We start from the raw sequence: 144,179 nt of genomic DNA, 5'->3' as shown, positions 1-144,179 counted from the left end.
TTAAACTAAGTCTTCATAGGAATCATCACATTCCAGTAGTCCAAACATAGGTCCTAACTTTTAACTATTTCTGAGGGTATTACATAGCATAACATAATCAAGGACCCCACCCCTTCCACTCTGGTCATTCCCTCTTCTCCATCTCCTCAAACCTCCCACCCCCCAATTGGGCAGAAAATACAAAAACTTGAGATCACCTACCACCAGGTTCAAGGTCAGCTTCTAACCCATTTTTATCAGACTCTTGAACGGACCTTTTATACAATAAAGATAAAGATAGATGGATACATACATACATACTTCATCGATCCCAAAGGAAATTACAGTGTCACAGTAGCATTACAAGTGCACAGATATAGAAATATACAGGTATTAGTAGAGAAGTAGGAAAGGATACAAAATACTGTAAGTTACCACAAACAGTCTAACAGGAGGGGATAATCACTTCCCGGGCTGAAGGCTGACTCATAAAAGAGCCCTAATAGCCGAGGGTAAGAATGACCTCATAGAGCACTTTTTGGAGCAGTGCAGTTGTCTTAGTCTATTACTGAAAGTGCTCCTCTATTCAGTGAAAGTGGCATACAGAGGGTGAAAAACATTGTCCAGAATTGCCAGCATTTTCTGTAGGGTCCTTTGATCTACTACGATCTCCAGTGTGTCCGCTTTGACTCCTATAACAGAGCCAGCCTTTCTAATCAGTTTATTGAGCCTGCTGGCATCACCCATGTTGATGCCATTGTCACCGCATAGAAGATTGTACTAGCGACAACAGACTGGTAGAACATGCGAAGGAGAGGCCTGCATACTCCAAAGGACCTCAGTCTCCTCAGGCAGTAGAGGTGACTCTGGCCCTTCTTGTAAACAGCCTCTGTGTTAGTGCTCTACTCAAGTCTCTCATCTAGGTGCACCCCCAGGTACTTGTAGGTCCTCACCACATCCACGTCCTCACCATCAATAGTAAAAGGGTGCAGAGCAGGCTTGGTCTTCCTAAAGTCCATAACCAACTCCTTTGTCTGACTGATGTTGAGCTGCAGTTGATTCAGCTTGCACCATTTGACAAAGTCCTCCACCAGGGCCCTGTATTCATCCTCCCATCCTACCCTTATACACTCAGCAATTTTGCTGAGTCATCAGAGAACTTCTGTGGATGACATGACTCAGTGATGTATCTGAAGACCGAGGTATACAGGGTAAACAGGAAGGGAACCAATACAGTCCCCTGTTGGGCCCCGATGCTGTTTATAGCTATGTATCACACACAGCTCTCAAGTCGCATAAACTGTGGTCTGTCAGTCAAGTAGTCCATTATCCAGGGTACAATGGAAGTGCCAACCTGCTTTGAATGGAGCTTTTCCCCCAGCAATGAGGGCTGTATGGTATTGAAAACACTTGAGAAATAAAAAAAAATGACCCTTGCAGTGCTTATCCAAATGGGAGTAGTCTCTGTTCAACTCTAATGTGCTCCTGGTAGGCAAACTGCAGGGATCAAGGGCTGACCTGACCAGAGGTCAGAGGTGAGCCATGGCCAGCCTCTTTAGTTTCATCATGATGTGTGAGGTGAGGGCCACTGGACGATAGTCACTCAAGACTTTTGGTTGGTCCTTCTTGGGCCAAACTCTCAATCTCTCAATTTACCTTTTCATGCCCGCATGAATTTATTAATCCGGGTGCACTATGTTTTCTTTGTAACTTTACTGCTACAGTTTGCAGTTATATTCTTTTGTATAGCTTGATGTCCTTATGTGTGGAATAGTCTGTCTGTATGGCATGTAGACAGAAGTTCAAGTTCAGGTCCAATTGTACATGCACATGTATACAGCTAAATGAAACAGCATTTCTCCAGGGCCAAGGGGCGAAATGTAGTACATGCCGTGAACGCTGCGGATTGTCATCTTGTCCTGGTGGCGAGGCTTGTGTGCTGCTGATACTCCAGGAGTGATACCATCATGTCCAAGCGGAGGATCCAGGCAAAGAGTGATTCAAACAGGACTTCAACGGTAGAGCTGGCAGAAGATGATGACACTTCACAACAGCAGTGAAGGTGGCGGAAAGCTGTAGCAGTGAATGGTCCCCAATCATCTTGCACTACATGCCACTGGACTGTATGGTGCATCAGCCTCCCCATGTTAAACAACGTCCTACACAGTTGTTCTCCATGAAGACAATAGCTCCTTGGGAGAACTGTTTGCATGTCTTGAGTGTTTGCACCAGTACTGCAAATCTGCCAGTCCGCCACAGTGCTGGAAGTATGTTGTTGTCAATCATCATTGCCATTATGTGCCGTGTCGTATGACGTGGCAATGATCTGTCTTCCATCTGTCGTGACCATGATTGTTCTTGGCAAATATTTCTACAGAAATTGTTTGGCATCGCCTTCTTCTGGGCAGTGTCTTTACAAGACGGGTAACCCTGCCACCATCAATACTCTTCAGGGGTTGTCTGCTCGTTGTTAATGGATGCATAACCCAGACTTGTGATATGCACCGGTTGCTCCTATGAGCTGCTCCCATTGCTTCACATGACCCTGATCGGGGGTGGGGGGGGTGGGGGGAGGGGATAAGCAGGTGCTACACCTGCCCAAGGGTGACCTGCAGGCTAGTGAGGGAAGGAGCACCTTACAGCTCCTTTTGGCAGAGGCGTATCTCCACCCCACTCCCCTGCCACCCATTTATGTGAAAGGTGAAATGTTTAAGGGAGACCTGAGGGAGACCTTCTTCACTCTTCACCGTCTGCTGCCTACATTAAACCAATGTACTATCTGTCTCTTAGACAGACATGAAAGACCCACCGTCATCATTACAAACAGAGCAGAAGAAAATAATCCCTGTCTCCAGCCTAATTTTCATCCTTCACGTGGCACCGATAAAATAAAGATCATTTGCTAATCATCTGGCGGCTAGAGGCGGGAATTTTTCTTGTATACAAATCAGCAGTCACATTTTCTGCAACACTTCATTTCCTGTAAAATGGATTTGGATGCACTGAACTGTGAAAAGTGATTCAAAGTAAAGAAAATCCTTGTTTCTGGCAGGTCTGGGGACACTGAAGAGCTGATTACAGTGCAGGAACCTCATGTTAGTTTGCAAAAGGGCAAAGGGAGAAAGCAACACACAAAATGCTGGACAAACTCTGCAGGTCGGGCATCATCTATGGAGGGGAATAAACAATCGACATTTTGGGCCGATACCCTACCGCTGCTCATGAAGGTTCTTGGCACAAAAAGTTGACAGTTGATTTCTCTCCATAGATGCTACTTGACCTGCACAGTTCCTCCAACATTTTGTGTGTTGCTCTCGATCTCCAGCATCTGCAGAATCTCTTGTGTTTATAAAGGGAGAAAACACTGTTGGCAGAATCATGTCTGACAAGTGGGAAGTGTGACCCGAGGGTATGGCAAAGTGCAGCTGAAAGTACTGACATGGATGGCCAATATGGCGATCTCCATTTATTCAAAGTTAAAACATCAGAGTAAAATTTATTATCAAAGTATGTAAAGATGTGCTGGCATTGGAGAGGATGGTCATGAGAAGGACTCTGGCAATGAAAGGGTTAATGTATGAGGAGCGTTTGATGGTTCTAGGCCTGTACTCACTGAAGTTTAGAAGAATGGGGAGGGGGGGAAATCACATTGAAATCTGTTGAATATTGGAAGGTTTGGTTACGGTGGATATGGAAAGGATGTTTCCTGCAGTGGATGAATCTAGGACCAGAGCCTCAGAATAGAGGAACATGCATTTAGAACAGAGATGAGGAGGAACTTCTTTGGCCAGAGGGTGATGAATCTGTGGAATTCATTGTCACAGACGGATGTGGAGGCCAAATCATTGAATGTATTTAAAGTGGAGGTTGATAGGTTGATGGTAGGGGAATCAGAGTTTATGTGGAGAAGGCAGGAGAATGATGTTCAGGGGACTAAAAGATCAGCCATGCTGGAATGGTGTAGCAGACCTATTGCTCCTATGTCTTCTGGTCTTATATGTCACCACATACTACCTTTCTCTTTACCTTCTTGCAGGCATTTACAAGAATATTAAGAACTACAATAGAACTTACAAAAATCAATACATGGACAAGGACTGACAAACAACCAATATGCAAAACAAGGCAAAGAAAAGAGGAAAGTATGGGGGGGGGGTGGATATCAGAGCTAAGTTTGTAACATAGAGTCATGGAATTATAGAACACTACAGCACAGAAACAGGCCATTTGGCCCATCTAGTCCATGCCAACCCAATTTAACTGCCTACTCCCATCAACCTGCAGCCATACCCCTACTATCTATGTACCCGTCCAAACTTCTCTTAATCATTGAAATTGACCTCACATCGACCACTTGTGCTGGCAGCTCGCTCCACATTCTCATTACCCTCTGAGTGAAGAAGTTTCCCGTCATGTTCCCCTTAAACTTTTCACCTTCCACCCTTAGTCCATAACCTCCAGCTGAAGTCCCATCCAACCTCAGTGGAAAAAGCCTGCTTCCATTTGCCTTATCTATACCCCTCATAATTTTGTGTACCACTATCAAATTTCCTCTCAGTCGTCTACGTTCCAAGGAATTAAGTCCTGACCTACTCAATCTTTCCTTATAACTCAGGTCCCCCACTTCCAGCAACGTCCTTGTAATTTTCCTCTGTGCTCCTTAAACATTATTTACATCTTTTCTATAGGTATGTGACCAAAATTGCACACAATACTCCAAATTAGACCTCTCCAACATCATATACAACTTCTACATAACATCCCATCTCTGATCATAATGCCAATAGTTTCAAAGTAAATATGGCAAGGGATAGTTCTGGTCCTTGGGTTGAGATTCTAAATTGGAGAAAGGCCAATTCTGATGGTATCAGAAATGTGGATTGGGACAGGTTGTTTCCTGACAAAGGTGTACTTGATAAGTGGGAAGCCTTCAAAAGTGAAATTTTGAATATGTGTGTTCCTGTCAGAATAAAAGGCAAGGATAACAGGTTTAGGGAACAATGGTTTTCAAGAGCTATGTTCCAACTATATGAAGCATAGTTCAGCTTGAGTACTGTGTTGATTTGGGCACCACACAATTGAAAAGAATGGATAACACATGAAAGGGTGCAGAGAAGATTCACCACAAAGTTATCTGGAATGAAGTGTTTTTCGTTATCGGGAAAGATTGAAGAGACTAGGTCTTTTTATACTGGAACAGAGGAGGTTAAGAGGCTACACGATTGAGGTATAAATAAATTATGAGAGAGATATTGAGACCTTAGTTAAGAAAAAGAAGGAGGTGAATTGCAGGTATAGGCAGACAGGAAGAAATAAGGTATTTGAAGAGTGTAAGAAATGCAAGAGAATAATTAAGAAGGAAATCAGGAGGGCTAAAAGAAGGCATGAGGTTGTTCAAGCAGACAAGGTGAAGGAGGATCCTAAGGGCGTATACAGATACAGATATATTAAAAGCAAAAGGATTGCAAGGGACAAAATTGGTCCTCTGGAGAATCAGAGTGGAAATCTATGCATGGGGCAATAAGAGATGCGGGAGAGGTTAAATGGATTTTTTGCATCTGTATTTACTCAGGAGATGGACAGAGTCTATATAGTAAGCATTTCTCCAGACACTATTAACATATCCTGAAATACATTAATAATTCTATGCATTAGGACTTGCACATATTTGACCGCTTCCTCCTGCTGCACTGGCATTCCTTTTCTAAGGAGTCCTGGTTGGAAAAGATAGATTCCAATATCTGTAATATTTATTTAGGATAACAATCTCTAATACTGTGGTACTTCTGCCGATGTTTTTGTATTGCTTTAATGACCTTGTTTGTGGAAGCAAAACAACAGTGTATGCTGTAAACCTTGATGAACGCTAGTGACAATGATCTAACCATCTCTTGTCAGCTGTGTGTTGCTACCTGGCACCTAGCAACAGTAATGTAAACAATTTGACTGAATGGCCAATCACATTGAAGAATTGTCTCAGACAAAACCAATAGGAGCATGGGCAATCTTAGATTATTGTTTAAGAACGCTTGACTGTGCTAAATAAAGAATGGATCAGGCACAAATGTTTGTGTAACTAACAGCTATATCAGCAAGTAAAACTTTTTACTGTTATGTTAGAATTTATTGCAATACTTAGCTCAGAGAATTAAAATCTACATGCATAAATTTGATATTTAGCATTGCGGAAGTTGCAAACAATGGATTTAGACCTCCTCCAATAATGTGCCACATTTTCAGGGATTATTTCAGTGGGATTAGTTTATAAATACATGAATTTAACATTAATTTAATTCGATTTTCCAGTTTTCCATTAGGGAACATTAAAAAACAGCACAGTCTGTGATGGAGGTGAGCAAACAGTGCTGGAGAGACAGAGCTGATGAGAGAAATTTCAGAGTTTCTGTGACAGACCTATTTTGCATAGAAATCCCAAGTTTCCAGTCTATTTCACTTTGCTATGTTGACAGCAGAGGCAGCTTCTTTGAAATCATTATTGCAAAACGCAGCCCACGTCAGGGAATAGGATTCACTTTGTCTGTGAGGGACAAAGTTAGAAATAATATGGTTTTACCCTGACTATGAACCACTGGGTTCAGGAACAGTTATCACCCTTCAGACATCTGGCAACTGAGCCACTGTGAATAACTTCACTCACCTCAACATTGAAATGATTCCATAACCTTTCAAGGTCTCCACAACTCATGTTCTCAGTGTTATCAATCAATTAATTAATTAATTAATTGTTATCATTTGTTATTTTGTATTTGCACAGTTTATCTTTGTTTGGACATTGGTGTTTGTCAGTTTTAGTGTGCAGTTTTTCACAAATCCTGTCTTCATTTGTATGCTCTCCTGTGAATCTCTGCAGGGAAAATGAACCTCAGAGTTGCAGATGATAACATATATTATACATACTTCAATAATAAATCTATTTTGAATTTTGAACTTTGATGATTTATACCCCTTAATTTTTGTTAATTTTTCTTTTTCAGACTTAGTTAGCCCTACAACATCAAGAATGACAAAATGACCAATAATATTGAACAACGATTTTGCTTCCTGAATATTTTTGGACATATCTTATAGATTTTGGGCTGCTGATTATGTAAATTGCCATGATATTTCCCTATCATGCACTATTTTTAAAAACAAATCACGTGTATTTGTGCTTTCAGTTCCTAATTCAGGTCAGAATAACTGTTGCCAAGATTAAGGAAGGAATTTTTGTTGGTCACAAGTCAAGTAGGTTGATGACAGCCAACTTGAAGAACTTCTGGTGGGACCGGAGAAAATCACATGGAAAGCATTCAAGGATGTTGTTGAAAATTTTCTTAGCAACAACTGAGCACCAAACTACATGCAGATGGTTGACAATATGCTTGAAGCACACAAAACCATGAAGTTGAACATGCCACTAAAAGATTCATTTTCTGCATTCCCATTTAGACTTCTTCCTTGCAAGTCTTGGCACTGTCAGTGACGAGCAAGGTGAAATGTTTCACCAGGATATTGCGGCCATGGAGAAACAGTATCAGGACAATGCTGGGTGATCATTGTTGGACTTTTAAGTGAGAAGCCTTAGACACTGAGAATAAATAAAATTCATGAACAAAACATTTTTAGCTTAGTTGAACTGTTGCAAAGTGACAGCACCATTATGCAATTAAATGGATTATATTCAATAAAAGTTAATTTCTTGTTTCTCCAAATTGCTACATGCTAAAAGTAGTCTGAAATTATATTTGTGTTCAGCTTCAAGTGATCTGTCATAAACAAAAAAGGAAATTCTGAGGAAGCAACATGTTCAAAAAAATTTGTTGCCCAGTGATAGTTCATAAATCTTCACTAAAATATTTTTGTAACCAGGTGACCGTCGAATCTTATTCAGTATTGTTAAAAATGCACTTGGGCATCCATCCAGGTAATGCTAGAATAGTTGTCTGTACCTTTAAGTGGAGACAGTGATGTCATGACGCATGCGTGGGATAGTGGGGAGGCCATTTTGTTTTCTGCCGAAGAAGCTGGTGGGGCATTGGAATCGAGTTCCTCCCAGAGATGCTGGGCATGGTGAGGAAAGGTGAGCATTAATTCACAATATCCATTTATGCTTGTTGGCGAATCGAGAATATCGGTAATTTGTCATGTTCTACATGTGGATGCTTTAGATTTTCACGAGTGAAAGCATCAATGCTGGATAGCGTGGCTTGTGCAAAGTTCCTCACCAGCCAAGTAGGTCAGTCTTCCTGTAATTTAACTACCAGGCAATATCTTGTAAAAGTTGTGCCAAAGTGTACCTTTTGTCTAACTTTATTGTATCATGACTGATTGTGCATGTAACAGCGTAACGTAAATGGTTAGTCTCTGTTCGGAAGTTCAGCACGTGTGTACTAAAAAGTAGTAGGCGTCTTAGATGAGATGTATTCGCATACATTTTTCGCTGCTATGTATAAGATACAGGGTTGGGGGGATTCCAAAGTTGTTTGTGTTGTGTTCCTTCAGGATTGCCACTACCGTACTAGTTCTGAATTAGTTTTGTGCAGTTTGCTTTATGTATTTTTATACTGCATACGCAATTTGCCGCTACACAAGGGTGTGGATCGAAAGTTAAACTGAGATTGTAGTGGCAAGAACTGGTTGTAAATTCAGTAGTTTTGTTTTGTTTTGCGACCCTCTTCTGGCACTTAAACATCTAAAACAGATAAAGGAATTAAAACCCGAAAAAGTATTTGTTGTCCTGAGTGTGTACTTTTCCCTAGGCCGCAAAATTTTTATTTTTAAGTAAAAGAAACAAGGTGAAACATCTTTCTCAAGAGTAGCTCTATGAAATCAAATCATCAAATCTTCATTAATTGGTAGATGTGCTACTCAACACAACAGACACAAAATTCTGGAGGAACACATAGCAGGTTAGACAGCATCTATGGAAAGGAATAATGAGATGATGTCTTGTCCCCAAACTCTCTCTTCCTCTCTCTGTCTCTCTCTCTCCCTCTCTCTCCCCCTCTCTCTCTCCCCTCTCTCTATCTGTCTCCCCCATCTCCCTCTCTCTCTCCCTCTCTCTCTCTCTCCCTCTCCCCCCCATCTCACCCACCCATGCAAAAAAAGAACAGCGACGATAACATGAAACTCCAACCCGCCCCCCCCCCCACCCGTACACAAAAATCTAACAGGTCACTCACATGGAAAAACACCAACAAGGACATCAGACCGCAGATCCCTATCCCCTCCCTCACCCAGAAAGAGTAACGTATCACCCGCCTGGCAACTGGTAACACGAAAGAAAACAGAAAACTGAAGGAGACCAATATAAACTACAGTCCACACCAATAATCACATATGTGTCGGAATTTTGACAACTCAGCTCGAACTCAGTCCCTGTGTGGGGAGTGACTGCCAACCCCCCGACTCCTGACATCCAGCTATTTCTTATGTTGTTATGTTCATCATGGAGAATAAGCAGGTAATGGGTTAAACACTTATGGCAAAGCAGGAAAGGTTTGTCTGTGTATGAAACTGGATATTAAACTAGCACTGCACTTTTGGTCGCATCAGGTTTTGTGGTGTGGACACAAGGCTCTGCTGTTCTTCTGCGGACAAAGCCACAAAAGGGCCACCACCACTTCCTGCTATTGCAAGAGGAAGTGTGTTCTGGAGTAGATTAGAGGGAATGATGATCGGGAAGGCTGTGGGGGAAGGCCGTGAGTAAGTGAGAATAACGAGTAGGGAAAGGATCCCAAGATGGAGATGGTTGTTTGCACAAGAAGGCTGCACAAATGATCAAGTGATGATTTGGTTGCCAGGGAGATGATCTAAGTGTGAACCAATGGTAGACCTTGCCAAGGAGGGGAAGGTTTGAGGCAACCACCAACAATGGAAGCTCTAGAAACAACCTTTGTGGAGGAAGATGGATGCCTGGTCTTCAACACAAGTCCAGATAGAATGAAACATATTAATCAATGGCCAAGCAAGTCTCAGCCTTCATATTGAGCTCAACTTCAATGTCCAATGACCTCAGAGTTTGTGGAACTCAGGTATATAACAGAAGAGAAAATTAAGGACCTGGTGGCATGGTGAGAAGACAATAACCTATCTCTCAACATCAGCAAGACGAAGGAATTGGTTGTTAACTTCAGAAGGAGTAGTGGACCGCACGACCCCATTTACATTGGTGGTGCGCAAGTAGAACAGGTCAAAAGCTTTAGGTTCCTCGGGGTCAATATCACAAGTGACCTGACTTAGTCCAACCAAGCAGAGTCCACTGCCAAGAAGGCCCACCAGTGCCTTTACTTCCTGAGAAAGCTAAAGAAATTTGGCCTGTCCCCTAAAACCCTCACTAATTTTTATAGATGCATCGTAGAAAGCATTCTTCTAGGGTGCATCACAACCTGGTATGGAAGTTGTCCTATCCAAGACCGGAAGAAGCTGCAGAAGATTGTGAACACAGCGCAGCACAACGCAGAATCCAATCTTCCGTCCTTGGACTCACTTTACACCGCATGCTGTCGGAGCAGTGCTGCCAGGATAATCAAGGACACGACCCACCCAGCCAACACACTTTTCATCCATCTTCCCTCTGGGAGAAGACTTGTATGGCCAGATTTGGGAACAGCTTCTTTCCAACTGTGATAAGACTGCTGAACGGATCCTGACCCGGATCTGGGCCATACCCTCCAAATATCTGGACCTACCTCTTGGTTTTTTTGCACTACCTTACTTTCCCTTTTCTATTTTCTATTTATGATTTATAATTTAAATTTTTAATATTTACTATCGATTTATACTCCAGGGAGCGCGAAGCGCAGATTCAAATATCGCTGTGATGATTGTACGTCTAGTATCAATTGTTTAGCAACAATAAAGTATAAAGTAAAGTTTTTGAAATTTGCTCAGTAAAGCAGTAATGCTGATGAATTGAAATCTTTAAAATCTTTAATCTTGGAAAAGAGGCCATTGCTCAAGAGCAAATTGCATGGCATTTAGAACATAAACCATGCACTTACTTAAAATTTACCTCACAGTTACAGGATGGGATTAAGTTTAGCTTGAGAAACAAATATAATTATAATAGTGTATGAATAGAGAAGAACTTAGATGCAAGAAGTAACATTACCAACTGCTGAATGTATTTAAGGAGTCATTACAGCCCAGAAACAGGCCTTTCAGCCCATCACATTTATGCTGACCTTTTTGTCCATCTACACCAGGCATTCCCAATCTTTTTTATGCCATGGACCAATACCATTAGGCAAGGTGTCCATGGGCACCAGGTCAGGAACCCCTGATCTACACTAACACCATATGTCTGTATTAGGTCCTTATATATATTTTTGTTGCCTAACTAAATATATCTTAAACATCATACATCAAAGTTGCTGGTGAACGCAGCAGGCCAAGCAGCATCTGTAGGAAGAGGTGCAGTCGACGTTTCAGGCCGAGACCCTTCGACACGTCGACTGCACCTCTTCCTATAGATGCTGCTTGGCCTGCTGCGTTCACCAGCAACTTTGATGTATGTTGCTTGAATTTCCAGCATCTGCAGAATTCCTGTTGTTTATATCTTAAACATAAATGATTGTATCTGATTCTATCACCACCCGGGGCAACATTTCAGATATCAACTACTCTCTAGGTATAAGGTTTTCTTCTCAGGTCCCCTTTATAACTTCTTCCTTTCACCATAACCCAGGTCCTCTTGTTTTTGATGCTCCTACCATGGGGAGAAAAGACTTTGGCTATCTACCCTATCTGTGACTCTTATCAGAATCAGAATCAGATTTAATGTCAGCGACATAGGTCATGAAACTTGTCAACTTTGCAGCAGCAGCACAATGTGATACATGATAATATAGAAAAGAATCTGTGAATTACAGTAAGTATATATATGTTTATCAATAGTTAAATTAAATATGTGATTCAAAAGCAGAAATAAATAAGTAGTGAGGTAAAGTTCATGATTTCAATGTCCATTCAGAAATTTTGTATATTCCTATCAGGCCTCCTGCACTCCAGGGAAAACAGGCCCACCCTATCCAGCCTCCCCCCCTTAACTAAAGTCCCCATTCCAGGCAACATCTTGATGAATTTCTTTCTCATTTTCTTCAGCATAATTACATCCTTCCTGCAACGTGGAGATCAGAAACGAACAGGATGCTGTTTAATATTGATTAAAACCTTAACTTGTGGGCCAACTGTTCTGGAATAAATGACTCAGGAATCATCTGGCTAACTATGATTCACTAGTTATTTGAGTGAATCATTGTATAACAGACTATTGATTAATGATTGACTAATTTATTTGACATCATTATTTCACAAGTCCATGAGCTGTGTGGTTTGATGACCAACCATAGTGCATTATCAGCAGGTTTATGGGTTTATGGGTCCACACCGGGCGCTGTCGCAGGAAAACAGCATCTATCATCAAGGAACCCCACCAACCAGACCATGCTCTCTTCTCGCTGCTGCCAATAGGAAGAAGGTACAGGAGCCTCAGGACTTGCACCACCAGGTTCAGGGACAGTTACTACCCCTCAACCATCAGGCTCTTGACCAGAGGGGATAACTTCATTCAACTTCAGTCACCGCATCAGTGAATTGTTCCCACAACCTATGGACTCACTTTCAAGGACTCCAATCTCATGTTCTCAATATTTATTTCTTATTGTTATTATTATTACTACTTCTTTATTTCTTTCACAGTTTGTTGTCTTTTGCACATCGATTATTTGTCCTTTCTGTTGGGTGCAGCATTTCATTGATTCTATTGTGTCTCTAGTATTTACTGCGAATGGCCACAAGAAAGTGAATCTCAGGGTTGTATGTGGTGATGTATATGTACTTCGATAATAAATTTACTTTGAACTTTGAACTTTTGTTTGGAGGGAGAAATACAGCAGAGGAAGTTTTTTGCTCCGTATTTATTTAAATTCCAAATGCTGCAGAACTGTGATTAAAAAAAAAGCTTCATTTCATTTCATTTCTACTTCAAGTTCTGAATTCAGATAGCGGAGATATTAAAAATGAATGGACAGGTAGCATTTTACCTTGGTCACTAAAAGTCTGAAATAAAAGAATAACAGAAGATGCTAGAAAATACTCTGTGGGTCAGGCATCTTCTGTGAAGAGGAATATGCAAGCAATGTTCCTGATCAATAACTTACCATTTCTATTTTTTCTCTTCACAGATGAGATAACTTGTTGAGTATCAGATATTCCAGACTATGTTTTCACTATGCCAATCCTACCCTCTCAAAACATCTCCATTGTCTGTTGAATTCTTCCTCCATAGCCATCAGTCGTAATTATGTTTTAGATACACCTTTGTCAGCCATCAAAACCACTGTATCATCGTCATTATGAGTGGTGTCAAAGCATAGGCAATCAAGATCATACGCCCATGTTTGTTCTTGGCAAATTTACAGAAGAGGTTTGCCATTGCCTTCTCCTTGGCAGTGTCTTTACAAGACGGGTGACCACAGCAATGATCAATATCCCTCAGAGATTATCTGCTTGGCGTCAGTGGTTACATAACCAGTACTTGTGATATCCCCCACCTGCTCATACGACCATCCACCACCTGCTTCCATGGCTTCACGTGACACTTATCGGGGGGCTAAGCGGGTGCTACACCTTGCTAATGATGACCTGCCGGCTAGTGGAGGGAAGGAGCACCTTACACTTCCTTTGCTAGAGATGTATCTCCACCCCACCAACATGTGTTTAAGCATATGTTGCCTATTAAGTGTTCAATGCTTCACACAACAAAAATGGACAATCTATGTGCAAGACAACAAACTGTACAAATAAGAAAAGGAGAAACGAAAAAAAAAGTCATTAATAAATGAACAATAAATATCGAGAACATGAGTTGTAGAGTCCTTGAAAGTGAGTCCACGGTTTGTGGGAATAGTTTAGTATTGGGGTGACTGAAGTTATCCCCTCTGGTTCAAGAGCTTCTTGGTGAGGGGAAACAAGTTCAAGTTTAATTGTCATTCAACTATACGTGACTACCCTTGAATACAGCCAAACGAAACATTGCCAGGATTATGCCTAGATTGGAGAACATGACTTTTGAGGATAAGTTGAACAAGCTTTTTTTTTCTCTCTCTGGGGCAAAGGAGGATGAGGGGAAGTAGTGGATGTGGGTTTGATTTCAATGTTTAACAAAACTTTGAATAAGTACATGGATGGGAGGACTATGGTGTGGGTGAGGGTCAATGGAAGTAGGCAGGTTAATAGTTTGGCACAGACTAGATGGGCCAAAGATCCTTTTTCTGTGCTGTGGTGTTCTATGTCTCTATGACTTGATAGAGGAGTACAAACTGATAACAGGCATAGATTGAGTGGAGAGTGAGAGTCTACTTCCCAGGGTGGAAATGGCTAATACAAGGGGGCATCATTTTAAGATATTTGGAGGAAAGTGTACAGGCATGTCAAAGCTTATCACACAGTGAGTAGTATATGTGTGGAACGTGCTGCCAAGGGTGGTGGTAGAATCAGATACATTAGGGACATTTAAGACACTCGTACATAGGCACGCGGATGAAAGAAAAATGGAGGGCTATGTTGGAGGGAAGAGTTAGATTGATCGTCAAGCAGGTTTAAAGGTTGGCACAACATTGAAGTGTGATGGGCCCTTACTGTGCTGTATGTTTATGTTCTATGAGCTCTGAGTGAATTTTCTACTTAATCTCCATCTTCTGCTTTTCAGCTGTGCCATTTTAATTGTAATATCTTGTCCAAATATTTAATTTGTGAAGGTCATTATGAATTCTGTTTCCTCCATCATCTATTGAGGTCATGTCTTACCCATTCCCTTTACACCCATCCCTCCCCCACCTTTTCTCTTTTGCTGATGACTCTGGGTGTATTCTGCACAGTTGGTGACTGATTAACTAGTCAATATTCTGATTTCATTCATTCAAATCTGCTCATAACTTGGAATAAGTCTCATAGATTCTCTCTTGCCCTTTGTTCTAATGAAAGGCGCAATCTATATCTTTTAATTCTGTAATGTAAGTAAGAGGCTTTTGCATTATTAGGTTGAAATTAAAAAATATAACATTGGATTGACCGTAACTGCCTGAAAACAAAAGACTCCATAGAAACCAAAGATTGCATTTATGTGGCACTTTTGACCTACTTTCAGGACATCCCAATATGCTTTATAGCCAATTAGATATTTTTAAAGTGTACATACAAAGTCAAGGTACATTTATTATTAATGTTACCACATACTTCCTTCAGGTTCATTTTCTCACAGGCATTCACAGGAAAGTGAAGAAATATAATAAGATTTATGGAAAATATGCTAAAAGAGACTGACAGGAAAACCAATATGCTAATGAGGACAAATTGTGCAAATAAAAGAAAAATAATACTGAGAAGATGATTTGCAGAGTTGTAAGGTATCAAAGTTAGCAGCAAATTTGTATACAATGAGCTCCCACATACGGTAATAGGGTAAGGGCAGATTGTTTACCTGCCCCTTTCAGAATAAATGTTGTCCAGGATCCCTGCTCTTCAATGGCATTAACCTTGTCCTTCTAAAGGAGATAAGCCAAAATAGACAACATCTCCAACAGTGCAGCACTGACCTGTCACAGGCAGGGACGTATCTCAACGTAGAGTGAGTTTGGGCATCGCTGTGGAATTCACGAACAAGGGACATGTATGTGTCTGTGTGTTCACTCACCTCATGCAGGAACGGGCAGCACAGAGACACAGCTAGCGGAGCTGCTGACTTCCAGCACCAGAGCCTCAGGTTGAATGCTGACCTTTGGCGCCGAGTAGCTTGCCTGCTATAGAGTACTACAGCACAGAAGCAGGCCCTTCAGCCCATCTCATCATGCCAGCCTGGTCTCATCTACCTTCCCCTGTACCATAGCCCTCCACCGCAGAGAGTTGTGGACACAGCTTAGCAGACCGCAGTCTCAGTAAAGCAGCTAGCAAATTCAAAGACCCCACCCACCCTGGACATCGTCTTTTCTCCCCTTTCCCATCATGCAGAAGAAATATTAGTTTATACTTTCAAGGACAGCTTCTACCTCACTGTTATTAGACTCTTGAATGGATACATGGTCTCTTGACCTCACAATCTACCTCGTTATGGTCGTACACTTTATCGTTCATCTGCGCTGCATGTTTTCAATAGCTTTTACACTTCATTCTGCATTGTTGTTCTTTTACTTTAATCTAGCTCAATGCACTGTGTAATGATTGGATCTGAATAAACAGTATGCAAGACAAGCTTTTCACTGTATTTCAGTACATATGACAATAATAAACTAACACCAGTACCTATCCAAACTTGTCTTAAATATTACATATGAAACCACATCTACCACTCCACTGGCAGCTCGTTTCACATGCTGCACAACCCTCTGAGTGAAGAAGTTCTCCTTAGATTCCCCTTAAATATTTCACCTTTCACCCTAAACCTATGACCTCTAGTTCTAGTCTCACCCAACCTCAGTGGAAAAAGCCTGCTTGCATTTACCCTATCTCTACTCCTCATAATCTTGTCTTCCTCTAAAAGATCTGTGTTCCAGGGAATAAAGTCCTAACCTGTTCACTCTTTCCCTACAACTCAAGTACTCAAGCCCCGGCAAATGTATATACACTGGGTTTTCCCCATTTCCCTCCCACATGCTCAAGATGTTCAGGTGGGTAGGTTAGTTGGGCACTGGAAGATGTTCCTTGTGGGTAGGCGAGTGATTGAATCTGAAAGGGGATCAATGAGAGTATGGAGAGAGTAGAACAAAGGATTAATGTTGTGTTAGTGCAAATGAGTGGTTGATTGATGCCATGGGCTCAATGGGCTGAATGGCCTGTTTTCAACCTGGATCTCCATATGATCCTAATAATTGTTTATCACTGCCTTGTAATAATAGTCATTTCATTCATAATTATGCCATGTTTAAAATAACTTCCTTAATCTATTTATGTATGAGGATTAAATATCCCGAAAATAAATATTTTTAATGAGGATGACTGAATTTCAACAATTAATTTAAATAACCAGGAAAGAAATAAAGGGATGAATGAATATCTATGGCTTAATTCAGTTTGATGAAAATCTAGTCAAATCCATAAAATTCAAACAAAATCAGAGCTGTTGACACTCTTCCTCCCTATTCCAGCTGAATGACTAAGTGAAATCTTGATCCAGCTCCAAGTTTCCATCTTGTAGCTGGAAAACAAACGCAGATTTATCCCAGCACGCCGAACTGACCAGCAATGAGCCGTTCAGTCTCTCAGCCATCTCTTCTTCCGTCCGAGCAAACAAAGCATTTTTAACCTGCCACAGCCTGACTTAATTTGATTTCTTTTCTGTTGTTTGTATCAGAAGGTTTATTGTTGAAAATGCGATGATCAAAAAAGAACAAATTAAAATAGTTTCAACCTCTTGAAACTGAGAGTTTTGGCATAGTCACAATTTCTCTATCTGTGTAAGATGCGCAAAGAAGTTCTATAATTTCAAATCTTCTCATTAACAGGAGTTCAGTGAGACCCTCTCTCACTGTTCCCCCCTCTGATCTCCAACTCTTTGACCATGTGCTCACCCAGACTTGCTACTATAGCCACTGTCTTAACATAGATTTCTCTAACTAATGAAAATTTCTCCTCCCTTCCTGTTCTCTCTTTTCCCATTCTCCATTCTGGGTTCCCGCCTACCCCTTCTCTTCTCTTCACTTGGCTATCAGCACACACTGGTACCCCTATCCTTCCCTTTCTCCCCATGGTCCAGTCTTACCTCCTATCGGATTCCTTCTTCTTCAGTCCCTTACCTTTTCCACCTGTCACCTCTCAGCTTCTCACTTCATCACCTCTCCACCTCTCACCTACCTTCTCCCTCACCTGACTTCACCCATCACCTGCCAGCTTGTACTCCTTCCCCTCACCCAAACTTCTTGTTCTGGCTTCTCCTCCCTTCTTTTTCAGTCCTGATAGGGGTCTCATTCTGAAACATCAACTGTTTGTTCCTCTCCGCAGATGCTGCCTGACCTGCTGAGTTCCTCCAGCATTTTGTGTAGGTTGCTCATGATCTCCAGCATCTGCAGAATCTCTTGGGTTTATGAAGCTCTATAAAACTCAGTTAACACCACTCTTAGAGTATTGTGTTTAGTTCTGTTTGCTTTATTATAGGAAGGATGTGGAGGCTTTAAGGAGGACGCAGAGGAGGTTTACCAGGATGCTGTCAGGATTGGAGAGCATGACTTAGGATAATAGGTTGAGCAAGCTTGGGCTTCTCTCTTTGGAGAGAAGGAGATGAGAGGTCACCTGATAGCAGTGTACAAGGTAAGAGACATAGAGTAGACAGCCTGCTCCTTTTTCCCAGGGCAGAATGGCTAAAAAGAGGGCGTATCTTTAAGGTGTTGGAGGAAGTTATAGGTGGGATGTCAGAGATAGGTTTTTTACGCAGAAAGTGGTAGGTGTGTGGAACATGCTGCCAGGGGTGGTGATAGGGGCAGATACATTAAGGACATTTAAGAGACTCTTAGATAGATACATGGATGATAGAAAAACAGAGGGCGATGTGGGAGGGAAGGGTTAGATTGGACATGGAGTAGGTTAAAGGGCCTATACTGCACTGTGCTATTCTCTGTTTCATGTTCTAAGGCTTTAGAAGTGTGTTTGGAATACTGCGTTAGTAACCTGTCTCGGGGACCTGTCTCTGTCAAATGGAAGCCGGATAGAGGGTAACTGAACTGGCACACTGCACAGAGTAGAGGAAGGACACAAGAGAGTGCAGATGCTGTCAACTGGTAAAATGAATGTGCTGGGCCACTGCAGGATGTGCTGCAATCAAGGAGCAAAACTAACTGAGAGCTAACGATCAAGCCCACTGCTTGTTTGGAACTGAGCGACAGATGAAGGTGACCGCAGGGATATTGTTCATTTCTGTCATTACTGCTGCCTGAGGAATACTGCAATCATTATCTTGCTTGGACTGTTCCTACCTTCTCCTGCACATTTGTGAGCCAAGAAATGATGCTCTGCTTGGATATTAAGTGTTAGCCTGGATTGCAGTCTGTTAGCAGTAAATCATACAGACAAGAGATTCCGCAGCTGCTGGAAATCCGGAGCAAAACACCCACAATGGTGGAGCAACTCAGCAGGTCAGGCAGCATCTATGGAGGGGAATAAACAGTCAATGTTTTGGGCCGAGCCTCTTCATCCTGATGAAGTGTCTCAACCCGAAACTGTACATTCACCTCCATAAATGCTGCCTGACCTGCTGAGCTCCTCCAGCATTTTCTGTGTGTTAGTCTGTTCGCAGTATTGCGAACCAGACTCCATTACAGGAGGCAGAAAAAGAGCTGGTATGATAGTAATTTTATTATAAAAAGTTCATCTACATTCTTTGACTTTGTAATGTTTCATTTGCTATCAGCAATGGGTGCACTTTACAATTATCAGTCTTCGGAATAATTTCTAACAAATGTTGCAAACCAAAATATTTACTTCATTGAGTCTGCCTATAATTATTTGACTGATATCTGAATCATTTAATTTAACAATTTAAATGATACAATATGTACTGTAATTCACAGGGTTTCTTTCTGTATGATGTATTGCATTGAACTGCCGCTGCAAAGACAACAAATTTCACAACGTAGGCTGGTGAGATTAAACCGGATCCTGATTTTGACTTTCGTCCATTTTAAGTTATCCGAGGAAGGATAGATTTGTGAAAGATCAGCAACATATAGTAATATTTCAACTATAGTTGCAAAACTCAAGCCAAATGCTGCTCATAAGGTGCAATCACAAAGAAGAGGAGCAATAAATGGTAGAAATCAAAAACACAAGAGGTAATGCAGATGCTAGAAATCCAAAGAAGGCCGCAAAATGCTGGAAGTTTTCGGCAGGTCTGTCAGCGTCCATGAAAGGGAATCCACAGTCGATATTTTGGAATGAGACCGTTCATCAGGACTGATAGATTTTTGTTTCTTTAAAGTTATCAGAGTTATCAATAGATTTTCATATATTAATGAAACTAAAGAAAGCAGGGTTGCTGAAGGAAAGGGACATAGAGAAGATGATAGACCTGATTGACAGATAGGTGGACAGGGATAAATAGCTGCTTTATTTTCTTGAGTTATGATGGCTATTTGTGAGCTGCATTGGTGCTCTGTCTCTGAGCTACATTGGTGCTCTGTCTCTGAGCTGCATTGGTGCTCTATCTCTGAGCTGCAGTGCATAGGAGGATGAGGGAGGAGGCTTGGAGGAAAGGCTTAGGGAGAGGATTAAAAGGAGCAAAGATTGTAAAATAATGAACCATTGTTTCTCAGTGTGGATAATTCCACAACCTATGCACACACTTTCAAGGACTCTACAACTTATATTCTCTGTATTTATTTACTATTATTTGTTTTCATTTTGTAGTTGCACCATTTGTCTTTTTTTGCACTGAGGTTGTTTGGCAGTACTTGTATGTGTAGTTTTTCATGAATTCTTCGTATCTACTGTAAAAGCCAGCATGAAAGTGAATTTCAGGATAGTATATGATGATATATATGTTCTTTGATCATAAAGTTATTTTGAACTTTAAACTTTGAATATTACTTTTAAGGAATTCTCTTGAATATTCCATTAAAATAGGTAATAGTGGTAAAAATTTGTTAAATATCCTGTATATTCTGTAAGGGAAGTAGGATCATTTACTTGGTGTTAGCAAGTTGCTCATTTCCTCTTGGTTCAGTTATTTCCACTGACCACGCAGAGTTTTGTTCTATTAACACACATTTTCTCCATGAAATAGTGTTTGTTTTGGCTTTGAAAAGACCCGCAGCTAAAGCCTGACTTCAACCATAAAAGGAGCACAGATTGTTGACACCGCTGCACAATTTCCAGCTGCAATTTGTTAAGGGGTGAGGTGGGGGTTGGAGTAATCGGCTTTTGTCAGAACATATTATATCCATCTGTGTTGGCACTCAGTAATTGTAACAAAAACAAGCAAGTCCACAGAAAAACAGTGCAGCTGAAAAGCTCAGAACTACTCGCCAACAAGAAGGGCAAGAGAACAGTCGCCACAATGGAAAAATTCAGTGTTGCGCCTGTTCCAGGCATGTGATCATTGCAAAGTATTTTGCCAGACTGGGGTTATCTCGGCCCATTGGCACCAACTCACTTCAAGCTTTGAAAAAGATATTCTCAACACCCCACTGCTCTTGCAGCTGAATCATTTGATTTTGTTTATTTTCTTTTGGCATTTTTATGAATTTCTGAACTGCAGGAAACGCCCACAAACTGTCTCAAATGCTGACATCAGTATTGCAGCAGTACTAAAGAGTTGCTGCACCTCAGTGCTATTAGATTAGGTCTTATTTGCACCATTTGTTTTTGTCGACACATTGGTTGTTATCACTCTTTGTTCATGTATAGTTTTCATAAGTTGTACTTCTTCATTTTCCTGTAAATGCCTGCAAGAAAATGAATCTTAAAGAAGTATATGGTGACATAAACGTACTTCGGGAATTATTTTCCTTTGACTTTGACCTCATGTGTGTGAGAAAGCACTCTCCACCTAAACGCTGACCGTTTACTCCCCTCCATAAATGCTGCCTGATTTGCTGAGTTCCTCAAGCATTTTGTATCTACCTTGCTGCTCTCTTACTTGCTTTTTTTCTCTTTTTTTCGCACTATTTAATTTTTATATATATTTCTTATTGCAATTTATAGTGCTTTTTTAACTTTCGCACTGTACTGCTGCCGCAAGACAACAAATTTCACAGCATACGTCAGTGATATTAAACCTAATTCTGATTCTGATTTTGCCTCCTGGTTTTTATTAATTTTGACAAGCTGAGCTGTATCATTTAATCTCAACTGGAATATAACGAGGTTGGAGATATGTAAATTGCAGGTTGCACTGGGAAAGAGGGGACTGCAGTCAGGTATTTTGTGTGTGCTCCAACAGAATAACACCCAGACTGAAAGGGTTAAATTATGAGGGCTGGTTAAATTGATGGGGTTACATTCCCTGAGAGTGGAAGATGACGGAGTTGATCTAATCGATTCCTTGATAGTAAAAAGATTCAGTGGTGTACTCAAATTTCCTCTGATGTGGGAGTCAGCACGCAGATGGTGAAATTAGAGTTCAACTGTACTAGAGTAAAACCAGCAAATAATTATTCACATCAGAATAATAAAAATTGAAACACATCCCTACTCTTCTTCCTCAGAAAAATGTTGTGGCTGTGCAGGCCAAGCCGTTGGGTATATTTAAGGCAGAGGCTGATAGAATCCTGATTAGTCAGGGCATAAAGAGATGCAGGGAGAAGGCAGGAGATTGGGGCTGAATGAGAAATGGCGAAAGGACCATGATGAAATGGCGGAGTGGACTCAATGGGCCAAATGGCCTAATTCTGCTCCTATATCTTATGGTCTTACATCACGGGAAAGGCTCAGGGTAACAGTAATATATTTGCATACGCAAGAACACTGACGGTTATGGAACCAAGATGGGTGAATAGGATCAAGGTAAAGGAGAGTTAAACCGATATGATCTTGAAGAATGAGTGGAGATCTTACTGAAACCCACTGAATATTGAAACACCTGGATAGAGTGGATGTTTCCTATAGTGGGAAAGTCCAGGATTGAAAGGCACAGCCTCAGAATAGAAAGGAGTCCCTTTAGAACACAGATGAAGAGGAATTTCTTTAGCCGGAGGGTGGTGAATCTGTAGAATTCATTGCCACAGATGGCTGAGGAGGCCGAGACGCTGGGTATATTTAAAGCAGAGTTTGGTAAGTTCTTCATTAGCAAGAGCATCAATAGTTACTGGGAGAAGGTAGGAGAATGGGGTTGAGAGGCAAAATAAATCAGCTATGTTTGACTGGCACTGCAGACTTGATGGGCTGAATGGCCTAATTCCGATCCTCTGGACTTATGTCTGAGATTTGCTGCAAGGTCTTGAAGGCCCACTTATTTTTCTGTAAATACTGTGCAAGGAATGAGGAATAGTGGACTCAGGCTAATATTGTACATCAAGGGCACATCCTTCCTTACTATCGGTACTATCCACAGGAGGCAGTGCCTCGAGGAGGCAACATCCACCATCAATGATCCCTGCCACCCAGGCCACCCCATCTTCTCACAGCCACCGTTGTGCAGGAGGTACAGAAGCCCAAAGCCCCACACCACCACAGGTGCTAGAACAACCACTTCTCTTCAACCACCCAACACAAACCCTAATCAGTACAGTTTCCGCAACATGATACTCCCTTTTTCAGAAGAATAAATGGAGATCTCATTGAAACCTATTGAATGTTGAAAGGCATCAATAGAGTGGATGTGGAGAGTATGCTTCCTATTGTTGGGTAATTTAGGAACAGAGGACACAGCCTCAGAATAGAGGACATCCATTTTGAATGGAAATGAAGAAGAATTTCTTTAGCCAGAGAGTGGTGAGTCTGTGGATTCATTGCCACAGGTGGCTGTCACTTGGCATATTTAAGGCAGAGGTTGATAGGTTCTTCATTAGTCAGGGCATGAAGACATACAGGGAGAATGCAGAAAATGCAACCAATTTTGAATTTAGAAAAGAGAATCTTGTACAACTGACAAAAAAATACTCAGTTACTACTATTACAAACGAAGACAAAAACATTGCAGCAATATCGCAGAATATATCGCCTCAAAATATCGAAGCAATACTGTGATTTAAAATTTGTCATTTCTGAGAAAGTTAAGACGGGGTCAATGAAGATGTTCACTGATATGTTGAACTACGAGCTTAGAAAAGAAGAATTTGAAGAATTGTCAATTCTTGTTGACATTGTTGGCACATTTCAAGCCTCTAGTGCTGACTGAAAACATAGATTCAGTTTTGATCAATTCAGTCAGATGTAAATCCAGAAACGGACTAGAACTGGAACGTTTGGATGATCTAATGAGGATTAAGATGTATCTTTCATCTGGATGTGAAATTAATCTGGACATCCACGTGGTCACATACAAACTCCTTACAGACAGTGGTACGAATAGAACCCGGGTCGCTGGTGCAATAAAGCATTACGTTAACTTCTAAGCTACTGTACTGCCCCAATTACTTTTATCCAATATTTCAATCTGCTTTTAACCTGAATGCGATATGAATAGTTAATTGTGATATTATCCTCTTAGGAAACTGAAATGTACTTTATTTTCCAGAGTTGGAAAGGATTCCAATGATGCGAATACCCTTTGTTTTACTATTGTCAGCTCTGATACGGGTCGTAAACTGCAAATTAGAGTGCCTGTGTTTTCCAAGCAGAGACCGTCCTTTAATTCTATTTTCATGGAAACATGCCACCATGTTTCAGAAATATTCACTGCTTTCCCACAGCAATACAGTAAAGCCACTTGTCAACCATTTATTTGTTGTAGATGCTGGCTGACCTGCTGAATTCCTCCAGCATTTGATAAATTGCTCTAACATAAAGAGATGTTCATATGTTGATTAACCACTTACCAGAGACACATTCCACACTGATCAGGGTCAGCAGTTAATTTGTTATTTTTCTTTGCAATTTTCTACAGCTAAATCAATTATTATTAGGGCAACTGTGTCCTTGAAGCACGGGGCTTTTTTTTCCCCCAAAATCAGGAGCAAGACATCCATATCCCTTTTTATCTATCTCCTATTGGCAAGTCATAATGGAACATGAAGAAACAGTGTTCCACTTGTCGCAGTAAAAATGCTCAGAGGAGCTCTGCACTTTTACAAAACTAGACAGATCAAACCTTGCATAAGTTCATCAACTAACCCCAGGGCAAGGCAAATTGCTTTGTTATTTCATAGTCATAGTCATAGTCATAGTTATACTTTATTGTTCCCGGGGGAAATTGGTTTTCGTCACAGTTGCACCATAAATAATTAAATAGTAATAAAACCATAAATAGTTAAATAGTAATATGTAAATTATGCCAGGAAATAAGTCCAGGACCAGCCTATTGGCTCAGGGTGTCTGACCCTCCAAGGGAGGAGTTGTAAAGTTTGATGGCCACAGGCAGGAATGACTTCCTGTGATGCTCAGTGTTGCATCTCGGTGGAATGAGTCTCTGGCTGAAAGTACTCCTGTGCCCAACCAGTACATTATGTAATGAATGGGAGACATTGTCCAAGATGGCATGCAACTTGGACAGCATTCTCTTTTCAAACACCACTGTCAGAGAGTCCAGTTCCATCCCCACAACATCACTGGCCTTACCAATGAGTTTGTTGATTCTGTTCGTGTCTGCTACCCTCAGCCTGCTGCCCCAGCACACAACAGCAAACACGATCGCACTGGCCACCACAGACTCGTAGAACATCCTCAGCATCATCCGGCAGATGTTAAAGGACCTCAGTCTCCTCAGGAAATAGAGACGGCTCTGACCCTTCTTGTAGACAGCCTCAGTGTTCTTAGACCAGTCCAGTTTATTGTCAATTCATATCCCCAGGTATATGTAATCCTCCACCATGTCCACACTGACCCCCTGGATGGAAACAGGGGTCATCGGTACCTTAGCTCTCCTCAGGTCTACCACTGAATTAGACCACTATTTCAATTATAAGGAAATACTCACTGCCCGTTACACCTGCTGGCATTTAGGGCAGCAGTGAAGGTCCTCCATCTGTCTGTCCTTGGCCATACCGTCACACCCAGACGTGGAAGGATTCTTCATTGCTGTTTCTGTAAGGGTTTTGTTTGACCAGTCAGGGTTGTTAGTTCTGAGGAATTGTTGCAAGTTACTTGGGGGTGGTGTAGTAGTGCAATGGTTATTGCAATGGTTTTCCAGCACCAGTGATCACCGATCAGAGATCGATTCCTGCTGCAGTGTGGAAGCAGTTTCTACGCTCTCCCCGTGACCTTGCTGGTTTCCTCCGGATGCTCTGGTTACCTCCCACGCTCCAAAGATAAATGGGTCTGGGTTAGTGAGTTGTGGACACGCAATGTTGGTGCTGGAAACATTGGGGACACTTGTGGGCTGCCCCCAGCACAATCTTTGCTGGTTCAATTTGACGCGAACGGCGCATTTCACGGTATGTTTCGATGTACATGTTAACTGACGTTAAAGATCTTTAATTTTTGAAGTAAATGAGATTTAATTGCGTCAGCAAATAATCTCCACAGGCTTGGAGAGTAGCAATGTCAATAACATAGAGGAAGTTCAATATCATCCAGAATAAAGCACACCGTATGATTGACACTGAGCAAGCGCACCAGGCATTCACTCTCTTCACCATTGCCACGTTGCAACTATGTCAAACGCCAGCTACAGAATGCATTGGATTTACTTGTCCTGACTACTCCAACCACATCTACCAAATCCACAACTTCCATGTCTAGGCAGGACAAAGGCAGTCAGTCACATAGGAACAGCTACAGATTCCCCTCCAAATCCCGTACTATCCCAGTTTGGAAATGCATCCAGAGGACACTTGATTAGGCATACCTGTACACCTTCTCATTGATACAGATATCCAATCTGCCAATCAGGTGGCAACAGCTCGTGAAAACATGACAAGAGGTTCAGTTGTTGTTCAGACCAAACATCAGAATGGCAAAGTAATCTGATCTAACTGACTTTGACCATACAAAGATTATTGGTGCCAGATTGGGTAGCTTGAGTATCCCAGAAACTGCTGATCTCCTGGGATTTTCACGCGCAGGTCTCTAGAATTTGCAGAAAATGGTGTGTAGAACAAAAAAAAACATCCAGTGAGTGGTAGTTCTGTGGGTGAAAATGCCTTGTTAATGAGAGGTCAGAGGCGAATGGCCAGACTGGTTCAAACTGATAGGAGGGCGACAGTTACTCAAATAACCACACATTACAACAGTGGTGTGCAGAAGAGCATCTCTGAACGCACCACACTTCGAACTTTGAAGGGGATGGGCTACTGCCCCAGAAGACCACACGGAGTTTCACTCCTGCACGTAATAAAGAGGCTACTGAGGGTATGCAGTCAATCTTTCATTGTCGTCAGATCTAAATACTGGATCACTTCAGACAATAGTACAATCTCCAAAAGTACTGCTTCAGTTCAGGAAGACAGTTTCTCCTTGTTAATGACATTATTATTAATGCCCAATACATGCTAGCCTTGCATTTATCTCCTATAAGTAAAACCCACCTGCTGTCAATAAAATAAATGATCATTATCTTTGCTCAGATTGTTATATTTCTAATGATTAGAAAGATGCATATGAAAGATGTTCAATCTACTTCAGATTGCAATAGGTTACTATGGTTAAACCTTGCCCACGTTGCAATGTTTCATGATTAGGAAAGATTTCCACATTTCTGAATGCAGGGGATGAAGACCATAAAACATAGGAGCCGAATTAGGCCATTGGCCCATCCAGTCTGCTCTGTTGTTCCATCATAGCCGATTTATTATCTCTCTCAACCCTATTTTCCTGCCTTCTCCGCATAACATTTGACGCTTTTAGCAATCAAGTACCTCCGCTTTAAATCTATTCAACAACTTGGCCTCCACAGCTGATTATAGCAATAAATTCCCCTGATTCGCCAGTGTCTGGCTAAAGATATTCCTCCACAGACGGCACAGATGCCGTCTGGAGCTATGCTCCTGGTAGGGTCACCCATGGCGGTTAGGTCGAGGGTGTGGCCCCTGACAAACAACAATCCGACCAAGACCTCATCGGTGGAACAGGCGGATGAAGTTACTTCGAACTCAACGGCTGTGAAGGCGGATGAAGGCTGCAACAAATCCATCAGCTCCAATCGTCGTGGTTTCCATGCCATTGGAATCAGCTGGTTGATTGGTGAAGTATCGTGTTCTTCTTGGAGTGCAACATCAAGTACACGTTAAAGAAATACACGCACAGGCGTCTTCGCTCTGTGGGCCACTTCTTCAGAACGAAGACCATCATCCTCGACCTCGAGGGATAACCACAACGACAAATCCTCCACATTTCCATTCTAAAGGGACATCCTTGTATTCTAAGGCTGTGCCCTCCGATCCAAGACTCCCCCACTATAGGAAACATCCTCTCCACATCCACAAGGCCTTTCAATATTTAATAGGTTTCAATGTGACCCTCCCTCATTCTTCTAAACTCTGGCGAGTACAGGCCCAGAAGCATCAAATGCTCCTCATACATTAACCCTTTCACTCCTGGGATTGTTTGCATGATTCTCACCTGGACCCTCTCCAATGTCAGCGCGCACTTTCTTAGATAAGTGCCCAAAACTCCAAGTGCAGTCTGACCAGTACCTTATAAAGCCTCAACATTACATCCTTGCTCTTATATTCTAGTCCTCTCAAAATGAATACTGACATTGCATTTGCCTTCCTCACCACCAGTAATGTAAATTTCCTATTGATGTGGTCACATTCCTTAACATTGCCCTAGCCCCGTTATACTGACTGCCACATTGTACCAGCTCATTTTCACCCCTACACGAATGAATCATTTACTAACGTCATCTGTGATTTTGAGGCATCCCATAATTTGTGATACAAAAATAGAAGAAAATAAGATGTCTGAATAATAAAATCATTCTTTTATTATGTGTTGTTCCTAATTTTCCCAAATTAATTCCATGTTCTGAACATTCGAGTCACTCTTGTAATATTCCCATACAAAATAAATTAGCACAGAAGTCTCAGAATCCGTTAAATTCCCAGAGAGAATCTCCTTCCCTTTCTACCATTTTAGTTCTTCTGATAATTGATCTACCTTCCTTTCACACATGATACCTTGTGGTTTCTTCTGAAATGTCTGTGACATTCTGTTTTGCAATGAGGAATTCTGCCCAGAGTACAAATTAGAAATTCAACAGAAAATGACACATCAATGCTCAGAAGTTGCAACATGTCAGAATTAATTAGTTTCACTTAGAACAATTGGTATATTGCTGTTTTTTTTTATAACTTTTAGTGTCTTTGTAATTGCTACTGCTCCACCAGAATCTGTGTCATCCAGATAAAGCGTGAATGTAGCCTGGAATGACGACTGCTTTACTCTTTTCCATTGATGCTGCCTGGCCTGCTGAGTTCCTCCAGCATTCTGCGTGTGTTGCTTGGACTTCCAGCATCCGCAGATTTTCCCTTGTTTGTGAATGCATCGTTCTTTGTGGTACAGCAATGCCAAAAAGCAGGCAGTCTCAGCACATTCCTTCAGGTTAAGATACAGGTGCCTCTGCCATGAGGGCATGATAGCACGTTGGCAATAACCCGGGGCACGCTAGCGAAGCAGAACGCTGGTTAGGTTTGCGAAGACCTGCTGCAAGCTCTGTGGCCAAGCATTGGAAAGAAGTTCAAACCCACAGCAAGAACATCAGTGTGCGGAGTGGTGACAATACAGAGTTCACAAGGCGCATGTAGTCCACGGGAGCAACCCTGAGCTTCCAGCTGTCTGCCAGTGAGGTGTATTACAAGCCTGAGGAAGAGCAGTTTGGCTTCTGCCTCCCAAGTTGCAGCCCACCCCACCTCTCCGTGGAGTGAAGGAGGATGAGGGGCAACTTGACAGAGGTATGTAACATGATAACACTCACAACACGCTGGAGGAACTCGGAAGTCGGGCAGCATCTGTGGAAACAATGAGTCGACGTTTCGGGCCGGAACGCTTCGTCAGGACTGTAGGGGGAAGGGGCAGAGGCCCTATAAAGAAGGTGGGTGGAGGGTGGGAGGGAGAAGGCTGGTAGGTGCCAGGTGAAAAACCAGTAAGGGGAAGGATAAAGGGGTGAGGGGAGGGGAAGCAGGGAGGTGATAGGCAGGAAAGGTGAAGAAGGAATAGCGGAAAACACAATGGGTAGTAGAAAGAGGCGGAACCATGAGGGGGGTGATGGGCAGCTGGAGGAGGGGGCAGAGTGACATAGGGATAGGGGAAGGGAGGGGGAGGGAATTACAGGAAGTTGGAGAATTCTATGTTCATACCAAGGGGCTGGAGACTACCTAGACGGTATATGAAGTGTTTCTCCTCCAACCTGAGTTAAGCCTCATCATGGCAATAGAGGAGGCCATGTATGGACATACGTGAATGGGACTGGGAAGCAGAGTTGAAGTGGGTGGCTACCGGGAGATCCTGTCTGTTGTGGCGGACAGAGCGGAGGTGCTCGTTATGTAACATGATAGGAGGCAGAGATCGAGTGGACAGCCAGAGGCGGGAATGGCTAAAACGAGGGGGCATAATTTTAAGGTGTTCGGAGGAAAGTATGTGGGGGGGGGGATGTCAAAGGTAGCATTTTATTCACACAGAGAGTGGTGGGTGTGTGGAATGCACTGCCAGTGCTGCTGGTAGAGGCAGATACATTACGGACATTTAAAAGACTCTGAGACACATGCATGGTCAAAAAAAATGGAGTGCTATGTGGGAAGGAAAGGTTATATTGATCTTAGATTGGGTTAAAATGTCAGCACAACACTGTGGGATGAAGGGCCTGACCTGTGCTGTGGGGTTCTATGTTTGTGGTGTATTTAATATTTAAGTAATATTTGAGTAATCTTGTATATAAATTGGTTGATTAAGTATTCTTGCTCATTTACATGATTCATTGTGGGTTATATGTGGAAATATTGTATTATTTCTTAATACATGCATTACTAAATGACAATAAAAGAGGACTGCATGTCATCGTAATCTAAAATACATGAATTGCATACATCATTATGCTACCACGTGATACCTGCACATCTCGTTTAAAGTAAACACAAAGTTAGACCCGCATTCCCAGACTCACATGTCTTTTGTTGAATTATTTCAATGTTTTGAAGTTATGAAACATAACAATGTGACAATGTTTTATGTTCAATATCCTATTCCTCAATTTTAACCAAGTTGTTCCTTCAGCCTGTGTGAAAATTCCTCAATTTTAACCAAGTTGTTCCTTCTGCCTGGTCATTTTTACTGTCGGTCATCCATCTACGATATAGTACAATAAGCTGGGACTCCTGACCTCACAATCTACCTCGTTATGGCCTTAAATCTTATGGTCTACCTGCACTTCACTTTCCCTGTAACTGTAAGACATTATTCTGCATTCTGTGATTCCCTTATCTTGTACTATCTCAATCCCTGTTGTAATAAAATGAATTGTATGGATGGTATGTAAAACAAGGTTATCTGACATGTCTGACAATAATAAACTATTTTACCCATTTACCAACTTACCAATCTGTGGTTTTGTTTACTTTTTTCCATTAGTAATAGCCTGACTTCTAAGCAAGTCCCACAGCTGTGCAGTTACCAGCATTTCACACAGATAAGGAAAATAACCATTTCTAATTGCCGTTATGAATCCATTTAACTCGTTCTTTAACAGATATTCTCTGTCCTCTCCATCTCTCCCCCAGTTTCTCTGCAACATTGAAGCATATTTTCATCTCTCTTTTCTAGATCGGACAGAACGTTAACTCCATTTCTCTCTCCACAGATGCTGCCCGACTGCTGAACATTTCTGACATTTTCTGTTTTTGTATATTCTGAAGGCTTTTGTTCATTGTGAAAATTGAAGAGGTTTTCAACATTTCTTTACATTTCAAGTTTCAAGTTCAGCATTTATATTATTTTTATTTAGAGATACAGTGCGGCAACAGACCTGTCTGGTCCTATGAATTCACGCTGCCCGTGTGACCAAGTAACCGACTGACCCGTATGTCTTTGGGATGTGGGAGGAAACTGGAGCACTTGGAGGAAACCCACACGGTGACAGAGAGAATGTACAAACTCTTTACAGACAGTGGCAGAAGTGAAATCACATCGCGGGTGCTGTACTAGCGTCAGGCTAATCACTATGCTACTGTGCCACCCCATTTGTCAACAGGACTTCAAGCGATTAAATGTTGAACTGCAAATCTATCTGAGATTGTTCAAATAAGTAGGCATTACTCAGGAAACAAAAGCTTCATAGTGCAACTAATCTTCAGTGATCTCAGCAACTAAGACCCATGATGTCTGTGAGTCTGCCAGTTGGGATGATGAGAAACACAATGCCATTTTATAAAAAGCATAACATGTGGTTTTAACTAATTCATGGAATGCAACTTATGTAGCCTTACCAAAAAATACATGTGTAATATAGCAGGCTCAAAATATTAATGATAGCATTGCAGTTGCCCACATCACACATGGTTCCACTTAGTACATCATGTGTCCATTCAACTACCTCAGCAAGTTGGACCAGCTGTTTTATTCTAATAAAAAAGGAATCTCATAGTTTTGTTTTGTCAACTGAATTATGGAAGCTCAGCAAAGAAGCCCGTTCTCTTTTCCCTTGCCAACTTTGTGGCTCCTCTCCACTCCCTTGTTGGGTCCATTCTGTCATTGTTGGCCTGGTTCCTCACCCAAATAATCAGCAAGTTCTCTTTGTGTGCCAACATTCCCCGCTAACTCAGAAGTTGAAAGCCTTTCTGTTGCTACCACCTTCTACCGGAGCACCATCAAGGGTGTTCTGATCAGTTGTATCGCCGTCTGGGATGGGAATTGTGACGCATTGGCTCGCAGGACTCTGGAATAGATAGGGAGGACTGTGATAAACATCACCGACGTCTCTCTCCCTTCTCCGCCACCCCCCCCACCTCACAATTCAGGACATATATCAGAAGCACTGCATTCACAGTGCCTTCGGTGTTGCCAAAGACCCCTCACATGCTCCCCACGATCTCTGTGATCTCCTGCCATCAGGCAGAATGTGCTGGAGCATAAGAAGCAGTACGGCCAGGCTGGGTAACAGCTTCTTGCCCCCGGCTGTTCGACTTCTTAACCTTCTGCTGCCATCCTGCGCACATGTACAGCCTGTCTGAATGCCCCGCTGCCCTCCATGAGTTGCTGCCACATGATTGGCTGATACTTGTGTGGTAAACCATGTATATAGGTTGTAACTGGGTTACCTGCCTGGACGCGCCCCTCTGCTGACTGCTCCTGTGGCTCCTCCTACAGACCCCTGAATAAAGGCGATTGTGCCACTGCTCCTCCCTCAGTCCAGGACAGATATTCAGCATGGACGTGTGTCCATTTACTGTTAATAAAAGCCTTTCAGTATTTACTCTACTTCCAGTCTTTTGGAGTAATTGACAGTGCATCAACTTGCATTATGAGCAGGTGTACAGGTGTACAGGTGTACTTAATAAAGTAACCACTAGGTGTAGGTGCCACTTGAGGTCCCTGGTGTATCTTAATCTTCACCAGACTTTGTGTTATTGGCATATTGATATACGTTGCATCCTGTCTTTTCACCTGAGTCGCTAAGGTAAATTGACAACAGCTGGGTGGTCAGACTGATCATTGAGACATCACACTGCGTGAAACTGAAACAGAGTGGTGCATCTCAGATTCGTTTCGATAGACATCGAAACCTACGGTGCTCTGAATCGTTTGCGTTAACAACCAATACAACCCAAGGGTGTGCTGGGGACAGCCCGCGGATATCTCCACACACCTGATCTCAGAATTCTCTCCTTTAACCTTCCCTTTATCCCGCGAGGATGAAGCATTATTGCCATGAAACACTAACCTTGCTTTGTGGTCTACAGATGCTATCTAGTTTACCAAGTATTTCCATCACTTTCTGTTTTTGTTCCTTTCTATCGACGAGAAGGAGGGGTTACACGATTCCTTAATGCTATCCTGTAAACCCTCATTCTGTTAACAACCTTTATTGTTCTCTAACAAATGTTTTCTGAAAATCCAGTGATTTCTCCTAAACTCCCAGCTATTTACTCCTCCAAAAAATTATTAGGTTTATGGAGTGTAAGGTTTTCCTTTCATGAAAGCACATTGATTTTGCTTAATTACATTCTAATTTTCTAAGTGCTCTAACCACACCCTTAATTCCAGAATGCAGCATTCGCCAGCATCAGGTCTATTTACTTAACTTCCCTTTCCTTTCACAGCTGTAAAAGTGCCACATATTCTCCCTTTCAATTTAACGGCACTGTTGTAGAATGTAGGAAGGTTCGGGAGATGACCTCCAACTTATTGTCTGCTTCTTGCCACTTTTCTCTGTATCTCGTAATGTAGACACTAAGGTCCAGGAATTTGTCTGGACTTCACAAGTTCATTGTATCTGTTCATCTGGAGCAAATTCGGTGGGCCAAATGGCTCTACAATGAGTAGTCAAAACTGCCCAATGCATTACCGACACCTGCCTATCCACCATCGAGGACATAAATACAGAAAGATGCCAGAAGAGGGCCAGGAATGTCATGAAGGATCCTTCCTACCCTGTTTATGGATTGTTTGTCGCACTCTCATCAGGGAAAAGGTTACACAGCATCCACAGCAGGACTGCCGGACTCAAAAACAGCTGCTTTCCCCAAGTCGTCAAGCTGATCAACACCTCCACCTATTAATCCAACCCTCACCATTACATAAACATCATCTAGCTTCACTTTATGTACACACAATCAGTCTATATGTAGGGTAATGTAATGGGGAAAACATACAGTGCCTATAAAAGCCTTGGAAGTTTTCATGTTTTATTGTTTTACAACATTGAATCACGGTGGATTTAATTTGGCTTTTTTTGACATTGATCGACAGAAAAAGACTCTTTTCGTGTCAAAATGAAAATGGATCTCTACAAAGTGATCTAAATTAATTACAAATATAAAACACAAAATAATTGATTGCATAAGTATTCACCCCTTTGAAGTCAGTATTTCATAGATGCACCTTTGGCAGCAATTATGGCCTTGAGTCTGTGTGGATAGGTCTCTATCAGCTTTGCACATCTGGACACTGCAATTTTTCCCCATTTGTCTTTACAAAACTGCTCAGGCTCTGTCAGATTGCAGGTTCCTGGAAAACTACACCAAGAAGACAAAAGAACACTCTAAGCAAACTCTGCAAAATGGTTATTGAAAAGCACAAGTCAGGAGATGGATGCAAGAAAATTCCCAAATCACCGAATATCCCTTGGAGAACAGTTAAGTCAATCATCAAGAAGTGGAAAGAATATGGCACAGCTGTAAATCTGCCTAGAGCAGGCTGTCCTCAAAAACTGAGTGACTGTGCAAGAAGGGGATTATGAGTGAACAGGCCTTTTCAAGTCCAGCCACAAATTCTCAATTGGACTTGGCCACTCCAGGACATTAACTCTGTTGTTTTAAGCCATTCCTGTGTAGCTTTGGCTTTATGCTTGAGATCATTTTTTTGCTGGAAAACAGACCTCCTCCCAAGTAAGGGAGTTCTCTTGCAGATTGCATCAGGTTTTCCTCCAGGATTTCCCTGTCTTTTGCTACATTCATTTTACACTCTATCTTCACAAGCCTTCCAGGGCCTACTGTAGTGAAGCATCCCCACAGCATAATGCAGTCACCACCATGCTTCAAGGTAACAATGGTGGGTTTTGATGATGTGTGGTGTTTGGCTTACACCAACATAGCATTTAGTCTGATGGTGAAAAAGCTCAATTTTGGTTTCACCAGATCATAGAACTTTCTTCCAGTTGACGTCAGAGTTCCACATGCCTTCTGGCAAACTCTAGCCAAGATTTCATGTGTTTTTTTTCAACAGTGGCTTTCTCTCTGCCCCTCTCCATAAAGCTGCGACTGGTGAAGCACCCGGGCAACAGTTGTACGCGCAGTCTCTCCCATCTTAGCCTCTGAAGCTTGTAACTCCTCCAGAGTTGTCGTAGGTCTTTTAGTGACCTCCCTCTTTAGTCCCCTTCTTGCACCATCACTCAGTTTTTGAGGACGGCCTGCTCTAGGCAGATTTACAGCTGTGCCATATTCTTTCCATTTCTTGATGATTGACTTAACTGTACTCCAAGGGATATTCAGTGACTTGGAAATTTTCTTGTGTCCATCTCCTGACTTGTGCTTTACAATAATCTTTTCGCAGAGTTGCTTAGAGTGTTCTTTTGTCTTCATTGTGTAGTTTTTGCCAGGATACTGATTTGCCATCAGTTGGACTTTCCAGATACTCGTGTATTTTTAATACACTCAGTTGAAACTTGACTGCACATGGCAATCTCTATTTAACTAATTATGTGACTTCTAAAATCAATTGGCTGCACCAGTGGTGATTTGGTGTGTCATATTAAAGGGAGTGAATAGTTATGCAATCAATTATTTTGTGTTTCATATTTGTAATTAATTTAGATCACTTTGTAGAGATCTGTTTTCAGTTTCACATGAAAGAGTCTTTTTCTGTTGAGCAGTGTTCAAAAAAAGCCAAATTAAATCCACTGTGATTCAATGTTGTAAAACAATAAAACGTGAAAACTTCCGGGGGGGGGGGAAGTGAATACTTTTTATAGGCGCTGTATGCACAACTCTGAACCATCAACATTGAGCTGTTTTTCATGTTAAGAGGCTGGTCTGAAGTGATGGTGTAACGACGTGAAGTATTTTACTGAACTTTATGTTCTGTGTTTAGTTGACAATAAAGCAGTTGTTTTGGTTTCCCTTAAACTTAAAACCATTCTATTTACAAAAACCTACATATGTATGTAACAGTTACTTGTACGTTGTGTTTTATAGATTGCTTTTGTATTTACATTTATTGTATTTTTGTTGTTTTTGTTTTTATACTAAGTGTGTTTCTTATGCTGCTTCTGATCCGGAGTAACAATCATTTCATTCTCCTTTACACTCCTGTAGTGAAGAATGACAATAAAACATCTTGAATCTTGAAGTGAATAACCAAAACTCTAACTGATGAAGGGTCTCGGCTGTTTATTCATTTCCATAGATGCTGCCTGGTCTGCTGAGCTCCCCCAGCACTGTGCGTGTGTTACTCTGGATTTCCAGCATCTGCAGAACCTCTTATATTTATGATTCCCAAGTCATTCATTTTTGACCAGGGAAGAACAAAGTATTTTCTAAACCATGAGAAGCTTGAAGCAATTACAAAAGGCTTAGGGAATCCATGTACCAGATCATTAAAATGTCATGGGCAACCATAGAAAATACGTGAGAGGATTAAGGATATCTTGGGCTAGAGAACAATGTATGTTGCAAATAAACATGTCCCTTGTTCGACAGTACCTGAGCAACTCTGCAACAGAGATTTATTGAAGGGAAAGTTTAACTCAAAGGGTTAAAGTGAGATTAGCTTCTACAACCTTAGGCCATATTTCTGGAATGTAGAAGGTTATGGGTGATTTAACTGCAGTTTTTCATGATACTGAAGGGAATTGATATGGAAGTATATTCCCCAGTAGGACAGATTAGGAATTTAAAAATTGGAGCCAGACTTTTCAAAGTGAAGGCAAGAAGCACTTCTGCATGCAAGGCGGGAAGCAGCTTGGAAATAATTGACTCTGAATCGGGTGTTAATTTAGAGATGGAGACGGATATTTTTGTCATCTGGGGCATACCAAAGGGCAGTGCGAAACGTCAGCCTGGAGGGGTTAACTAGACTACCCCTTTTCTATGTCCATGTTTATTTGAGTGCACATTAACGTGAGAGGCATAAATTGTTATTTATTGGCTTTACAGAATGGAAAGAAGAAAATGTAAAGTTTTGGAATCAAGCCGCGTCTGCTACTTTTACAAATCTAGGATCTTCTCAGAGTTTCTAGTCAGAGTCTCTGATTGTCCCAAAATCAATTGTCAGAATCAGTTTAATTATCACCGACACATGTCGGGGTGGTACGTTAGTGCAGGGGACGGCACGGTGGCGAAGTGGTTAGTGTAACACTTTACAGCACCGGTGGTATGGGTTCATTTCTGACTATGTGGGATTCCTCCCACATTCCAAACAAGTACAGTTTCGTAGGCTTATTGGACACATGGGTGTAACTGGGCATTGTGGCCTTGTTGGGCCAGAAGGACCTGTTACTGTACTGTATTTCTAAATTTAAAAAATACTTATGACATAAAATGTGTTGTTTTGTGGAACAGTACAGGGCAAAAACATAAAGTCACAATGGAACTTGTTAAATGGTGTCTAGCTCTATAAAGATAATTCGGCTTCGAGCAATAATAATGGTGACAAGACTTGTCCTTAAACCCCTTTCCTCTATAGCTTTTTTAAGTACTAGCTGCAGAGTATGGGCATAAATAATATTGTGCAGGTACTCGTTGTCAGAGATCTCGAAGAGAAATGTTCCTTGCAAACGGGCACCCAAAGCAATCTGAGACAAATTCATGCACGGCACAGAGATAAGTTCAAAAAGTTCAAAGTAAATTTATTATCAAAGTACATAAAACCCTGAGATTCATTTTCTTGCCGGCATATTTAGTAAGTCCATAATAGAGTAATAACCATAACAGAATCAATAAAAGACTGCGCCAATTTGAGCATTCAACCAGTGTGCAAAAGACAACAAACTACAAAAACAAAAAAAAAGAAATAATAATAAATAAATATGCAATAAATATTGACAATATGAGATGAAGAGTCCTTGAAATAGACGGGAGGAGAAGATGGTGGCGCGATGCAGTGCGCGTAGCCTCTCCGGTGAAATGATAACGTATTTGTAAGTAGGATGCCGTACACAATTCTGAGTTGATGAAGACAGACGTGAGAAGCAGAGGAACATCTGGAGACATTTCTGAAATGCCCGGTTTACTGCCACTGCTATTGTGCGACTGAGAATCTCCAGAGGGTAGGCCCCAAAATCCCTGGCTTTGCCTGCTGCTGGCGACCGAGGCTGGGGTCAAAGCATTCGGCAGAGATGGTGCTCGGTACTCGGTGTCGGAGGGCTGGTCGGAGGCTCGAAGTTTTCGGACGACTCAGAGTCGGACTGTGATCGGGCATGGCAGGGAGAGCTTTCTTCCTTCTCCCGTCTGCATGAGATGTGGGACTTTCGAGAGACTTTGAACTTTTTTACTGTGCCATGGCCTGTTCTTCATCAAGTTATGGTATTGTTGCACTGTTGTAACTATATGTTGTAATTATTTGGCTTTTGTTAGTTTTTAGGTCTTGGTCTGTCCTGTGTTTCTGTGATATCACACCGGAGGAATATTGTATCATTTCCTAATGCATGCATTACTAAACGACAATAAAAGAGGACTGCGTGTCCTCATAATCTAATCTGAGAAAAGGAGTCCTTGAAAGTGAGTCCAAATGTTGTGGAAACATTTCAATGACGGGGCAAGGGAGGTCGAATTAAGTTATCCCCTTTGGCTGATCATTTCAGTGGCTTGCACACAGGAAATTAGAATACTACCTTTCCTTTCTGAACTCTCTGCTGCAAAGAACCCAGGTTTAATTACTTTATGAATTCCTGATCCTTTCTATATGCCAACAATTTTGTCTTTCTTCATCCATTATTCTTGGTTTTATTGTTAAGGAACATCCCAGAGCAGATGCACACAAAGCACTGATACTAATATAAAGTTCATGGCTGTTCCTCTTCCAGTTTTATTCCTTTGGATTACAACCACTCTTACTGGTCTTGTTTGTCCTCTTACTTTATTGCACTCGACCACTTTTTTAAAAAAAATCGCTGTTCTTGTTTACTCAATTAATTTTAATATGTAATCCCTTGTGGACTTCTTTATGAATCTGTGCTATTATTTCTAATTGGTTGATTTAGCTTCTTTGTCCTTCAGAATCAGGTTCATTACAAGACCGTTCTTAGGCCATTTGGCCCATCAAGTCTGCTCCACCATTCTAACATGCCTGATTTATTATCCCTCTCAACCCCATTCTCCTGCCTTCTCCCTGTAACCTTTGATGCCCTTAGCAATCAAGAGCCCATCACCCTCTGCCTTAAATCTACCAAATGACTTGGCCTGCAAAGCTTTCTATGCCAAAGAATTCCATAGATTCACCACCCTTTGCCTAAAGAAATTTCTTCTCACCTCTGTTCCCAATAGATGTCCCTCAGTTCTGAGGCTATCCACCCTGGTCCTAGACTCTCCCACTATAGGAAACATCTACTCAATCCAGACCTTTCTATATTCGGTAAGTTTCAATCAGATGCCCCCTCATTCTTCTAAACTCTAGGGACTACAGGCCCACAGCCATCAAACGCTCCTCATATGTTAATCCTTTCATTCCTGGGATCATTCTTGTGAACTTCCTCTGGACTCTCTCCAACGCCTGCACATCCATTCGTCGGTAAGGGGCCCAAAACTGCTCACAATACTCCAAGTGTGATTTGACCAATGTCTTATAAAGCTTCAGCATTACACTTTGCTTTTGTACTCTAGTCCTCTTGAAATGAATTGTAACATTGCATTTGTCTTCCATACCATCGACTCAACCTGCAAGTTTTTGGGAATTCTTTAGGGAAACCTGCACAAGGTTTCCCAAGTCCCTTTGCACTTCTGATTTTTGAATTTTCTCCCTGTTTAGAAAATAGTCCACACCTTTATTCCGTCAGCCAAAATGCATGACTATGCACTCCCCAAAACTATATTCCATCTGCCAGTTCTTTGCCTATTCCTCCAATCTGTCTATGTCCTTCCACAGACACCTTGCTTCCTCAACACTACTTGCCTTTCCAACTATTTTAGTATCGGCTGCAAACTTGGTCACAAATCCTCAATTCCATCATCCAAAGCATTGACTTACAACGTGAAAAGAAGTGGTCCTAACACTGACCCCTGCAGCACATCACTAGTCACTGGTAGCCAATCAGGAAAGGACTCCTTTATTCCCACTCATAGCCTCTTGCCTGTCAGCCAATCTTCTCTCCATGCTGGTATTTTGCCCGTAAAACCATGAGCTCTTACCTTGTTAAGCAAGACACTATAATTTCCTTTCTTCTGCCTCCCTCCCTTCTTAAAGAGTGGAGTGACATTTGCAATGTTCCAGTCTTCACGAACCATTTCAGAATCTAGTGATTCTTGAAAGATCATTATTGATGTCTCCACTGATTACTAATTTCTTCAGCCACCTCTTTCAGAACGCCGGGGTGCAGTCCATCTGCTCTAGGTAACTTATCTACCTTCAGACTTTTCATCTTCCCAAGTACCTTTTTCTTGGTAATAGCAACAACACTCTTGCATTTCTGGCACTCTGCTAGTGTCTTCCACAGTGAAGGCTGACACAAAATACTTATTAAGTTCCTTTGCCATTTCTTTGTCCCCCGTTACTACCTCTCCAATGTCATTTTCCAGCAGTCCGATTTCCACTCTCATCTCTCTTTTACTTCTTATATAGTGTATCTGCAAAAACTTTTTTTAATCCTCTTTTATAATAATTGGCTAGTTTACCTTTATATTTTATCTTTCCTCTCTTAATGGCTTGCATTTTTAGTTGCCTTCTGTTGGTTTTTAAACGTTTCCCAATCATGTACCTTCTCATTATTTTTTGCTATATTATATGCCCTCTCTTTTGTCTTTTATGCTGTCTTTGACTTCCCTTGTTAGCCACCATTGCCTCATCTTCTCTCTAGAATACATCTTCATTTTTGGAAGGTGTCTTTTCTGCACCTTCTGAATTTCCCACAGAAACATCAGCCATTGCTGTCTGCCATCACCCCTGCTAGTGTCCCCTTCCAATTATCTTTGGCGAGCTCCGCTCTTATGCCTGTATAGTTCCCTTTATTCCATTGTAATACTGATACATCCGATTTTGGCTTCTCCTTCTCAAAATGTACGGTGAAGTTATTATGTTTTGATCACTGTCTCCTGAGGGTTCCTTTACCTTAAGTTTCCTAATCAAATCTGGGTCATTACATAACACCCAATCCAGAATAGGTATTCTCCTATGGGTTCAACCATCAGCTGCTCTAAAAAGCCATCTTGTTAGGCATTCTACAAACTCCCTGTCTTGATATCTAGCACCAACCAGATTTTCCCAATCTGCCTGCATATTGAAATCCCCTCTGATTACTGTAACATTGCCCTTTTTACATGTTTTTTTTAATCTCCCATTGTAATTTGTAGCCCACATCCTGTTTGGACGCATGTATATAACCCCCATTGGGGGAGTTTTTTACCCCTGCAGTTCCTTAACTCCACCCACAAGTATTCTACATCTTCTGATCCTATGTCACCTCTTTCTAAGGATTTGGTTTCTTTTTTTACCAATAGAGCCACTTCACCCTCTCCGCCTACCTGCCTGCCTTTTTGATACAATGTGTATTCTTTGATGTTAAGTTCCCAAGTATGATCTTTTTTCAGCCGCCACTCGGAAACGCCCACAACATCATACCTGCCAATCTCTAACTGCGTTATCAGATCATCTACCTTATTCCGAATATTGCGTGGATTCAAATATAACACCTTCAGTCCTGTGTTTGTCATCTTTTTTGATTTTGGTCCTCTGTTACACTTTATCTCATCCCACTGACTGTATTGTTTTGCAGCAGAAGTATAAAGCAGTAAAACAATAAAAATAATTAAATAGCTATGCAAAAAGACAGCGAAAATAGTGAGGTCGTGTTCATGGATTCATTGCCATTCATAAATCTGACAGCAGATGGGAGGAACCTGTTCCTAAAATGTTGTGAGTGTGTTTTCAGCCTCCTTTACCTCCTCCCTGATGACAACAGGAAGACCGCATGTCCTGGACGGTGGTGGCCATAATGATGACGGTCACATTTTTGATGCATCGCCTTTTGAAGAAGTCTTCGACGGTGGGAAGGCTAGTGAACATGATGGAGCTGTTCGAGTTTACAACCCCTCTGCAGCTTTTTCCGACCCTGCGCAGTGGCCCCTCCATACCAGCCAGTGAAGCAACCAGTTAGAATGCTTTCCACGGTACATCTGTGGAAATTTGCTTGAGCCTTTGGTGATGTACAAAGTCTTCTTAAACTCCTAATGAAATAGAGCTGCAGGCATTCATGAACTTTAACTTCCCTGTATTCTCTCATCAAAATTACTTCCGAATAAATCTGCTCATATTAAAGAACCTTAATCTAAAAATCATACAGAAAGTGCCGGAGGAACTCAGCAGGTCAGGCAGCATCTACGGAGATGAATAAACAGTCGATGTTTCGGGCTGAGACCCTTCTTCAGTCCTGAATATGTATTTCCCGCATCTGCAGAATTTCATAATTTCTTGTGTTCTTAATCTATTCATCCTCATTTTCCCGATTCTTTAGTTTATTTCCCCTCTTTCTTTGATCCTTCACATTACTGCAAATGGTAGTTTTACTATGTACATTTCCACAGGAAGCATTGAATTTTCTTTGTTTCTAGTTATCCTTTCTTCAAGCACCAACTAGTTATCGGTGGCATTTATCACACCTCCTTAATTACATTGCTCCCAGAGTATGGGCAATCTCCTCAACTGCCCTGTGGTCACCAAGACGGCTGACTGTAAGTGAATGTCCTTTGGTTATTCAGAGTTGAAGCCTCAACTAATAACTTATGCTCTCCCAGTGAATCTCAACAACAAAGTCATTGACAAGGGATAAGGAATTTTTTCTGAACATTCTAAGTGGTGATTTGGAATATTTAGCCTGTGGGTGATGGAAACACTAGCTTGAAGAGAGAACTGGATAAATACTCATAAGGCAAATGCAAATGTTAGCATTCATTTCCAGCAAAGTGATCCTTCAAAACACTTTTTATTCAGCCAGCCATTTGCAGCATTAGAATTCTGTACATTTTTGTTGACTTATTGCACACATTTTTACACAGTGTCATCGCCATTTAAGAACTCTGAGCCAAGCTCTGAGCTTGTGGGGTTGTGAACTCTGCTCGGTTTGAGCAAAGAATCAGGAATGTTTGCAGATGCCCATTCTTGGATCAGAGAAATTCCATTGCCACTTCTGGAAGAGAATCTGGTGGGATACACAGCCAGGATTCTCTGTAAATAAACCACTTCCATCCACCGTGTAGCAGTTGGCTGATATGTTCAAAGGAGCAGCTGTAGACCAAATGACATTGAATTCAAGTGGCCGTTCAAAATCTCATCAGGCCCATGAGGTGTATACCTAAGCCTTTTGCTTTCTGGAACTTGGAGATGCCCACTACATCATACCTGCCAATCTCTAACTGCGTTATAAGATTATCTCCCTTATTCCATATACTGGGTGCATTCAAATGTAATACCTTTGGTCCTGTATTCATCACCCTTTTTGATTTCGGCCCACTGTTACATTTTAACTCATCCCACTGACTGTTATGTTTGTTCTTAATAAACATAAACAGTGTTGGTAGAAATGTGAGCACATATTTAATTGCTTCTAGTTATCTTTCCTTCAAACACCGACTAGTTATTGGTGCCATTTGTCTCCTCTCTTTAATTACATTGGAGATTGGGCCATGGCATTTGTTCCTCGTGCAAGGGGTATCTTCTCAACTGCCCTGTGGTCACCAAGATGGCTGACTGTAAGCAAACGTCCTTTGGTTATTCAGAGTTGAAGCCTTGACTAATAATTTATTTCTACCAGTGAATGTCAACAACAAAGTCATTGACAGGAAATTAGGAAAATGTTTCCAAACATAGTAAGTGGTGATTTGGAATATTGATGGAAGTAGTAATTTCAAGAGAGAACTGGATAAATACTCTTAAGGCAAATGCAAAGTTAGCATTCATCAGAATCAGAATTGGGTTTAAAATCACTGGCATATGTCATGAAATTTGTTAACTTACTGGCAGCAGTACATTACAATACAACATAATATAGAAAATTAAGCATAATGAATCATTACAGTAAGTATATATATATGTATCTTAAGTAATTAAATTAAAGCTCTCCGGTGAAAATGATTTTGTATCTGTTAAATAGGGGCTGTGGACAATTCTGATTTGATGGTGACAGACGTGAAAGCACAGAGGAACATCTGGAGAAATTTCTGAAACGCTGGTTCGCTGCCGCTGTTCCTCCGCGATCGAGAATCTTCCGGAGGGAAGGCCTCAAAATCCCCAGCTTTGCTTGCTGCTGGCGACCGAGACTGAGGTTGAATTGTTCGGATAGAGATGGTGCTCGGTACTCGGTGTCGGAGGGCTGATTGGACGACTCAGAGTCGGACTGTGGTCGGGTATGGCAGGGAGAGTTTTCTTCTGTCTGTATGAGATGTGGGACTTTCGAGAAACTTTAAACTCTTTTACTGTGCCATGGACTGTTCTTCATCAAGTTATGGTATTGTTGCACTGTAGTAACTATATGTTATAATTATGTGGTTTTGTTAGATTTTTCAGTCTTGGTCTGTCCTGTGTTTTGTGATATCACACTGGAGGAAATATTGTATCATTTCTTAATGCATGCATTACTAATGACAATAAAAGAGGACTGTGTGTCCTCATAATCTAAATCTAAATAACCTAAATCTAAACTAAAATGGGTGCAAAAAACAGAAATGATATAGAAACAAAACAAAAGTGAGTTAGTGTTCATGGGTTTAATGTCCATTGAGAAATTGGATGGCAGAGAGGAAGAAGCTGTTCCTGAATCACTGAGTGTGTGCCTTCTGGCTTCTGTACCTCCTTCCTGATGGTAGCAATGAGAAGAAGGCATGTCCTGGGTGGTGTAGGTCCTTAATAAAGGACGCTGCCTTCCTGAGACAGCGCGCCTTGAAGATGTCTTGGATACTTCAGAGGCTTGTACCCAAGATGGAGCTGACTAATTTTACAAGGGTCTGTAGCTTCTTTGGGTCCTGTGCAGTAGCCCCCTCCCATACCAGGCAGTGATGCAGCCAGTCAGAATGCTCTCCATGGTACATCTACTGTGGTTTTCGGGTGTTTTAGGTGACAAACCAAATCTCCTCAAACTCCTAATGAAATATAGCTCAGAAATATATTCATTTCGAGAGGACTAGAATATAAAAGCAAGGATGTAATTAATGCTGAGGCTTTGGTCCAGCCACACTTGCAGTATTGTGTGCAGTTTTGAGCCCCTTATCTAAGAAAGGATGTGCTGGTATTGGAGAGGGTCAAGAGAAGATTCACATGGATGATTCTGGGAATGAGGTGGTTAATGTATGAGGAGCATTTGATGGTTCTAGCTCTGTACTTGCTGGAGTTTAAAAGAATAGGTGTGGGGGGGAGGTGGTGATTCTCATTGAACCCTTCCAAATATTGAAAGGCCTGGATAGAATGGACTAAGTGGAGATGTCTTCTCTAGTGGGGTGTCTAGGACCAGCGGGCACAGCTTTAAAATAAAAGGACATCCCTTTAGAACAGAAATGAGGAGGAATTTCTTTAGCCAGAGGGTGGTGAATCTGTGGAATTCATTGCACAGACCTTTATGCAGGCCGAGTCAGTGGGTATATTCAAATTAGACGTTGATATGTTCTTGATTTGTAAGGGTGTCAAATGTTACAGGTAAAGGCAGGTAAGTGGGATTGAGAAGAATAATAAATTAACCATAATGGAATGATGGAGCAATTCTCCATCATGAATGGAGCGGTTGGCCTAATTCTGCTCCTGTGTCTCACGGTCTTATGGTCTAAGCTGAAATATTGCGGGGCCATGGAGGTAGAGCACCAATAAAAATACTACGAGCAGACCTTGTTTCTGAATAATTAATTCTTATTACTCAACACTGAGTTGAACTCCTTTTCCAGCAGAATTACCCTCCAAATCGCTTTTTATTCAGCCAGCCATTTTCAGCATTAGAATTCTGTCCATTTTTGCAAACTAATTACACACATTTTTAGACAGGGTCATCGCCATTTAAGAACCCAAACGATATTGGCCAGCCAAGCTCTGAGCTTGTGGGGTTGTGAACTCTGCTCAGTTTGAGCAAAGAATCAGGAACGTTTGTGGATGCCCATTCTTGGATCAGAGAAGTTCCACTGCCACTCCAGGAAGAGAACCCAGATGGGATACAAAGCCAGAGTTCCCAGTAAATAAACCACTTCCATCCATCGCGTAGCAATTGGCTGCTGCATTTGGCAGATATGTTCAAAGGAGCAGCTGTAGACCAAAACAACATTGCATTCAAATGGCCCTTCCAAACCCCATCAGGTCCATGAGGAGCGCACCTAAGCTTTTTGCTTTCTGGAGCTTATTACTGGCATCAGGGTGGCATCAGAATGTGAGCTTCTTATCCTTTCATTTTAAAATTCATGCACTGTTTTTCTCCTATCAGTGAACTTATTGAATATTGAGGAACAGCTATTTTCAAAGCTTTTCTATGACAACTTTCTTCTTTTGTCACCTTAAGACCATCTTCAAGGATCTCCCACCTTCCAGGCCATGCTCTCTTCTCACTGCCATTGGGAAGGAGGTACTGGAGCTTTAGGTCCCACACCACTAAGTTCAGGAACAGTTATTACCTTTTACCCATCAGTCCCCTGAACCAGTGTGGATAACTTCACTCACTTCAGCTCTAGGTGATTCCACAACCTGTGGACTCAATTTCAAGCCATGTTCTCAATATTATTCATGTATGTACGTAGCTCTCTATCTATCTACCTATTGATCCGTCCATTTATCTATTGTATTTGCAGTTTGTCTCTTTTGCACATTGTTTTTTGCCAGTATATGTAGTTTTTCATTGATTCTCTTGTATCTACTGCAATTGTCTGGAAGACAATGAATCTCAGGGTAGTCCTTGGTGATGTATACACACATAGATAATAAATTTACTTTGAACTTTGACCTTTATATACCTTCACTGCTCCATTCTATTTTGAGCCAAGAGCAAAATCAGAATGGAAATGAACAAAACAGGAACGAGATGTGACTCAAAAGCGAGTGCAGATGACAACACATAATTTTGATGCATTAAGCAGAAAGAAAATGACACACTCAGCATGACTGCTGGTTATTCTTATGTCTAAATTTAAATCGATAGCTCCATGCAATATTTTCTTTAAATCTCGTGATTTTTTTCCCCCTCATGTTGGACACATTTCAGCTTTACTGTATGATGTGGATTTCCAATACTTTATAAAGATTAAATATTAAATATCCACATCAGTCACTCCCCTCCATAGGGATATTCAATATTCAGGAGGGATAGACATGAAGGAAGGGGAGGTGGGGTGGCGTTGCTGGTTAAAAAAGAGATTAACGCAATAGAAAGGAAGGACATAAGCCGGGAAGATGTGGAATCGATATGGGTAGAGCTGCGTAACACTAAGGGGCAGAAGACGCTGGTGGGAGTTATGTACAGGCCACCTAACAGTAGTAGTGAGGTCGGAGATGGTATTAAACAGGAAATTAGAAATGTGTGCAATAAAGGAACAGCAGTTATAATGGGTGACTTCAATCTACATGTAGACTGGGTGAACCAAATTGGTAAAGGTGCTGAGGAAGAGGATTTCTTGGAATGTATGCGGGATGGTTTTTTGAACCAACATGTCGAGGAACCGACTAGAGAGCAGGCTATTCTGGACTGGGTTTTGAGCAATGAGGAAGGGTTAATTAGCAATCTTGTCGTGAGAGGCCCCTTGGGTAAGAGTGACCATAATATGGTGGAATTCTTCATTAACATGGAGAGTGACATAGTTAATTCAGAAACAAAGGTTCTGAACTTAAAGAGGGGTAACTTTGAAGGTATGAGTCGTGAATTAGCTAAGATAGACTGGCAAATGACACTTAAAGGATTGACGGTGGATATGCAATGGCAGGCATTTAAAGGTTGCATGGATGAACTACAACAATTGTTCATCCCAGTTTGGCAAAAGAATAAATCAAGGAAGGTAGTGCACCCGTGGCTGACAAGAGAAATTAGGGATAGTATCAATTCCAAAGAAGTAGCATACAAATTAGCCAGAGAAAGTGGCTCACCTGAGGACTGGGAGAAATTCAGAGTTCAGCAGAGGAGGACAAAGGGCTTAATTAGGAAGGGGAAAAAAGATTATGAGAGAAAACTGGCAGAGAACATAAAAATGGACTGTAAAAGCTTTTATAGATATGTAAAAAGGAAAAGACTGATAAAGACAAATGTAGGTCCCCTGCAGACAGAAACAGGTGAATTGATTATGGGGAGCAAGGACATGGCAGACCAATTGAATAATTACTTTGGTTCTGTCTTCACTAAGGAGGACATAAATAATCTTCCAGAAATAGTAAGGGACAGAGGGTCCAGTGAGATGGAGGAACTGAGTGAAATACATGTTAGTAGGGAAGTGGTGTTAGGTAAATTGAAGGGATTGAAGGCAGATAAGTCCCCAGGGCCAGATGGTCTGCATCCCAGAGTGCTTAAGGAAGTAGCCCAAGAAATAGTGGATGCATTAGTGATAATTTTTCAAAACTCGTTAGATTCTGGACTAGTTCCTGAGGATTGGAGGGTGGCTAATGTAACCCCACTTTTTAAAAAAGGAGGGAGAGAGAAACCGGGGAATTATAGGCCGGTTAGCCTAACGTCGGTGGTGGGGAAACTGCTGGAGTCAGTTATCAAGGATGTGATAACAGCACATTTGGAAAGCGGTGAAATGATCGGACAAAGTCAGCATGGATTTGTGAAAGGAAAATCATGTCTGACGAATCTCATAGAATTTTTTGAGGATGTAACTAGTAAAGTGGATAGGGGAGAACCAGTGGATGTGGTATATTTGGATTTTCAAAAGGCTTTTGACAAGGTCCCACACAGGAGATTAGTGTGCAAACTTAAAGCACACGGTATTGGGGGTAAGGTATTGGTGTGGGTGGAGAATTGGTTAGCAGACAGGAAGCAAAGAGTGGGAATAAATGGGACCTTTTCAGAATGGCAGGCGGTGACTACTGGGGTACCGCAAGGCTCAGTGCTGGGACCCCAGTTGTTTACAATATATATTAGTGACTTGGATGAGGGAATTAAATGCAGCATCTCCAAGTTTGCGGATGACACGAAGCTGGGTGGCAGTGTTAGCAGTGAGGAGGATGCTAAGAGGATGCAGGGTGACTTGGATAGGTTGGGTGAGTGGGCAAACTCATGGCAGATGCAATTTAATGTGGATAAATGTGAAGTTATCCACTTTGGTGGCAAAAATAGGAAAACAGATTATTATCTGAATGGTGGCCGATTAGGAAAAGGGGAGGTGCAACGAGACCTGGGTGTCATTATACACCAGTCATTGAAAGTGGGCATGCAGGTACAGCAGGCGGTGAAAAAGGCGAATGGTATGCTGGCATTTATAGCGAGAGGATTCGAGTACAGGAGCAGGGAGGTACTACTGCAGTTGTACAAGGTCTTGGTGAGACCACACCTGGAGTATTGTGTGCAGTTTTGGTCCCCTAATCTGAGGAAAGACATCTTTGCCATAGAGGGAGTACAAAGAAGGTTCACCAGATTGATTCCTGGGATGGCAGGTCTTTCATATGAAGAAAGACTGGATGAACTGGGCTTGTACTCGTTGGAATTTAGAAGATTGAGGGGGGATCTGATTGAAACGTATAAGATCCTAAAGGGATTGGACAGGCTAGATGCGGGAAGATTGTTCCCGATGTTGGGGAGGTCCAGAATGAGGGGTCACAGTTTGAGGATAGAGGGGAAGCCTTTTAGGACCGAGATTAGGAAAAACTTCTTCACACAGAGAGTGGTGAATCTGTGGAATTCTCTGCCACAGCAAACTGTTGAGGCCGGTTCATTGGCTGTGTTTAAGAGGAAGTTAGATATGGCCCTTGTGGCTACAGGGGTCAGGGGGTATGGAGGGAAGGCTGGGTTCTGAGTTGGATGATCAGCCATGATCATAATAAATGGCGGTGCAGGCTCGAAGGGCCGAATGGCCTACTCCTGCACCTATTTTCTATGTTTCTATGTTTCTATAGCCCCTCAGCACCCTCCAACCCTTCAAGCACTGCCACTTTACACTTACGCTCCACACCTCATACCTACACTGACACAGTCACTGTCCCACTGTTTCCACATTTTTAAACTCTCCCTCTCCCAGTGTAGAGTGCACCCCGCTTCAAAACATCCACCATTGTCCCTGTACCGAAAAAGGCCAAGGTAGCGCGACTGAACGACTACATCTGCAGCTTGCTGCCACCCACATTGGACCCCCTACAATTCGCCTACCGACACAACCGATTGACAGGTGATGCAATAGTCATGGCTCTTCACACTGTCCTTGCACATCTGGAGAAGGATGCTTATGTGAGAATGCTGTCCTTGTACTACAGTTCAGCACTCAATACCATAATCCCCTCCAGGCTTGACAAAAAGCTCAGAGACCTCAGCCATCACCCTGCCTTCTGCTGCTGGATCCTGGACTTCCTGTCAGATCGCCGGCAGGTGGTAAGAGTGGGCTCCCTCACCTCTGCCTCTCTGACCCTCAACACAGGAGCCCCTCAGGGCTGTGTCCTAAGCCCCCTCCTTTACTCTCTGTATACCCTTGACTGTGTCGACACCCACAGCTCCAATCTGCTAATTAAATTTGCTGACGACACTACATTGAATAGCCGTATCTCAAATAATAACGAGGCAGCCTTCAGAGAAGAAGTCATCACCCTGACACAGTGGTGTCAAGAAGACAACCTCTCCCTCAACATTGCAAAAAACAAGGGAGCTGCTTGTGGACTACAGGAGGAATGGAAACAGGCTAACCCTATTGACATCAATGGATCTGGGGTTGAGAGGGTAAACAGCTTTAAGTTCCTCGGCATCCACTTCACCGAGGACCTCACCTGGTCTGTACATACCGGTTGTGTGGTGAAAAAAACACAACAGCATCTCTTTCACATCAGACAGTTGAAGAAGTTTGGCATGAGTCCCCAAATCCAAAGGACTTTCTACAGGAGCACAATTGAGAGCATCCTGACTGGCTGCATCACTGCCTGGTATGGGAACTGTACTTCCCTCAATCGCAGGTCTCTGCAGAGAGTGGTGTGGACAGCCCAGCACATCTGATGATGCGAACTTCCCACTATTCAGGACATTTACAGAGACAGGTGTGTAAAAGGGGCCCAAAGGATCATTGGGGACCCGAGTCACCCCAACCACAAACTGTTTCAGCTGCTGCCATCCGGGAAACGGTATCACAGCATTAAAGCCAGGACCAACAGACTCCGGGACAGCTTCTTCCACCAGGCCATCAGACTATTTAATTCATGCTGACACAACTGTATTTCTATGTTATATTGACTGTCCTGTTCTACATACTATTTATTATAAATTGAACATTGCACATTTAGACGGAGATGGAACGTGAAGGTTTTTACTCCTCCTGAGTGAGAAGGACGTAAGAAGTAAAGTCAATTCAATTCAATTCACACACACTGCTGCTACCTGGAAGAGTTCCACTCACCAAGAGTCCCTTTGTCACTTTGTCATTTCCTGTCAGAGTCACCTTATGCACAGTTACTCCTGCGTCTAGCATCATTTTATGTACATACAATCAGTCTATGTATTTGAGCAACACACATAAAAGTTGCTGGTGAACACAGCAGGCCAGGCAGCATCTCTAGGAAGAGGTACAGTCGACGTTCCGGGCTGAGACCCTTCGTCAGGACTAAATGAAGGAAGAGATAGTAAGAGATTTGAAAGGGGGAGGGGGAGGGGGAGATCCAAAATGATAGGAGAAGACAGGAGGCGGAGGGATGGAGCCAAGAGCTGGACAGTTGATTGGCTAAAGGGATATGAGAGGATCATGGGACAGAAGGCCTAGGGAGAAAGAAAGGGGAGGGGAGAAGCCCAGAGGATGGGCAAGGGGTATAGTCAGAGGGACAGAGGGAGAAAAAGGAGAGAGAGAAAAAGAAAGTGAGTATATAAATAAATAAATAACGGATGGGGTACGAGGGGGAGGTGGGGCATTAGCCGAAGTTTGAGAAGTCAATGTTCATGCCAACAGGTTGGAGGCTAGCTCCAACCTGAGTGTGGCTTCATCTTTACAGTAGAGGAGGCCGTGGATAGACATGGAATTAAAATGTGTGGCCACTGGGAGATCCTGCTTTCTCTGGCAGACAGAGCGTAGGTGTTCAGCGAAACAATCTCCCAGTCTGAGTCGGGTCTTGCCAATATATAGAAGGCCACATCGGGAGCACCGGACACAGTATATCACCCCAGCCGACTCATGGGTGGAGTGTCCAGCATCTGCAGATTTCCTCGTGTCTGCATTTTTATATATTTGAGCTATTCTTTTGTATGTACAGCCACACTCAAACAGTTACTTGTACACTGTGTTTTAAAGGATTGCTTTTATATTTATATTGATTGTGATCTTTACGCCGCATTGGATCCAGAGTAACAATCATTTCTTTCTCCTTTGTACTTGTGTCCTGACAATGGGAAATTCTGATGATCAAACTTTGCCAAGGCTGCTTTAAAAACCATTTTGTTATCAATGGCAGGAAATGGGCTTTACAGCAGGAGAGAAGGTTCTGTTGAATTTTTATGCATATTCCAATTCCTTCACCAGCCCAAAGATAAAACATTCCTATGCAACGAGATGCTAGATCAAAAATCCTGTGTGAGCTCTGTCAAAATCTCTTACAAGTTAGCCAGTTATGAATGCAATGGAGACCAGCCTTCAAATATAAATAATTTGAATAGAAGTCCACTTCCTTCTGTTAGAAGCATTGGACTACTTTACAGATAGGCCACTGTACTTTTGACTTTATGCGGACAAACTAATTAGCAAAAAACTTGGTAATCTTCCCCCTTCCTTTTCAGTCCTGAGGAAGGATATCGGTCCGAAACATCAGCTGCTAATTCCCTTCCATAGGTGTTGCCTGATCTACTGAGTTCCTCCAGCATTTTGAGTGTGTTACTTTGGTAGTAAACAAGCTTGTAACATACTCTGAAAATTTGTCCTTAGTCATTCATTAGGTCATAATTAAGGAAGTATAAATTACTAGAAACAATTATTTGTTGGTGTAGTTTGCTAATTTTCATTACTTTAGAACGCTATTGATTTACAGTACTCGTAAATTCATGAAGTAATTCAAGCTATAGATGATTTACCGTATGTGATGTTTGCTGTGTAAACTACATATTTGACACCACTGCCCCCTTCAGTACAGACAAGGAATCATTTTAGACCCAAGTTCTATCTCTTGCTTCCATTTTCAAGAGAAAGGGTTTAATCTGGATGGATTTCTTTCCAAGGCTGTTCATGATCTTGCCTCTGACGTTGGTTGTGAAATAGAGTGCTGGTAACATCAGTTGAATGGAATCGAGAAAAGTTTGAGAAAAACCCACAAATGATACGGTGGAGGTAACTGGCATCGGATGATGACACAAGAGAGGGAGAGCAGGACGCTGATTTGAAACCCCTTTTGTACAACTCTCCATTCACACATTTTTCCACTGACCTCCTTCTGCTTTGACCAACTTCAACTGTCTAAACTTCTCTTTATATTTTTTGTGGGGTGTCTTGGGATATTATTCTACATTGAAGATTTACTGTAAACGAGTTGATCTTAATAAAATATGCAGGCTTAAAACAGATAAAACAACAGACGCAATGGAACACCACTTGTCTGGCTCAAAATGTCCGCCTGGTTTCAGCATACAGACAGTCACTGTCCCTTTGCTGAGCAAGATCCAGAGAAGGCATCAGCAGTCATCCTACACTGTCAGGGTCTTTGCGACAATCAAGAAGGAATACGTAATAAAACATAGACCACATCTCTTATTGGTAATGATTAATTTCACCATAGGAAATTCAGGAGGACACCATGGGTATTATTACAAGCATGGGTGTTATCCACAGGCTAACTAAAAAAACCTGATTCACATATGCAGTTTGATGGAAGTTCATTAGGTTGAAAGATTAACCTGTTTTCCCTTTCATTCTAATAAAATAGAACATAGAACAGTACAGCACAGGAACAGTTTCTTCTGCCACAATGTTTTGCTAATCTAACTAAACTACTCCCTTCTGCTGGGACAAGGTCCGTGTCCCTCCATTCTTCTAAGAGCCTTTTAAATGCCCCCGCTTCCACTCCTGGCAATGCATTCCAAGCACCCACCTCTCCCTCTCGCCCTACACATTTCCTTAGAACTCTTAAAGTATTTCCCCTAGCATTAGATGTTTCAACCCTGGGAAAAAAAGCTCCCTGCTCTGTTCTTTATCTATGCTTCCCATAATCTGATACAATTCTGATGGTCTGAGTTTATTTCAGATTTCCAATGTTTTTCTTGACAAACTTCCACACTGTTTTATTTTTAATTAGAAGATTCTTAAATCATCTGGAGTGTAAAATATTGTCTGCTCTTCCCCTCTCTTAATAGCATGTGGGAATAAAATACAATATTTAATATCTGATGAAGGGCCTCAGCCCGAAATATCGACTGTTTATTGTTCTCTAAGGAAGCTGCCTGACCTGCTGAGTTCCTGCGGCATTTTGTGTGTGTGTGTTACTCTGGATTACAAGCATCTGCAGAATCTCTTGTATTTTGTGATGTGCTAACTTTCTTAAAAGTATATGTTTCTGCGAAACAACCATATTGTTACAAATGGGCAGAAAAAGGGGCTCTGGAACACCTCGTTTAATTTACAGCTTGCTGAATGCAGTGTCATCTGGTGGCAGAAGGAAGAAGTGATGTTGCCTGTGAAGATTTTTTTGGAAGTTGTGGAGCACCTGCCTGTCTAAGTTCAGTTTTAGTCCACAAGACACAGGAGCAGAATTAGGTCATCCGTCCCATTGAGTCTGCTCCACCATAGCTGATTTATTTGCCTTCCCAACCCCATTCTCCTATTTTCTCCCCATAACCTTTGAGGGAGTTACTAATTAAGTACTTATCAACCTTCACTTTAAATATTCCCAATGACTTGGCCTCCACAGCCGTTGCTGGCAATGAATTCCACAGACTCACCACACTCTGCTAGGAGAAATTCTCTTCATCTCTGTTCCATAGAAATGTCCTCATATTCTGAGGTGTGCTCTCTGGTCCTAGACTCTCCCACTATTGGAAACATACTTTGCACTTCTACTCTACCACTCTACCTAAGCCTTTCAGACATCATTAGAGTTTTGGTTCAAATATGCAAAAAAGAATTGATTTCTACAGATGAGGCAAAACTGACTGCCTTGAACTTAAAACAATCAGTCAAGCTAGGCACTGCTCAGTGCCAGAGAACCTGCTGTTGATAGAACTCACAGAGTCACAGAGCACTACGGCAAAGAAACTGACCTTTCAGTCTATCTAGTCCAATGCAAAGTATCAGGGACTGATGTTGTTGACTTCTCTGATGGGTGGAACCAAATCTGATTCCAAGGCAGATTAGGATTGTTGGGGTTCGGTCATCACAGGATCAGGAGACAGCGTTGGGTGCTTTTCAACTTGCCCAATTGTGACATTAGTGACCTTCACCACAATATGAGGAACGTTTGCTAATGAGTGAAGTTGACACTCGCTCTGGTAATGCGTTAGCCCATGACCTTGAGCAAAAGCAAAGACAATGTTCAGAAAAGATGGCATATGCCTACCAATGACAAATCTAACTAGAGACACAGGCTAACTGCCTCCCATCAGCATTCAATGACATTCCAATCACCTCATCCTCCAAGAGTCTCCACTAACTGGAAACTTAAATACAGCAATCACGTCAATGCAGTTGTCACAAGAGCAGGCTCGTGGCCAAATATTCCACAGTGAATTATTCATCTCTTAATTCATCGCTTGCAAAGTTCAAGCCAGGAGCTTGTTGGTTGTTCTTCACTTACCTGGAAAAGTACATCTCCAATATCATTCAAGGAGCTTGACACAATCGAGTACAAAGCAGCCCGCTGGAATGGTACCCCACCTACTACCCTCAAGTCGTCACTCACTTCACCATCGTTGCAATGTAACTGGAAGATGAGCCAGCTAAAAATGACCTTGCTGCAAATTGTCGGCACTTCTTCAAAAGTACTTTCCAAGCTCATCAAGAAGGATATGGGCCACTGTTAAATGGGAACACCACAATCACTCAGTGAACCTCCCAGAATATTGACACGGTTTGGCATAATTAGATTAGATTAGATTATGAGGACATGCAGTCCTCTTTTATTATCATTTAGTAATGCATGCATTCAGAAATGATACAGTGTTTTTCCAGAATGATATCACAGAAACACATGACAAACCAAGACTGAAAAACTGACAAAAACCAGATAATTATAACATATAGTTACAACAGTGCAAAGCAATACCGTAATTTGATAAGAACAGACCAGACCATGGGCACGGTACAGTCTCAAAGTCTCTCAAAAGTCCCATCACCTCATGCAGGTGGTAAACCTCCAGTGCCGCAAACTTGCTGATGCGGCATCCTGGAAGCATCCGACCACAGTCCGACTCCGAGTCCGTCCGAAAACTCCGAGCCGCCGACCAGCTCCCCGACACCGATGCACCGAGCACCATCTCCGCCGAGCGCTTCGACCCCGGCCCCGGCAACAGGCAATAGGCAAAGCCGAGGATTTGGGGCCTTCCCCTCCGGAGATTCTCGATCGCACAGTAGCAGCGGCAGCGAAGCGGGCATTTCAGAAGTTTCTCCAGGTGTTCCTCCGTGCTTCTTCACGTCTGTCTCTATCAAATCAGGATTGTGCACGGCATCCTACTTCACAGATACGATATCAATTCGGAGCGGCCGCGCGCACTGCCTCGCGTCGCCATCTTCTCCTCCCTCCTCCAATGGCACTGAACATTCTGATAAATTTCTTGCTTACTGCCCATTACGCTGCTGGTTGTCCATACCATCACACACAGACAGAAAGGGATTCTTCATTGCTGTTTCTGTAACAACTTCCTTTGTCCAGTCAGGGTTGTCAGTCCTGAGCTGAACCGCTGAACCTGGAGGACCGGTGGACCACTCTTGGTCTGGCCTCTACCCTTTGACCTGCTTGGCATGGGCGACTTCAGCCAGCACAGCTCTCCAGGTTACTGAGGCACACAAGCCTCCAAACCCTACAACAAGTTTGTGGTCCTCTTGGAGGTACAAGCTTCTACAGGTGAACTTTTGAACGAATCTTGAACGGTTGTGTCATGGTCTGCCTCGGCAATTTGGATGAGCAGGAGTGTAAGAAACTATAGAAAGTAGTGGACTCAGCCCAATACATCATGGGCACATCCCTCCCCATCATCAGTTGTCTCTAGAGGAGGTGTTTCCTCAAGTCAACAACATCCATCATCTATCATCAAAGATCCCACCATCCCTGCCGTGCCATCTTCTTTTGGCTATCATCTGGCAGGAGGTACGGAAGCCTCAAGTCTCACACCACCAGGTAGGTTCAAGAACATCTACTCCCCTTCAACCATTCAGTTCTTGAAACCAGCCAGTACAACCCTAATCACTCCCTCAGGTTAAGATTCAAGATTCAAGATTCAAGATTCAAAAAACTTTATTGTCATTCTAACCGTACGTCAGCTCTGCAGGGCAGAATGAGACAGCGTTTCTCAGGAGCAGTGCAATCATAACATAACAAACGCAACACTAAATAATAAACATAACAATAAATAGTAAAACACAACAGCCACATGTCAGTTAAATCAGTTATAAGTGTCCAGTGCAAGTTAAAAGTGTCCAAAGCAGAGTCAGGTGGAGCAGCTATTCAGCAGTCTGACTGCCTGTGGGAGGAAGCTGTTTAGCAATACTATGATCAACTTGCAACACTAAAGGCTTTGTATTTGTTTTTCTAATTGTGTTTTTGTGTTTTGGTGTGGTTGAAATTTATGGTTAATTTATGCATTTCTTGTGAATGCCACTTATATGTTGCTACGTGTCTGTGATGCTGCTGCAAGTAAGCTTTTCACTGCACCTGTGCATACACGTACTGTGCCAATGACAATAAACTTAGGCTTTGACTTTAACTTTGAAGTCACATACCATCTCGACTTTGAACCATAATTGTATTCCACTGTGCTAACATCCTGGGTGGGGAAGGGAATAAAAATGTACTTAACTGCAGATCCCAAGTATCTCCAACGTACAGACGGGGAAGATTACAGAAGAAGCTTATGGTGGCATAATGGTTAGCACGACAATATTACAGCTTAGGACATTGCAATTCAGAGTTCAGTCCTGGCGTCCTCTGTAAGGAGCCTCTGTACGTCCTCCCTCTGGAATGTGTGGGTTTTCTCTGGGTCCCCTGGTTTCCTCCTACTTTTCTAAAGGTGTGCGGGGTAGGTGAATTGGACATTGTAAATTGTCCTGTGGCTAGGTTAGAGTTAATTCGGGTAATAAAATTTTCACCGTTATAGATTCAGGAGTTAAGGAAGTAGGTGTACGTAGCAGGAAGCAATTCAAATGAGAATCAGTTGAAGTTCAAAGTAAATTTTATTATCAAAGTACATATAACTAATAAGATCCTCTTGGGCTTCTAGCTGGGTACAGGTATCGATTTTAACTGACATTTCAATGACAAACTCTACCATCTTCATGAATCCCTGATGAAATCAATACCTGGACCCAGCCGGAAGCCCGAGAAGATTTTATTCATCATGTACGCCTGGAAAGCACTAGATCCCTTTTTCAAAGTACATATATCACCCTGAGATTCATTTTCCTGCAGGCAAAATCAGCAAATCAATAGAATACTAAAGATCAATGAAAGATCAACCAGAGTGCAGAAGACAACAAACTCTGCAAATGTAAATATAAATAAATAGTAATAAATAGCGAGAACGTGAGATATCAAGATAAAGAGTCCTTAAAATGAGATTATTGTCTGTGGGATATCTCAATGGATGGGCAAGTGAGTGTAGTTATTTCCTACAAAACAAGGATCAGTCAGGATTGAGTGGTAGAGCAGACTCAATGGGCCAGATGGCCTAATTCTGCTCCCATGTCTTATCGTCTTATGGTCTTTTGTTCAAGAGTTTTTAAGAGACTCTTAGAGAGGTACATGGAGCTTAGAAAAATAGAGGGCTATGTGGTAGGGTAATTCTAGGCAGTTTCTAGAGTAGGTTACATGGTTGGCACAACATTGTGGGCTGAAGGGTCTGTAATGTGCTGTAGATTTTGATGCTCTGTGTTCTATGTTCTAAGAGCCTGCTGGTTGTAGGGTTATGACTATTCTCGAACCTGGTGGTGCAAGTCTGAGGAGCTTGTACCTTTTACCTGATGGCAGCAGTGAGAAAAGAGCATGGCCTAGGTGGTGAGGATCTCTGATGATGGATGCAGCTTTCCAATGACAGCGTTTCATGTTTATGTGCTCAGTGGTTGGGAGGGCTTTACCCATGATGTAGTGGGTCGAATTTGGATTTTCCATTCAAAAGCATTGGTGTTTCCATTCCAGGCCATAATGCAGCCAGTCAATACACTCTTTGCTACACATCTATAGAAGTCTGACAAAGTTTTAGATGCCATGCCAACTGTTTTGGGCCCCTTATCTTAGAAAGGGTGTGCTGAAACTGGAGAGGGCTAAATGGAGGTTCACAAACATGATTCCAGGATTGAAAGTTTGATGGTTCTGGGCCTGTGCTTACTGGAATGCAGAAGAATGAGGCGTTTACCTCATTGAAACCTATTGAATGGTGAAAGGCCTTGATAGAGTGGATGTGGAGAGGATGCTTCCTATGGTGGGAAAGTCTAAGATCAGAGGCCGCAGTCTCAGAATAGAGGGGCATCCTTTTAGAATGGAGATGAGGAGGAGTTTCTTTAGCCTGAGAGTGGGAAATCTCTGGAATTCAGGCAGCTGTGGAGGCCAAGTCTTTATGCATATTTAAGACAGAAGTTGATAGGTTAGGGCACGAAAGGATACAGGGAGAAGACAGGAGATTGGCGCTGAGGAGAAAATTGGATCAGCCATGATGAAATGGCAGAGCAGACTTGATGGGTCAAATGGCCTAATTCTGCTCTTATATCTTATGGTATTACAGTCTTATATCATGTGTTGAAGGACCTGTACTGTGGAATACATTCTAAGTCCTATGTTCTAAGACAATGGGATGTGTTAATTGGCCTGCATCAAACTAGGATCCTGATCCACAAGTGTTAATAAATCATGGGTGTTTTGGGCATTGCCCAATGAAAGACTTTTAAAGACAATTCAGGTCATCTCCCATGTTACAAATGCCCTATTTATTGACAATCACACACATAAGTGAACTCCTATAATATTATTAAAATTAACAAGTCTGTTTATATATACATATGATTTTTTTCTGCAAGCAGCAAAACTAGTTTCCTCTCTTTCCACTTTTAGTAATAGTTGCTTCTTGTAAGTCTTGTGTGTGCTTTGATGCAAATTATGATAATATTTTGGAGATATGGTTACCACAGTGAGTGATTTTTGTGTATTTTCTGATCTAAGGATTTCTGTATAAACAGAACTCATTTATTACCTGTGGAGATCCTGAATGCAATCATTTCCCTGGCAAATGGCAAAGAGATACTGAAAAAAAAACAGTATGCATTTGAATTTCCAGGTCTCCAGAGTGGCCTGGGGCACTTGGTGAAATTGGGCACGGATCTAATGTTAAAGACACAAGAGACTGTAGACACTGGGATTTCCAGGTACAACCTGCTGGAAGAAGTCAGCATGTTGAGCAGAATCTTTTGGGAGGAAGGGACTGGTGCAAGGTTTTGACCTGAAATGTCAAAATTCCATTCTTCCCACAGATGCTGCTTGACCTGCCAACCTCCTCCAGCAGATTGGTACTTCAGATCTGCCACTTATGTAAACCCAGGTCTCCAGACTCCTTCATGAAATTAAATATTGACAGATCAGAATCAGAATCAGGTTTATTATCATCGGCATGTGACATGAATACTTAGCAGCAGCAGTTCAATGCAATACATTACGTAGCAGAGAACAAAAAAAATAAAATTTAAAAAAATAATAATAAATAAACAAGTAAATCAATCACGTATATTGATTAGATTTTTATAAAGCGCAAAATCAGAAATACTGTATATTAAAAAAAAGTGAGGTAGTGTCCAAAGATTCAATGTCCATTTAGGAACTGGATGGCAGAGGGGAAGAAGCTGTTCCTGAATCGCTGAGTGTGTGCCTTCAGGCTTTTGTACCTCCTGCCTGCTGGTAACAGTGAGAAAAGTTCATGCCCTGGGTGCTGGAGGTCCTTAATAATGGACGCTGCCTTTCTGAGACACCACTCCCTGAAGATGTCCTGGGTACTTTGTAGGCTAGTACCCAAGATAGAGTTGACTAGATTTACAACCTTCTGCAGCTTCTTTTGGTCCTGTACAGTAGCACCCCCATACCAGACAGTGACGCAGCCTGTCTGAATGCTCTCCATGGTACAACTATAAAAGTTTTTGAGTGTATTTGTTGACATGTCAAATCTCTTCAATCTCCTAATAAAGTATAGCCGCTGTCTTGCCTTCTTTATAACTATATCAATATGTTGGGTCCAGGTTAGATCCTCAGAGATCTTGACACCCAGGAACTTGAAGCTGCTCACTCTCTCCACTTCTGATCCCTCTATGAGGATTGGTATGTGTTCCTTCATCTTACCCTTCCTGAAGTCCACAATCAGCTCTTTCATCTTACTGACGTTGAGTGCCAGGTTGTTGCTGTGGCACCACTCCACTAGTTGGCATATCTCACCCCTGTCCGCCCTCTCGTCGCCACCTGAGATTGTACCAACAATGGTTGTATCGTCAGCAGATTTATAGATGGTATTTGAGCTATGCCTAGCCACACAGTCATGTGTGTATAGAGAGTAGAAGACTGGGCTAAGCACACACCCTTGAGGTGCGCCAGTGTTGAGTGCCTTCAGGATCCTGCATCTGAGCCCAAGACACATCTGCTGAGATGATACTAAAATAGTTAGTGCAGGAGACAGTGTGGAGGGTTATGAAAAATTACAGGGGTCTCTTAATCAGCTAGGTACGTGGGTTGCAGTTTGGCAAATGGCTTTCAATGTCAAGCATTGCATTTTGGGTGATCAAACCAGAGCAGGACTTATACAGTGAATGTTGTGGCCCTAGGGGTTTTCCAGAGCAGAGAAACCTGGGAGTTCAAATGCATAGTTTGCTGAAAGTGGCATCTCAAGTGGGTAGGGTGAAGAAGGTGTTTGGCTCACTGGCCTTCACCTGTTGGGACATTGCGTATAGGAGTTGGAAAAATAAACGCATCTCAGGCTTCCAGCTGGGTACAGGAATCGATTATAATTGACTTTTCGATGACAAACTCTGTCATCTTCATCAGGATGATGCCTGGGCATGTTTGGTCCAGTAGTATTTAGACCCCTGTAGTCTGTCTCTCCTGATTGGTTAGCCCTCATCCAATCAGGTTTCTGCTGTCCCATCTTGCTTACAATCTTCCCAAGATTGACTTCAACGGCACAAAGCTACTGCAACGCACCAATGGCCTTTGGTACCGCCTGGTGAAGGAAGTCATCGAAATAAAACTAGAGGAAAAGAATTTTAACAAAGACTAAGATCTCAGTCTTAGTAAGAACTGGAATTCAATTGTAATATTCTACTTAGGCGAGGCCAGGGTTGCCATAGCAATATGCTAATTTCTAAACCAACAAGGTGGATGAGGGCTGTTAGAGAGAGGTGATTGCATGACCCCTGATGAAGACGGCAGAGTTTGACATCGAAACATTGTTTATATTCGATACCTGTACCCAGCTGGAAGCCTGAGAAGAGTTTATTCATCATATACACTGGGAAAACACTAGATCCTTTTTCATAGGAGCTGGAAGTCATACTGTCGTTATGTCAGATATTGATGAGGCTACACTTGGAGTATTGTGTACAGTTTTAGTCACCTTTTTATAGGAAGGATGTTATTGAACTAGAAAGAGTGCAGAATAGATTTATCAAGATGTTACCTGGACCTGGGTGCCTGAGTTGCATAGACAGGGACTTTACTCCCAGGAACATAGGAGATTGAAGGGGGAGTGGGGTGCATAGACAGGGTGAAAGCACAGCTTTTTTCTCAGGTAGGATGGGCTTAAAGAAGATGGTGTAGGTTGAAGATGCAAATGCTGGAGGAACTCAGCACGTCAGGCAGCTTCTATGGAAATGAATAAACAGTTGAGGTAATGAATAAATAAGCTGAAGATCAGCGGCAAGAGATTTAAAAGTGACTTCAGAGCCAGCTTTCTCACACAAAGTGTGATGCATATTTGGAACAAGTTGCCAGAAGTAGAGGCTGAGGCAGCCAGATTATCAATGTTTAAATGAAATCTGATTAAGCACGTAGAAAGGAATGGTTCAGAGGGCTGCAACCAAATGTGGGCAGATGGGCCTAGCTCTGTTTAGGTACCATATCCGATGCGGACGTTGGTGACCATGGTTTTCCATACAGATCTATCCCTCGTTCTTTTGATGACTTCCATTTCCTCGATGTGTAGCCACCTGGCTATGCTTTTGATGTACATAGGTCGAGGTCTTCCTCTAGGTTTGCTCCCTTTGATCTTTCCAGAGAGTATGAGTTTTTCCTAGTTCATCTTTCCGCATGATGTGTCCTAGGAATCTGAGTTGTCTTTCTCTTATTGTTGGTATGAGTGATCGAACTGCTTGGGCTCTTCTGAGAACTTCTTCATTTGATGTGTGTGTGGTCCATGATATTTTTAACAGTCTCGTGTAGAACCATAACTCAGCTGCTTCTAGTCTCTTTTCCATTGCTGGGGAAATTGTCCAGCATTCACTTCCATAAGTCAGGATAGAATAAACGTAGCACTGCAGTATTCTGTTTTTAGTGTACGTACTCATCTTTCTGTCTGTTAATATGGCTAAGGTAGTGAAACTGAAACAAATGTTTTATCTTCTGCTGTGACCTGATATTTAGCACCAACCCTACCTTAGACTTGTGTAACAAGGTTCAGAAGTCTGATATTATACCAGAAAAAAATAGATGGAAATATTGAGCAGGTCTCGCAGCATGTGTAGAAAGGGTTAAATCTTCAGGCCTGAGACACTTCAACAGAACTGGTAGAGTGAAAGGGTAGAGGTGGTTGGTTAGGTCAGAGATGATATGATTGATAGGACGGGGCCAGGGTTGCCATAGCAATATGCTACTTCTAAACCAACAGGTTGATAGTTTAATGAGGGCTGTTAGGGAGAGATTAAACATGTAAAAACAGTGACCTGCAGGCCAGAATTATTACTGAGAACAGATGAACTTTGGAAGGGCCAGCAGAATTCAGGCTTCCAGAATTTCCATTTGGATGTCCTGACTGGTTCTAGGAGGGGTCGTAAAGATCTTTACGCACTACTTGTTATGTTTCAGGGATGGGCCCCGCAGTGGTATGGGGAGAATGTAAAGAGCAAAAGCCATGAAAACGGAAGATATGAGTGGTTTGCACTGGAGCAGAGTAGAATATATGGCCAAGTATCTCAGGCAGGGAACTATACCTGGAAATGATGCGTGGAGTTCCGAATTAATACCATTAAAACCTTTGGTTACATGGAATAGAACACAAACCATATTGTGGTATCTTGCCTTATTATCTTTGATTTCTCTTATTCAGAAATTTATGGTGCTGACCATAAATAGATTCAGATCCAACGTTCAGGCCAATTACCACGGAAGCCATTCTGTCTGAATGTATAATGATTTGGTATGGCAGCTGCTCTCTGCACAGGATTGCAAGAAACTGCAGAGTTGTGGACACAGCTCAGCACATCACAGGAACCAGTCCCCCCTCTGCGGACTCTGTCTATCCTTCCCGCTTCCTCAGTAAAGCAGGCAACAAAATCAAAGACCCTACACACCCCAGACAATCTCTTTTTGCCCTCTCCCATTAGGCAGAAGATACAAAAGCCTGAAATCCCACACAAGCAGGCTCAATCCCACTGTTATCAGACTCTTGAACAATCAGGTAGACTCTTGGACTCAGAATCTACCTCATTATGAGCTTGCACTTTATCGTTTACCTGCAGTAGCTTTAACACATTATTCTGCATTGTTATTATTTTAACTTATTCTAGCTCCATGGACTGTGTAATGATTTGATCTGTGTAAACAGTATGCAAGGCAAGCTTTTCACTGTACCTTGGTACATGTGACAATGATAAACCAATACCAATACCAATCAAAGTCTATGTCAGCTTCGGCAGCTGTCAAAACAGGGTGGCTGCACCTTGCTGGCTGTGAAAACCACTTTAGCTGTTTGAGTGTGGCTTCTCCTTGCACCCTCCATGTGAGGACGATACATTGCAGAACATCCCATTGCCACGCAGGATTTTCCCATTTTGGATGGGGAGACTTTACAGGATCCGCCTTAGTTTTTGTTATGTGTCCACTTACCTCCTGTATATTTTTAATTCGGATCGGATATAAATGTCAGAAGTACAGTGAGGATGTAATAATGAGGCTTTATAGGGCATTAGTCAGTCCGCACTTCAGTTCAGTTCAGTTTCCATTTATTGTCATTTAGAAATGCATGCATTAAAAAATGATACAACGGTCCTCCAGAATGATATCACAAGAAAACACGGGACAACCCAAGACTAAAACTGACAAAAACCACATAATTATAACATATAGTTACAACAGTGCAAAGCAATACTGTAATTTGATAAAGAGCAGACCCATGGGCACGGTAAAAACATTTCTCAAAGACCCGATAGACTCATCATCTTACACAGGCGGTAGAAGGGAGGAAATCTCCCTGCTGTGAACCTCCAAGCGCCGTCAACTCGCCGATGCAGCACCATTGGAAGCACCTGACTGCAGCGGACTCTGAGTCCGTCCGAAAACTTCGAGGCTCCGACCAGCCCCTCCGACACAGCCTCTCCGAGCACCATCCTCTGCCGAGCGCTTTGACCCTGCCCGGGCCGCTGAGCAACAAGCAAAGCCGAGGACTCGGGGCCTTCTCCTGCGGAGATTCTGGACCACACAGTAGCACACTTGGGATATTGTGACCTGTTTTGGGCTCCTTATCTAAGAAAGAATGGGCTGGCACTGGAGAGGGTCCAGAGGAGGTTCATGAGGATGATCCCGGAAATGAAAGGGTTAACCATCATGGTGCATCTATTATCCCTCTCAACCCCATTCGGCTGCCTTCTCCCCGTAACCTTTGACATCCTTGTGAAGAACCTATCGGCCTCCACGATAATATGTACCCAATGACAGACTCCACAGCTGTCCGTGGCAATGAATTCCACAGATTCATCATCTTCTGGCCAAAGAAATTCCTCCTCACCTCTGTTCAAAAGGGACGTCCTTTTATTCTGATGCTGTGCCCTCTGGTACTAGACCTCTGAGAGAAACAATAGGAACTGATGTGATTTGATCAGAAGTTAGAATTCCTGCTATTGCTGTTGTTTATCACAATGTCCAATAACACTGATTAAGAGATAAACAGAAACATTTCCAAGGAGCAGGTCCCTGCAAGACAAACAGACAATTGGATCATAAGTTTACCATTTTGTTTGGCCTATTTAAGTATCCAATTTTATCTAGGTCATTAAAAACTTCATCCAATAATACAACTTTGTTTGGGATTCCCAAATATGTGACATGCTCATGCTAGATATACACTCTGTCTACTTTATTAGGTACACCTGTACACCCGCTCATTAATGCAAATATCTAATCGGCCAACATGTGACAGCAACCCAATGCATAAAAGCATGCAGACATGGTCAACAGATTCTGTTACTTTTCAGACAAAGCATCAGAATGGGGGGGGGAGGAATGTTATCTAAGCGACTTTGACTGTGGAATGATTGTTGGTACCAGATGCGATGGCTTGGGTATCTCAGAAACCACTGGTCTCCTGGAATTTTTATGGACATCAGTCTCCAGCGTTTGTAGAGGATGGTGCGAAAAATACAAAACAAGCTATTGTGATTTTCAATTGGAATCTTCAGTTAAATATCACAAACATCGCAATTCAGATCGGAAAGTGACGTTATTCAAAACACGGCTGTGAAAAAGGCAGGCCTGTACTGTTACAATCCCAGATAACTACTTCTCCTTCAGGTGAGAAACCGACCTTTCCCGCATTTGCTACAGTAACTCCATAAAACGACTCTTCCCAAAGAGAAATGGAAATTTATTTTTACTGGATTGATCCATAAAATCGTAAATAGGATGGCAGGTAGTATAACACGTTATAGCGCCAGCAAAAGGGATTCAATTTCTGCTGCAGTCTGTAAGGAATTGGTGCATCCTTTGGTGGTAAGAACGGGAAGGCAGATTATTATCTAAATGGAGTCAAGTTAGGAAAAGGGGAAGTACAACGAGATCTAGGTGTTCTTGTACATCAGTCACTGAGAGCAAGTATGCAAGTACAGCAGGCAGTGAAGAAAGCTAATGGCATGCTGGCCTTCATAACAAGGGGAATTGAGTATAGGAGCAAAGAGGTCCTTCTGCAGTTGTACAGGGCCCTGGTGAGACCACACCTGGAGTATTGTGTGCAGTTTTGGTCTCCAAATTTGAGGAAGGACATTCTTCTATTGAGGGAGTGCAGCGTAGGTTCACAAGGTTAATTCCCGGGATGGCGGGACTGTCATATGTTGAAAGATTGGAGCGACTGGGCTTGTATACACTGGAATTTAGAAGGATGAGAGGGGATCTGATTGAAACATACAAGATTATTAAGGGATTGGACATGCTGGAGGCAGGAAGTATGTTTCCGTTGATGGGTGAGTCCAGAACCAGAGGCCACAGTTTAAGAATAAGGGGTAGGCCATTTAGAACGGAGTTGAGGAAAAACTTTTTCACCCAGAGAGTGGTGGATATATGGAATGCTCTGCCTCAGAAGGCAGTGGAGGCCAAGTCTCTGGATGCTTTCAAGAAAGAGATGGATAGAGCTCTTAAAGATAGCGGAATCAAAGGTTATGGGGATAAGGCAGGAACTGGATACTATTTGTGGATGATCAGCCATGATCACAGTGAATGGTGGTGCTGGCTCAAAGGGCTGAACGGCCTACTCCTGCACCTATTGTCTATTTTCCTCTTTACCTTGTGGGTTTCCTCTGGGTGCTCCGGTTTCCTCCCACATTCTAAAGACGCACCGGTTAGGGATAGTAAATTGAGACATGTTATGTTGGTGTGGAAGCATGGTAAAACTTGTGGGCAGCTCCCAGTATATCCTTGGACTGTGTCGGGCATTGACGCAAACGACACATTTCAATGTAAATGCTTTGACAAAAAAACTAACATGCTTTAACAGGAAGGAAAAAGGTGCAATAAGAACTTCAAAAGAGGCTTGTATAGAATTAGAAACTGCTGGAAATACCTCATTGATGTAAGCAACTTGTATTCTATAATCTTTTATCAGAACTGAGGAAAGTTGATATGTGTAGCAAGTGCCAATATTCAGATAGAGTTTGGGCGAGGGGAGGGAAAGGAGAAATTGAAGAAATGAAAGGAAATGGGGAAAAAGGAAAAATTACAGATGGTAGTTTGACACAAAAGGAAGCAAAATATGGGCTGATAGGAGATGCATTCAGGAACAGTGGGGTCATTACCAATGCCTGCCCTTCAAACAAAATATAGGGATGATAACATTAAGAAATTGTTGAATTCAATGTGTATATTGAAAGGTTGTAAAATATCTAATTGAAACATCCTGTTTCTTGAACTTCCATTAAGCTTCTTTGTAACAGTCTAAGAGGACAAGTACTTGAAATTACAAAGAGAACTCTCCCTTCCCTCTTCTTCAATTCCTCACTCTGGCTTCATTCTTACCTCTTCTCTTCTCCTCACCTCCCTCTGGTGTCCATCCTCCTTTCCGTGGTCCACTCTCCGCCCCTATCAGATTCCTTCTTCTTCGGCCCTTTACCTTTTCCACCCAATGTCTCCCAGCTTCTCACTTTATTACCCCCTCCCGCACCCACCTACCTTCCCCCTCACCTGGTCTCACCTATCACCTGCCAGCTTGTACTCCTTCATCTTCCACCCCTCCCCATCTTCTTCCCCCTTCCTTTCCGTCCTGATGAAGGGTCGTGGCCTGAAATGTTGTCTGTTTATTCACTTCCGCAGATGCTGCCTAAACTGCTGTGTTCCTGCAACATTTTGTGGGTGTTGTTCTGGATTTCCAGCATCAGCAAAATCTCGTCTGATAATTGTGATAGCCTATCAGACCTAACGTCAGGTTCGAAGGCTCTTTTCATCATTACCTCTCAACATCCCTGAAAATGTCTTCCTCGATCGTAAACTTTACCAAAGAATCTAGTGCATTGAGTTCAAATTTTGGGTTCTAGTGTGTTGAACACCTCTTGAAGATTTAAGTGCACAACAATTAGATCTACCAACAGTTACTTCCTCAAAGTGATCTGGGTTGACTGGAGATCATTTTTCCATTTCTGAAGTCATGCTGGTTATGGTTTACTAGTTTGTTGTTGATAATCCTCACATTCGTTCCCGTTAATCATATTAATTGTCAAAATTATGTATATAGGAGAAAAGACTATATACATATGCACAGATGTACAAATATTAGAAGAGAAGATTAAAAAAAAAATTACCTCAAACAGTCTAGCAGGAGGGGGTCGTCACTTCCCCGGTTATAGGTTGACAGAGCCTAATGGCCAAGGGTTAGAATGACCTTCAGCTATATCAGGTCCAAGTACACAGATGACAAGAACAAAAACCGAATGTGATTCAACAAGGAGCAGGGCTGTGTCTGTTTGCACACCGTATTCAGTGTATGCTCAGAACAAAAAGCAAACAAGGTGTAATCTAGATATGAAAAGCTATTCTTGGTAAATCAGACTCTGACCTTTAAATTTGCTTTAATGCAAACCGCAGAAGAGATGGCCATGAACTTCATAGCTACAGCACTGAAAACAAGTCTCTATTGAACATTATATATAATATTTTTGGATCAAGTAACAGTGAACTACACAGACTGTCAATAGATCAATAGTTTTAATAATATCAGTTATTATTCACATTTTATTTAGAAGAATCAGAAGATTTAGGACTATGTCAAAAATATTACAGTGTAGTATTCTAATTGAAGTTAAATGTTTGATATTAAACCTTATCAATTGAGATGGCACATTAAAATACAAAGGTACAACCCACATTAAAGCTGCAAATCAAAGTTTTACCTTTTGAGACCATAAAACATAGCAGCAGAATTAGGCCATTTGGCCCATCGAGTCTGCTTCACTATTCCATCATGACTGATTTATTATCCCTCCCAACCTCATCCTCCTGCCTTCTTCCAACTACCTTTGATTAACTTATTAATAGAGAAGCTATCGGCCTCTGCTTTAAATATACTCTGCTTTAGCCTCCACTATCATCTACGGCAATGAATTCCACAGATTCACCACCCTCTGACTAAAAAAATTCCTTCTCATCTCTGTTCTACTGTAGGATTGAGTTGATTTCACAAATTATGAACACTTTAGTGAATTCCTTCACTGAATTTCATAGCCAGGCTCTATCTACTTATGAATCTCAACTATTTACAGTATTAACAATTTATTTCTGTTGAAGAGCTGAAATTTTAGCTGCACCTCTCTTCGCAGATGCTGCATGGCTCATCAAGTATACCCAGAATTTTATGTTTCTGTTGTCAATTAAAGCTGTTTCCACAATGAAACCAGGTTTGAAAGGAAGACTTCGATTCAAATCCTAGATAATAATCCATTTAAGAACAGAAATAATATTTAACCAACATGCTACTTGTTATTGTATTCTTGTGTACTTAGTTTTTATATCTTATAAATCGTATTATGCTCTGAAATGTCAGAATCAAAATTCATGACCAGAATTCTTATTTTTACATTTTAAGTTAGAGATAGTCTGATCAAAAAGTTTGAGTTCACAATTATCTAACACAGTGAATTCTTCATTTCTTTAAAGACGTTGCATACTTTTAACTGATATGCTTAAGTATACGGAATATTTACCTTAATAATTTTGTACTCTAGGGAAGACTCATTTATTTTCCAAAGATTTGTTGTAAATCATAAAACAGTGCTTAATCTCCCCTATCATTCAGAAGCATCTTTGAAGAGAGTAGCAAATGTCCAATGTCATAACCAGTTTGACAACTTTGGTTTTGTGGTTTTATGCAGTTGGAGATTCTGTGGTTTTATGCAGTCACAAAGAGAAGAATCAACACGACAACTATCAACAATCTTGTCTAGGAACCTGAAAATGTTGACATCATATTCTTAACTTTGCTTGGATAATCCAGTGCAAGCTATAAACTTACTAAACATCAAATCATTCTGAGCTTTAATGTTTGCATTTGGAGATCTGTTGATATCAATATCTTTACTGTAATTGTAGTTCTTCTGTATTTTGATGGGAGACATGTGGATAAATGGAGAGCTAGGTGTTGCCTAATTAGTTTCATACCATACAGATATCCAACAAGAAAAAAATCCAGCCATCATCTCCTGACAATCATTGTCATTAACTTCACAATCACTGAACCCCGACTGTCAACGTCCTTGGATTAGATTATATTAGATAATGAGGACACTCAGACCTAGTTTATTGTCATTTAGAAATGCATGCATTGAAAAATGATACAACATTCCTCCAGAATGGTATCACAAGAAAACACAGGACAAACCAAGACTAAAACTGACAAAACCACATAATTATAACATATCATTACAACAGTGCAAAGCAATACCATAATTTGATAAAGAACAGACCATGGGCATGGTAAAAAAAGTCTCTAAGTCCTGATAGACTCATCATCTCACGCAGGCAGCAGAAAGGAGGAACCCCCTCCGCCATGAACCTCCAAGTGCTGCCAACTTGCCGATGCAGCACCATTGGAAGCACCCGACCGCAGCGGACTCTGAGTCCGTCCGAAAACTTCGAGCCTCCGACCAGCCCCTCCGACACAGCCCCTCTGAGCACCATCCTCTGCCGAGCGCTTTCACCCCTCCCCGGCTGCCGAGCAACAAGCAAAGCTGAGGACTCAGGGCCTTCTCCTCCGGAGATTCTGGATCACACAGTAGCAGCAGCAGCGAAGCAGGCATTTCAGAAGTTTCACCAGATGTTCCTCCGTGCTCTCATGTCCATCTCCATCAAATCAGGATTGTGCACAGCACCCTACTTGACAAATAACAGACATCACCACCGGAGTGGCTGCTGCGAGCTGCATTGCGTCACCATCTTCTCCTCCCGCCTTCAATATGTAGCTTTTTGTTGACTCTATTGTAGTTCTTTGCTCTACTGTGAATATCTGCAAAGAAATGAATCTCAGGGTAGTTTCATGGAATCACATGGTACATCACATGCTTTGATAATAAATTTACTTTGAAATTTAAACTTCAGTTACCATTGACTACAGACTGAAATGGAGTAGCTATGCATACAATGTGGCTACAACAGCAGATTAGAGGCTTGGAATCCTGTAGCGTGTAACTCATCTCCAAAACATGCTGATCATCCACAAATCTTAAAGCAGGGATAATGGAAAACACAGTGGGGAAAGGAATAGGTAAGATTGACAGGGAAGTTGTTTCCACAGGTAGGTCAGATTAGAAGTGAGGGAGATATTAGAGAGATCTTGAGAGATAACTCAATTTTAGAGATTTAATTGAAACACTGACATTCTCAACGGACGATCTCCTTCAAGATTTGGAGGAGAAGATTTGGTCATTGGCGAGTCCTGGGGGGTCAATAACTGAAGATCAAAGCCAGAAGGCCAATTAAAAGTTTGAAAGTTGAGTCCTGATGGCCATTGCACAGGGTTTGTGAGTCCATTGGGGAAGTCAGAGGTCAATGTATCAAAGTCCACAAGTACACTGGAAGCCTGTTCTAAGATTGGAGAACTGTCTAGTGTGTGCATGAATGAGTGTGTGGGTGGGAGGGAGAAAAGGGGCCTGTTTTGTTTTTCTACCGAACATTGTGGGTATACTATGTTGGCACCTCTATGTGTGGTTTCACTTGCGGGCTGCCCTCAACACATTCTTAGGTTGTGATGTTTGTTAATGCAAATGACTCAATTCACTGTTATGTTTCAAAGTACATGTGATAAATGAATTTGAATCTGAACTGTTCCTCCCAGGGAACAGTGTATCTGTGCAATTCCTTGCCCGGTGAAGCAATGGATGCTACCTCATTAAATATATTTAAGACACAGTTAGAAATAGATTTTTGCATACCAGGTTGAAGAAAACACAGCCAGGATCTTATTGAATGGAGGAGCAGGCACAATCATTAAACCAACTCAAACTTGAATGTATGACACAATATACACCGTGCCCAAACTTGCCCAGCACAGTTAGGCTCAAGTTGGGAAGCCAGGTTTTGGTGGAAAATATTACACCACAATCAACAGCTGGACTAAACCTGCTCTTATTTTTTTAATATTCTCCATTGCGTGGACGAGTGCAGCTACAAAACTCAATAAGCTGAAAAGGCACCCAGTCCACTTCCATTCACTCACTCCACCCACCAACGCACAGTAACTATATTCTTCAGAAAGTACTGCTGCAACTTACCAAGAATTCTTCAGAAACACCTTCCAAATGCACAACATCTACCAACTAATAAGAGGTTCCTAACCTGGGGTCCACAGACCTTTCACTAATGGTAAGGATCCATGGTATAAAAAAGGTTGGGAGCCCCTGAACTAGAAGCAAATGGGAACATGACTGGAAGCTGCCATCCAAGCCAAATAAAAACCTAACTTGGAAATATACTGATATTCCTTCACTGTCATCTGGTCAAGATCCTGAACTCTCAACAGTATTGCTGTTATACCCACACCTCAAAGTCATCAGTGGTTCAAGAGCGCAACTCAATGCCATCTTGACGGCTAGTAGAAATAGGAAATTAACTGCTGATTGAGCCTATGAAGCCCTCTTGAGTGAATATAAAAGGATTTTCTATTGCTTCATACTAATTATTCATTGAGAAGGTTGGTGTTTCAATTATGTCTTTAAAATCTACTTACAAATCTGAATTAAATTATTGGCTCTGTTGTTGTTACACACAATGTAATGACTTTATTTTAGCTGATATATCTCTTAGTCTTGCAAGTGCTCATTCAGAAGTCACACTTCGTTCAAAATTAGGCAATAGCCCTGTTACTGACAAATTTGACTGGGCTAGTAATTGGTAAAAGTGCAGTTTGAAGTGAACAAACTTAAACACTATTTAAATTATTGGATGTAGATTTATTGGTGTCAGCATGAACAATTACATGAAATCCAAACAAGTTTAACCATACATTCTTTTGTTTCTGATACAGATGAGTCAGAGTAGAACTGGTGGGCAAGTTACATCTATGCACTGTATGTCGTTTTTTTTTAAGTTATTGGACTTCAATTTTAAGTAAACACATTTTTTTGTAAAATTCCCAGTGCCTTTTTCACAAACCATTTCCATCTAAAGATCCAGTGAATAACATTAAAAAGTGTTTTACCATAAGGATAAAGTTAAAACAACCCACGGCAATAACCATTATTTAAATTACAGAAATAAAATAAAAATTAATTAAACAGCAGAGAACCACTAGTTCACCACTAATTTATCAGATTTAAATTGATTTTCACATGAATGAATAAGGTGATTAAACGTGCTAACAGAAGGTGATCTCTCCCAGAATGCAAAATGCACTTGAAATGAACCATAACTATCTGAATACAATTTCCAGATGCTCAAACTCAAGTCAAAATAAAGCTGACCATCATGATACAGGGGTAGAGTTGTTACTTTGACTGCAAGCTGCAGTACAAATTGTGCTTACTTTCTTTAAGTGTTATGGACCAAGATTCACCTAACTCACCTCTCTCACTGATGCAAAACATGCTGGTAACAAGCACAAACAGGTAGTATGGGTAAAGAACTAACTTGGTGTACTTATTGAGCATAAAATGATTTAATTACAAAAAAATAAACATGATTGTCCACTGTGACCTGCAAATAATTTGAAATTACTGAATGTTATTTAAAATATGCAGAAGCTCTTAGTAGTTTCATTGCTTTAATTTACAAAATAATCTAAATATCACTTAAATATTTAACTCTTCAAAAGATAAGTTATCAATTCAAAATAGGAAGAGTTGACTGCATAGACCCATGAGCCTTCACTACCATTCACCAAGATTTTGGCAACTCTTTTACCGAACTCCATTTTCCTATCCAATCTTTCTCTCTCTCATTCCTCTCTGATTACAAACACTTAATAACTGAACAAGCATAGTTCTTTAATATATAAAATCCACCCCCCCCCCAAAAAAAATCTCAATCCTCGGAACTTCCTTCTTACCAAAATTCTGAATGTCCTATCCTTATTTCCAGGACTATGCCTTCAATTCTAGTTTGCAAATCTGAAGTATGTACATTATTTTGTGATCACCTCCATTTTTCTGAACCTGAGAGAGAACGGCCTCACAATTTAACCTCTCAGGACACCACTCATCCGAAAAACCAAGCGAGAATTTTGTTCCAGTGCCTCCAAGACAAGCATATCCTTTGAAAGGAGAACAAAACTGTACACAGTATTCCAGGTGTGCACTACAATGTGTGTTTAAAAAACATCAGTTCAATTTTGGTGATCATTTGCGCTGGTTTGGATGATTTTGGACAATTTATGATGGAAAAATTTGTGTGAGAACCCAACAGAAAAACTCCACCATTACTTTTTGAGAGAGTGCAACATCAAGTATTAAATACTTATACAAAAGCACAGAATACTGGAAGATGCTTTGAAGATCTCCAGTAACATTCTTATGATACCTCGGCATTCAATGGTGCTACTTGTATTGAAATCTTACACTATACTCTTCTGAGGAGAGGGCAAACAGGAGAAGAGTAGGTTTAAGTCTTACTTGGTTAACTACATAAAGGAGGACCGAACTCAGTGCCCCACCTTCTTACTCTCCAAAACCTTTCAATAAGTAAAAAGCTAAAACCAGGACAGTGGTGTAATACTTTCCACCAAAACCTGGCTTCCCAACTTGAGCCTAACTGTGCTGGGCAAGTTTGGGCAGGGTGTATATTGTGTCATACATTCAAGTTTGAGTTGGTTTAATGTTTGGCTGGCTCAGTACTTTATAAATAAATGCATTATAATAAATTTTAGCAAGCCTTGATTTTGTGTGCAAATACATCCAAAAATTAGTTCTGACTTCATTAGAACCAATTGAAAAGAGCATGCTACTTGTGATGTGTCTGTGTTTAGGGTGGATGATTCTGTAAAATATAACAAAGAGAAATTCTTCTCAAAGTGAAATGCAGATGGATCTGGATGGTATAAAAAGAAAATAAGTTTTATTTTCATTGAAAATGTTCTCTAGTTTACAGCTTTGTAGCAGGAAAGAATAACTCTTTTGGAAACGTTTTTATACTGTTGATCTGCGTGATGTTAAAAGTTCATGTGGTTTCTTTCAAAGGAAACTTGAAAACCACTGAATTATGAGAGCAAATAAAGGGCAATTCATGCCTGCAGTGGCAGATTGGAAAGCATTACTCAATGTGCAGAGTCTAGTTAGTCGTACCTCACATGATTTTAAAAGAATTTTAAAAATATAACTGCTTACAAGAAATCATAGATAAATGCACGTCTCTACTAGTAAGGATATTCAAGTCTTCCAAACCATCTCTAGAAGTGCCTCTTGAGATAGCTCAACAGCTTGTCAATGTGAATGCTACCTATGGTTGAGTATTAGCAAGTGGTGTGCTACTCAATCCAGAGTACAACTTCAAGTGGAAGAAAATAAGCAAAAAATAACTTCTCAGAGTAATGATGTATTATTCCCACAGGCACCTCCTTCAATAACTGACATGGGGAAGGCCAACTATAAAATGTATTAATTGGCAATAACTTGCCATTACGTTGTCCAAGAGTTTAAACCCAGTCAAAATCTCAATAGCACCAATGCAAGTTCAGGGAAAATAATCATGAATTACGTTTTAAAGCTGTTTGTAAATACTTTGAACTTGACTCAACTAATTTAGATGAATGAGCCTGGGTTACAGATTGGAAATAGTACTTGCCCTTGGACTAAAATCGACACCCAAATAGTCAGGTCATGCATACTAGAGTGTCTTCCAATGTGTACTGAGGTTCCAGGGCATTGAAGAGGCTGCAAAAGATGCCAAGTTCTTGGTCGAGTGTAGGGAGAAGTGCAGACTTGCAGCAAATTTGTGTAAGACTAAACCAGATGGAAGTCACAGGATACAATACAATTCATGAGACTCATCAGGAACTGCAAAAGACATTGATCGGTACGATGAAAAAATATAGATTGATAAACAATTCTGTAATGTTGCAGTATTTGGTGGTTTTCTTCTGAACATTTTACAAAGCTCAATGAGAACTTGAGGAAGATGGGCATCTGATATAATTTCACAAAGCACGGAATTTCCATGGTCAGATAAAACTGTGGCTCTTCCTAATACACTAATATCAACAATTGTCAATGGCTTGAGAAGAAAGAGAGAGTGAGAGACCTGCACAAGAGAACGATATTTGCCTGTTTTCTTCCTAAAGTACACTGAACTACACAGTATAAATACATACACCCCGTGGAACAAGCAAATGGGTTCATGATATGCCAAGGTAGGCTTCATTGACTTATTAGATGGAAGAACATCTATTAAGAATGGGGCATAGGCCAATTGCAGCAGTATTCAACACAGAGGATTCTGTGATGGAGACTGAGTGGGATACGTCATGTTGGTGAAATAGATACACTGTCATATACCCCGAGATCCTAAGTCTGGTTAGAAATATACATTACATTCTGGTAGCATTGAGTGCAACTTCACCAAAACTAAGGTGCACTGGCAGCACTGAAGTGTTCTTAAGCAATCAGAATACTTTTTCTGTAAATTCTTTGAATAATACTCGTTTAAAAATACAAATTGTTTCAATTGCACATCTGAGATGATTATATTTACAGGAGAGATGTGGCCATGATTGAGAATCGCATTCCAGGCTTTGATCACATTTGGACTAGGTTTTAATTTTACAGACGAGTAAACCACTGTTCCCCACACTGCCTGGATGATTCCAGCTTACGAATATCTCGAGTACATCAGTGTATTTGAGCGCTGGTCCAGTCACCACCTACCATCCATTACCACATACAGACTGCAGTGGCCACAGCTTGCATGCAGCAATTTACCGAGGCTGATATTCTATCCTGCAAATTGATATTTTATCCATGTGAAATAGTAATTTTACTAATTATTTCTGGTTTTAAGATATGCAACTTCATTAAGTTTAAAGTTCACAAATTCACTGATTACCGAAACAATCAGCTTTGATCTGAGGGAAAGGGACAAGTAAACTTTATGGCACGGTTGCAGATTTTATGGCATGTAAATACAAGGCAACATCCCAGCTATATATATTTTTAATTATGACAAGAAAATGTGAAAAATATCTTCAAGAAGAGTGCAGAGGTGCTGATTTTGCAATACCTCGGATTCAGTTTCTTTAATGTAAACAAACAGGGTATTATAAAAGAACACAACTTCAGATTAAAAGCAACCAAGAACCATTCTAAAGAAGAAACCAACATTCATTAGGAAATGCTTTTCTTGGAAGCAGTAGCACTTTGATCCAAATCCTAACACTTTTGATTAGGAGGAATCTTATATGAATTCTATTCCTTCATATTTTATGTCAGCCACTTTAGTTTCCTCTAAAAGGAAGCGTCCATCTAAAGTAAAAGCCATAATGTAGGTGGCTATTTTCCCATTATCTTCTTCAGATTTCAGTGACACAATGATCTGATCGTCTGTATCAGGAATGAACTTGAAGGAGGAGAATCCTCGTGTTGGGTTAACCTCTCCAATCTTGCTCACTGAGACCTCTTTGAAATCTTGAGTAGATTTAATAATGAGGTTTGTTCCCCTGTGCTCATCATCTTTTTCGTTGTAGCGTTCGTTGCTGGCTCGCCGTGGCAGAAAGAACCAGCGCTGCAGCCGATCGCTCCACGCAGCAGATTCATGAATCAGATATCCTGTGTTAGGAGAACAGAATGATGACACTTCATTCTCAATCTAGGAAAACTATAAATCACATTGCAAAGACTCAGTTACACCATATCCTCCTTTTGTAATCTTCCTATAAAATGAATTTAATGAAGAAGGCTTAATAGTGCTACAAATTAAAGGAATGGAACAGGTACATCCAACAATAAACCCCAAAAAATGAGAACTGATATCCACCTTCAAATTTTAATTTTGTTAGTTTTCATTCCTCTTCCAAAACATTAAAATTGTCATAATTGGTAAAAACAAAGTAAATGCGCATTACATGGTAAACAAAATTTCCAACTGTAATCTATTTCTAGGCGTGGTAGGTTTGCCCTCCTGGTCTTTGCATGGAAACACAATTTTGAATTGCTTATTTCTAGTGTAAGGCAGCCACGCAAAGCCAAAACTATTTCCCCATGGAGTAATTCATACCGGCAAGCCAAGCCAATTATAATATTCCGCTATTGACAAAACAAATTGCAATGTGTGCCATGGTTTAATAAAATTCAAATCTGAATTTTGAATGTGTGATGTCACCAAGTTTATGGAATAGGTTATTTAGTGAGCAACTGGTTAATTTTATTATCTAAAACGACTGTGATTAAAAAAACATTTAGACCATAAACCATTGGAAAAGGCAGGGAACTCCCAAGAACTTTGCACCTCTGTTTTTGAATCTTCTCTCCATTTAGAAAATGTCTACAGCTTTATTCCTTCTAACAAAGTACATGACCATACATTTCCCTACACTATATACCATCTGTCTCTTTCTCCATTATCATAATCCGTTTGTCTCCTTCTGCAGACTCCCTGCTTTCTGAACACAACCTGCTCCTCCACCTATCTTCATATCATCTACAAACGTGGCCACAAAGCCATCAAATCTATCATCTAAATCATTAATGAGGAGGACAGGAGACTGGGGTTGAGAGGAATAATAAACCAGCCATGATGGAAATGCTAGAGCAGGCTCAATGGGCCGAATGGCCTAATTCTGTACCCATGTCTTATGGTCTTATTCTCCTGCCTGCTCCCTGTAACCTTTGATGCCCTTACTAATCAAGAAACTATCAGCTCCCGCTTTAAATTTACTCAATGACTTAGCCTTCACAGCCATCTGAGGCAATGAATTCCACAAATTCATCACCCTCCAGCTAAAGAAATTCCTCATCATCTCTGTACTAAAGGGAAGTCCTTGTATTCCAAGGGTGCTAAACTCCCTGGTGCTAAACTCCCACACTATTGGAAAAATCCTCTCCACATCCACTCTATTTGGGCCTTTCAATATTCAATAGGTTTCAATGAGATCCTCACCCCTCCCCCCGCCACCACCATTTTTCAAAACTCCAGTCACTACAGGTACAGAGCCATCAAATGCTCCTCCTACGATAACCCTTCCATTCTCAGAACTCCTCTGGACCCTTGCTAATACCAGCACATCCTTTCTCAGTAAAGGGTCCAGTGACTGGTAAGATTATATGCCAGTGATAAAGTAGATCACAACTTTAAAGACCTTTATGACCCTTTGAGATGGCAGTGACAGGAATAATACTGCAATCTCGATAGAAAATGGTGCGCACCCATGTTAATTTCCAATTTTTGGGTCACTTCATTTTCACGGTTGTCACTTGTTGCTCTTTCATATCTCCACAGGAAAATAATCAATCATTAGTGACTAATGCTGACACACTCTTTGTACAAAACCAAATTATACCACAGGATTTTCCACACATATGCTGAGTCACCAAAGGCACACATTGTTCTTACCTGGAGACTTGATGCCGGCAGCTGCACGCAGAGCATTGTAGTGAGGCACCCAGTTCTCATGATTCACATCACCTTTGTAGCCAATAACTTTCACCCACTCTGGATTTTCATTGACTACCTCTCCTGTGGTGGTAGTCCACTCCTTACCAAGTCCTCCTACATAAAGGTGCTCATCTTTTACTGCTAACCATTCAGCTTTGAAGCCTAAGAAAAAGCACAGAAGTTCATTTTAAGGATTTACACAAACCTTTTGAATGAATGGCATACAGTGAAACATGAACAAGACTTATCCCTTCACAGACACTGATTTACTTGTGTATATGCAACAGAAAAATATATATAGTATATATAATATATGCATACTGTTGTAAGTTTGTGTGCCTGCTTATGGTCCAATTTGATACTGCTAGATACTGTCGAGCCTCTTGGTATTCAAATGGGAAACAGAGTGGACTTGATGGGCTGAATGGCCTAATTCTGCTCTTATGTTATATGGTTTTTATAAAATATAGTTTTATATTTGCATTTTCACTAATGGACTGATAAACAGTAAAATAAATGTCAAGTGAAAGTATGTCTCCAATTTGCCATCAAGACATTAAGTGTAAGAACACAGTTTTGTTTAGTTACTAGTGTTAGTTTTGGAGTATTGTCACAGTTGGGGTCTCCCATGACTGATCTTATTATAGCATTAAAAGGCAGTGAGAAAGCTTGGGTTTATGATTTTAACCAAACTGCCTCAAATAGTTCAAGAATGTTTCCCATGGAATAATTCCGTTGGAGAATTTTCTTCTCTTCATGGTATTTTAATTCTCCAGTGAAAATATTTTGTTTACAGAAATCCAATGTGTTGCAAAGTGGTTTTGGAAGGGACCAGAGGTTGGAAATTTCTTGTAGTGAAAGTGAGGGGGAACTCCTCAATTTGTTAAAGTAAGGCTCCAAATGCAAATCCAAGACCCTGGCACATTGTTAATAATAATGAATTGGCAGCAGGCCACTAACCCATTCTTGCAGAAACCATTTAAAAATATACTGCTCCTAACAGATTGTGTTAAGCAACATTTAATAATCCAAGAATTGACTGCGGATAATGATCATAATAACTTTAAATTGTTAAGCTTCAATAGTGATAAGCTCCTTTTGAGGAAATACAAGGCAAATGCTTTACCTATTTCTTCGTTCTCACTTCACGATATCCCAGAGAGCTCCATTTCTTATTTTCCATTAAGGTACAATTGCACCACTGTACAGTATTTTCTCTGATTTCCCCCTGCCCATCAAATTCAACCCTTCCAGCATCAAACCAATTTCTCTCCCATCGTCAAGCTTCTTTCTTCTTAATGTCATTTCACATAAATTATGCACTCAATTCTTTCCCCAGATTTATGCTAGCTCCTTCTTCATGAGTTCCTCTACTTCCTTCTCCAAGTATGGTCATCCACATTCATTTGAGGCACTGATTTTACACATCTATCACACAGAATTTCTGATAACACATCACTTCCTCATCTGAACATTTTGCAATAACCCACAGAAAGCATTTATTTTTCCTGCAAATTATGACTATTCTTATTATCTTCCAAACAGTTTAAATGTTGGCCCCACTACAATATATGAGTAGCTACCCGAGTTCAACCTTACAAAAAGCCTGGCTCACTCATTACCTTCATTCAGATGATCCTGATGGTTCTGCATCTGCATTAACTTGGAAATCTCTGTCCTTGTTCACTGTTTGGGCATATTCTGAGTTATGGTATATAGCAAGTACTAATTTCAACAGCAGCCAGTCTTTAGACCTGAACGTGGATTGTAGATTGAATCCAAAATGCAGCTCTGAACAATGGTCATTCTGGAGCTGCATTTTGGGGTTGGCTGCAAACAAAGAAACACTCCATTTGACCGCAGATGCCTGCATATGCATGAATGCTGCTCAGTGTCAGTGGGAATTAACATTCATTTTGAGTGTCTGGGGTATGGGTGTGAAGATGGAGGTATTTGAAAATTAGAGATGTAATTTAAAGGAAGCATTTTAGACACATTGTAACTATAGAATTGTCCTGCTGTCACCTTTGATCCTTAATATATAAAAATATCATGTAATATGGGCCACACAGGCCTCTTCTTCCAAGAATGTGTCGAATATGATGCCTGCTGCTCGTTTTGCTGAATAAAGACATCTATACCCACTAGCTTCAGTGTCTCTCTGGTGATTTTGTTCACAGTCACGACATTCACAATGCCTCTCTTAATCCCACTGCCTAACATCTTCTACAAGACCATAAGACTATAAGACACAAGAGAGGAATTCAATCATTTTGCCCATTGAATATGCTTATCATGGTTGATTTATTATACTCCTCAACCACATTCTTTGTCTTCCCCCCTCCATAACATTTGATACCCTGACTAATTAAGAACGTATCAACCTCTACTTTAAATAATCCCAATGACTGGGCCTCCATATCTGTCTATGGCAATTAATTCCACAGATACACGTCCTCTTCTAAAGAAATTTCTCCTCATCTCCGTTCTAACTGGATGCCCCTCTAGTCTGTGAAGCAAAGATTTTGCTGCATTACTGGTTATCTGAAATGCAATTATTTTCCAAATAATTCGATGATCTCTACAGGTTTGAGCAAATGTGACTTTATAAAAAGCATTAAATAAACCAACTTTTACTCAGGGTCTTACACAGTGAATTGAAAGCTACAGTCTTCCACAAGACAGACAGCAATTTATAGTGCATAAACAGAGAAAGTAAATTACTGTGGTACCTTTCTCAACAGTCCCATCACCATCAGATAGGATGGCCCAAGGGACTGCCTTGTCCCCATCAATATCATACACTACTCCCGTCCTGTCGTCCACAGTGTAAAGCTTTCCATTGAATGCTATTAGCTCTGACAGTTCCATACCACGTCCTTTTTCTGACAAATGTGTTTTGAGAGTGGAGTCATTTTTGTCCCATTCTACAGACACCTTGTCACCACTGTTTGATAAAATTAAGTAGCCTTTCTTTAAGTAACTGACCCAAGTGTTCAATTCATTCTTTGAGCTGGTGTCCAGGTCAGCAATCAGGCCGATACGGTATCGGATGCCTTCCAGCGTTTTCTGCGGGGGTGAAAGAGGGTACGTGTCGTTGTATCTGTCCCTCGGAAAATTATCAATCTGCCAGTTGTGGACATTTCGCAGATGAGAATTATTTGAGGATCCTTTGTGAAAATATACCATGTATAGTATGAAGAGAATGACAGCAGCTACTAGTATAGCCTTCCATTTTAGGTGAAAACGAGAGTCTCTTGTTTTTGTCATGGAAGCTATAACAGGAAGACCACCAATGGATATGCGAAGGGAGCTCATAGAATCATTTCCTTCAGGCAAACCATAGAGATGGCCAGACATGAGGCTCCAGCAAAGGCAGAATTAGATCTGAAAGGAGAAAGGAAAGAAATGGTAAAACTTCAAACAAGAGAAAATCTGCAGATGCTGGAAATCTGAGCAATACACACAAAATGCTGGAAGAACTCAGCAGGCCAGGCAACGTCTATGGGGAAAAAAGTACAGTTGACATTTCAGGCCAAAACCCTTTGGAAGGACACCTTCATTCTACATCAATACATGACAAAAACATTTAAATAATGTTGCAAGATGGCCATAGAAGGTGATAGTTTTATATATATATATATAGATAGATAAAGACACACACACACACACACACACACACACACACGTATAACAAATAAAAATAAAATCTCGGTCCAATTGAAGTATTCAGCTAAAGTATTAGTTAGAGAACTGTGGATTCAGCAAGTTTACAGTAACCAGCACTACTACACACAAGACATATTTTCACCACATAGAAAGTCCTTAAAAAAAGTTGTCTGCTAATATCTTGAGTATTTCTTCAAGGATATTACACACTTAGCTAAGTTTTCCAATTGACACCTGAAACAGAGCTGAATTTTACAGCAAGTCTTCTCAAGTGCAAAAGATGAATTTTCTGCTGTAATATTGACCCACCACAAAAACCACACACGTTCTGATTTAATAAAATTTGCTTAATGTGGTCTTAAACAATCTCGTACATAGATAATCTTAATATTCTTGTTATCTGAAATATAAAAAAAACAAATAAAATAATGAGATTCAATAATTCATTTATTTTGTTACCTTTTCACTTTCTGATTATGGCTCTCAGTCTTGAAAGGTCATCTCTTTTTCTACAGATTTTATCTGACTCGCTCAGTGTTTCAAACATTTCATGTTTAATATCTGATAAAAGAAACCCCAGCTGAAACAAATCTAACAAGCTTGGTCTGTTTGTAACTATTAGGTTTGTTCAGGTAAGAAAAACAAGAATAACTATAATGACACACACATAAAATGCCTGTATCTGAATAATATGTTATTAATAAACTCCTGACAATTTCTGAATATTAAAAACAGCCTTTGAATCAGATGTACATGTAACTTAGAAAAGCCTGCTTTGAGATCTGAATAGACCAAGTATTGATGTGACCATGTGCAGTTGTTAGCCAGAAGACTTCAGTGTGTTGGAAACTCACCCCAACAGACTACATCTGTCTGCAAATAAGACACAGATTTCTGTAACGTCAGACTCACCGAACGGCAACTAATAAAAAGGGCTCATTATTCAGCAGTCCCTCAGGGTTTCAGCCTTAGTAGCTGAATCCAGCTTCGAATTTACATCAGTTTTTAACCCCCAAAGAAAAGCTTCAGTTGTGTGCTCTATGCTTCACTCAGCAGTATAGCTGTTAGTAATTTACCTCAAGTTCCTAGAAGTAAACATGGAAATAAATGGTTTGAACTCCTGAAGCACTGGTTTGCTATATCAATCTTCTTATCTGAATTGAACAAGATCTGTAGTTGCATATATTCAATAAAATATACTTCTTCAGGGGAAAACTGTTAATAATAACAGATTCAGAGTTTAAGTTCCTTGTTCAATTTTTCTACATCCATCAACAGGAAATTAGATGATAAATTTGACTTGTAGATAATGATCAGCTTGCTAGCATTATGGATGTACAAAATAGGAAGGAAAAGATTTTTCAAATTATCAATGCAAAATTCATACTTGAAACAAAGAATTGTCGAGTACCTGATAAGAATTTGTCTATGGGAAATGCTTTACTGAACTTATAGCCTGGAAGTCAGTGAATATTGCTACTGCATATTTTTATCACAACTTCCACAGCTGTTCGAGAGAGTAACCTACTCCCTTCTACAGCACTACTGTCCCGCCAAAAATACTGTGGAATACAGATAGAAGACCATTAATCGCCTGTAACACAAGTAGATTTTTGCTATTTGCTTTTTTAATTCCCTCACCCTGCAACATAAAAAGGTTGTTTTACAAATTATAGAAAGACCACATACAGACCTGAGACCTGGTGAGTTTAAGGGGAAGTATGGGAAGCAAAGGAGTTAGATGCAGAACAACTGTGCTTTCTGAACAATAGGATGGTCATTTATCATGGGTTTACTGTCATTAAAATTCATTGATTGAAATGTTTGACTTATTTAACATCAGTTAATTTGTTGAAAAACAAAGCGTGTGTCAAGTTATTAAGTGTACAACTCCCTTTCAGTATTAATACACGGCATACAACCTGAAATTCATACTCTTCACAGACATCCACAAAACGAGAACCCAATAGAATGAATGATAGAAATATTGAAGCCAAAGCCCCTTCCCCCATCCTTCGCACAAAATATTTTCCTTTATTTAACAGTTCAACAACTCTCAATACAAGTTGAAGAGCTTTGCTTAATGACTTTAATTTCCTGCAATTGCTAAGTTAGAGAATAAAGATCTCCCAATAAAGATCCACAGAAACCCCCTAATAAACAATTTTTGGGCTGAAAATTGAACAGCCAACTCTGAAAAGAGGATTTTATTTTGCCCCAAATCCCACAAACAAAGGTTGATATTAGCTGTATTTTTACATTTTATGATCTTTCAGCACTAATATTTCTCAAGTTGCCTTCACTCAGTTTGCTCGGTCCTGGTTGCCTCATCCCTTCAGAGCGTGTACTCTGTAGCTTGCTGAAGCTTTTGTTATATCTCAATTATCCACCTACTTGAGTTAAAGAAGAAAAACTTGCATTTTTTATACTGCCTTTCCTCCATCATAAGTACATTTTATTTGAAGTTTTGCCATTGTTAAAATGGAGGAACATTGTAGCCAACTTGCTGAAAACAAGCTCTTACATATAGCAATGTGGCAAGGACAAGATAATCTGCTTTTTAATTATTATAATTAAAGGATAAATACAGACCAGGTCACCAGGGAAAATAAAATAATTGATCTTCTATATTTATAGTATTTGAAGCACTCATTTAACATCATATCTATCAGACAACATCGCTGATAACGTATCATTCCCCCAGTGCAGTGAACTATCAGCTGAAGTCTGCAGTTGGGTTTGAATCTACAACATGTGATTTGGAGGAGAAAGTGCTACCAAGAGAGCCGCAGCTGACACACTACTATAATTATGTTAACTAAGTGGAACAAAAATGTCTCTGACCATCCAATTTTTCCCTCATCACACAAAATGTCAGTTAAGAGTCCATAACTCTCTCCAATCTGCACAAAGAAATAAATAACACAAGTGATTTGTTAACCGCTATCATTAGCAATGTGTAATATAGCTGTTATTGATTAGATCAGTTGTCTCAATGTATTCTGGGCTGGAACTCACAACAGGATTTTAGCTTTCTCTGCTTCCAAGAGTGTTGGCAGAATTAAGCATGAGAAAATAAAACTTTTCTGGTTCCTTTTCACCATTCCACCATAGCAGGGAATACATTTATCTCAAACCCCCATACTGCTCTATTTCTATTCCTAACCCTCACCTCATCCCTCCTGTTGCAAGTATCCCAGTTTATTACTTCAGCATTGCTGGCTTACAATTAGTTCAAAGTCTTGCTTTAATTCCATTCTGTAAACAATGTGAATTGCCTTTCTGTCTGACAATGCCAGATTTCATGATCATATGTGAACTGCAGTTAACAGCTGGCAAATTCTTGGCAGCTAGTCACAATTTTTTTTTTAAGTCATATATGGATTGAGCATCTGACAAATTTTGAAGCTCTCAGATGACTTTTTTAAACAGAAGTGCTTTAATGTCATTTTCACTTAAGAGTTTAGGTCAGATTATCTCTACCGCATTGTTGAGAAGTACATCTTGCCAGCCTGCCAAGGTATTCCATGTATCCTGCAATGTTGTCTGTCCGTCATATCAATGACAGGAGAACTGTGTGAAAGAATTTTTAAAGTGGAGACGCCATTGCACTGGGGCAAGTCCACTTTCTTGATGTCAGAAGTATGGGTCCAGTGGTACAAGTAGTTGTCATAATGGGGGCCTTCCTTGGTTGCAGTGGAAACCGTGACTTCTGTGCCTTGTAATCCACGATAAATGATAATTATAGTATCATCATGTGACAACCAAATCCATTATTAAGCTACCTCTTACCCAAGATATAGTGGCTTAGGATATGGGTTACTAAAAGCTGAAAGATCATTTTAAAGATTTGCTTTATTTGTCACATGTACATCAAAAATGCGGTGTTTCATCGATACATACATACATCTTTTGCGTGGATACTGTGCTGAGGGGCAGCCTGCGTGTCGCCATGCTTCTGGTACCAACATAGTGTGCCCACAAATGAATAAACCTAACTTGTATGTCTTTGGAATGTGGGAGGAAATGCACACGGTCATGGGGAGCATACAAATTCCTTACAGTCAATGGCAGGAATTGACAGCTAGCACTGTAAAGTGTTATACTAACCGCTATGCGACTGAAGCTAAATAAGTTCACTCTGATGCTACAAATCTACAGTGAACAATACAATTACTGCAGATAATGCTAAATTGTGACAGCAACTTGCTTGTTCCTACTTGCTCATTTTAAAAAATTACATGCAATACACACAAATTGCTGAAGGAACTCAGCAAGTCAGGCAGTATCTATGGAAAGGAGTAAACAGCTGACAGTTCAGGCTGAGGCTCTTCTTCAGGACGGAGAGGGAAGGGAAAAGATGCCAGAATAAAAAAGGTGGGGGGAGGAGAAGTAGGATAGTTAGAAGGTGATAGGTGAAGCAAGGTGGGTAGGAAAGGTCGAGGGCTGGAGAATAAAGAATCTGATAGGAGAGGAGAGTGGATCATAGGAGAATAGGAAGGAGGAGGGTACCCGGGGAAGTAAGAGACAGGTGAGAAGGTGGGGAAGTGGGTATATGTATCCTTGCTTTAGTGAGAAAATATCAAATTTCACATTGCTAAAGGAAGTATATTATAAAAACTATAAAAACTGCTCTGTTTTGGTGATGAGACCATATCTGGAGTACCAGGAAGTGCTGGCCCTTTTATTTAAGCAGGGATATACTAGCATCTGAAGCAGCCAAAAAGAGATTAATAGACTAACAACAGGAATTCTGCAGATGCTGGAAATTCAAGCAACACACATAAAAGTTGCTGGTGAACGCAGCAGGCCAGGGAGCATCTCTAGGAAGAGGTGCAGTCGACGTTTCAGGCCGAGACCCTTCGTCAGGACTAACTCCTGGAGTGAGAGGATTGTCTTATCATATGTGGCTAAAAAAGTTGGATCTGTATTTGCTGGAACTTAGAAAAATGATAAGTGACCTTATTGAAATTTACAAGATCTTAAAGTGTAGATGTTGAGATATTTTCATTAGTATACCCTCAACAGGTACATAGCTATAAAATAAAAGATGGAATCTTATTCTTGTAGAGGGTGGTTAACCTCTTGAATTCTGTCCTCTACAGATTATGAAAGTTAGACCTTTGGAAATATTTAAAGAATAGATGGGCAAATTTTTGTAATGTTGGAAAGTAAGGGCATTGGGGAAGTGCCAGAAAAGTTGTAGCTTGGGGCAAATCAGCCATAACCACACTGAGTAGCAGGACAGGCTTCCAGGCCAGATGACCACACTCCAATTCTTTAACTCCACCTTCTGGCTTGAGTTCAGTTCGGAGCTCTTCAAGTGCAGAGCCAAGAACTTCTTGAATGTGGAGAAGACTTCTGCATCCATCACCCCTTCAGGCAGTGAGTTCAGTCAGACCTGCGTCAGTCTCATTCTGAATACACTTTTTCTCATCTGCCCTATAATTCATCAACAATATACTTTAACTGTGGCCTCTGGCTAGTATTCCTCTAAGGGGAATACGTTTTAGATTCAGATTAATTTATTTATCATATGTATAGCAAAACATACTGTGAAATGCATCATTTGCTTAATAACCAACACTATCTAAAGATGTGCTGGAGGCAACCCGCGCATTCCACCGCCCACATCGCAAGCCTGTGCTCTGCAATCTATTTACTTTGCCCTGGTTCCTCTGACTGCATGCAGATCAGTGAAACTACCCCTTGGCCTCATCTGTTTCAAAGTAAACAGACCTACCTTTCTGGATCTTAAAACCACTACTACCCTGCCCTGACAACATTTTTGTAAATTTCCAACATCTTCTCAACACCCTGGAGACCAGACTGGTATCAAAGATTTCAAGCCATGCCCTAACTAGTGCTCTATACAGTACCAGCACTCTCTTCCAGCTTTTATATCCTAAGCCTCAGCTAATAAAGGAAAGCATGCCATATGCCATTTTAACTTTTTGACCTATCTTACCATAAGGATTTGTGAATGTACACAGAGTTAGAGAAAAACAGCATGAAAAAAAACCACTCAATATTCTGCTATTTTTGTACATTTACTTGCCTTGTTACATCTGAAATACAGTACCTCACATCTCTTAAACTCCATTTTTGAGCCATTGATCAATTATCTCTATTGTCAGGACTTGATAAAAATTTATATAGATACTGTATGTGCTAAACTCACTTATGCTTGTTACAGCATATATCAGTAAATACAATGTTCCCTGATAAACCCAGGCTGACTGTCCCTTGGAACAAATTCCATTAATTTGTCCAATTCGTTTAGAAATATCTACTTTTGAATTTTAGCTGTCCAGTGATTCTGTTTGTTTAAAAGAAGGAGCAAACCAAGTCAGCGGTTCAATAATCTTTTGACACCCCTCCTGCATCCAGAGGGACTGAAATATTGTAAATGAGGTTTCAGCAGCTTCCTTCTATTGCTGTATTGTGCTAGTTTTGCCAAGGGGATAACTCCACCTGTCTCATCATTGAAATGTTCTCACAACCAAAGGGCACACTTTCAAGGACTCATTGTCTCATCTTCTCGATATTTATTGCTTATTTATTTATTATTAAATCTATCTTTTTGTATTTGCACAGTTTGTCGTCTTTCGCACACTGGTTGAATGCCCAGGTTGGCCACTCTTTCATTGATTCTGTTATGGTTATTATTTTATAGATTTATTGAGTATGCCTGCAAGAAAATGAATCTCAGAGTTGTTACTTTGAAAGAGCTATTTTCCACTTTACTGCATCATGGAAATTTCGGGTTCTGATATACATTAAGCGAAACTGTGCAACACTTTCAAGGTCAGTAAGACTTCAGGTTTAACATTGTTTGGAAGTTGAATACCAACTGGGTATCAAACCAAACTGAGAGAAAATATTTATTGCTCTAAGTGTCATGATGTTGTTGCTTGTGCCCTCTAAAGTTATGAGCTCAGTTGTGGGTAGAAACTTGGTTGCTGAGAGCTGGGCATTGTGGGTTGAGAAAGGACAATGAAAGTGCCTGAGATTCAATGCAGGCACACCTAAACGACAGCATTCAAAAGTCATCATGACTTGAAAACCAACCACCAACTCAACGGATACAAAGGACCAGCAAGACATGTACACGTTTGGCAGCTTCACCAAAAAAAAACAAGTAGAATCTATAGTCAGACAGTGTCTGTGGAGGAAAAAGGATTTGTCAAGATTTTGGGTTGAATCTCTGCATCAGAACTGAAAAGGTAAAGGGGGCATATTCATATAGAGGTGAGGAGGAGGGGTGAGGCAGGAGCAAGCCTTCACACTTCCAAAGCAACACACACAAAATACTGGAGGAACTCAGCAGGTCAGAATCAGGTTTATTATCACCAGCATGTGAAGTGAAATTTGTCAGGCAGCATCTATGGAAAAAGCTAAAGAGTCAACGGTTTGGGCCGAGACCCTTCTTCAGAACTGATACTTTCACAATTTCCAAACAAATATCAATTATTCCTTTGCCTCCACAGATGCTGGCTGGCTGATCTGTTGCACTCCTCCAGCAGCTTGTTCTGTTTTTGTTCCAGCAAATATAGTCTCGTGTATCCAAAACCCAATGAATAAAAATTTAAATCCGATTTTTAAACACAGTAATCTAATTTACAGAACAAGTCGACCTGTGTCATCAAAAATATGAAGATCACAACGTAAAAGACGTTAAATCTATCGGTCTATGCTTATGAGCTTAGGGATAGGGGAGTTAATTTCCAATGGAAAGGTTTAATTGATGTACAAACTACACATTATAGAATGGGTCTATTTGCAGGGTACACAAAGCAAGGTGAAATTAAAAATAAAATTTGTCCTTGAGTTGCAATAAGAAATATCGACTGGCAGGGGATTCGACACAGGTATCAGGGAGCTAGACCAGCCTTAGTTCCAGAGCGAAACAGGATCTGGGCGATGCGGATCCGCCGGTATTTTTTAGTAGTTGGGCTTCCTGGTAGAAGCAGAAGTTACCCGAGTCGATCAGGCCACCATCCCACTACCCTGGGGACGCCGGCGGGGCCCCCCCGGGCTCCCTCATCGCCCGCTATGAGCCAGTCTGGAAAGCCGCCGACACTTACCGGACAAGGTAGGTGAGTGTCACCAGCGCCGCGGCCGTCGACACTCCGGCATCAGCGCCACGGGTGAGGAGCTGTCATGCCGCTCACTCACCTGTGAACTTCCGCTACTGCCACTGCACCGCCCCCATCTTACGCCCCGATCCCGGAGGGCTAGTGGGGGGTGGGGGGAAGCGAGAGACCGCTCTCGCGCGTGCGCCGAACGGGAAAAGCCGAACCAAACTCAGGCGGGAGGTGTTGATTTTACGCATGCGTCAGGCTCCAGCCTTCTCAGGCTGGAGGTCTTGATTCTACGCATGCGTCAAGCTCCTGCCCCCCCCCCGGACAGGAGGGTTGATTTCGCGTACAGTCGAGCCGGAGCGTAAGATTCCACGCATGCGCCCTCGCGTTCCGGTGTTGCGCCTGCGTAGTAGGACCAGCTTCCATCATCCCCGAATAGCCACGTCTCTGATCGGACGGGAGAACCAAGCGATTTCCGACTCGGGCCGCTGTATACAGGATGGTGCACTCGCCATCGGACTGTCTCGGTGAATCGGCAGGTTCGTTCCTCGGGCTGGTCTGACCGCCCTTCAGCGACAGGCGGTGACCACCTTCCACTCGGGATCACTGCAGCTCCTGGCCCACGCCCCCCCCACCTCCACCCCGAGCCATGGCCGTCCCCGCCAAGAGCCTCCGTGTCAGCGACATCCACGACTCGGCGTCGCTCTTCGAGCGCTACAGCACCGAGGAGATCCGGCAGGTGGAGCGGCGAGTCCGCGCCGAGATCGAGCAGAAGAAGGAGGAACTGCGCCAGATGGTGGGCGAGAGGTACCGGGACCTGATCGAGGCGGCCGACACCATCACCGAAATGCGGCTCTGCTCCGAGAAGGTGGTGTCCTCGGTGCAGGAGATGTTCGACTACTGTACCCGGATCAAGCCAGGTGCCGCCGGCAGAGCCGCCGCTCTCACCTCCCGGAGTAACCAGGTAAGTGCAGGACGGGTCCAGCTCCTGCCGAGTACCTCAACAGCAACAGTCGCACCTGTTGCACTGCAGATCACTGTCCTGTTGAAATTTCGTCTGCTATCTATTCAATGAGATGGAAGTGTCCAAATCGAAGGAGAGACCTACCCAAGCCTTTTACGGTCAATGCCATACATTTACCATATAGTCACTGTCTTTTAGGAGACTCACAAACTTTCTCAAAGCGCAAGTAATAGTTTATATGGTTTATTTTGTGGGATAAAAGCCAGCATTTATTACTGTACTCTTTTCCATAGATGCTACCTGGCCTGCTGAGCTCCTCCATCATTTTGTGTGTGTTAATTATTACGAGTCCTAATTGCCTCTGAGGAGATGAGGCTGTCTTTCTTTCGGAACTGCTAAAGTTCTCGTGTTGTGGTTTCAACTGTGACATTCCCAGACGGGTGTGCAGGTGGTGTGCTCTGCTACTGTTACTATTCGTGTTCAAGGCCGTGTAGATTTGTAGAGTGCTAATAGAGAAAACTTAGCAGAGATTACACATTGCTTTGAAAGCTATAAAGAATTGCTTTGTTGTTTGAAGTAATGCGTGGAACATTTTTCGGATTCATATTTATTCTCGTGTGTACATCAGAACGTGCAGTGAAATGCGTTGTTAGTGTTAACAACCAGAACATACTCAACGATTGAGGGTAGCTTCTTCCCCTCTTGCCATCAGATTTCTGAATGGATATCGAACCCATAATCACTACCTCACGACTTTTTTTCTCTTTTTGTACTACTTATTTCATTTAACTTTTAAAGTATATAAATTAACTGTAATTTACAGTTTTATTGTGATTTACAATGTAATGCTGCTGCGTAGCAAGAAATTTCATGACATGCCAGTGATATTAAACCTAATTATTCTGACCTAAGGATGGGCTGGGAGCAGCTCAGTGGCAAGGTAGAATGCTCTCAATATTGCACAGAGCAACACTGCAACAACAAGACAACAGCAAGATAATCCCCTTTCCCATCTACCCACTCACACACACAGACATGCCCCCAACTCCAAGACAGGCTGTCTCTGGGCCTTCAGTCCTTGCCATCGGATTCTCTGACTTGCAGATGTCGGGTCTTCAGCTTGGGACTTCACTCCAGGACTTGTGTTGATACACACTGGAGAGATGTCCTAGTGTGTCGTGTCATCTCTGATACATCTTCAGCATTGTACTGGAGTCTCTGTACAGTCTTCTACATTTAGAATTAGGAGAGGAATTTGTGAATACTCTATGGCTGAAGACAGGACCATTGGTGGTAAAAGGAAGGAAGGAGGATGACTGGAAGCCACTGAAAAGGAAAGATGATTTTCCCAGAGTGGTCTCCCTGTTCCCAGAGCACATAGCACAGTGGTTAGCATAACACTTTACAGTACAGCCGTCTTGTAAGGAGTTTGTACTTTCTCTCCTTGACCACGTGGGTTTCATAGAAACATAGAAAACCTACAGCACAATACAGGCCCTTCGGCCCACAATGCGGTGCCGAACATATACTTGCTTTAGAAATCACCTCGGGTTACCCATAGCCCTCTATTTTTCTCAGCTCCATGTACCAATCCAGGAGTCTCTTAAAAGACCCTATTGTATCCATCTCCACCACCATTGCCGGCAGCCCATTCCACGCACTCACCACTCTTTGCGTTTTTAAAATAAAACTTCCGGTTGCTCTGGTTTTCTCTCACAGTCCAAAGACGTACCAGTTAGTAGGTTAATTGGTTCTTGTAAATTGTCCTCTGATGAAGCTAGAGTTAAGTCAGGGGACTGCTGGACAGCACAGCTCCCCATGACCACCTGTGTTTCCTCCAGGTTCTCCGGTTTCCTTCCATCGTTAAAAGATGTACCAGTTGATTGGTCATTGTAAATAGCCCTGTGGTTAGAACGCAAACACGAGGAATTCTGCAGATGCTGGAAATTCAAGCTACACACATCAAAGTTGTTGGTGAATGCAGCAGGCCAGGCAGCATCTCTATGAAGAGGTACGGTCGACATTTCGGGCTGAGACCCTTTGGCAGGACTAACTAAAGGAAGAGCTAGTAAGAGATTTGAAAGTGGGAGGGGGAGGGGGAGATCCATCATTCTTCTCCCATCATTTTGGATCTCCCCCTCCCCCTCCCACTTTCAAATCTCTTACTAGCTCTTCTTTCAGTTAGTCCTGACGAAGGGTCTCGGCCTGAAACATCGACCGTACCTCTTCCTCGAGATGCTGCCTGGCCTGCTGCGTTCACCAGCAACTTTGATGTGTGTTGCCGTGTGGTTAGGTTGGGATTAAATTGGGAATTGCTGGGTGGCGTGGCTCAAAGAGGCAGAATGGCCTGTTCCACAATGTTTCTCAATAAGTACATAAATAAATAACCACAAGATTAAAAATGAGGAGTTTGTCATGTCAAGGAGTTGAACACAAGGATGCCGATTTTAAAGTGATGTGTTCATGTATATTGTGGCTGATAAGACATTGCCAGCATCATTTTGGGTAAAGTGAGGTTTAAGGAGACCTGACTGAGAAACTTTGAAACAGTGGAGACTGAATACACCCTATCCTCGTTATACGCGGGGAGTATGTTCCTAGCAGTTGACGCATAATGTGAAATTGCATAATGTGAATAATTATTTAAATGTAGAAAATAGGGATGCATTCCAGAGGACTTCCTAAATATGTTTTATCTGTAATTTATTCACATTTTCATACCAATACGACACAAAAGCAGTCCCGCAAGGCAACATTCGTATTATAGAAACATAGAAAATAGGTGCAGGAGTAGGCCATTCGGCCCTTCGAGCCTGCACCGCCATTTATTATGATCATGGCTGATCATCCAACTCAGAACCCCGCCCCAGCCTTCCCTCCATACCCCCTGACCCCTGTAGCCACAAGGGCCATATCTAACTCCCTCTTAAACATAGCCAATGAACTGGCCTCAACAGTTTGCTGTGGCAGAGAATTCCACAGATTCACCACTCTCTGTGTGAAGAAGTTTTTCCTAATCTCGGTCCTAAAAGGCTTTCCCTCTATCCTCAAACTGTGACTATTTCATCAATTTAAGGTAATATTCAACGTAATAAATCATAGAAAGTTGACATCCTCTGGTGTACAGTACTCACCAACAGTGGCAGGTGTGTTCGCTCCGGGAGATGAGTGGTGGTTGTGGTGTCGGGCAGCTTTACATGGATAAGGTGGATGGTTGTGGTCGTCAGGATCATATCAAGCACAGCAAGGGGTGAAGGAAGACTCACAGAACTCCTAGAGCTGCTAGCAGCAGGAGATGACACTAATTTGAAGAAAGATGTGAGGGTTGTTTGCTTGGCAGCATTTTGTTTTTCAGCATAAATTTCCTTGCAGGGAAGAAGGGTTGACGGCAGGGAAGGACTGAAATGCTGACTCCGTTCTAAACTTGGGTCCATGTCCATCGCCATTTGTGCCAAGTGTTCTGACTTCCACCATTCCTTCACTGTTGGTAAACTTCCGGGATTTTCAAAATCGTCTGTTGCTTGCAGCATCTGAGAGATAGTTCGCCATATAAAAAAATATGTACGCCTTGAATGTGGATCACACCTTGATCGAGTGGTTGAATCAGCGATGTTGTGTTAGGCAGCAGGAAACACACTGTTATGTTAGGATGAATGCTGTCCAAGTGTTTAGTATGGGCTAGCGCATTGTCAAGCAACAAAAGAACTTTAAAGGCAAGATTCTGTTCCTGGCAGTAGCGTCCCAGAGCTGTGTTACCTTCAGCTGATGTCATGCTGTTTATAATTTCCAACATTTTTTCAAGTGTGTTACGTAACCGACAAAAATGAATATCAGAGCAACACTCACGGCACGCTGGAGGAACTCAGCAGGTCGGGCAGCATCAGTGGAAACGATGAGTGGACGTTTCGGGCCGGAATCCTTCGTCAGGACTGAAGAAAGAAGGAGGGGGTATGTTCATACTGGTATGAACATAGAATTCTCCAACTTCCGGTAATTCCCTCTCCCTCCCTTCCTCTATCCCTATTTCATTCTGCCCTCTCCCCCAGCTGCCTATCACCTCCCTCATGATTCTGCTTCCTTCTTCTACTATCCATTGTTTTCCTACCTGTGACGTCCCTGCTTCCCCTCCCCCACCCCTTTGTCTTCCAAATTACTGGTTTTTCAACTGAACCTATAAGCATTCTTCAGATCCTTCCCGCTCCTCCTTTCTTCAGTCCTGACGAAGGATTCCGGTCCGAAATGTCGACTCATTGTTTCCACTGATGCTGCCCGACCTGCTGAGTTCCTCCAGCGTGCTGTGAGTGTTGCTTTGATCCCGGCATCTGCAGATTATTTCAAAAATCATCAATCGAGACAGGTTATATAAAAACAACCAAACATTTATTAAACACAGATAAACAATAAAAAAACAAATGAGAACCTTCACCAGAAGTTAACCACTATGCAGCCGTTCAACAAATTGTCACTCGGCACTGGTTCTTAAAGCAGTAAATGCGAAAACAGTTCTTAAAGCGGTAAAATCAGATATAGTTCTTAAAATGGTAAATTCGAAAGTCCAACAGATTTATACATTCAGTTGGGAGAGACTTCTCTGGAGAAGGATTTCTTCATAGACACGACTTTCCTGTTGGTTCTGTCCAAAGGATTCATGATGCAGGAAATAAACACTTTAAAACAACTGACCTTAAATTCTAGAGAGCACCTTGCATGAACTCTTTACTCTTTTGGCAAGAGTTATCTCGATGCAGGTCACTACTTCTTCAACGAAGACTCAATAAGGTCGATCCTTTGTTAAACTGCCGAACGATACCGACTCCTCTCAATCCTTTGGGTCCTGTACTTCGATAAAGTCTTCACTCTCCCGTACTACTGCTGGAATAAGGTACATCAACACATCTAGCAAAAATTTCTAGTCCAGCACTATTGTACCTTGCAACAGAACGTAACACTCCATTTTAAAAATGAAACTGCATCATAAAAACAAATACGCAACAGAAACGGATTCACAGTAACGTTCTAGCTGGAAAACTAAAAAACTAACTGCGTCATCTGAGGTCTTCCCTTATATACCCGTGGTGCACATGTCATCATGTGACCTCACATCGGCAGGAAAACTACATCAGGTGATCTCCAAAAGACCATTACATCATTCTCACACAAAAAAAAAATCACAAGATTTCGAGGTATGTAACAAGTGTTAAAGCAGTTCTCTGCCACTCGGCTGATGGCCCAGGACATGATATCGGACGCTTAGGAGACATAGTTAAATATTTCAAGCACAAAATCACTACACCGTAGGTAAAACCAACAAAAGTTTAAGAGCGCAAGATCACACATCCACAGCTTGCCAAAACCAATGCGAGACTGGTGGGAGTGAGATTTTGAGGCGCGCACACCTGACTTGTATTGGCAAGAAAGCAGTGCTCCTCGCATAACTGAGTTTTGGACGCATATAAGGAGACGTTGGTAGAAATAGGTTCCTCGCATAACTGTGAATCCGTATTGTCTGAAGACGCATAGAACAAGGAAGGGTGTATAAGGGTCATAGTTAAGGACTTAGGAAGTAAGTAGCATGAGTTTGGTGCAGGGCTGGGTGAGGTAGGGAACTTAGGTAATCTGATAGAGAATATAGGATAGGAAGTTTGCAACAGACTGATGTAGAGTTCAGAGCTAAGAGTAACAATAAATGCTCCTGCAGTTCAAAGGAAGGAGTTGTAGTGTGTCAACAACTATGAGGCTGGCTGCATCTTGCATTGATATTGTATTTAGTGTGTTAATTTGTGGAAAATCATCAATATTTGTTAAAATTGCATTGCCCTTCAGACAAGGGAGCAGTGAATTTGATAGCCAAAGTTCATATCTTAAAGCAGTTTTAACAGAGTGACATCGGTTTTACAGTATTAAATTGGAGAAGCTTCCCTATTTGGGACAAAACTGATGCAGATTAACAAGCATTTGAGGATAAAAGATGGATTCTCTGGCCACCAGTAAAGTAGGTAGAGCCAAACAAAGATTGAATTTAAAGCAGAAAGTGTTTGAGATATGCAGCAGATGAGTTGATCTTTGCAGTATTTAATATAGGCCATCTTAATGTGAAACACAAGTTATTCTGCAGTTTATAAACATGAGTAAGTCTGCAGATGCTGGAAATGCAAAGCAGCACATGCAAAATGCTGGAGGAACTCAACAGGTCTTGCAGCATCTATGGAAGTGAATAAACAATTGACATTTTGGACCGAGATCCTTCAGGACATTCTGCAGATGCTGGAAGTCCAGAGTAACACAGAAAATGCTATAGGAATTCTGGTCAGGCAGCATCTGTGGAGGGGAATTAGACTGTCGATGTTTTGGGCCCAAGTCTCAACCTGAAATGTTGACTGTTCATTCTCTGGCATACGTTGTGAAATTTGTTATGCGGCAGCAGTACATTACAATATATAATAAAAACTGTAAATTACAGTAAAGTATATATTTAAAAAGTTAAGTTAAATATTGTAAGTAGTGCAAAAAGAATTAAAAGAAGTAGTGAGGTCGTGTTCATGGGATCAGTGTCCATTTAGACAGCTGATGGCAGAGGGGAAGAAGCTATTCCTGAATTGTTGAGTGTATGCCTTCCTCTTCATAGATGCTGCCTGACTACTGAGTTCTTCCAGCATTTCGTGTTTATCTTAATGCTAGAAACTTGATTTTCAAATTGTTCGGGTGTACTAAAGACGTGCTATGCAGATACTGATTTTTTTCTTTTTTCTTAATTTCTGCTTCAGGTGCAGCAACAGTCCCAGGAGAAGTTCTACAGCATGGCAGTGCAGATTAAACTCCTTCTGAATATGCCAGAGAAGATTTGGAGTGCCTTAGAATCATCACATTATCTCTATGCTACTCAGATGTACTTGCTCTGCCGCCACATTCATAGCATTCTCCAATTGGACTCCTCAGGTTCCCATTACAGTCCTGTCCTGGCACGATTCCCCATCCTTGTACGACAGGTCGCAGCAGCAGGCCATTTCAGGTGAGCTGGTCGTGTGTAAAAACAATTTTTCTTTACCTTGTCATTCATCAGTCATGTTTCACCTCGGACAAAATGACCAATTCTAATTTGGCATGCATGAATTTTGAGATTATCATTCACTACAAGTATTTTAATGTCATTGTGAAATTGTGATCATTTTGAGATGTTTTTTATTCAGTTCTGAATTCTTACCTTGAGTAGAATGACAAAAAAAGTCAGACTTGAAGAATATGGGAAGAAGTTTGGGCTTTAATGAATAAACATCCATTCCTGATTTTGTTAAAACAGTATAATTGAAGCATCCTCATAGAGTTGCGTGAAGCACAGATTTAAAAACAAAATATTTGAATATTGAGTCAATGCATGAATAGGTAACTTTTTAAATTCTTTCTTATAACTCTTGTATACCTGTGCACTTATGCTACTATGATGCTAATTTCATTTGGGATCAGTAAAGTATGTACCTACTGAGGAGGAGCTGTTGGTTTAGTGTGACAAATAGAAAAGGAAGAAGCCTTTACATGTTGGTAACATAGTTATAGTCATACTTTATTGATCCCGAGGGAAATTGGTTTTCGTTACAGTTGCACCATAAATAATAAATAGTAATAGAACCATAAATAATTAAATAGTAATATGTAAATTATGCCAGTAATTAAGTCCAGGACCAGCCTATTGGCTCAGGGTGTCTGACCCTCCAAGGGAGGAGTTGTAAAGTTTGTTGGCCACAGGCAGGAATGACTTCCTGTGATGCTCAGTGTTGCATCTCGGTGGAGTGAGTCTCTGGCTGAATGTACTCCTGTGCCCAACCAGTACATTATGTAGTGGATGGGAGACATTGTCCAAGATGGCATGCAACTTGGACAGCATTCTCTTTTCAGACACCACTGTCAGAGAGTCCAGTTCCATCCCCACAACATCACTGGCCTTATGAATGAGTTTGTTGATTCTGTTGGTGTCTGCTACCCTCAGCCTGCTGCCCCAGCTCACAACAGCAAACATGATTGCACTGGCCACCACAGACTCGTAGAACATCCTCAGCATCGTCCGACAGATGTTAAGGGACCTCAGTCTCCTCAGGAAATAGAGATGACTTTGACCCTTCTTGTAGACAGCCTCACTGTTCTTTGACCAGAACTATTGTGTTGGTGCTGTAATTGTCTCAGAGGAGATTGCTTGATTTTCATTAGCACTGCAGTTCCTTGTGGTGCGTCAGGCGGATTTTTGCCGTTTCTGTAGCATTTGACCGTTTTTTTACGAGGCCAAGTTGCTAGCTTGATGCTTAATCCAGCATGGACAGAAAGCGAGCAAGAAGCTGGCGGGATTCAAACTCAGGTCTGTTTCCCTCAAAATCCGGTGCTGATGCCACTACACCACCAGCCAGCTAATTTCATTCGCATTAAATAGATATGAATTCATGGACTCTGAGAATTGGTTTTGTTTGGAACTGGGAGGCTTGCATTTGTTTTTGTGGTCTCTTTTACACATTGAGCAAGCTCCCCTTGCTGGCCTTGTATTAAGCTTAAGACGTCCAGTTATGGATTGATCTCAGAGGAAATGAAAATTGGGCTCTTTCTGCAAAGGATCACTGATTTGCATTGTTGTTTCTATCCATGTCTCAAACATAGTCTCTGGTGGGAGCTAAACAGTTTTAATTGAAGAGAGAATGCTATCCTTGTGGGAAGTAAACGCACAATCTGCCACGACAGTTCTCGACCTCGTAGCGATGAAGATGCTGCAGTTTGGGATGGTGGGAGCAATGTGTAGAATAGAGGGAATGTCTGATGTGAAGAGTTAAAATGGATAAATCTCCATAGCATTCAGTAAGTTAAGCTTCTGAATCTGTATTTTTAATGGTAAGGAGGTAGGAGGCTAGACTTAATGAGCTGATGAGAAGAACTGAGCTAACATGGTAAAATACACAGAAGGTTGAAAGCACTGGAAAAACCCAGCAGGTCATGCAGAGTTTGTGGTAAGACAGAGCTGATGTTCCTTCATTTGTCCACCTTAATAGACAAAGAAACAAGTTATTTTGGGTGGCAGCAAAATGTGGTATCACCAATGTTTGAACGATCCCAGCCTGGTGATGTAAGATACTAGGGCTTAAATATATTGCTAATTTGGTTCTAGTATAACATGTCAGACTATACCCAGAGGAAAAGAAAAGGAATGGCAAGCATGATTGTTAGTAATAAGTTGATGCAATATGAAAACTTCATTTGTGTCCTGATAAAGGATCAGGCCCAAAATGTCAGCTGCTTATTTCGCTCAATGGATGCTGCCTGACCTGCTGAGTTCCTCCAGCATTTTGTGTATGTTGCTTCATTTTTAATATATGGTCAGCAATGAGTACTGCATTCAAACTTTATATGTGGCACTTGTTAGAGATTAGTCATTCACTACTTTTCATTTCATTTAAAAATGGGAAGTTTATTTTTTTGGAAGTTTTTGAGTTAATTACATGAAATAAAGTTTTATTTTCATTTGAATGGAAAGAATATTGTTTCTTACCCATGTGTGCTGTTTTTGTAGATCATCCATTTTGCAGGAAAGTAAAGCACTTCTTAAGGGCCGTGCTGTATCAGACCAGGCAATCGCAGAGGCTCTCTGTTCCATTATCCTGCTGGAAGACAGTTCGCCACGCCAGGCCCTCACTGATTTTCTTTTAGCTAGGAAATCAGCAATACAGCAGTTACTGAACCAACCCCACCACGGTGAGCACAAATATTGATCCTATTTCTGTTTAAATCTAGTCTTTGGATAGATGAAAAGTGCTGGTTATTATGGCAGGGAATGATGCCATTGGACTGAGAGTTCTGTTTTACTTTTTTTAATGACAGTTTCAAGGAATCGAAGGCTATATCACATTTTGAGCTTTAATATTGCTTTTTTTGTAGGAGCTGGTATCAAGGCACAGGTGTGTTCGTTGGTTGAACTGCTAGCCACCACAATGTATCAGGCTCAAGCTCTGTTTTATACCCCAAGTCAAGGAAAAGCACAAGATTCCATGCTAACCTCCGGCCTTCTCTTTACTACCTTGGAATCCATCACAAGTGGGTCCCCAACAGGTATGCACAAGCCTCTCAGGTTCAGTTACAACTGTCTTCAGACATGTATTATGGTTGAAAGGAGATTTTATACTTTTGTTTCCTTCTAAGTCTAGATTATTGGGCTGTAGAAAATAACTTGAAACGAGATACGGTGTCTAACCTCACTTTGTCGGGTCTCATACTATTGACTTTTTGAAGTAATGTAGAAAGCTTATTTTAATGTCACTTTCCTCAAAGTGCTTATTTGGGAGTACTATCTATGCCATACAGCATCAGACTGAGTTATTGCAGGGGTTTTCCATGTCTGTGGTTATGTTAGTTGACCTTGGTTGATGTAGACCATTGAGGAAGGGAAAAATATCCTTGATTGCTTTTAGTAACCATCTAAAGATTTGTTGCAAAAAAAACGTTTGTGCAGCATTTTTTTCTGTCCCTGGATTTTCTCAAAGGCTGATTACTTGTTGAGCAGTTTTGGGCCCCTTTGCTAAGAAAGGATGTGCTGGCATTGGAGAGGGGATCCAGTGGAGGTTCACAAGAATGATTCCTGAAAAGAAAGGGTTAACATGAATGCCCTGGGCCTGTACTCGTTGGAGTTTGGAGGAATGAGGGGGTGCCTCAAATCTACTGTATATTGAAAGGCCGAGATGGACATGTAGAGGGTGCACCTATTGTGGGGGAGTCTAGGACAAGGGAGCACAGTCTCAGAATAGAACTTACCTTGACAACAGGGTTGAGGAGGAAATTTTTTAGCCGGGGTTGGTGAATCTGTGGAATTAATTGCCACAGGCAGCTGTGGTGGCCAAGTCATTGGGTATATTTTAGGTGGAGGTTGATAAGTTCTTGATTAGTAAGGGTGTTAAAAGTTACAGGGAGAAAGCGGGAGAATGAGGTTGAGAGAGATAATAAATCAGCCATGATGGCATGGTGGAGCAGACTCAATGGGCCAAAATGCCTAATTTTGCTCCACTGTCTTGTAGTCTGATGGTGTACTTGGCTGAGAACAAAAGGAATCCCAGTACAAATAGGTGAGCATGCCTGCATGGGTTTGCACGCAAACCAGAAGTAGTATGTGGATGTAGTTCCTCAGGCAATGTTGAGGAATGATAGACTACTTAATGACAGCATCAAATTTTGGTGTCATGTTGAAAATACTATATTTGTAAGGATAACAACAGGAATTCTGCAGATGCTGGAAATTCAAGCAACACACATCAAAGTTGCTGGTGAACGCAGCAGGCCAGGCAGCATCTCTAGGAAGAGGTGCAGTCGACGTTTCAGGCCGAGACCCTTCGTCAGGACTAACTGAAGGAAGAGTGAGTAAGGGAGATGTGTGGTATTTGTAAGGAATGTGGTTTATATCATCATTTACTGTCATTTAAAAAAAAATCACCTTTTTTTTTAAGGCCAATGTAAAATTATTGCATTTTCTTTCTGTGCATAGGCAACTAAACATATCTTTGATTAATCCGTGTAGAGAAAGGAATCACTATGTTAAAGGAAGAAGTGAAATCTGAGAGTTGGTTCAAGTATTTGCCACCTTCCATTGTGAATTTTCAGCCGTCTCTGAGGACACTTGCTCATCCGATAAGCCATGATTATTTGAGAGACACTCTTCAGCAATGGATCAGCATGTAAGAAAGTGGGTTTTAGTTGTGTTTTGTTGAACCCTGTGAAGATTATAAATGGTTACAATTAAAATAAATTGCTCTTAGATGGCCTGTCAATATTTCTTTATCGTAAAGGGTGAGACCATCCACCTATCTCTACTGCACTCTTTACGTTAACTAACTACTTCCTTCCTCAAAATATGCACATAACTCATTATGTCTGTCTTTGTTTATTTTCGGCCTCCAGCAATGTTTAATTTTTCAAAGCAATTCTAAATTGGTTTAGGCTGACCACCACATATCCAGAATGACTGGGACCTGTGCAGAGCCGGATTAGCGATTTTGCCGAATCACAGATGATTAGGTTAGGATTAAATAAACATCTCTAACCCTCGTGATGATCATCTTGATCATCTCACCCTACCTTTAAAGTGCCCTGTAAATTATCAAGAGTTCTTCTTTTGGATGTGCAGAGCTGTTACCTAAAATCAACATTGTCTTACAATTTTTGTCCAGACCAATAGAGTCAATGAGCTCTCGCTTCTGAAGCAAAGTAATGTTCAAACCATTCCAATGTAATGTTGGTTGTAATCCATCCTTTTTTGTTGGCATGGTAAACTGCTTCATACCTTTGAAAGCTCTGGATGAAATTTTACGCCATGTCGCCATTTAAATCACTGAAGCCACCCTTCACTGCAATCACACTCATAATCCAGTCCTAATACGTCATGAAATAATTTCAGTTGTTCCTTCACCATCTCTCCTGACAGTTCTACACCTTCGCTGATGCAGAGTTTAAACCACTTTAAGAACTTTATCTAGTTGTGAATACCTCCCATCTTTCATTGTTTTCCTTATGCACATCTGTTATTTTGTTTTGGATTCGCTGTAACTTTTCTTTCTGTTTCTTATTATAAGCTGGAAGTCTTATTTGCTTTTCACAGACACAGTACTGTCAAGTTTTCTCAGAACTTCCACCTTACCTTGTAAAGATAACATATGGTGTTCGTGCTTTACACAACGAAGAGCACTTTCTTTATTCAATGAAGACATGACTAGGGCTAAAAAGGCACTGGTTATAAAAATAAATGCAGAATAGCACAGAGGAATGATTTGCTTCGTTTAAAGACCATGCCAAAGGCTTATTCTGCTAATGGCACCAGCAAAACAGGGGCGATGGGTTGGCGTGGTGATGCGGAAAATTTGAAATGAGACTGGCAAAAATTATATCTGAGCCAGTGGTGGAACCGGATTAGTGATTGCTGCATTTGAGATAGATGATCTGTATATGAATTTCAGAAGCTTTTTCTTGGGTGGAGTGAATATTCTTTTATGACAGAGTGTTGAATCAGCACTTGGAATATGACAGTAATTGTAGTGGAAAGGGGAAGGGCAGGACTGACGTTCAGTTTCAGATGTGATGTGCAATACAAAAGAGTGACAGTTTCACTGCTGACTTGACCTAAAATAAGATAAAAGAATGAAGTGTAAAAACTACTGAGAAAGTGCAGTGCAAGTAAACAATAAAGTGCAAGATCATAACAAAGAAGATTGAGGCCAGGTCCATCTTGTACGTGAGGTCCATTCAAGAGTCTGATAATAGTGGATAGAAGCTGCCCTTGAGCCTGGTAGTACATGCTTTCAGGCTTTTGTATCTTCTGCCTGATGGGTGAGGGGAGAAGAGCAAATGTCCAGGTTGAGTGGGTCTTTTGTCATGCTGACTGGTTTATTGAGGCAGTGAAAAATATTGACAGAATCCATAGAAGGGATGTTCTGAACTGTGTCTACAACTCTGTACAGTTTCTTGTGGTCACATGCAGAGCAGTTGCCTTACCAAGTCTTTATGGATCCGGATGGAATGCTTTCTCTGGTGTATTAATATAAATTGGTAGGAGTTGATGGGAACATACCAAATTTCTGAGCTTCTTGAGCAAGTAAAAGCATTGGTGGGCTTTCATGCCATGACATGGATTTCGTTGGATCAGGACAGACTATTGGTGATGCTCACACCTAGGAATTTGAAGCTCTCAACCCTAGCACTGTTGATGTAGATGGGAGAATGTTCATCATCCCTGTTTTGTTGTCATCTCTAAAGCAGACACATTCTTCCAGTTTTCTCATTGGAAATTACTTTGCAAACAGTGGAAAGTTTCCCTTGAAGAAATGCAGCATAGCCCCTAACTGCTATGAATCCATTGCTCTGTGTTGGAATGCCATTGAGAGCCTTAAATCCATGGATTGAGAGAGTATCAGTTCCCTGTGTAAGTGGTGAAAGACATAGACCTCATAAGCTTCCCACAAGGTCTGCCCCATCTTTGGAGGAATCTGCAGTTCCCATAATGCCTGTGGTGATTTTAGTACCTACAGAAACAGAGAGGAAATAAGTCATCTTTGACCTTGAGACTCTGTTTCCTCATGATGCAGAAGAAAGGAATTTCAGCTTATCTCATCTATACCAGATCACAGGAGAGTTCCATTCTTCACTGATTGTCAGCTATTTTCCCCACGTTCCCATTTAACTACCCTCTCCTAATTTTATCACTTGTTTAAACATGGGCAGTTTACTGAGGCCAGATGGTGGACCAGTCTGTGTGATTTTTTTTCTTTCCTGAGTACCAAAGAAAACACGTAGAGAGTGCAAACTCCAGACAGACTGCACCATTGAATCTGTAAGACAGCATCTCTATTACCTGTGTCATCCACAATGGATGAGTAGCTTGTGACATGAAAATATACACGATAAACGGTTACTTTTGCACATTTTTACTATTTTATAGCAATAATAACCTAATTGTTGGCCTGTATGATGGCCCAAGGTAGCATCGGACCTTTTACTTGTTAGTAATAAATTTGCACTATACATGAATGGTATCTTTTAAGTGTACATTTATATTTTTTTATCAGAAATTTTCTCCAAAGAGCCACTCATGGTCAATCTTCCCTCTAGGGTGTGCATGCACACATCTTTTGCTACTAGCACACAAAGGAACTTACAAACTGTTGTCACCTTGTTGGCATATTAAGTGTATTTCACGATCGTACACAATCACATTTCATTTTCCGGTTTCTGATATGGAAGGTGTTTACAACATGGAGTTTGCGATGATTTGTTTGCAGATTTTAGAACTGGCTTATTTATACTATTTTTATTTTCTTTTTTTTTTAATTTTATTTTTATTTGGATAAGGAGTTCACAATTATCATGTACTTTTTTCACACATATAACCTTTTCCATTTTTTTATATGTATAAAACTACAATTATTTATACATTCTCAAGTACACATTGAGATGATATAAAAGCAAAATAAACATTTAAATAGATAATTATGTACTGTGGTAAATCTAACCTATTAGGCTAAGTAATGAAATTAGTTGTTAAGAAAAATGGTAATAATAGTTTCCATACAACCCTTCTGGACCATTTCCACTGGTCCAAAATGTTGCATACAAGCCTATATACCAACCATTGTAGGTGTTTATATCCCAATTTGTTCGTGCTTGTTCCTACCCGCAGACATAATTATCCAATCCCTATGTACTTATTTACTTAATTTTTTCATTTTTTTTTATCCCTTTCCCAAATCTTTCCCTTTACTTGTGTTAATTCTCTATTTTCCAAAAAAAAACAACAAACATTTAGACTAGGGGTGCTTACGTTAGCAATATTACTGTGTTGATGAGAAGAGCAATATAAATCATTAGGAGAGTCATCTAAAGTCTGCTCGCATTGGGGTTATATATTCAATCCATTTATTCCAGATTTGATAAAATGTTTCTTTTTGAGTTCTCAGGGAGTAGGTCAACTTTTCCATTTTAAATATTTCCAAGATAATTTCGTACCAATCTTCTAATGTAGGTGGTATTGGATTTAGCCATTTTCTAGTGATTGATTTCTTACTTGCCGCTAAGAGGGCCTGCAGCAACTTTATATCTTCCTTCTGTTCAAGGAACAATACATGCCCCAAATAGAGCGTCTCAAAGTTCAGAGGTATCTGGGACCTAAGTACCTTAACTAATGTTCTATGAATACCTTCCCAAAATAGACTTAATTTAGGGCAATCCCAGAAAATATGAAAATGATTTTCCTCCTTAGAGCCGCACCTTCTCCAACACATCACATTTGTATCTTTATATTTTTCCTGATATGGGGTCTTGAAGTATCTTATAATGTTTTTCCAACAATGTTCTCTCCAAGTCAAAGAATTAGTCGAGGACCATTGAAAGCTGCAGATTTTCCCCCAAGCCTCCTCTGAAAGTACCAACCCCGCTTCTTTCTCCCACTTCTCTTTAATATACAGTGTATTTACATTTTTAGCATGGGAGAGTGCATTATATAGGCGAGAAACTGATTTACTAGGTATTGAACTGCAAGCCGAATTCAGAATCTTGAAAAATTCTAAATCTACTGTTGATAGGTCTGTATATCTACAACTCTGGTTAACATAGTTTCGTATTTGAAGGTACCTAAAAAAGTCATTATGTTCTAGGCCATGTTTGTCCTGCAGGATTTGGAAACTTTGTAATACTCTTTTATCTATAAATGAGAGGTAGGTTGTAAGACCTTTCTTTATCCATAGCTCAAATCTTTTATCTCCTCTGTTGGGAAGGAATTCGGTATCATATGCACACCATCTAAAGAGTTTTAGCATGTTATTAATTCCACATGAATTAACCACCTTCTGCCATACTTTTAATGTAAGATTTATCCAAGCATTATTAAATTTTTCCAACTGGGCCATCAATCCTTTGTCAGCTATTGAGGCCTGAAGAGGAAAACTGTCAACTAATCCAAATTCTATTTCCTTCCATCTAGCCTTATATTCCCTATTACACCAATATAACAGAGGGGTTATCTGTGAGGCATAAAAATAATTTCTCAGGCAAGGAAGAACCATACCTCCTCTTTCCTTCCCTAACTGTAAGGTGTTATATCGAATTCTAGGTTTCCTTCCTTGCCAAATGAAGCGGGAAATCCATTTGTCCCATTCCCTGAATTGATTATCATCCACCTCCACTGGTAAAGTACGGAAAAGATATAATAACCGAGGAAGAATATTCATTTTTATAGTATTTATCCTTGAGTTTAAACTTAAAAAGGGGATAAGATTCCATCTATGCATATCTGCTTTTATCTCTGAGATTAATGGCCCATAATTTACCTGTGACAGTGTTGAAAGATCCTTCGGCAGGGTTATTCCTAAATATTTTAATGATTTAGCTTCCCACTTAAGATCGTATGTATCCTGCAATTTTTTGGATGGTGTATAATTTAGGGACATAACCTGCGTTTTCTTTACATTTATTTTATAACCTGATATTTTCCCAAAGTCATCCAACAGTGTAAACAATCCTATAAATGATTTTTCTGGTTCACTCAGATAGACCAAAACATCATCTGCGAATAACGCCACTTTCTGTTCAATCCCTGCCACCTTGATACCTTTTACGATTTCGCTCTGTCTTATTAGTTGGGCAAGTGGTTCAATATATAGCGCAAAAAGGAGAGGAGAAATTGGGCATCCCTGTCTAGTGCCTCTCTCTAAAATGAAGGAGTCAGAGAGGTCCCCATTTATCTTAATTCGGGCTGTTGGGCTGTCATACAGAGTCTGAATTACTTTAATAAACCTTTCTTGAAAGCCGAATCTTCCTAACACTCTGTATAGGAATGCCCAACTAACCGAATCAAAAGCTTTCTCAGCGTCCAATCCTACTACCATTGTCTCTGTCTCGTTCTTATTAACCTGTTCTAATATGTGCAGAGTTCTCCTTATGTTGTCCTGTGTTTGTCTTTGTTGAATAAATCCAGTCTGGTCTAAATGGATTAGGCCAGGTAAAAGCTTTTCCAATCTGCGCGCTAATATAGATGTAAATAGTTTGTAATCTAAATTAAGAACACTAATTGGCTGATAATTGCCACATTCTAGTTTATCTTTACCCTCTTTAGGAATAACTGAAATAATCGCTTCTCTCCAGGAAGGTGGAGTTTCTCCTCTCTGCAAGATCCAATTAAAGGTGTTAAGTAGTAATGGGGCTAACTGTGTCTTCAGGGACTTGTACCACTCTGAGGTAAACCCATCAGAACCCGGGGACTTTCCAGCCTTTAACCTAGAGATGGCCACGTTCAGTTCTTTGACAGTTACTGGTTCTAATAAACTTTCATTTTGTAAATCTGTAAGTTTAGGTAGATCTAAAAAATTCAATACACTGTCTATATAGGGCTCATTGGGGGCCCGGGGTTGGGAGTACAGCTCTCGATAATACGTTTCAAAACTCTCTTGAATTTTCCCTATTGTACTCTCCACAAGCTTTGTCTTTGGATTCTTTATTTTATGAATTGTATTGTCTGCTTGTTGTTTTCGTAATTTATATGCTAATAATCTAGCTGATTTACCTCCTACTTCATAATTCTTTTGTCTCAGGTAAAGAAAATTTCTTTGAGTTTCCAACGTATAAATATCATCAATTTCACTTTGCAATTTCCTAATTTCCTGTTTTCGATTTGAATTACTTTTGTTGCTATCTCCAACTTGAAGTTGTTTTAATTTTCCTTGAAGGTCTGCTAATTTTTGTGCATTGATTTTTTTCATGTGAGTAGTAATGGAAATAATTTTCCCTCTCAGTACAGTTTTCAATGTATCCCATAAAATCACTGGTGATGTTTCTCCCGTGTCATTAAGGTCTAGATATTCTTTGATTTCTCCCCTTAATCTCTCCATTACTTTTGGGTTATTAAGTATATGTGAGTTTAGCCTCCATAGTGTTTTCCTCATTTTCCTTTCCAGGATTAGAGACATAGAGACTGGGCTATGATCCGACAGATCAATTGTTGCAATATTACAGTTTTTTATCCTGAGTCTATCTGTATTAAAGATAAAGAAATAGTCTATCCTTGAATAGGCTGAATGAGGGAAAGAGTAATATGTATAATCTTTACTAGTAGGGTGTAATTCCCTCCAGACATCTATAATTCCCAACTCCTCCATCAATGAATTCACTTTCCGAGTCAGAGGTTTATTCTGAGTAACTATTCTTGAAGAATCTAATATAGGATTTAATCTAATATTAAAATCCCCTCCACAAATTACTACCCCTCGAGAACTGACCATTAGGTCAAAAATGTGTCTATAAAATGACCATTCACTACCTAGAGGAGCATAAACATTCAGCAATGTTATTTCTGTACCTTCTATTCTTCCTGTGATTTTTACAAACCGTCCTTCTTTGTCTCTAGTCTCTGAAATATGTTCATAATTAAGAGTACTTGATATTAAAGTAGCTACCCCTCTTTTGTGACTCAATTTATATGATGAATAAAATACATGCTTAAAGCCCATTCTTTTTAATTTTCCATGTTCAGATTGGCTCATATGTGTTTCCTGGAGGAAAGCTATTTGTGCCCTCTCTTTTTTCAATTTAGACATAATCTTATTTCTTTTAATTGGATTCAAAACCCCATTAACATTATAGGAAATTATTTTTACCAATTCAGTTTGCATTTTTCTCTAGTAGAAAAAAAGCACTCTCCTTTTCTAACCAAACAGTAAGCAATCCCTTCTCAACAGTAAACCAAGACATATAACCACACCCTAGACATTTCTGAACGTATAACATTTGAAAATTTTCCCCGACTTCCCACAGTGAGGCCTGAGCACCGACCCGCCTCAGTTCAGAGGGATAACCTCTATCTTCACCCTGTGTTAGAGGGCCCTCAGCAGTTTGAATAATCATAGATAATTTTCTCCTATTTATGTCTCGACCATATTGCTATCATTCAAGTTATTCCGCCTAGATTATTTTCAATTACCAGTTTTCATTTTACTTTTAAGGCCGATTTACTCTTTTCAGTCATTTCTCTTAATTAATCTGTATTCTCTGTATATTCGCGTCTGAATATTTGCAGCTTTTCCTTGTAGTTTGACACTCTGTTTCGAGTGGAGCGTCCTCGCCCCACTAACTGCCACGACTTCTGCCGAATCCTCTCCAGTAGCGACTCCGGTTGGGTGATAACTTTAATAGGTAGTCCCCGGTCCGCCAGGTCCGACGTTGCCTCCTCCACCGTAGCGTAAGTTTTTGTCCCTTCGTCGTAAAAGACTCTCAGCCGAGCTGGATACAGGGTCTGGAATCTGATGTTGTTTTCCTTCAGGACTCTCCGTGTTTCCGTATATTCCTTCCGTCTGGCAAGAATCCCCGGTGTGTAGTCGTGGTCTAAACTGATTTTACAGTTGTTCCACATGAAACCTTTCTTTTGCCATGCTCTTTTAAGCACCTCTTTCTTCGTTCTGTAACTGAGAAATCTGATCAGAATCGATCTGGGCTGGGCACCTGCGGAGGCTGTGGTGCCAACGCGTGGTGAGCTCTTTCTATCTGTAGGTCTTTTGCGGCCAGTATATCAAGGTTCTCTCTAAGCAGCTTCTCCACGAAGGGAATCATCAATCCGGGTTTACCTTCGGTTCCTTCGGGAACTCCGTAGATCCTCACATTTTCCCTTCTCGAGCGGCCTTCTTGATCTATTAGTTTCCACTGGAGTTGGTCTTGTAGCTTCAGCATTTCTGCTATCACCTCCTCTGCATTTTGTAGCTTCTCTTCAATTCCAACAATCCTCGCTTCGGCTTCATCTATTCGCGAGTTAGTTTTTACTATTTCTCCTTTAATATCTTCCAGCTGTTTGCTGTTATCTTGTCGGAACTCGCGAATCTCTCCGAGAATCAAAGACAGAGTCACCGATTCCCCCTCATTATCTCCGTCCTGGCTTGCCGTGGGGGAGCTAGGCCCTTCGCCTTGCTGCATCTCTTTATGTTTATCAGCCTTCGAAGCGGACTTTTTATTCTTGTTCTTAGACATCATCCTTGCCCCTTTTATTAGTATAGTTATGCAATATTAAGTATTTGTCTAAATTTGATTTTGGGGCAGTTTACCTTCTTTTTTGTCGAGAGACCTTTTCCTTACGCCGCCATTCCCTTGATGACCCGGAAGTCCCCCCTATTTATACTATTTTTATTGAAGAAATTATTCAGTGCGCACATATTGTCATCACTGGGCAAAAAAAAATTGCACAGCACAAGGTTTTGAGCACAAATTAAAGGGAACATTGCATGTAGTCATGGCCTCAATCTGTCATGATAGCCATAGGGGTAAAATACAATGAATATTTGTATAGTAATTTAATATTTAGGCTCAGGACACAAGGCAAAAATGGTGTAAATTGGGAGGAAGTGGTTAAATTTAATGGAAATTAAGTGCTTACCTTCTGTGTAGAAAATTTTAATACAATTAAGATTTTAAAATATGATTTGATTTTTCACTCTTATTAAAGGTGTAAGGATGACATAAAAATGGGAATTGGGAATCTGCTGATCTATGTGAAAAGTCTGAAGGGTCTTGCCGGAATTCGAGATGCCGTGTGGGAACTCCTCACTAGTGAATCAATATATCAGAACTGGGAAACTGTTTGCTACCGACTCTTGGAGAAGCCTTTCTCCTTCTGGGAAGATTTCCTTCAGCAGCTCTTCCTTGACAGATTACAGGTAGAATACCACCAATGTTTCCTGATTTAAATTTTGTTACATCTACTTTCAAACTGAATGACAATCTGCTGTCAATCATTCCTAAAACCTTTGAGTTTACCCTTTCCTCTTTTCCGTTGTCTAGAATACTAATGCCCTATCTTTAAGTGTGGTTAAATCTCTTTATCTGTGACCTACAAAGGAATAAACTGCTCCCATTATGGTTCCTTAAGTAGCTGAGTGGGTTTTAATAACTCAAACTTGGAGAACTAATGCCTATAATAATTTTTCGTGTTTGAATTTTGTTCTGTACACTTAAAAAGGCACAGGATATTGCTTAAACAGATAACATTCTACAACTATTCTGAAGTTACGGAATAGACTGGCACAAGAGTGGGCCATCAACTTTTGCCTAGGCAAAATCACTCCATTATCTTGTGACATTTTGCATGTCAAGCTGAGCTTCCTATCTTGTACGCTGTCTATCTTAGTTTTAACACTGGCTTCTGCTACAGTCCATCTACCTCTAAATCCCTGGATGCAACAATTTAAACATATTCCCATCTAACCTTGCATATGGCATGAATAGCGTAGCGTAGCGGTCAGTGCAACACTTCACAGCACCAGCAGTCGGTGATCAAGATTCAATTTCTGCCACTGTCTGTTAGGAGTTTGTATGTTCCCTTGTGACAGCCTGGGTTTCCTCTCACATTCCAAAGATGCAAGGGTTAGGGTTAGTAAGTTGGTGCCGGAAAAATGGTGGCATTTGTTGTCTGCTCCCAGCACATACTGAACTGTGTTGATCATTGACATAAACAATGCATTTCACTGTCTGTTTTGATGTACACATGACAAATAAAGCTCATCTAAAAACTCAAACCATTAGTATCTCTACCAAAAATTCACTTCTAATCATATTTTCTCTGTGTTGGCATGTCCATGCCCCTGCTTCCTGTCTCTGTCACCTTTTCCTGTGTTGAAAGTCTGTTGCACTCCTGCCTCCATGATGTCAGTTTCTTGCACACTACTCTTTAAAATACTTCTATCTCAAAATGAAGGCTGAGCCATTTACTTCTAAATCCCATGATCTGGAATCCTCTGCAAAATCTATCTCTTTATAACTTCTCCCCGGTTTATAAAACTCATCAGTTGTGGTTGAGATTTTAGACAATGCTCACTTACTTACCTTATGCCTTTGTAAAGAGGGATGTTTTCTTTGTTAAAAGCCATTGTATTTATCTGGATTATTGTTCCCAGTAAGACCAGAAATCAAAAATAATATTTCTTACAATTGAAAATGTGATCAGGGAATTTGACAGGAAGAACATTTTGGGAAATTGGGAAATTATGGTCTGCAAGATACATGAACGTTTTTCTTCTTTCTAGGCACTGACAAAAGAAGGTGTAGAGACTATCTCACACAGTTCCAAACAGCTCTTGATTTCAGCACTACAGGAGCTTCGGGCCAAAAACACTAGCACTGCCCTTAATAAACCTGTTGAGTTTGAATACAACGTTGCTGCATATCTTTGGTCAGAGAGCAATAATGATCTTTTACCAGACACTGCTTGGGTCAGTGTAACAAATCGTAGTCACTTTGTTAAGAGTGGACTCTCCATGAAGACTCAGGCTCTCACACTTTGTGTTCAAAGTTTCTGTTCTGCACTTGATTCCAAATTAAAACTTAAACTGGATGATTTAGTGATGTACCTTCCACCAGCTGCTTCCACCTTAAAAGACAACATCAATGACTATTCAACCCCACAGCTACAGAATTCTGCATTTGATCGATACGCGGACACGGCGAAGGTGGAAGAGATGCTGCAGACAGAGTGCATTGCTTGTGTGCAGTACATTCTGAACTGTGTGAGAGCAGAGCTTAAAATGGCAGACGAGCGACTGCAAAGCTGCCCTTACTCTCCCAATGATTGCAATCTCAACACCATCCTTTTTATGGCACGATTGTGTCAGTCCATAGGAGAACTCTGCCCTCATCTCAAGCAGTGCATTTTGGGCAAGTCAAGTAGTAATGATATCTGTGAGCTCCGTCCTGTCAAGAAGCTAGGGAAAGGGAAGCTACAAGAAGTGAAGCCAGCACAGGCAAAATGGCAGGAAATAAAGGATCAACTGCTGCAACAGAGCATGAGTGCATATCGAATTTGGAATGTTGCCATATCAAAGGTCAGTGTCTACATTTACCTTGTTTATTAGTGAATTTAGCAGTGCATTGATATTAGTGAATTTTTACAAAGGTTCAGGATTGTTTATTGTTGTTCTTCAATACATGAGTATAAAGGAGAACAAAGTGATTGTTGCTCCAGACCCAATGTAGCATAAAAAAAGCACAAAGAACACAGTAAAGAAACAAAAATACCACAATGAATATAAATATAAAAGCGTCCTATAAAATCCAATATAAAAAGTGGTTAAATATGGAGACTGATTGCATGTACATAAAGTAACAGTGTATGTAGTGGTGTTGGATGGATTGGTGGGTGTAGGTGTTGATCATAAGACCAGGAGTAGAAGCCATCTGGCCCGTCGAGTCCACTCCGCCATTCAATCATGGGCTGATCCAATTCTTCCAGTCGTCCCCACTCCCCTGCCTTCTCCCCATACCCTTTGATGCCCTGGCTAATCGAGAACCTATCTACCTCTACCTTAAATGCACCTAATGACTTGGCCTCCACTGCTGCTTGTGGCAACAAATTCCACAGATTTACCACCATCTGACTAAAGTAGTTTCTCTGTATCTCTGTTCTAAATGGATGTCCTTCAATCCTGAAGTCATGCCCTCTTGTCCTAGACTTTCCTACCACGGGAAATAACTTTGCCATATCTAATCTGTTCAGGCCTTTTAACATTTGGAATGTTTCTATGAGATCCCCCCTCATTCTCCTGAACTCCAGGGAATATAGTCCAAGAGCTGCCAGACGTTTTTCATACGGTAACCCTTTCATTCCTGAAATCATTCTCGTGAATTTTCTCTGAACCCTCTCCAATGTCAGTGTATCCTTCCTAAAATAAGGAGCCCAAAACTGCACACAATACTCCAAGTGTGGCCTCACAAGTGCCTTATAGAGCCTCAACATCACATCCCTGCTCTTATATTTTATACCTCTAGAAATGAAGCCAACATTGCATTCGCCTTCTTCACCACTGACTCAACCTGGAGGTTAACCTTTAGGGTATCCTGCACAAGGACTCCCAAGTTCCTTTGCATCTCTGCATTTTGAATTCTCTCCCCATCCAAATAATAGTCTGCCCATTTATTTCTTCCACCAAAGTGCATGACCACACTCTTTCCAACACTGTATTTCATTTGCCACTTCTTCGCCCATTCCCCTAAGCTATCTCAGACTCTCTGTTTCCTCAACACTACTCGCTCCTCCACTTATCTTTGTATCATTGAAAAATTTAGCCACAAATCCATTAATCCCATAGTCCAAATCATTGACATATATCGTAAAAAGCAGTGGTCCCAACACTGACCCCTGTGGAACTCCACTGGTAACTGGCAGCCAGTCAGAATGAGATCCCTTTATTTCCACTCTCTGTTTTCTGTTGATCAGCCAATGCTCTACCCATGCTAGTAACTCCCCTGTAATTCCATGGGCTCTTATCTTGCTAAGTAGCCTCATATGCGGTACCTTGTCAAAAGCCTTCTGAAAATCCAAGTACACCACGTCTACTGCATCTCCTTTGTCTACCCAACTTGTAATTTCCTCAAAAAATTGCAGTAGGTTAGTCAGGCAGGATTTTCCTCTCAGGAAACCATGCTGGCTGTGGCCTGTCTTGTCATGTGCCTCCAGGTACTCCATAATCTCATCCCTAACAATTGCTTCCAACAACTTCCCAACCACTGGTGTCAGGCTAACAAGTGTATAGTTTCCTTTCTGCTGCCTCCCACCCTTCTTAAATAGTGGAACATTTGCAATTTTCCAGCCATCAGTACAATGCCAGAATCTGTCGATTCTTGAAAGATCATTGTTAATGCCTCCACAATCTCTCTAGCTACTTCCTTCAGAACTTGAGGGAGCATTCTATCAGGTTCAGGAGATGTATCCACCCTCCGACCATTAAGCTTCCTGAGTACCTTCTCAGTCTCAATTTTCACTGCACATACTTCACTTCCCTGACACTCTTGAATGTCTGGTATACTGCAGATGTCTTCTGTGAAGGCTGCAAAGTATACATTAAGTTCCTATGTCATCTCTGCGTCTCATTACAATAGCTCCAGCGTCATTTCTGTTTGTCCTATGTCTACCCTCGACTCTCTTACCCTTTATATACTTAAAAAAGCATTTAGTGTCTTCTTTGATATTAGTTGCCGGCTTCCTTTCATAATTCATCTTTTCCTTCCGAATGACCTGATTGGTTTCCTTCTGCAAGTTTTTAAAAGCTTTCCAATCCTCTATCTTTCCACTAGCTTTGGATTCCTTGTATGCCCTTTCTTTTGCTTTTACTTTGGTTTTGACATCACTTGTCAGCCACAGTGGTGTCCTTCTTCCATTCAAAAATTTCTTCTTATTTGGAATTTATCTGTCTTGCACTTCCTACATTTTTTGCAGAAATTTCAGCCATTGCTGCTCTGCTGTCCTTCCTGCTAGTGTCCCTTTCCAGTTAACCTTGGCCAGTTCCCCTCTCATGCCATTGTAATTTCCTGTATTCCACTGACATTGGATTTTAGTTTCTCCTTCTCAAATTTCAAAATGAACTTGATCATATTGCGATCACTGTTCCCTAAGGGTTCCTTATCCTTAAGCTCTTATCACCTCCGGATCATTGCATAACACCCAATCCAGCACAGCCGATCCCCTCGTGGGCTCAACAACAAGCTGTTCCAAAAAGCTATCCCTTCGACATTCTACAAATTCTCTCTCTTGAGGGCCAGTTTTTCCCAGTCCACTTTCATGTTAAAATCCCCAACAGTTGTCATGACATTGCTTTCTGACATGCCTTTTCTATCTTCTGCTGTAATTTGTAATCCTCATCCTTGCTGCTGTTTGGAGGCCTGCATACAACTGCCATTTACCCTTTTACCTTTGCCATTTCTTAACTCAACCCGTAGAGACTCTACACCTTCCGATCCTGTCATCACTTTCTAATGATTTAATATTATTTCTTATACACAGGGCTACAACACCCCCTCTGCCTACTCACCTATCTTTCTGATACACCGTATATCCTTGGATATTCAACTCCCAGTGGCAGCCATCCTTTAGCCAAGTTTCAGAGATGCCCACAACGTCATACTTGCCAATCTGTAGCTGAATTTCAAGATCGTCCATTTTATTTATTATGTTGTGTGCACTCAAATACAACACTTTCAGTCAAGTATTTGTTGCTTTCTGTGTTAACTGCACCACGCCTTTATTGTCCTGTAACTCATCCCACTGGCTTCATCTCCTGCCTGTCCTTTCTATCATCTCTGTTGCACGCCATCTTTGATTTATTTCTGTTTTCCCTTCCCTCAGCCCTATCACTCTGGTTCCCATCCCCCTGCAAAATTAGTGACCTTTTTGGGTTCAGGTGTAGCCTGTCCCTTTTGTACAGGTTGTACCTCCCCCAGAAGATGCCCCAATGATCCAGAACCCGAAGCCCTGGCGCCTACACCAGTCTCTCAGCCACGCATTAATATGCCTGATCATGCTATTCTTGTGCTCGTTAGCACATAGCACAGGCAACAAACCCAAGATTACTACCCTGGTGGTTCTGCTTTTCAGTTTCCTACCCAACTCCCTGAATTCTCTCTTCAGGACCTCCTCCCTTTTTCTTCCTGTGTTAATGGTACCAACGTGTACCAAGACTTCTGGCTGTTCACTCTCTCCCTTCAGAATACTCTGCACCTGATCCGAAACATCCCGTACCCTGGCACCTGGGAGGCAACACACCATGCGGGTATCTCTGTCAGGCTGACTGAACCTCCTGTCTGTTCCTCTCACTATCGAATCCCATATGACTACTGCATTCATCTTCTCTCCTTTCTGCACCACAGAACCAGGCTCAGTGCCAGAGACCTGATCGCCGTGGTTGTCCTCTGTCAGGTCACCCCCCCCCCCCCCAACAGCATCCAAAACGAGATAACGATTACTGAGGGGGATGGCTACAGGAGTACTCTCTACTATCTGAGCTCTTCCCATCCCTTCCCTGACAATCACCCACTTATCTAACTCCTGCAGCCTCGGGGTGACTAACTCCTTGTAGCTTCTATCTCTTCTGTTCACTTTCCCTAATAAGCTGTAGGTCATCAAGCCGCAGTTCCAGATCCCTAACAGGGTCTCTCAGGAGCTGCATCTCAGTGCACCTGCCACAGATGTGGACATCTGGGAGACTGGAAGATTCCCAGGATTCCCACATCTGACACCCAGAGCAAAGTACTAACCTTACAGACATGCTCTTTATTCCTCTCTTTTTTTAAAAAAAAAGGAAAGAAAACGAAGACAGAAGTCCACTCAGCCACTTACCTCACCGAAGCCCAAATGAGCCAAAGCCCTACCACTCTACCTCAGACCACTCCGTCGATGACCGCTCCACTAGGCAGTATCTCTCTTTTATACCTGAACCTTCCCTGCTATCTAACTCATGACTGGTGCTCTGGTTATAGCTGCTGATAGGCCATGTACATTGAACAAACGCTCTTGAAGCTCCCTTTTTGAATATCTGCTGCAAACTTGCGAGAAATCCCTCTTGGTAAAGCTCTGTTGACGCCGCTGATAGACCACGTACAATCAGCCTGGACAGCTTGGAGGAACTAACTGTTTCTGAGTCTAGTGGTCCTGGCATGGATATTATGTAACTGTTCCGCTCTTGGGAGTGGAACAAACTATCCATAAACAGAGTGAGTAGGAACCTTCATGATATCTCTGGCCTTTTTCTGGCTTCTTGCTGTATAGATGACTTTGATGTTGGGAGGCTGGTGCATGTGATGTGTTGGATAGTTTTAACTACCCATTGTAAAGACCTCTTGCCTGCTGCAGTGCAATATCCATACCACAGTGATGCAGCAACTCTAGATTTACATTTTCATTGCTCTTTTTTTTAAATAAGTGTAATTAAATTTGGAAAGAGCTTGTATCCTCAAGTTTGATGGTCAGTTACTTGGCATTTTCTTGCACTTTTGGAGAACACTTTTGTCCTGAATTGCATTCAGTTCGATCAAGGATTTCTTTCCTCCTCCAGTACTATGCCATTTAGATAATAACTTGTGAATTTAGATGTCTTGTTCGATTGACTTTAAATTCTTAGCCCTCCATGTTCTTCTGAACTGTCCCTAATTTTAAATTGGTTGTGTGGTTCAGGATTAAATTTGTGCTTGAGAGTGACTACATCGCAGCACTAAAGGATTAAAACATTTCTACCACCGGTGTGGCCTTATCTACATTAGTGAGATATGACGTAGACTGGGGGGCCGCTTCATTGAGCACTGCCTCCAGTGCCCCTGTGTGACGTCCTCTACATTGGTGAGATAACGACGTGGACTGGGGGGGCTGCTTCGTCAAGTACAGTATCCAGTGCTCCAGGTGTGTCCTCTACCTTGGTGAGACCTGATGTAGTTTGGGGGATCACTTCATTGATGATAGTAAAGAGGGGATGCCTTGGGGCTGGTGCTTTAGTCAGTCGTCCTTGGCAGCTCTGTTTTCTGACAATTTCTATAGAGCGGAGTGCATTCTGTCTGGTTGCTTCACAGCCTGGTATAGATCCTTCTCCAACAGGATCTCACTACCAAGCACGTTTCCCTCCACCCCCCAACCCCAACCCTTCTGCTTTCTGCAGGGATTGCTTGCTATATGACTCCCTTGTCCATTCACTCCTCTCCACTGATCCCCTCCCCCCCTTCCCCCCCACAGACACTTGCCTTGCAAGCGGAACAAGTGCTACACTTCTCCCTACACCTCCTCCCTCACTACCATTCATGGCCCCAAACGACACTTCACCTGTTAACGGATAGAATTTTTTGAATTAACTGAGATGCCACTGTAGATGCATTCAGGATTGTAGATTTAAGTAACCTTAAATAGGGATGTTTGAGTCTCCCTCGGTTTGCTATTTTCTAAAAATGTGGATTCTACAATATTAGATGTCTACACAAATTTTCGTTTGAATGCTGAGTTCTGCCTCACATAGCCACTCTGTTTTGTGAGCACAGACGTAAAGTAGAGATGCTGGAGAAGTAGCAATAGTGGCATCAGTGGATGAGCACGCGGCGTGATTGCTATAAGGGGATCCTAGGCTAGAATCTGTTGCAGAGCGGGGAATGTGTAGAATGAGCTGGAAAGCCTGTCGAATTTGCCAGGCCATGAGAATGGACAGTCAGTTGTCAGGGAGAATTGCTCCAAATGCTGGATTGGGCCAGTTGTTGGGGCCATTCTTTCTCCAACATGGGTCTGAGCGGAAATAAAGTAAAACCTTCTTTCCTTTTTACCACCCCCCCCCCCACCCCAACCACTCCATACTACTTTGAATTTTGGCTGCCACCAATTTGCTCCCCGATCCTTGCTGAAAAATACTGGCTGGCAGCTGAGAACAGCAGCTAGTTGTTGGAAAGAGTTACAAGGCAACACCATTCTGAATATTTAAATTTTTTTAAATAGAGAAGTGTTGATGTAGTTTAAACTTTCTTCCCTTCCCCCTTTGCTCCATGAAGCAATGCCTAATTGGTCACTTTATTAGGTACACCTGTCCTCTGGCTTGTTCTGTGAAAAACCTAATCAGCCAAGCAACAACTCAGTGCATAAAAGCATGCAGACATGATCAAGAGGTTCAGTTGTTGATCAGACCAAACATCAAAATGGCGAAGAAATGTGACTTAAGTGACTTTGACCATTGAATGTTTGCTGATGCTAGATGGGGTGGTTTGAGTATCTCAGGAACTGCAGATCTCCTGGGACTTTTATATGCAATAGTCTCTTAGAGTTTACAGAGAATGGTGTGAAAACAAAAAAGAAATCCAGTGAGCGATAGTTCTGTGGGCAAAATCGCCTTGTTAATGAGAGAGATCTGGGTGAATGGTCAGACTGGTTCAAGCTGACAGAAGGGTGACGGTAACTGAAACAACCATGTGTTCTAACAGTTAGGGCATCTTTGAATACACAACACATCGAGCATTGAAGTGGATGAACGACAGTAGCAGAACTCCACTCTGGGTTCCACTCCTGTACCTAATGAAGTGGCCACTTTATTATAAATTTGAGAAATTTTGTATTGTGTTGTGTGAACCTGATAAATTAGAAATGTTGCATTTGGTAAGTGAACATGGAAGCGTATGCTGTTCTGTCTTTCCTGCTTCAAGATGTTTCTTAAAGTCTTGCATTTCATATAAGTTTAGTGTGAAATGTTTGGTATAGTTTTTATGAGATGGCGTTGGATGTTATGCAACATTATATGAACCTGTGTAATGTAAGTTGTTGGTTTATGTAAAGACTTGTCAGTTTATTTTCCTATTTTCAGTGACTTATAGTTTCTTAATAATTTTGATTTTTCTCCTTCTCAGGCTTTAGTTTCCCGTTTCACCCAAACATTGCACTCTCGTACAGCTGGAGCTATTCTGTGCACAGCGACCAGCTGGGATGAAATTGAAATTCAAGAGGAAACAGAAGCTGGAAACAGTGTGACGTCCAAAATCCGTCTTCCTGTACAGGTTAGAAGGATTGTTCGTTCTTCTCATCCAAATAACTTGTTTTCAGGAGGAAAATCAAGGACACAACCAATCACCAAAATCTTTATTCACATCTGATTGGTAGTTATATGATAGTTTTACCATTTAAGATAGCAAACGTAGTATTTATATATTAAGGGGTTGTATGTGTACTTCTCCCGTTCCATTTCCCTGGACTATCGGCATCAATTTCTGTCTCCTCTCTCCATACATATTGCACTAATTGTAGGGATGTTTGCCGTTATGAATGGTAATATCCAAAATATAAAATTAAGTGGGTAGCATAGATAGTAATTCTCCTTTCTTCAATACATATTTTCTTGCAACTCATGAGCTGATTGCATGTTCATTGTTATTAGCACATACAATCTCTTTTTGAAGACATTGTGTCTTCAGGGTAGTGTTAATATAGGTAACACCCTTTATTACCCCGATACCACTTATTTCAAAATAATACATTTTTATTTAACATCCTTGTTAAATTAAAACTTGATTGCACTAAGCCCTTGTTACATTGCTGCAGCTTTGCATAAGTGTAAGTATGAAGGATTACTGGATTTCAACTAGCAATAAAATTTTGTTCTTACTAGTGTAGATAAGTTCTTCTAGATTTCCCACCATATATTTACATCCTATGTTATACACTCAGTAGCCTCTTTATCAGCTACAGGAGTGGAACCCAGGTTGGTTTTTTGCACTGTATGGTATGTGGCTATTAGGAAAAAGCACAAACACGAGGAAATCTGCAGAATCTGGAAATTCAAGCAACACACACAAAATGCTGGTGGAATGCAGCAGGCCAGGCAGCAGCTATAGGAAGAGGTACAGTCGACGTTTCAGGCCGAAACCTTTCGTCAGGACTAACTGAAGGAGGGAGGGGGAGGGGAAGATCTGAAATGATAGGAGAAGACAGGAGGTGGCGTCCCATGATCCTTTCCCTTCTCCAGCCTGGTATCCCTTTTGCCAATCAACTTTCCAGCTCTTAGCTCCATCCCTCCCCCTCCTGTCTTCTCCTATCATTTCAGATCTCCCCCTCCCCCTCCCACTTTCAAATCTCTTACTATCTCTTCTTTCATTTAGTCCTGAGGAAGGATCCTCGGCCCGAAATGTTGCCTGTAGCTCTTCCTGTAGATGCTGCCTGGCCCGCTGCATTCCACCAGCATTTTGTGTGTGTTATTAGAAAAAAAACATGCAGCTTTAATAGCCTTTTAGCAGAATTTTCCAGTAAAATTGAATTGTGCACAACCTTTCTTGTAAAACTAGACCAATAATCTGCTGACATTATTTAGAGCTATTTTTGAACCAGAAGTCAAGGTGCATCAAAGAATACGAAACATTCAATTGTTAATTGGTGTATAATTATTTGTCTTTTCTCGATGTATTATCTGTGGGAATTTGGGAATAGTGGGGTGGCGGAATGTGTGATAAATGAACTTCAATCTGTGTTCTTCCAAAGTGGTGTTATTTATAGTGAAGTACAACTGTTACTTGACTGCGCCAGAATTTGTTGGGTTATTTCTGCGGTAATAAAAGTAGTGCTCATGGTAATTTGAATCCACAGATGACTGTAATCTAATCTATCAGCACCGTAGATATGGAAAAGTCTTAAATCCTGACTCCACATAGTACTGAATTGAAATGAAAAGTGCATGATTAATCACACTATTAGTGATCCCTGCAGTCCCCCCCTAGTCTCTATGGATTTATTCTGGTAGGTCCTGATTATTCAATGTTTTCATCTACGTTCATTCTACTTTCCTTTTCCAGTTACTCTGCTGAGCTTTCTACAGAAGTTTGCTTAGCAAAAATTTAACATTTATATAGTGAATTAACGTCACTAGTAATTTCAATGAAATTGCAAAAAATTTTTAGGTGTTGTGATTTTACGAAGTATGTTACTACAAGATAATTATAAATTAATAGTGTGAATGAAGTCACATCATATGTCAAAAAATAATTATTCTAGCATTTCATTTGTTCACATCCTTGTTTTTCTCCACCCCCCCCCCCCCCCCATAGCCTTCTTGGTATGTTCAGTCACTTCTCTTTAATTTATGCCAAGAAATAAACCGGGTTGGAGGTCATGCTCTTCCTAAGGTCACGCTTCAGGAGTTGCTAAAGTCCTGTATGGATGAGGTGCTTCCTGCTTATGAAAGACTGTGTTCCACAAAACTGGATAAGGTATGGAATTTTTAAAAAATCATCAGATCTTTGTTGTTGCTGCAAAATAATAAAAAGAAGGGCTCAGTTAAAACTTTGGATCATATAAAATCTCATTGACTGACCAATAATTGTGAATATACTAAAGCTATTAAGGACTGTTTAATTTAAAAGATATGTTGAGCTCATTTATTTTCGGTGCATCTGTTGTTTACGAAGATGCTTATTCAGGAAGTCATTTAAACTTGGTCACAGTGACAGTTGTGATATTACGATCATTCACCCTTTCCTTCCATGGTACCTCAGCTTGCGATGTCGTCAATGTTTGGGTATTAATTTCATTTATTAATGACATCTCTTATCCAAAAGGTACTGGTAATTTTTCAAAGAAAATACAGAAATCAAGCGGTCAGTGCAGACCAGTGTTAACTTGACGTCAGTGAGAAAGGTTTGTGTGGTATGTGTAAGACTGCAAATTTTTATTTGATTATCTGCCAATGTAACATGAGTTTCAAGGATATCAACTTGCTCAGAATTTTTGTTTGCTCATTATGATGTACGATAGAAGTGTCACAGAAACTATTTTATTGTGAAAGTGGACTCTCTGTCATTCCAGTAAAGTACTGGAAAAGCAAGAGCAAGTAAATTATTGATGATATTGTTCCTAAATTTTAATGTTCAGTGGTTAATGATTTTGATGCCATGATGGGTCTCCATCTGCAGGCATTGTACAGAAGGTTCATAAGACTGACGTCTGGAGTGAAGCGGTTAATATATGAAGATAGTTTGAGTGGGTTAGGCTTACATTTATTACAGATTTAGATTAGATTATGAGGACACGCAGTCCTCTTTTATTGTCATTTAGTAATGCATGCATTAAGAAATGATACAATATTCCTCTGGTGTGATATCACAGAAACACAGGACAAACCAAGGCTGAAAAACTGACAAAAACCACATAATTATAACATATAGTTACAACAGTGCAAGCAATACCGTAACTTGATGAAGAGCAGGCCATGGGCACGGTTTTAAAAAAAAAGTTCAAAGTCTCTCGAAAGTCCCACATCTCACGCAGACGGGAGAAGGAAGAAAACTCTCCCTGCCATGTCGAACCACAGTCCGACTCTGAGTCGTCTGAAAACTTCGAGCCTCCGACCAGCCCTCCGACACCGAGCACCATCCCTGCCAAGCGGTTCGACCCCAGCCCCGGCCGCCAGCAGCAGGCAAAGCCGAGGATTTGGGGCCTTCCCTCCGGAGATTCTCGATCGCACTGTAGCAGCGGCAGCAAACTGGGTATTTCAGAAATTTCTCCAGATGTTCCTCCGTGCTTCTCACGGCTGTCTCTATCAAATCAGAATTGTGCACGGTACCCTATTTAATGAATATGATATAATTTCACCGGAGAGGCTGCCCGCGCTGCATCATGCCACCGTCTTCTCCTAATTTGAAGAATAAAAGGTGATTTAAAATACAGTACAAAAATCAGCTGTCTTATCTCCATTTTGATGATACAGTACATACTGACTGATAGAAAATCCCATGAATGTCTTAAGAATCCTAAAGGTGATGTATTTCTTCCTTGAATCTGATTTGCTTAGGACTGTTTATAATGTGTGGATTATGTGGTGGGTTACTGGTCTTTGTAATCATGGCTTTGATTTCCAATGTGCTTTTCTGTGAAAATAAATAACTAGGACTGTGACTGCACAGTAGTTGAGGTGAATCATATTGAAACCACCCCCCCACCAAAAAAAATTAGCTAAATACTGTATAGTGCTTTATGAGAAAATCATCAAATTCTTATGAAAGTAATAGAAATAAGCCGATTGTTCTTTTACAAGATTTCTGCATCCATTCTTCATATTATGGTTCAGAATAACAGTTTAGTGCCTTTGTAGGCACCTGTTTGTGTAATGGATTTGAAATGAGGTGGAGGATGCAATGAGGTGGAGGATAAATGCGTGGCTGAGGAATTGGAGCAGGGCGCAGGGATTCAAGTTTTTGGATCATTGGGACCTCTTTTGGCGCAGGCGTGACCTGTACAAAAAGGACGGGTTACACTTGAATCCTAGGGGGACCAATATCCTGGCAGGGAGATTAGCGAGGGCCACTGAGGTGACTTTAAACTAGAATGGTTGGGGGGTGGGAATCAAATTAAAGAGGCTAGGCGAGAGGAGGTTAGTTCACAACAAGGGAATGGGAACCAGTGCAGAGAGACAGAGGGGTGTAAAATGAGGGTAGAAGCAAAAAGTAGTAAGGTAAAAAGTAAAAGTGGCAGGCCGACAAATCCAGGGCAAGCATCAAAAAGGGCCACTTTTCAACATAATTGTATAAGGGCTAAGAGAGTTGTAGAAGCGCGCCTGAAGGCTTTGTGTGTCAATGGAAGGAGCATTCGTAACAAGGTGGATGAATTAAAAGTGCAGATTGTTATTAATGAATATGATATAGTTGGGATCACAGAGACATGGCTCCAGGGTGACCAAGGATGGGAGCTCAACATTCAGGGATATTCAATATTCAGGAGGGATAGACATGAAAGAAAAGGAGGTGGGGTGGCATTGCTGGTTAGAGAGGAGATTAACGCAACAGAAAGGAAGGACATAAGCCGGGAAGATGTGGAATCGATATGGGTAGAGCTGCATAAAACTAAGGGGCAGAAACCGCTGCTGGGAGTTGTGTACAGGCCACCTTACAGTAGTAGTGAGGTTGGGGATGGTATTAAACAGGAAATTAGAAATGTGTGCCATAAAGGAACAGCAGTTATAATGGGTGACTTCAATCTACATGTAGATTGGGTGAACCAAATTGGTAAGGGTGCTGAGGAAGAGGATCTCTTGGAATGTATGCGGGATGGTTTTTTAAACCAACATGTCGAGGAACCAACTAGCGAGCAGGCTATTCTAGACCGGGTATTGAGCAATGAGGAAGGGTTAATTAGCAATCTTGTCGTGAGAGGCCCCTTGGGTAAGAGTGACCATAATATGGTGGAATTCTTCATTAAGATGGAGAGTGACATAGTTAATTCAGAAACAAAGGTTCTGTACTTAAAGAAGGGTAACTTTGGAGGTATGAGACGTGAATTAGCTAAGATAGACTGGCAAATGACACTTAAAGGGTTGACGGTGGATATGCAATGGCAAGCATTTAAAGATCGCATGGATGAACTACAACAATTGTTCATCCCAGTTTGGCAAAAGAATAAATCAAGGAAGGTAGTGCACCCGTGGCTGACAAGGGAAATTAGGGATAGTATCAATTCCAAAGAAGAAGCATACAAATTAGCCAGAAAAAGTGGCTCACCTGAGGACTGGGAGAAATTCAGAGTTCAGCAGAGGAGGACAAAGGGCTTAATTAGGAAGGGGAAAAAAGATTATGAGAGAAAACTGGCAGGGAACATAAAAACTGACTGTAAAAACTTTTATAGATATGTGAAAAGAAAAAGATTGGTTAACACAAATGCAGGGCCCCTATGGACAGAAACAGGTGAAATGATTATCGGGAGCAAGGACATGGCAGACCAATTGAATAATTACTTTGGTTCTGTCTTCACTAAGGAGGACATAAATAATCTTCCGGAAATAGTAGGGGACAGAGGGTCCAGTGAGATGGAGGAACTGAGGGAAATATATGTTAGTAGGGAAGTGGTGTTAGGTAAATTGAAGGGATTAAAGGCAGACAAATCTCCAGGGCCAGATGGTCTGCATCCCAGAGTGCTTAAGGAAGTAGCCCAAGAAATAGTGGATGCATTAGTTTTAATTTTTCAAAACTCTTTAGATTCTGGACTAGTTCCTGAGGATTGGAGGGTGGCTAATGTAAAAGGAGGGAGAGAGAAACCAGGGAATTATAGACCGGTTAGCCTAACGTCGATGGTGGGGAAACTGCTGGAGTCAGTTATCAAAGGTGTGATAACAGCACATTTGGAAAGCGGTCAAATCATCGGACAAAGTCAACATGGATTTGTGAAAGGAAACTCATGTCTGACGAATCTCATAGAATTTTTTGAGGATGTAACTAGTAGAGTGGATAGGGGAGAACCAGTGAATGTGGTATATTTGGATTTTCAAAAGGCTTTTGACAAGGTCCCACACAGGAGATTAGTGTGCAAACTTAAAGCACACGGTATTGGGGGTAAGGTATTGATTTGGATAGAGAATTGGTTGGCAGACAGGAAGCAAAGAGTGGGAATAAACGGGACCTTTTCAGAATGGCAGGTGGTGACTACTGGGGTACCGCAAGGCTCAGTGCTGGGACCCCAGTTGTTTACAATATATATTAATGACTTGGATGAGGGAATTAAATGCAGCATCTCCAAGTTTGCGGATGAGACGAAGCTGGGTGGCAGTGTTAGCAGTGAGGAGGATGCTAAGAGGATGCAGGGTGACTTGGATAGGTTAGGTGAGTGGGCAAATTCTTGGCAGATGCAAGTTAATGTGGATAAATGTGAAGTTATCCACTTTGGTGGCAAAAACAGGAAAACAGATTATTATCTGAATGGTGGCCGATTAGGAAAAGGGGAGGTGCAACGAGACCTGGGTGTCATTATACACCAGTCATTGAAAGTGGGCATGCAGGTACAGCAGGTGGTGAAAAAGGCGAATGGTATGCTGGCATTTATAGCAAGATGATTCGAGTACAGGAGCAGGGAGGTACTACTGCAGTTGTACAAGGCCTTGGTGAGACCACACCTGGAGTATTGTGTGCAGTTTTGGTCCTCTAATCTGAGGAAAGACATCCTTGCCATAGAGGGAGTACAAAGAAGGTTCACCAGATTGATTCCTGGGATGGCAGGACTTTCAAATGATGAAAGACTGGATGAACTAGGCTTATACTCGTTGGAATTTAGAAGATTGAGGGGGGGATCTGATTGAAACGTATAAAATCCTAAAGGGATTGGACAGGCTACATGCAGGAAGATTGTTCCCGATGTTGGGGAATTCCAGAACGAGGGGTCACAGTTTGAGGATAAAGGGGGAGCCTTTTAGGACTGAGATTAGGAAAAACTTCTTCACACAGAGAGTGGTGAATCTGTGGAATTCTCTGCCACAGGAAACAGTTGAGGCCAGTTCATTGGCTATATTTAAGAGGGAGTTAGATATGGCCCTTGTGGCTAAAGGGATCAGTGGGTATGGAGGGAAGGCTGGTGCAGGGTTCTGAGTTGGATGATCAGCCATGATCATACTGAATGGCGGTGCAGGGTCGAAGGGCTGAATGGCCTACTCCTGCACCTATTTTCTATGTTTCTATGAAACTCCCATCTTTTTCTGCATCAAAATAAATATAAAAGACTTTTACATGAAGTAATCCCTCATTGTCTGATTTGCTAAAGGGTGAATGCAGTTCAGAAATTTCTAATACTTCATTGGATTGACAGGCCTTCCTTATCTTGGCAAAGCATAACTTGCTCTTTCCACTTGCAATCTGATCTTGAAATATTTGATGGTGCTTAAAATTCACAGTTGACTGGTAACCATACTGCAATATGGGCTAGAGATTACTTTTGATTTTTAAAATATGTTGTTCATTCTCTTATAATGTTTATACTCTGTTTTAGATCTATAACATTTCAATAGTTTTGCCCTTTCTTGAGGATTGGTAGGCAGCATCATATTGTTAAAAGGTTAAAATCTTTATTGGTTGGCCTTCAGTATTAAATGCTTTTTTTCTATGGTTCAACCTCAGCATGGTGGAGCATTAATTAAGTTCCAAAGTATTTAAGAATCAAACTTTATGTAATATGTATTGATTTTTTTTCTTCTCTTTGCACCATTCTCTGTAAACTCTAGAGATTCTTGTTTGAAAATCCCAGGAAATCAACAGTTTCTGAGATACTCAAACTACTCCATCCGCCACCAACAATTATTCCACAGTCAGTCATTTTGATCACATTTCTTCCCCATTCTGATGTTTGGTCTGAACAACAACTGAACCTCTTGACCACGCCTGCATGCTTTTATGCATTGAGTTGTTGCCACATGTTTGGCTGATTAGATATTTGCATTAATGAGGTGTACTTAGCAAAGTGGCCACTGAATGTATATGTGTGTGTTTACCATTTTGTCTTGTTTCAGGTTGACTCTGCATTCCCTTTAACCCAGAACAGAGCTTTACAACTGCTTTTTGATCTTAAATACCTCAGTTCAGTTTTAACAGCCAGAAATGAAGAGGTGAAAAGCAGCAGACATCAGCAAGACCCAAGGTACTGATCTTCTTTGAAAAAGCCTGAATATTTTGTACAAATGCTCTTGTTCTTTGAAAAAACATGTAACCACTTGTACTAAGATTGACATTGTTCTTTGCTTTTACTAAACTAGGGTTCAGAATGTGACAGACACTTTGGAAAGCCACATTGATCCATTTGATTTGGATGTTTTTACCCCACATCTTAACAACAATCTGAGTAAGCTTTCTCAAAGGACTTCAGTAAGTAGAACAGCTAAGTCTGAATCAAATCTTTTGTATAGAGTAGTTCCAAACCTCAGTTGGATTCCTGGACAAGCATTGTGAAATAGGATAGTTTAGTGGATGAAAGGAAGATGAAGTTAGTGGAAGTTAATTTGGTGTGTATTTGGTTGGTGAATAATTGTAATGAATGTAAAGATAATAAGTTTTGTGCTACCTTTTTGAAATGTACTCAGTGGCCACTTTATCAGGTACAGGAGTAGAACTTGGTGTGGTCTTCCGCTGCTGTGCCCCAACCTCTTCAAGGTTCGACATGCGCATTCAGAGATGTTCTTCTGCATAGCACTGTTGCAGCACATGGCGATTTGAGTTACTGTTGCCTTCCTGTCAGCTTGAACCAGTCTGGCCATTTTCCTCTCCTTAACAAGCTGCATTTTCCCACACAACTATTGCTCACTGGATGCTTTGTTGTTTTTTTGTCTGTCATACCGTTCTCTATAAGCTCTAGAGACTGTTGTGCGTGAAAATCCCAGATCAGCTTTTCTGAGGTACTCAAACCATGCCATTTGGCACCAACAATCATTCCTCAGTCAAAGTCACTTAGATAACATTTCTTCCCTGTTCTGATGTTTGGTCTGAACAACAACTGAACCTGTTGACCATGCCAGCTTGCTTTATGCATTGAATACATAATTGGCTGGTTAGATATTTCCAGTAACGAGCAGATGTACCTAATAAAATGGCCACTAAATATATAGTATACTAATGTGATAAAATGTACCGTACAGTGACAGAATGTGAATATACATGGAAAGACATTATATAAATATTATTTTAGCTCCATACAAGCTTAGCATTATAGTTAGCAATACTGGTGATAAATATTGCAAAAAATATTATTATCTACAACCCCCAATACTTAAATGCATGCATATTCACTGATGGATTTTTCTAAGCCTCTGTGCTACTAGATATCAATGTAAAATAAACACATGCCTCCTTACACTAATCAGTTTTGATTTACCATAACATTGAGTAAATACTTAAACAGAATCAACCCCAGGCATCAGAATTAGCCCTATTTTAGTTCTGCTAATCATGCCATCGTAAAATGAGACATCTGGAACATAGCCTCCTAATTCCTGCTCTGTATAATCTTATTTATTCTGTTGTAAATTTGTTTCCTAGCCTCTGGTGCCTAATATTAAAAGCTAAAATTGGCGGAAAGTGGGCTTAAAGACTTGTTTTTCCCTCATTGAACATCTAATCTCTGGCAACTGTATCAAGTCATTGAAATACAGAGCCTGCGAAAACAGGAAAGGGCTGTAGTGAACACTTTCATAATGATTCTGAATCATAACGTTTTAAAAGAAAATTTGAGTACATCAGTGCAAAATGTAAAGGAACGATTAATTTCAGATTGCTTTTCTTGCTCTGCTTTGAGCCGGACCACAAAATTGTTTCTATTCTTTAGGTGCTTTTTGGGTTATTAACTGGCACAGAGAAACAATACACCAACAGAAGTACGATATTTAACTCGCAAGAACCTCATAATATCTTGCCTTTGGCTTCCAGTCAAATCCGGTAAGTGAATCCTTATCACATTTCTGTGGTAAGCTTGGAAGAATGTAACTGTTGTAAATGTGTGTGCCTGTATGTGGCCCAATTTCATATTGTTAGATGCTGCTGGGCTATTTGGTATTCAAATGGAAAATTGTTAGGGGAGCAGACTCAATGGTCCTAATTCTGCTCCGATGTCTTATGGTCTTAGTATTGCACAGATCTGTTTTGCAATTTAGTCTTGTTTACATGATAAAAATTTTGAATGTGGACACATAACCTACTTCTTAAGGTATTACTGGGCAATTTTTATTTGAAGCTTTTGTGAATCATGTTGTTAAGGATGCTATAAATTAATGCCATAGGAATTAGAAGTTTGTTCCATTGGATTCTATCATTTTTATCTTTATTTCATAACATAGAAACATTTTCAGGCGGAAGAACATCTTCAGTCTGTCTAGCCTTCCTATGCTCATGCCCATGGTCTGTTTTCTTGTCACTCTGTATCTTTTGTTAACGACAACCTGTCCCATGCCTTTCTGGAATCATAGAGGTTGAGGTACATGGGCTGATTTCACTTTAGCGTCATTCTTGATCATTTATTGTTCAGATTGGATGTTACATTTCCCCAAGTTTTTTTTGCTAAGTTGATCCAGCAACGTGGTAGAGACAAAATCCCTGTAAAAGGGGGTAAATCTGAAATAACACCAGAGATGGTGAAAATATTGTAAATTTTCTGTAATTTGTTTTCACTGGCTGAATGTTGGCTTTAAGACTTCTTTACCCATCAATGAAAATCTAAATTCAAAGAGTCAAAGTATATTTATTATCAAAGATTGTTGCTATATACATCTGAGATTCCCCTTCCCACAGCCACGAAACAAAGAAATGTACAAAAAGAAGGAACAAATTGTGCAAATGGCAAAAAACAAGAGAAAGAACACACTGAATATAAAACATCAAATGACAGAGTCCTTAAACGGACTAGAAATCTTCAGTTTAGTTCACTTCATTTCAATTCGGTGTTGTATCGGTTCGGCTTGCTGACTGCAGACCGCAGAGCTGGTCCGCCCCGATCAAAATCACACAAAAGAGCAACGATAAAAAAGGTAACCAGTAATGAGAAACACATGTAACATGAATTATAGTGTCCAAGTCAATTAAATCTTGAGACCCAAGACTCTGGCAAGAGGGAGATAGAGACCGGTCAACCACAGGCACCTCCCACTGGCAGCAGCAAGTGAGATTCTTGCATATCATTGAAGTTTAAAAACTGCCAAAGCACATAATGGCTGCAGTGAACATAATAAACATAATGGCGACATGGTGGCCTAGTGGTTAGTGTAATGCAGTGCTATTACAGCAGCAGCAACCCGGGTTCAATTCTCTTTGCTGTCTAGGAGGAGTTTGTACATCTCCCCTGTGACCCTGTATGGTTCTTCGGGATGCTCCAGTCTCCTCCCATATTCTAAAGACATACGGGTTATTAGGTTAATTGGACACATGGGTGTAATTGAGCGGCATGGGCTCACTGGTCCAGAAGGGCCTGTTACTGTGCTGCATCTCTAAATAAATAAATAAATAAAATTTAAATTGTTGATGTTGTCGATAATGGGGGATAACCTTTGGTTACTGAATGATATTGATCAACTGGCAAGTTGAGGGCTGTGGCGGATGAAATTTAAAGCAACATACACAGATTGCTGGAGGAGCTCAGCAGGTCAGGTAGCATCTATGGAAATGAACAAACAGCCAACGTTTCTTGCTGCTGCCATCAGGAAGAAGATGCAGAAGCCTCAGGACCCACACCACCAGGTTCAGGAACAGTTGCTACCCCTCAACTATCCGGCTCTTGAGGATTACTTCACTCAACTTTGCTCACCCCATCACTGAACAGTTCCCACAGCTTGTGGACTCACTTTCAAGGACTCTTCATCTCATGTTCTCGATATTTAATGTTTATTTATTATAATTCTTTTTCGCTTGTATTTGCAGTTTGTTGTCTTTTGCACATTGGTTGTTAGTCCTGTTGGGTGCGGTCCATCAGTGATTCCATCATGTTTCTTGGATTTACTGTGTATGCTCGCAAGAAAGCAAATCTCATGTTTGTGTATGGTGGGTGACATGTATGTACTTTGATAATATATTTATTTTGAACTTTAGACTTCTGTATCATGGAGGTTATCAGGAGATGATTTGTTTTCCTTGGAGCTCAGAATGCTGACAAAGGATTTTAGAGAGAGAGAGAGATACAAAGTTGATCAGTATAAACAGAAAGAACCCTTTTTCTATAACAGATATATAATACTAATGGTCAGATTTAATGTGAGGAGTGAGAAGGTACTTTATACTTTGTCGCCAAACATGATACTAGAACGTACAATCATCACAGCGATATTTGATTCTGTGCTTCCTGCTCCCTGGATTACAAATATTAAATATTAAAAATAGTGAAAATTAGTAAATATTAAAATTTTAAATTATGAATCATAAATAGAAAATAGAAAAATGGAAAGTAAGGTAGTACAAAAAAACTGAGAGACAGGTCCGGATATTTGGAGGGTATGGCCCAGATCCGGGTCAGGATCCGTTCAGCAGTCTTATCACAGTTGGAAAGAAGTTGTTCCCAAATCTGGCCGTACGAGTCTTCAAGCTCCTGAGCCTTCTCCCGGAGGGATTTTGAGAATTTTCCCCCCACCTATCAACACACTACCTGTGGAGTCCGGTACCTTTTCAACCTTTAGCAAGGTATAGAAGGCTCTGGTCCAAGTGCTGGTAAATGGGACTAGGGTCAACATTGACAGTGAGCCTCAGTGTCTATTCAGTGCTATATGGCAGGTTAGTCAAATATTTAACAATGAAAATTCAGTGTGCATTTCCTTTGCAAAATTTCATTTCCTTGGGATTTTGTTGCTGTTCCTTCGGGTCTTCCTGCAGTTCTGTGGGACCTAGAATAGTTTTCCTGAATAAATCAGAACTTTGGTGCCCTAGTTGAGAAAACTCAGGATGTTCAGTTACTACAGCATGCCAGGTGGCAAGGTTCTGGATAACTGGGCTTTTTCTGTACTTGGCTAGGAGTGGAGGGTGGGGTGGAAGATGTCAGTGTCCTTTCATTGAGATTGCACTTAGTTTTGATTTGTTCTTAAAGATCAGAGCCAACATTGAAGTGAAAGGTTCATGTTGCAAGTTCATTTTGAGTTGGCCAATAATGATATTCATTTGCATATTGAGTACATGTATTTTGGCACAACTTTGTTTCAGTGTTATATCCTCGTTTGCTACCTTGCAGACTGGCCCTGGTATAAATTAAGAAATGTTTGTGCAAAGAAACAAAATCCATTTTCTGTTTCAGGCATATTAGTAGCTTACTAATTCAACTAATTTTTAGTTTATACACTATGGAGTAACTTGGTCATTCATGTTAGTTTGAACTATTGGTATGAACTAATCATACATCTCATTAACATTGTAAATGTGCAATTCTAGATTTGGTCTACTGCCACTTAGTATGACAAGTTCCCGAAAGCCGAAATCATCTGTCCGAGCAAGTGAAGTTAAGAGTCAGGTAGGTGTGGATTTCATGTTCAGTGATTACTGTGAATATAGATGTGGTTTGAATTTTAACTCTTGTACCACAAAAGTAAAGCAGCTAATTCCTTGGTTTTTATACCTGAAGAAATCTGTTTCATCATAATAACAATAGTTTTAAGTGTTCCCACCTAATCATTATTACAGTGTATGTATACAACAATGGGTTTTATCAAAATGGTGAATAAAGTCTTCTATATTGTATATTTTACAAGGCGCCTAGCCCCTTAAAGATATTGATCATTTTTGACTTGATACTAATTTTTTGGAAAAGGCTGAGACTTTTTCTGCACATTTCAGATGCTAGTTTAGCAGAGCAGGAGCATCCTCTTACTGAAACCAGTCCTTCACCAAGACTCTGGATGATGTCTTGGTGGCAATATTAAATTGATCCTGGTGTATTTTAGTTTCTTTGATACCACACTACATAAAATATTGTAACATTTAAGACTTACATTAAAACTTGGATCTTTATTCATAATGTGCTTCCAATTTAACTGGTTTCTGTAAATTCAGTTTCAGCTGAATCATTGACCTGTCACATCTGCGACCTTTCGATGAAGATTCACTGGGTATTTATAGTCATGTGCAGTGTATTTAGCTTTGCATTATGCTCGAGTAATCATATGCAATAAACAGCATTATGATCAGATGGACAGCAATGCCAGTGCATTTCTGATGAGTAAATGTGAAGTAGTGTGAAGACAGTCAAGGCTGTGCAAGGCTCGTTCTGCTAGAACTAAATTTAACTCAGTTTCAAATTGGATGTGCGTTTCTAAAAGAAATTACCTTGTGTTCTCTGTTTCAATAAGCACTGAGTTTTGTATCTGCTCTGAAACGGTTTTCTGAACAGGCTGACATTGAGATTATAGCTGACTCTGCAATATGAAAAAGAATGCTGTTTAAATCCTGAAACCCATTCCATTAGTGCAAAATTGATTGTTAATTGCTAAAATATAATTCTATGATCCACCGTGTCCTTAAAAGAAAAAATTGCTTACCTTGTCTTCCCTACTCCTGTTTTCATTTCTGCTATACTTTTTCTGGCTGAACTATTTGCTAACTTTAATGATTTTGGTTACAAATTTTTCGTTTACTTGGAGTTCAGTGACAATATTGAGGAAAAGGAAAGACAATTTCTGGTGTGTCTCCAGCACAGTTTTTTTTTACAATTTTTGGTAGCAGGCAAATTTTGCAATTAACCAACAGCTTCAGAGTTGCAAGAGAGGTTACAAAATACTGAAGAGATTATGTCTGCAGTAACACAAAATGCTGGAGGAACTCAGCAAGACAAGCAGAATCTATGGAGAGGAATAAACAGTTGAATTTTTTTTTTGTCCTGATGAAAAATCTCAGCCTGAACCTTCAACTGTTTATTCTTCTCCATAGGTGCTGCCTGACCTGTTGCATTCCTCCTGCATTTTGTGTGTTACTCTGGATTTCCAGCATCAGTAGAATCCCTTGTTTGATTATGTGTACATTCATGGTTTGGTTGTATTTACCTATCTAGAATTATGAAACAAGAACTGCACTGTGGATTCAAAAGTTCACTTGCGATTTTAGTTTTGCTCTCCCAACACAAACACTCTTAAGTGGGGATTCCCAACCTGGGGTCCACAGACCCTTTGCCTAATAGCCCATGGCATAAAAAGATTGGGAACCTCTCAAGGTTAATTGTACAAACATGGAGGCTGCTGTAATTTTTGACATTATTATGCACGAGAATTGTTTTTGTTCTTGAGTAAATTTGATGGGGGCACTGATGCTCTACCTAAATTCAAATGCACTGGTTTTATTGCTACCTGATTTTTCTTTTATAACTTTTGTACTGTTGCCCAGAAACTACTATTAGTGGTTTGTGTGTTCTGCTTTACTGCATTGCCCAGAAGCGTTTTAATCAGGGCTGTAACGAATCACCTGGATGTGGCAAGAGTGGCTTGCAGTGATGGACTGTTTGCTTGTAGAGTTGGGCAGGATTGGTGCTAGAACAGCTTTTTCCTTTTAATCTGGCTACAACTTAGCAATCTTAACATTTGCTGTTGTTAAACATACCCAATACTTTGAGGACTGAATTTTTATGTAGCTCTCAACAAAACTTTTATCTGCTGTCTTACACAGAAACACTTAAATTCTATGAATGAATGAATATTATGAAGTAAAGTTTAATTTGAAACAACAAAATTACTTTAAATCGTGTCAATATTTTACACTAAAATGGTTCTCAGAGTTGATGGCCTTTATGATACTCAGTACATGCCATGTTTGAATTATTTATAAATCAAATTCATGAATGTAATTTATTGCCATATACTTGTACTTTGTGTTCCTGTCCTTGAAGAGTTGCTGCCGAATGCTGGTAATGCAGCTTGTTTCAATATCCATCAGTGTGCATGTGAGGTGTGTGTTTTTATGAAATGCCAAACAGCTGTGGCATTAATTTCTAATAGATAATTACTCAAAACTACATTGACACTCTTCAGTCAGTGTAGATCAACTGGCAGTGATACATGGACCTTTTGGATAAGGATAGCTCTAAATTCAGATCTTTCAGTTTTGTGGAATAGAAATGATCGACTCTAATATAAATTTTTAATTAGCATTACGTTAATTATCTGTAGGAGTAAGTCAGATTGTGTTGGACCAGTCTGTGCTCCCACAGTGCCCATGTGTTAGGCTCAGGAGAGCAGGAAAGTGGTCCTGATCTTCTATATCCTGGAGTCTGTCTGCAGTGTCTCAATTTGCAACTAGGTAGAGTGCTGAAAAGTACAGTGGCCCATCCCTGATAGACGAGTCATGGATCCCGACAGCACATGAAACAGGCCATTTGGCTCAGCTCGTCTATGCCAACCAAATTACTTAACGGAGCTCCGTCCATTTGGTCCAAATCCCTCTCGACTGGTGAAATGGCAGCTTTTAGTTGGGGTTTTTATCTATGAGGCCTTTTATTACTTGAGATGTGATGTATATCACTTCAAGTTCTAAGTTTAATAATTTTTAAAATATTTACATTAAAATAAAGATACAAATAATTAATTGAATTGAATTATCTTTGTTACGTCTCTGTCTAAATGAGCAATGTGCAATTTATAGTAATTCATAATAGTATGTACAACAGGACAGTCAATATAAAACAATAGACTTACAGGTCAAGAATTCCCATTGAAATCCATGGGGTTCAGCTTTTAAATGGCAATTTACCATATTCAAATGGAGGACCGTTGCAAAACCGGACCCTGTCATTGAAGTCTAGCAGTGAAGTAACTCGCAGGTCTCATTCTGACTTCTGGATAGGAAACTGTGTGCTTTACCTTTTCCCACCTACCTCCTCTCAGCTTCTCACTTCATCCTCCTTGTCCAATAGCCCACCTTTCCCCTCAGCTGGTCGCACCTATCACCTGCCAGCTTGTACTCCTTCACCTCTCTCCCTATCTTATTCTGGCTTTTGCCCCCTTCCTTTTCAGGCCTGATGTAGGGTCCAGGCCTAAAACTTTATTTATTCCCCTCCATCATGCTGAGTTCTTCCAATATTTTGTGTGTTAATCTGTAAGTTACCTTTCTGCTGCTTACGTGGTCAGATATATTAAAGCATGTGAATGCATTGTCAGGAAGACTGCATGTTCCACTGCTTAAATTCGACCTGCTGGAATTGTGGTGACTGCACTTGCTGCACTCCCAAGTATTAACTATGTCCTGTTTATTACCTTTGGCCAATGGAAATTTCAGTTGGAGCCAAATGGGTTTCGTATCTCAGCTACTCTGTCAGGTGAACAGCTGTGCCTGGCCAGAACAAATCCATACTTTAGAGCTTTAGTGTCATTACAGGACACTGAGTGATGGTCTTCACGCTTGTGCTGTAATTAATAGACTAGTCAGGTTTATTGTCATGTGCACAAGTCTGGTGAGATTACAAGATTAAATGAAGAACTTGCTTGCAGCAGCATCACACGCACAAAGATTCAGATGACACAAAATATAAATTTTATATGTACAAGACCGTGGGGTGGCACGCTAGCATAGCGGTTAGCATAGTGTTATTACAGCACCAGTGACCTCCAGCATTTTGTGTGTATTCGTCGAAGTTCAGTTCCTGCTACAGCCGTACGTTCTCCCTGTGACTGCGTGGGTTTTTCCTGGGTGCTCTGGTTTCCACCAACACTCCAGAGATGTTTAGTAGGTTTATACATGTAATTGGGCAGTGTGGGCTCATGGGTCAGAAGGGCCTGTTGCCGCACTGTATCTTTAAATAAGTAATGAATTATACACAGATTATACAATGAAGAGGGGAGAAAGACTGTGCAGAAATAAAGCACAATCAGAGACAAGTCCATGGTGCTGCAAGAGGTCTTCAGTTTTCCATTGCTGAAGGGGGGGATTCGTAGTGTGCTGGTCGGTTCCAAGAACCTGATCACTTTAGCAAAGTGCCTGTTCCTGAATCTGGTCGTGTGGAACTTCAGGTTTCTGTACTCCTGCCTGATGGTAGCAGCAAGAAGAGGGCATGACCTCTTGTAAAAGGATCTATGACATAATTGTATTATTTACCACGTCTGGCCTCTTTCATTCCAAAAATGACCTTGCATCATGATACAGCTGGTCGATTTGTGTGTGTGTGTGTGTTTTTTAGTGAATATTGTCAACCATATATTATTTCATCATTTAATCCACTGGCAGATGTGCATAGAATATTGTGCTTATAAACGGTGATCTCTCCGAAGGAGTTTATGTAGTTTGTGGAGGGAGTTATTCAGGGAACAGTGAGAAAGATGGTTAAGAATATTTTTGTTCGGGCCCTACGGCAGCATAGCAGTTAGCATGACGCTTTTGCAGCTTAGGGCATTCTGGAGTTGAGTTCAATTCCAATGCTGTCTGTAAGGAGTTTTTAAGTTCTCCCATGGGGCTGCACCAATTTCTCTCCACAGTCCAAAGACGTTCTGGCTAGTAGGTTAATTAGTCATTGTAAATTGTCCTGTTATTAGGCTAATAGGTGTGTTGCAGGGCAGTGCAGCTCATGGGCCTGAAGAGTGCTGTATCACTAAATTAAATAATTGATTTTAACTTACCAAAAAAATGTAGAATTGCAGTGGGATGTTTGTTGCAACACACACTGTTGGAGTAGCGGTGAATAATGAATGACTTTACTTGCACAGTTCTCTATTGTAACCTTCAGTCTTGCGCAATAAATATACGCAGAAAGTGGAACTTAAAATATTGTATTCGTTTTGTTGTAGATTCTGCCCACATCGGTCACAGAAGAAGACAGTCTGAAGCCTGGCGCCTTATTTCATCAGCTGGCTTCTTTACACGATGATGATACATCCTCATCTTCAACAGCATCGTCGCTCTTTAAATTAGGCTGGCTATCAAGTATGACCAAGTGATAACGACAGCTCTGGGGAGGAGGCAACCTTTGATGTAGATAATCAATTAATAAATACAAAAATAAAATTGACTATTATTGACTCTGAAAATGTATTGATGTCTATAGTGTACAATTTAAATAGGTGGTAAGCGCAATTGCTTTAAAATTGCCATGGAGTACTTCTGACATTATTAAGGTATCTTTTTCTATAAAAAGATAGTGTTGTGGAGTCTTCAGTATGTCAACTTGGGCCTTCAGTGAATTGGAAGTTGTTCAATTCCTAGTGATGCTAAATCAAATAACAAAATGGTAACGTGAGCTTGTCTCCAGGGTGTCAAGGCTGCGTTCTAATGAGTGGATTCTTCAGCTGTTCATTCACGTGGGCATT

General features: G+C 41.0%; 2 protein-coding genes across 5 annotated transcripts; one reads left to right on the top strand and one right to left on the bottom strand.

The window, feature by feature from the left end:
• Positions 1–74,524: 74,524 nt before the first annotated feature.
• Positions 74,525–93,230, bottom strand: cant1b (calcium activated nucleotidase 1b). 3 transcript variants are annotated; one of them, XM_063074546.1, is made up of 5 exons: positions 92,937–93,230; positions 85,309–85,410; positions 83,913–84,567; positions 81,139–81,342; positions 74,525–79,355 (listed from the first exon to the last, which is right to left on the bottom strand). In XM_063074546.1, exons 3-5 carry the CDS (start codon positions 84,538–84,540, stop codon positions 78,985–78,987), a joined length of 1,203 nt encoding a protein of 400 aa, XP_062930616.1. In that variant the 5' UTR covers positions 84,541–84,567; positions 85,309–85,410; positions 92,937–93,230; the 3' UTR covers positions 74,525–78,984. The 3 variants fall into 3 exon arrangements, with proteins under 3 accessions (XP_062930616.1, XP_062930617.1, XP_062930615.1); XM_063074547.1 differs by lacking the exon at positions 85,309–85,410 and having other exon boundaries at positions 93,028–93,230; XM_063074545.1 differs by lacking the exon at positions 85,309–85,410 and having other exon boundaries at positions 92,937–93,229.
• Positions 93,231–93,303: 73 nt separating this feature from the next.
• On the top strand, positions 93,304–143,917 carry cog1 (component of oligomeric golgi complex 1). 2 transcript variants are annotated; one of them, XM_063074544.1, is made up of 15 exons: positions 93,304–93,897; positions 100,662–100,906; positions 103,439–103,620; positions 103,804–103,974; positions 105,431–105,587; positions 114,878–115,088; positions 116,454–117,248; positions 124,561–124,707; positions 126,745–126,906; positions 132,957–133,084; positions 133,200–133,308; positions 134,762–134,871; positions 138,334–138,412; positions 138,952–139,007; positions 143,661–143,750. In XM_063074544.1, the coding sequence occupies exons 1-14, from the start codon at positions 93,583–93,585 to the stop codon at positions 138,967–138,969; spliced, it is 2,829 nt and encodes a 942-aa protein (XP_062930614.1). In that variant the 5' UTR covers positions 93,304–93,582; the 3' UTR covers positions 138,970–139,007; positions 143,661–143,750. The 2 variants fall into 2 exon arrangements, with proteins under 2 accessions (XP_062930614.1, XP_062930613.1); XM_063074543.1 differs by lacking the exon at positions 138,952–139,007 and having other exon boundaries at positions 143,661–143,917.
• The last annotated feature ends 262 nt before the right edge of the window (positions 143,918–144,179 follow it).

The sequence above is a fragment of the Mobula hypostoma genome, chromosome 22 (genome assembly GCF_963921235.1).
Source record: "Mobula hypostoma chromosome 22, sMobHyp1.1, whole genome shotgun sequence".
Lineage (NCBI taxonomy): Eukaryota > Metazoa > Chordata > Chondrichthyes > Myliobatiformes > Myliobatidae > Mobula > Mobula hypostoma.
Note: the sequence above shows the minus strand (reverse complement) of the source record. Positions and strands in the feature narration are given on the sequence as shown.

Bases quoted from the DNA above. Each gene is read 5' to 3' on its own strand.
- cant1b (XM_063074546.1), bottom strand. From the start codon at position 84,540: ATGTCTGGCCATCTCTATGGTTTGCCTGAAGGAAATGATTCTATGAGC. The intron at 81,343-83,912 runs GTACCACAGTAA...GCTTTTTCTTAG, and splicing joins TGATGGGACTGTTGAGAAAG to GCTTCAAAGCTGAATGGTTA. The intron at 79,356-81,138 runs GTAAGAACAATG...CTCCTAACACAG, and splicing joins TGCCGGCATCAAGTCTCCAG to GATATCTGATTCATGAATCT.
- cog1 (XM_063074543.1), top strand. From the start codon at position 93,583: ATGGCCGTCCCCGCCAAGAGCCTCCGTGTCAGCGACATCCACGACTCG. The intron at 126,907-132,956 runs GTATGGAATTTT...GTCTTGTTTCAG, and splicing joins GTTCCACAAAACTGGATAAG to GTTGACTCTGCATTCCCTTT. The intron at 138,413-143,660 runs GTAGGTGTGGAT...GTTTTGTTGTAG, and splicing joins CAAGTGAAGTTAAGAGTCAG to ATTCTGCCCACATCGGTCAC.